The sequence below is a fragment of the Hydractinia symbiolongicarpus genome, chromosome 9 (genome assembly GCF_029227915.1).
Source record: "Hydractinia symbiolongicarpus strain clone_291-10 chromosome 9, HSymV2.1, whole genome shotgun sequence".
Lineage (NCBI taxonomy): Eukaryota > Metazoa > Cnidaria > Hydrozoa > Anthoathecata > Hydractiniidae > Hydractinia > Hydractinia symbiolongicarpus.
The window spans coordinates 26,681,517-26,803,412 of NC_079883.1; the positions used below are offsets into that span (position 1 = coordinate 26,681,517).

A 121,896-nucleotide genomic window follows, 5' to 3' on the forward strand; every position below is an offset into this window, starting at 1 on the left:
CTGTAAGAGATAGGCTTAACGTAAAACGACGAACAGAGTTTCTAACAAGGCCAGCTCTCACCTTAGCCCGGGAGTACTACGGGGACCCTAAGCTAAAACGTAAAGATGTGAGACCCACAAGGTTGGTGAATCTGGAGGGCGTTGCCAAACAATTCAATATCAACATTAGAGTCTTTGAGCCCAAAACAAACTCCAACAAAGCACCATGGCGATGTTTTTACGGGCAAAAGCAGTACAAACGTGCTTTAGACGTGCTTTCCTAACAAAAATAGGAATGTGAGGTATGCAAACAACTGTTTACCAGAAGCAACCACCTATCACGGCATAAAAAGAACGAATCTAAGGGCGTCAAGACGACAATCATTTGTAAAGGGGGAAGGTGAAACGTATGCTGAGCAAGGCAGAAAAGGTCTTATACGATAAGGGTTATAGCTGCGATGCCTCAAAATGGATTGAGTACATGTCGAAGGAAACTGGAAGACATATTCATCATGCACTCTGTAGGCATGGCGGAGAACGCGTTATCCGCGATGGTAAAAAAGAGTTGAATGTAGATGGCTATGAGCCTATTTCAAAGAAGGTCTATGAATACAACGGTTGTAGGTGGCACGGATGTCCCTGTCGGCCCGAGAGAACCAAAGCGGACAAGAATCGTTACGGTGCCACCCAGTCTAAGGAAATTATAATACGGGAACAGGGCTACAACCTCGTCACGGCCTGGGAATGTGGGAAACCACCCAAAATCAAGAGGTACTTTAAGAAGGATATTAGACTCTATCCCCACTATATCGTGTTGGATTTCGAAGCCCTCTTAATACCCGTAAATTACCAGGAAACCTCCGATCTGACATACCTTTCGAGACATGTTCCCGTAAGCGTAGCTATTGCTGATAGCTTGAATAACCACCCGACGTTCATTGAGCACATGGATCTCAAGGTCTTAGTTAAACAGTTTGTGGAACAGCTGGAAAAGATGCATGCCCTCATTGTGAAGGAGGTCGAGAAAATGTTCCCCAAACCCGACGATTTCGACATGCTAGCCAAAAAGAACCAGGATATGTGGAACGAGTGGGTAAACCAAGTAGCGGTAATCGGGTTCAACAGCGGCAAGTACGACATCAACCTGATAAAGCGGTAATTTGTCGAAGAAATTAAGCAGGATGACAAGATCAAAGTGGCGAAGAAAGACAACAACTACATGTTCCTCACAACCTCGAGGTTTAAATTCCTCGACATCAAGAATTTCCTTGCTCCTGGTCTGAGCTATGACGGTTGGTGCAAGTCCTTTGAATGTGAGCTCCAAAAGCTCGTGTTTTTATACGAATGGTTGACGAACCACGGCAAGTTGGACCATGTTGGGCCTGTCGCGCACGAGGACTTTTATAGCCGGCTAAGTGGAAAAAACACGCTAAGAGTACGAGACATTCCGCGCGGAGTTTTACAGGCGAGGCTGCGTCACCATGATGGACTGGTTGTGCGAGTACAACCTAGCCGATGTGGAACTGTTCATTGAGGCCGTGGACAGGACGAGGTTGCAGTATTACACCGATGAGATAGACATTTTGAAGGATGCAGTAAGTATTCCAGGTGTGTGGATGAGCTAAGTTTTAAACTAGACCCTACGGCTTGAAGCTATACGCTCCGGGAGACCCATGCAAGTACAAGTGTGAGGACTCTTGCTATAGCAAGGCTTGTAAGGCTTGTAAAAAGTTAGCGAAAAATGTTCAAAGAATGAGCTACGAGCTCTTACGGACGGGAATGGTTGGTGGCCCCGCCATCGTATTCTGTAGGTACCACGAAAGAGACGTGACGGGTATCAGATCTCACGTGTACAAGGAACCCCACGAGTGCAAGACCATTCTAGGGTACGACGCAAATATGCTCTAACCGAGTACCCTGTTGCAAGACTTTCCCTGTGGAAAAGAACAGCTGATCAAAGTGGCTACACCAATATCACCCCATAACTTAGAGCTACTGACGCGAGGTGTGCGAGATGGATCACTCTTTGGGTTTGCACAGGTCGATATCGTGTCACCTAAATATCTGCGTAAAAAATTCAGTGAAATGGCACCGCTATTTGTTTTCAAGGAGATACATGACAATCAAATCTCCGAGAACATGCACGAGTACTTGAAAACTACGGGTCGCAAGCGTGTTCCGGCTACGTGTAAGCTTCTAGGGTTAATGAGAGCTGAAAAAATCTTGCTGTATACCCCCGTACTGAAATGGTACCTTGACCATGGACTGAAAGTGACTGCTTTTTACCAGTTTCTCAACTACGCTTGAGGTAAGTCCTTCGGATGGTTTCCGGATGAGATTGCTGATGCACGCCAACACGCTGATAAAGACCCCGACAAGCGTATTGCGGGAGATGCGGCAAAGCTAAAGGGAAACAGCTTCTACGGCAAAATGATGGAAGACCTAGCGAGACACGCAAATACTATGTTTAGGAGGAATGAGAGGGCTTTAAGAGATTGGAGAAGCTTCCGAGCTTAGAAGGGGCAAACACAAGTGCAGTATTGATAGAGCCTACCAGTGCGGTATCGCGGTGTACCAACTAGCCAAGCTTTGCATGCTCGAATTTTACTACGATTTTTTGGACACGTACGTGGATCGTCGAGATTTCGAGTATATCTACATGGACACTGACAGTGCCTATTTTGCTATCTCTGGAGAAGAGTTTCAGGATATCGTTCGCCCCGAACTACTTGACGATTACGACAAAGACGTGAAAAACTGGCTCGTCACCAACAAGTACTCGAGTCGGACAGGAGGGTTATTCAAAGCGAAATTTATCGGTTTTCGGATGATTGCCCTTACGACCAAATGCTATTTCGTTGAAGGAAAAGAGTGCACCAAATTTTCGTGTAAGGGCATGTCGAAGAAGCAAAATGCCGTGACTTGGTCTAGGTACCTGAGCGCGCTGAGGGGTGGTCTAGAAATTGCCAAAAACGTAGGTTTCCGGGTGCATAACCAGGGTATGATTACGTACGAACAGAATAAGCTCGGGCTCTCGGCGTTTTACAACAAAAGAGTTGTACATGACGACGGAATACATACCTCTCCGCTTGTGTTTTAATTTCCAGTATTTAGAAATGCTGTAAGCATTTTTGAATAACGAGGGTTTCCAAAAGCTGTCCAAAGTTTTGTAAAGTACTACCTTCACAAAACAAAGCAGTATAGAGGGGACCAGAAAATGCACGCAATGTAAGCACACTTTACCACTAGACAACGTCAGGGTCAAAGGAAATAGGCAACGGACGAAATGGTGCATTAGGTGCCTTGATATGAAGAATTCATCAAGGGAACGTACCAAATGCCCGCACAAAAAACAAAGAAGCCAATGTCCAACATGCGATCGGCCTGGATATCTCCATACGCTTATTTTGGACAGGATTCATAAGGCCCTCAATCATGATACAGAGATAACATCCCAGGAATATCTAGGGTGTGATATTGTTACATTCATGAAGCACATCCAAACACAGTTTAGGGGCGGTTCGATCACAAGATACCAATAAAATACAGAGAGAATGGAAAATATCCTAGCGAGAAAAAACAATTGAAATGACTGCGCTAACTAACATGTTGATTAAGGATAATCAAAGAAAAGGTCATCGATATATCTCCGAGTAGAATGTATTCTAGCGCGGTTGATCAAACACACGTCTCCGCTCATGTTTGAATAACTAAATGGAATTGTGTTTGTATATCGCTGTAATCTTGCTCTGTATCCTGATCGCGTTTTGTTTTTTTCGTTACAAAATACTATTAATAAAGATGAAAGAGCTTGCAAAAGTATTCGACTCCGCAGAATCCTTTAAACATGTTGAAAAACCTACCGATAAACACCAAGCCTTGAAAGAAGCTCTGCGTAAGGGCAAAGGACATCTCTTATCGAAGAAATGCACAGAAGGCTTTGTTGACAAGGCTGACGATAAATCAATCGAAAAGGTACCTGCCGAGTACGTTCAACGAGACCTTAACGAAAAGGGAGAAAAAACGGCCAAGGCACTATGTACTCAAGTGGTTAACCTGTACGCGATCCTGATTGGAAACTTTGTGGACATTGACAGCGTCGAGGATTTGCAAAAAGACATCGAAGAAGACCCTATTACCAGAGACGCCATGGCGGACCTGGGGATCCTCGTCTATTGTACAATTGGCAGGTGCTTAGCACTTATCTTGGTGGTAGGACACACGGCTCGGCACATGTCTAAAAAATGACGGGGCAGAGGCTAAGGATAACAAAGCGCGTGTAGTGTTATTATAAGTCAGCAACCTGCTGAAAAAATTGTCGAAGTAAACAAAAATCACCCGGGAAGAGTTGCTCAGGGGCACAAGTAAGCGGCACTGATGAGGATGAGGAAGCTTGAATAGCTCAACCAAAGGAAGAACCCATGACCTTTAGAGAGTTCTTGAGATACTTCGAGAGAGATCTAAACACCCCGAAGCTATACTCAAAGTGTGTAGCTAGCTACATTGTAGATACGCTTCCCGTGTTTGCGATAGGAGTAGGCATATGGTACGAATTTGGAAGCAAAAATGAAACTCACAAGCCCGCCCCTGAGGGGCAGTACTGCGGCGCGTGGATTTATTCCGATTGCCTTATGATATACCCAAAAATCCATAAAAAAACAGGACAGTAAATAAAATGTTAGACGTTGTCAACGAAGCGCATACGGCAATCTTCACAGGTCCGACGAGTTGTGGCAAGACACAACGTGTTCTAGACCTGCTTGAAAATGAGTATAAAAGGCACTACTACAACATTGTATTGTGCCCTACTATGCAATGGAACACCACCTACCTTGGGAGAGCCTCTCTTTGGACGGATGACTATGTATTCCTGATAAACCCAAAGGATCAACTCTTTCAATGGATTCAAAAATTGTCCTCCTTGCTAGCGGGTGAAGAGACGTTGTTTGTTGTTGACGAGTGCATAGCTGACTAGAGTCTTTATAAGCGGAGACAAGCCTTGCTTGAATTGGCTATTTCAGGTAGGCACAGGAAGCATAGTTTGTGGCTGTTAACACAGTCGTATACTACTTTACCAAAAAATTTGAGGACACAAAAGAAGCAATTATTCGTTTGGTACCCCCATGAACGGTCAAATATGAATCTAATCGACGATGAAACTAACATGATCCCCGACTGGGGGGAGATAAAGGCTGAGTTAAAAAAGTCCAAGCATGCATGCCTATATGTAAGGTTGGAATATCCTAGAAGCCATTGAAACCCTATTCGATGAACAAAAGCGTACTGATCTTGGTAGATTCTTAGGAATTCCAAGTGTTAAGCAGTATAGCCTTGATCATAATATAGCATCAGGGGCAGAAATGGAGGGTATATTGGGGATAGTCAGCGACTACCCCCAATCAGGTATGCGAGGAGGCGGTAAAATCCACATGATGCCTTCATCGCTTTGGATGGTGCTCTGGAGATTACGCACCGCTCCAGAATACCTTTGGTTGTAGAGCTGACCAGGCGGCTAGCTTGAAAAGGCGTCGATAAATTACAGGATGAACTTGAGAAGCGAGACGTGGCCATCGCTATCCTTAAGGACGATTTGGATGCCAGGGATGAACAACTTAGTGTTCTTAATCAAGATAACTCGGAACTACGGCAGAGACATGTTCCACACCGATACCAATATGACAACGTGCTATGCGTGGTTGATAAAAACGATCCTCAAGAGTATGGAAAAAAAGGCGGGCATAAGCACTACATGATCCGATGCCAGCGTAAGCAACTCAGCACAAGAACAAATACGTTAAAAGCGATGTACCCCGATATGACCGCGAGGAAACCGGAATGCGACGATCCGTGTGTCGTGCATGCCTGGTGCCGATTCAGGGACGATACTCTTAGCATTGAGAATTTTTACCACAACCATTTCACATTACCTGACGATGATACGCGGGAGCTATTTGAAGGAATGTTTGATATTGATATGTCTTAGGCAGACGCTAATTTTACTACTCTTGTGAGTAGTAAAATTACCACTTGGGGGTGAAAACCTCTGGCTGAACCTTCGTATATTAAATGTCGCAACTTTCGCTTTTGGGATTGCTGATATTCGTCACAAGTTTCAAGCCGTCGAAACCACACTACGCGTTACCCTTGTGGGGGAAGGGGCTCTAAACCCCTCACATATGGACGGTCAAAATCGGCATGACGCCTTTGTCACACTTGACGGTGCATTAGAGATTGTGCGTCGTTCCAGAAAACGAAAGGCGACACACGGTTTTTCCAAAGTGTAGAGCTATACTTTGGAAAATAGTATTTTAGACCCGTTTAATCCAATACTAAAAGCCATTGAAATATCAAATATGCAAGCATACGTACAATAACAACAATGTACAAATAATTACAATATCCGTGTACCTCTACTACGTTGTTGCATCAAGGCAGCGTCAGTGACTGGTTATTTCCCAACATAATTGGAAAATTTTAGGTTTCGAGATGGACTATACTACGAAGGGTTTAATCACCCTGATGATGAAGAGCTTTTAATCAGGGTAGTGTTAGGGGAAAAAGCATGGGCAACATTTGCAAGGAAGAAGATAGACAAAAATTAGAGAAAGCTATAAAACGCCTGGGGCTGCATATGGTTAAAAAGGCCAGGAACAAGTATGGTGCACTCTGTTACGAAGTCGTCAAAAATAAGGAATTAAAGCTGTCGAATTTGGCTGACTTGCCAAAAATAGGCGATATCATCAACTTTCCTATAGCAGATACAGGGTTGGTTGACATTGACCTTCAAAGTCACCCTTATGTTATAAAAGGTATTGTATATGGGTACCCGTTCTATACCATGCATCCTTTGGATTATCTGTGAGATCCGAATGACGAAGATTGGGATGAGAATCTAGATGAACTCATAAAGAAATATTACCACTCCTTAACCTCTTCTGGAGGTATCTGAACATCATCCGGAAAAAGCACCAATTCTTCCGACACGAAGCTTCTTTCAGGCCCGTCTTTCAAATAGTACAACACACGACTACCTGCCATGATTCTATCCAGTCTATACGTTTTCTTGTTCCAAAAAGCGTCAGTTGCACGTCTCTTTTGATCACCATGTTCTTGTCCAGGTTGTAAAAGGTATAGGTATAATCCATCCTCAGGTAATGGCTTTTCTTCGGGATATTGTTGCCCTTTTGCAAGTGGCATTTCATCCAGTTTAATCGCCCTGCTAGGTTTCATGGCAATCATGACAGTCTTGGTATTGTTAAAACTTTTCACTATAGTGTACAAGTGTTTAACCCATGTGCTACTAATCTCCTCAGAGACGAACTCTTGCGCATCTTGAGGTTTAAAGAGTCTCTCAGCGAGTATCTTGTTGTAGCTTTTTACAAAGGCCGTAAACGTATGGTGATAATTGGTGGTAGCCCGTTTAATTTCAACATCTTTTGCTTCCAACAGTCTCGTTACATCGGACTTGAAAGTCACACTGAGAATCTTTGGGTATCGCAAAGGTCCTGCTTTATAAATGTTCTTGATCATATCTGCGACCTTGCTGGCCTTTTTTGTACATAGGGGTCTCGCCACCTTGTACCTTGTAGGTATTTTCATATAGCTTGTCATGAGGCATGTGCAGGATATCAAACTGATGCATCTCGTTGGGTCTTGTAATGGTAAAATTTGGATAATCGATACGTTTTGGACGCCGAATATGCCGGATCCAGAGCAGCTGACAAGACAGCCAATGAGTGACTAGCTTTTTGGATAGGCTACTCTGCTGTGCGGGCAATTTGATAGCTTTGCGTCCAGTCCAGAGATGTTCTGGTATGTAGTAAATATTGCTTAATTTTTCCGCTTCTTCTTGACGATATGTGCTTTTGACATGTCTTCATTACATGTCAAAAACGTTTTACAAATACTTGTAGGCAACAAACTCCAAAAGAGTCAAGGAGCGAACAATGAAAGTAAGTTCACATCCTGTTGCTTCTTGGAAGGTGTGTAAAAATCTGACAGTTTTGGAACTTTATCGTTCGATGCAATGTAGTACTTGTACATATCATCTTCCAATTCACGAAGGCTCTTCCCAGCCTGTATTTGCAATTCCCGTTTTTTGTTAAACCAGTCGATTTTAGCCTGTCCGTCTTGTACCCCATGAGCCTGAGCGTTTTGCAATTTATCCAGAGCCTCGTCGTGCCTCTTCCGCTCTATCTCGCCATGCCCCGAAAGCTTGCTAAACAGGAAGTTGGTACCACTGAACGCGAGTGCATTGATGAGTGCTCCCCCTGCCATGATTGCCAAGGTTGCCATTTATTGTTTGCTCCTCTTACAATCCTTACAGTGATACCTCAGCCTTTCATGTTCGCAAATCTGACTCCCCTCATAGTCTTTGCACTGCTCCTTCCGCCTTTTGTGTGGGCACTTGTTTTTGGCACGCCGCTGATTCTTTTTATCCAGGCAACTTATGCAACTTTTTGTCCGTTGGCCATTCCCACTGATCCTGACATTTTCTAGGGTTAACATCTGTTTACGTGTTGAGTAGCTCTTGGTTCCTTCCATATTGACTTGTATTTGCCCTAGGACAAACACAAATTTCGGTCACTAATATTGGAATCTACCATTCAAGATATTCAATTGGGCATCTTTCAGCAGATATACGTAACAGCGTATATCCCCCGGTTCCATCGGCTTTCTTTGTCATGTGGAGCGTAATGCCATCACTTAGACGTTGCAAGGGTCTTCCCGAATCATGTAGGTTATGATCAGGGGAATTTCTGAAGTCCACAAAGAAGATCATGCGTTTAGAATTGGTTCCTGTGAGTTACAGATCGAACAATATTTTGATACTCCCTTGAAAAATGACCTAGTTACAAGCTCGTGAGCTTGTATTAAAACGCAAATGTGTCCTACAAGAATGGAAATTTTTGCCTCTCTGAGCACCGACACGGGAGTAGTCGTGTGTTCGAATCTCATCTTGGTAACTATTTTTACTTTTTTTTTCTTTTTACTATCTCGCCCGCTAGGACGTGTTTACAGACTGACCTAACGAAAATTGAAATTTCGAGAAATTTTCTATCAATATTATTGCCTATCCGAATAGCAAAATATGTCGTGTCTAACTTCAGCTTTTTATACACTTTTTTGGCGAGGTTGTTTGCGTATATCATACGTCTTGTTTTCTATTTCATGTTGGGCATATCCACGTACAAGTCTTTGGTTGATTGTGGAAGGTACGTTGTTTTTCTGAACGCGCTGCCTTCTCCCTTTGATACCGAAAAGCTGTTTAATTTCTGCATAGGGATCAAGTTTACTTCCAAATGCACTCATTTATTTATATAGAGGGATTTTTTAAATAAAAGATGCCGAAGAGCCCAACATATGAACCAGATATTACACATGAGGAGGACCGTCCAGATGACAGACCTGAAGATACTCCATCAACGCTAAGGCCTCCAAGGTCAAGGCCAGTCCCAGGAGAACAACAGGGTGTTCCAGGGGCTGATGTTAGTTCGAGGTGTAGTATGCTCCAGCGCCTTTCGCATATGTTTTTCAACCTCCATGTGTGTTGTTGGTTTGGTAGTATGCTTAGGTGGTGTAGTATGCTTAGGAGGTGTTTTGATAGTATGCCTAGGGGGTGTTTTGATGGCCCGCTCCATAGGCTTTGTAATAGGCTTGTTTTTCACGTCAACTTGGACCACAACGCTTACGTTGGCAGGTGCAATCAAGATGTTGTTGTTATACTCCTCAATCTTACCAAAAAGCAGGTTCATGTCTGAGGGTGGCATGTACACACTGGGCATGACGGCAAAACTCACCGGAGTTCGGCATATTGCAGCACCTTCTGGAATGCTGTTATATCATGCCCTACGTTTTCTTCCCGACGCACCATACTTTCAAATTTCTGTAATAGAATTTGTCTGGCTGTATAGTTGTTCGCACCAGAACCGAGTAACAAGACTACGTAGGCGCGAATCAATTCACTCAACAGGCCCTGGCTTGTTGGCATGATGAATTTTGCATAGTTTTCGTCAACCTCAGGCCGCCATGAACCGTTTGTCAATGACGACATGACTGTTTTAAATTTGTACATACTATTGGGGTTAGCATCATATTCGCGACACACTTGTGCATATCCGGGTGTTGAGTAGGGGTTTTTGTACTGAGAAAAACCGTCGTCAAATGGCATGGGGACCCTCATTCTTGCAAGAATGCGACGCATGTGGTAATACACGTGAAATTTGAAAATTGAGTTGATGAGGGGTACAGAGCCCGTCATTTGCCTAGCGGAGATGCCTAATGCCGCAGTTGCGCAATGGGTTGGGAAATTAACCTGAATGTTCCAGTAATCCAATGCTTGTCCTGTCTAACCAACACAACAGGATCATTCAGCAAATTTGTTGGGATTTTGATGGCATATTTGCTAAACTCGGGGAATACCACGGAAATATGTGATTCTGTAGACACGTATAGGTCCTAGTGTTCCAGGTTTGTTATGCCAGGGGGGGCGGGGCATTCTCCCCTGTTGGACTTGTACTTTGCCTTGGAGTTGTACGAGTAAATGCTCATCCTTTCTTAAAGAAAGGATGAAACAGCTATACATTACTGACATTGAAAACCTACGATATTTGAGGATTACCTGGGACAGGAACTAGAATTGCCTTGAAATCGATAAGTATTCGGCCAAAGTGACTGAACCTTAACAGTAACAATGAGTTTACCATCCGTAAGGTAGAACCTGATCAGAGGGTTACTCGAATCGAGATCATGAACGGTCTGTATAGGATTGAGGATTTGGTGAATATTGTCAACAGTCAGGCAGAGGACAAAAGCAGGCTCCGTGTCAGTGACAGATACACAGTGGTGATTCATCGACAACAGCAAGAGCTTATGGGCCTACCCTACAATCCTAGTAAAAAATACTATACGAAGGGCGACTATGATGCCTTCTACAAGACTGACGTTTACATTCGGTTACTACTTGTTTGCCCTCAACTGGACAAAGATGACTGCCTACTTGATGGTAAAAAGTCTAAAATTCTCCAATATGCTCCCCACCAAAGAGATTGCTTGGGGGGGGGGGGGGCATGCTTACATGGAGTTTTGACACTCCAATTTACCTTCCTCTGAAGGGTTCGACATTTCGCCTCGAGCTTATGCTGACAGATGAACATCACCACAACAAGAATGTTTCCCTCACCGGAATTACAACGTGTTTGCTTATAGAATAAATGAATGATGCAACCAAGTTATATCCGAATTTACCAAATGCACTTGAGGAAAGCTGGAATTATAGAATTGACAAGATCGCAGAAATTGAAAAATATCTGCGAACAAAAAAAATCAAAACGCATGGCACGTGGGTGAGGTTTTGTGATCATGGATTACTGAGTGTCAGTATTATCTTTAGTATCTTTAGCTTTAGCTTTAGCTTCGGGTCTCGGAGCTCCACTCGGTATAGCGATGGGAGGGATCACGTTTGCCGTAGGTATTGGGGAGGTCGGAACGCCTCAAAAAGCTGGGTGTTAAATCCAAAAAACATGAAACGATAAGGTTACTTGCAGAGACAAAGCTGAACTCTATAATCGATTTAATCTCAAAAGCAATTGAGAATGGAGTCGCGACTACGAATTCAGCCTCATTATGCATGAAAAGCAGCGTTATGAGGTACTAAAAGAGCAAATACGACAGCGTGTTAAACGGATCGTTGAATCCATCAATGAACGAGAACGTGCTGAGTTAGTTGCGAAAGGGAGGGAGGAAGGTAGAAATGACGTTTTAAAAAAACTGCGATCTGTACAGTATGCAAGCAGTATCTAGAGTCTCCGCCTGTTTATAAACTTTAATATGTTTTGTAACACTTGTAGGGTTATAAAACATTTAGTCATCACTCAGCAACCATTAAACTTTATATTCCTTATACCTACATGAGCAGCCATGTTTTCTTTCACATGAAAAAAGCCAGATTCAATCGTATGGTTTGTACTAACCTGCGGGGGGTCCCACAGTTCTACAGAGCACCAGTAACAGAGTAACATTTTATCTTCAACAAGATCCGAGGATTGATGAGTACGTTGGGAATTTCACCTACATAATGGGCACATGTTGTTATGCATGTCCTGCGTCTTGAACCTGGTTGGTAAAAGCAGACAGACATGGCATTCAACGGATTTGCTGCACATGTCCTGAGTCTTAAATTGATCCGGAATAGACCAGAACGTGTATTTGTCTTTTATGAAAGCCTTGTTGCACATTTCCTGTTTCTTGAACCAGTATGGTATAAACTCGAGCGCCAAGGGATCTTACTCGACAGCCTTGTTGCATATGTCCTGCGTTTTAAACTGGTTGGGGACATACGTGAACATAAAGGGATTCTCCTCAACAGCCATGTTGCACCACATTTCCTGTGTTTTGATATGATCCGATGTATTCATGAACCAACTCATTTATATATACCCACATTTGTCCAAAGATTGCTGAGCATGTTGCGCATGCGTTGATTGTCAGCGGATTTTTGCTGATTGGTCAGCGGATTTTGTGGAAATGAAGTGTGATGAACATCTGTGACGTCACAAATCAAATTCTGTATGATATTTTTTATGAGAGTTTGACCGCAATTTTTGAAAAGTCATGTTTCTAATGACCCCCTAATACTACTGAAATAAACATTTGAAATTTCATGCCGTAGATGATTTTAAGAAGTAAGCTGTTTTTAAGCAAGTCGTTTTTTCTAATTTTAGAAATGTTGAAATAAGCGCTCGCTTCCGTTTTCATGAAGCGATTTTCCGAACCCTTGGTTGAATCTGTTTTGTCATCCTAATCCAGAGAGTCAGAACAACTGTTAAAACCGTTCGTAAGAAGTCCTTTGAGTTTTTCAAAATTAGAGTTACATAGTAGTAGAGTGGAAACTTCTGAAAAAACGATGACCTGATCAAACGAAAGAAAACAGACATTATGTGTGGGTGTGTAGTGTAAACATCAATCATCGCGGCAGGACGGCTCCCAAGCCGTAATAGTAAAAAAAAGTGGAAGAACTCTGGGGACGAGGTAGCACCAATTTGTTTTTTTCCACCAACGAAAACACGCAATTGGCCCGAAAGTTAATCGTAATCGAATGTTCGTTCTGTAAATTATCCCTATGATGTAAGAAAACTTTTCCATAAAATCAATATGGTGGTCTATGTTTGGTTTCTGTTTGAAAAAAAGAAAAAAGCTAGCTGGCCATACACAGCAGTCAAGAGAGAGAAAAGCGTTAATCCAGACCAAAAATACGTATTGAAAATAATTATCAGTGGATTTGTGTTGCACACCATCGTTCTCACCTTCTTTAGACTTAAAATTTGCTCTTAGTGTATTTTTGATCTTGCATATACTTGAAGTTTAGCTATAAAAAATGTCTGTAGCTACCCTTTTTAATACTCCATCAAGCGGGCAAGGAATTATTAAAACTGATTTTAGGCTTTATTTTTACAGCACCGCATTAATTCTTACACAGAGCATTGTTTCATAATGTATTCTTGCTAATATATTCCTATAAGGACATAATTTGTTAGCAGTTTTTATGAATGTCTATCCTTTTAAAAGATGCAGAACAAAAGTAGGAATCGATAGACCCTTTTGAATGTTTACATTTTAATTGGTAAGCCCTTCTGGCTCTAACAATTGCATGGCAGGCAGAAAGATCCCATATCTTTGCTGAAGAAAGGTCTTTTTCAGTCCATTTCTTTCTACAGAAACATTGCTGCGTAACCCATGGCACCTTTATGCAAAGAAACAGACTGAGAAGCACCTCACTTCACCTAGTAGCGCCACATCTATTTGCCTGCCATGCAATTGTTAAAGCCAAACAGGCTTACCGTGAAAAATGTAAACATTCAACAAATTCTATATATAGACGGATATACATTAACGAATGGAGATACAAATGAACTTAGGGATTGTCTCTGAGATCGTTTCATTTTTGATGCAAATTAAAACGATTTACATTGTATTGGAGTTGTTTCATTATTTTTTCACATCGTTTCATAATCGTATCATAAAACGAATTAAATGTTTCATATATTTTTTAAACAATTTTGAAAAAAAAGTTTGAAAAAAAAGTTTGAAATGATTTGATAAGATTGTCAAAATATCAAATGCAATACGGTGATAAAGGTGCATGACGCATTATGAAAACATATTTTAAAATAAATGAACATTAAAAACCAATTAAACTTGTAAAATATAAACTTGTCTTCTCTTTACAAAGTTGCTGTAATCATTTTAAAATAACAAGAAAACATATATAAGGCGCTTTAAAGTAGGCTACACAAAAGATAGCCAAACCTCTCAAAGAAGAAAATAGTACCCACAGGATACAACGCGCACATTAATATAACTGCATGTGCGATCCCATACGTACATAACCTTACTTCACCTGCCTGATTTAATTTTTTTCACACAAAATTGCTTGCTCCTATTACGAGCTCTCTCTAAAACACAATTTTGGAGATCATTTTTTCTTTTAGTTAAATGTAATTTTAATCATCTATATCTTTGCAATCACATTGAGCACATTGAAATGATTTGCTTCTGTGAATAGAGCAGTATAGCAGGTATCATTTTTGGTGTTATTGACATGTATTTCACACCCTGGGGCCCAGGACTTCATTATTAATCCTGGTAAAATTATTAAAAAAATGGTAAAATTAAATGTATGGATGATAATTTTCTTTTTTTATCCTCGCTATTTCAAGCAACAGGTGACCATTGAAAATACGAAAAATAAATTAAAAGTACAATTAATGAGACACATGCAACTATCTCCTCCCTATTGCTGCAATTTATTTTATCATGCAAACTGTGATTGAGATCCATTTATATCTCAGTGACTATAAAACAATTTTTTTCGAAATGATCTCGGAGACGATCCCTTATTTTGTTGCCATTATATCAATAAACAGTCAGTGTTAGCCTTGTGTAAATAGAAGTAAACATCACCTTTGCTTATGACCAGTGTGATGTCAATGTTTCAATTTATCCTCACTTTGCTATTTCTAGGTATGAAAACAATCCACTGAACTATACATAAATAATGTAAACAACTTGCCTGGAGGTTGAAATAACATCAAACAACAAAAATGTCATCAGAAAAGTATGAGGATTATAAAGCAGAGTTCGAAACATATTTCGCAGAGCTTGAAAAATTAAAAAATAAGATTCCAAAATTAAATGGAGGTAAGAGTAAAATCTAATTTGATTGGTTCTGCACATTGCCTAACTGTGTCTAATGCCTAGGGAATCAGTCTAACTGAAATCAATATTTATTTAGAACCAAGAAAAAGGGAAGTTCGAAATGCTGAGAAGTTAATAGAAGAAGCAGACCTGCAGGTATTTTTAATAATTATAATTACACCCACAAACTGTTTTCTACATATTGATGTGTTTTCAAAATCTGATGGAATCTTAAATGTTGTCATCTGGTTCCTATTTTTATAGTTAGCACAAATGGCTGATGAGGCACAACTTGCCCCTGGAGCATACCGAACAAAGTTATTGTCAGATACTAGAGGTCACAGATATCAACTTGACAAAGTTAAAAAAGAGCTAGACAGAGTAAGATGTGTTTTGCTCAATCCAAAATCAGATGTTTCTTATGTGGATCAGAAATTGTCAGGAGCTTCTAAAATATTGTCAATTTTAGGAAGAAGCCAGAAATAGCAGAAAATTCTTTAATACGTCTGGAAAATGTCAGAAATTTTTATGTTTTTAAATAGTCAATCACAACTTCTTGCATTTTAAAAAACATTGGCAGTGATTATTTTCAGAACTGTTTTTAATTTTTTTTACACTGTGTTTGTTCAATATGCTTGTAAATATTTTTATATTCTGTAGGTAAGCCACGTTTCCAAGAAGTGTGAAATCTCAACCAAAAATAACTTAAAAAAAAAAACAGGGAAATGTCAGAACATTAAAGTCAAAATATGTTAGGGAAATAAGGTTGTAAAATTGAGAGGACACCTTGGTACTAGATTGTTATTAAAAATCTTTGATAACATGTAAATTCTTTGTTGTGCAGATTTGGGAGTGTGTGAAATCTGTTGTTTTGTGGCGCCGTAGATTAGTGGTTATAGCCCTCGTACTCTGTGCGGGAGACCGGGGTTCGATTCCTCTTGACGGTGATTCAACATGGGCGAGTGAATGTTACCATAGCCCCGGGTTAACCCAAGCCATGTGAGGGAATTTGGGAAGATGGCACACTGTGTGGGCCGTTGGATGTTGCCGGGAGTTGTCTAGTAGAGCGCGGGCTCTAATTGGGTCTGCGTAGCTCAAAATGAGCATTAAGTACTCTAGGACTCTCCATCTACGCCATGGCCTCTCCTGGAAATAATAGACAGGGTATATCCCTCGATATTTGTGAGGCTAGCCATGTAAAATATGCACATCTATCTATCTCTTTCATTTCATAGTTAAAGTTAGTATCAACATCTAATTTACCGTTTGGAGGACGAGATGATCTACTTGGGCCAACAAACATAAACAGGGATAGAAATGTAAGATTAATTGTTTAACTTGAGTTTTTCCTATTTAAGTATACTTTTTTAAAACTCCTTTATTCTTTTGTTCAGCAGAAATATTTTTAATAGTATAGTGCAAAAAGTCTCAAACATGTGGTCCACACAATCTTCTACCATGTTTTTAAGGCTTTACACGAAAGGTTATTTTTATTTATTCGTATTTTTGTTGCAGATGCAGCAACAAAATAAAATGTTGGAGGGTTTAGACAGTTTGAATCGAGGTTCACAAAGTGTGGCAAGATCACAAAGAATTGCAGCTGAAACAGGTGAAAACTTTTGCTTACTGCCTGCAAATTTCATTGAATTTCTTTAGCATTACTTGTATGTTGCATATTCTGTATGTCCTATATAATTTTTATATATATATGCGTTTCTTCTTTTTTGCAGATGAGATTGGGGTGCAAATAATTGGCGATCTTGATGATCAAAGGGAGTCACTACTGAGATCCAAAGATAAAGTACGCCATATTATAAATTCACTAACCCTACTAAAATTGTGCTTTTTTAAGCCTCTGTATCACCGAAGGTGAAAGGGTAAACTGTCCAACGGGTCTGGTCTACTTATTACTAAACTAAAATAAAATATGTTGATGTAAACATACAGAGTAATAATATATTTTATATGGAACAAAAATGATACATACGTCAATACTGAAATCATGATGTTAGCAATATTTTTTTTTCAACATGTATGCTAGCGTTAAATTACATGCGTTAAATTTCAGCATCTTATTTGTTACACAACAAAATATCGTTGACATGCGGCGACTTTGAACTCAACCCCCTTTTAGAGTTACCCCTTTTTTTACCCCTTTTAGAGTGGCTAAAAACAGCTGCTTTAGAAATAAGTTAGAAATAAGACTTAATGCTGACTAAATGGTAGTTTTGTAAAAGTATTGACTTATGATCATTTGCTCCTTTATTTTTAAGCCATTATTTATTGTTACAGTCTGACTAAGCTGTTAATTCAACTGGTTTGCAACATTTTATTTAAAGACTGTCCTTGAAAATCGTAAACCGACCTGAAATTTTTAGTTAATGTGTCAGAAAGTCTTGGAAAGTCCTGGAACTTTGTATCCAAAATTTGCTGAACACTCTGCTTTTTGTTAGGGTGAAGAAATGTCGTGTTTTTTAATGATTCAAATTGCACGTTATTGTCTAGGTGGCACAAACTAATGCAGATTTGACTCGAAGTCGTAGAATATTGAATTCAATGGCCATAAGGTAATGATTTGCAATCCTGGCTTATTTGACCCAAAAGGACAAACTTTGCTATTTACGAGTTTAAAACCCAATGTTTACGAAAGCATCAGAAAGTGCAAATAATATTTCTTTTCTATATTTCTGTATGATTCTTATAATTTTTTTACTCGTACTATACTGTAAATGAAGAAACATTCACGAAAGAAGCTTTCTCGAGTCAAAAATAAATTCAAAATAAAAAAATCTTTTACGGACTGAAACATTTTTGAGAACCCCGAATGATCATTTCAATAATTTTTCGCGATAGACATAGGTGTTGATTATTAAATAAGGTTCTAAATCTAAAAAAAAGTGTAAAAGCGATAAAAACTATATGATTTTGAATCGACTTGGTGAAACAATTTTTACAAAAAACCTAAATAATATGAAAGTGATATAAAGGATTTTTTTATCTCATAAACGAAATTCCACAATTATAAAAATTCGTGAAAATTAACTTTTGCGAATAGCCTATTTTAATATATTTTGAAGTAGTTAGCTTTCGCGATTAAGCTTTTTCAAATCTTCACGCGAGGCTAAACTTTCGCGCTTGAGGCCAAAGATTGCGAAATCGCGGAAGTTCCTTTAAAGTAAAATAAAAAATTATTTTTTTCTTAGATTGGCAACAAATAAAATTTTGTTGGTTGTCATCATCATTGTTGAGATCGCCATCCTTGCTGCTGTGATATATTTAAGATTTATAAAATAATTTTTTATAAATATAAAATTATTAGCTTGTCGCGATTGTTGAAAGTTTTTTTACATGGTTTTAAACAGGCATAGAAAACATTGAAAAAGTTCCTTATTGCATTTGAGTAATGCTGGGATTTTTTCGTTTCGTATTTCATTGTGGTATAGAGTTCATTTCTAAACATTAAGAGAGTATCCCAACCAACCAGTAGCAGACAATAGTATTATTTTGGTAGGTATTTTACTGTAACTCAGTACGGTATCATGTTAATCATGCTCAAATTAAAAAGAAGATGGTTGTTACTAGCACTAGACTGTGGTTACGAAAGTTCAGTTTTGTTGTGTCTTTTTGTATTGTTATTTTCTACAATTTCTTGTACATATGATAATAAAAATAGATTCTGTTATAAATTGAATAGTTTCAATTGTTGTTAGTGGGCTCGTTATAGTCCTATTCAAAAGTAAAGTCATAAGGGTGGCAGTAACCCTTTTGTTAGCTATTCGAACAGCTGTATTATTTACTCACTAGTCGATAAGGCCCGTGGAGAAAGGACAATGAAAAAATGGGTTGTTTTAGATGTTTTGCTGACGTCAGTAGTACAGTGCAGATAAAAAATTTTTTAACGAAATTTGTTTTCTTTGTCTGTAATGTGTAGATCTTAAACGCTGATCAAGAAAATGTATAGGATATTTAATGACTAACGGTTGCAAAGATATTGGGATTTGAAGGTTTTTTGATGACGTCATCAACCCGTCCATTTCGAAATGGATTCAGGGGCCCAGTTTTAGGAAACTTACCCAAATTTCAGTGCATAATGGCTTCACTAATGTTAATATACTTTCCTCTGACGTCAATAATATTTTAACATTAAAGTTTGGTAAATGACAGAACAATTTTATAGGCAATGTTTTAGAGACTGTATCAAAGAAAATTGTAAAAAACAAAATCCTTTTACTAAAGTCACAGACAGAGACAGAAACTCTGTATTATTATATTAGATTTTTATATACATACAAATTTTCGAAATTTTCAGATTAACTTTTTATATAAATTGCTGAGTCAGCAGGAATGTCTAGTTAAGAATGCATAGTAAATATAAAAAAATGTGATTTTACATGCTCCAACTTTTTACTAACTCGTGATTTTTGTTCATTCATATTTTTTTTTTGAAAGATTCTTGGATTCTTAGCCGCCTCCTCTGCTGCATTCAACGCTGTTAAAAGAAAAATATCCGTAATAAAAATATTTCCTTACACTTTTTTCACAGCTGAATGATTTACCAGACTAAAAATTTTAATGAAAAACGTGATCGCTATCGGAAGTTGGATCGTCAAAATTTCTACGCTGCGCGCTATATATTGTTGTTAACATTAATGTTGTTATCATTCATGTTGTTAACATTCATGTTATTAACGGGTCTTTAATAATTACGTAATTTTTTCGGTCTAATATTACAAGCGCATAGCACTAAACTATATTTGGCAGAAATAATTGTTTACGACGTTTTGAGTTTAAAGAAGAATTGTTGAGGCTGAATATTGTTGGTAGAAGATAATAGTATTATAGTTATAAAATCGTGACAAGTGTGTTATAACAGAAAAAATATGCATATTTATAGTGTGAAAATTACCTTTACAATGTGAAAAAAAATTTGGATTTCAGATGTGTTACCGTCGCCTTAAGAAAATAATTTTCCCACGTTCTTAAGATCTGGGAACGAGGTTGTAAATAAGTCTAACAAAAAGAAAACATTGAAATCGACGTGTTGGTAAAGCAGTTTTTAAGATATTAAAAAATAAGAACGACAAAATCTACGACATATTCAAAATATATCTTTCAGCAAGCTTTGCTTGGTTTGCCACCACACATACAACAGGTGGAATTAAAGCCAACCCATTCATACTGGTTGTTCGTCGTACTGTTTGCTTTTGGTTTTCATAAAAAATTATTTAACTTTTTTCTTCGTCGCCGTTACTTTTTCTACACTTCTTGCGGTACCATTTTCTTTTAATGCAAACATCCAGAAAATAAAATAGAAATTCGAAGAAAGTTAGGAAGCTGAATCCTAAACACAAACCAAAATTTCCACCGATACTACCTAAAAAATAATGCCGAATACGATCAACCACTATTTGAGTTTCAGAAACCTAAAACTAAATTTCATGTGAGAGTTCCAACGTTACATTTAACGTAATCTGGCTGCCAGGGCCTCTTTCTTGTATATGGCTAGCGTCAGCCACACATATTTGAAAGCACGAAAAAAGCCCTGGAAACGAAATTGCAAATAACGCTGGATATTAGAATAAATATCAGTTTTATTACATCTAAAATATCTCTACTCCAAATGCCTTAGCTTAAAATAATTGTGATTATCACATAAACTCAGAGAGAGGTTAGAAATTCGATAACGAAACTTACCTAACATAGTTACTGACGTCACCGTGGGAACAACTGACTGCTCCGTCGTGGATGTCTTTGAAAATTTAATACCCAGTCTAATAATGTTAGATCTAAAGTATGGAAAAGTAGATTTTATACAGCCTGTAAACAAAGTTGTTTAAAGCATCACAAATATCAATCGGTACTTTTTTTTTTTAATTATGACTAAAATGTCAACCATGCTACGAAAAGGCATACGATGTTATACTTAGATGAAAGCGTGTTTGAAATTCATACATAAATAATCGAGAGCAGAATATCTAGTACTCTGAAGTGATGCTTAAGGCTCTCAGGACAAGGTTAAAGATAACGCATGATGTAAAAAGACATAGCAATTTTTAGAAATGGAGAGAAGCTTTTTGAGGGCCATTTTTGGATGTATGAATTTTTGAGCGACGTTTCACCTAATCCTTGTCGCATATTTCTTCGTTTGCTTGTTTTAAATTTAAAATGGGAATTTTGTATTAAATTAAAAAAGGTTTACAAACCTGACGTATTCTTCTGCTTCTGAAAGAGATTTGTTTGTTTTGCGTGCAACTTTGGAAAAAAAGGCCTTCGTTCCAAGCTGGATAGATTCTGAGCTAGTCATTTCATATCTCGTAAATGAACATTCATACGGGCAATCTTGTCTGCACCTTTCTTGATATTCAGCAAAATAGTCTAAATGTAAGAATCACAAAAGTATGAGTTGCCTCGTGTTTGGAGTTCAACCTCGTGTCTGGGTAGCTTCTTACTTTTAAGGCAAAAAGATTCGACTTTCAGTAAAGATCCTGAAAAATAAATCACATATAGCTTTACTCGCCACAAACTCTGTCAAGGGGGGGGGGGGGGGGGTAGGGCAGCGGTCGTGAATTCGTCAGTCCAGATATGCAAGCGCATTTCCTTCAAAACCGGTTTAATACTTTGCGAAGTCTCCTAACGCGAGAGCAAAGCGCTTGTAGGAACAAATTTTTAGCTGGTTTTTTGTTGTCTTGATAACCCAAATTTTTAACTTGTTTTTTGTCTTGATTGCCCCAATATATTTCATAGTCAGTTCTTCATAGCTATACTGGTTAGTGAAGGGAAATTAGATAGACATTGCCGATGTATACCTAGTCCATGCATTCAGACTAAAGGAGTCAAATTGTTCCTGATACTGAAGTGGCTATCTGTATAAACGTTCTGAAATAAATGCAAAGGCTCAAAATGGAAAATGCTAAGAAAGGTGCTGTTTATAAATAAATAATAACTTTACTTACAAATTTCTTTGCTGATGTTTAAATACTGGTCAGGTTTGCAAAAGTGTTTCTTATCTAAAGCAGATGAATTATTTTCAGTTTTAACAATTCTAATTGTCCGTGAATGTTTAATAGATTCAACCGAATAAAAATAGTTATTTTCAAAATCAGTAAAGCTAAATTTCCCAATAGATTAATATAGGATTTAGTCGTACCGACTAAGGCTTCGAAGGAGTAACTAAGGCAACCAACACTGTCGTTAATTTTTTTGGCCGTGCAATCAAGCTCGCACATTGCTTTACTGTATGGGTATGTGTTCTTGATAAACGTGTAGTTTTTCGATCCACACCTGCTTTCGTAAGGCGGTGGAAGAAGTGTTAGCTAAAAACAGAACATCAGAACATGTTGTTACTATAAATTGATATTAAACAGGAAATATACTTATGAGTTATCATTAAAAACAACACCAATTGTGAATTCCCTTGCAATGGAAAAGAGGGGAAGAAGTGGAAAAGCAAGCGATCAATTTGCTTACAAAAGAAAAACTAAAACGAATTTTTTGATTTTTTGAGATGTACATGAAACATTCTATTTGACCAAATATTGGATTTTAAAGTTTTTCTAAACTATATTTTTTGAAAAATAATAAAATGCAATGAAGATTAGTGAATGTGTTATTTACATGTGATGTGCTGAGACCAATTGAGTTGGATGTGCCTACTGGTAACATGGCTTTTATGGAATAATGGGAGGTGGCAGGAGTTCCATATGGGTGGATCAGAACAGCTATCCCATTAAACAAATGACGATCCCATGCCACTCTATCAGCATGTATGTTAGCGAAAAGTTTTAGACCATAACCGACTTTGCTTGTTGTTTTTGGTGGCTTTCCAGGAACGAAGTAATTGAATTCATAACACAGACCAAAGTGCTCGGTTAGTACTTTACGAAACGATGTGGAGTTGCAGGGTTCACCTTCAAAATAACATGAAGAGGAGGCTTCAAATATTTTTTTAGCTGTTGTATCATGTAGCATGTCATGAAAATTAATTTGGAGTTTTTCTGACAGTTCTCCCAAAGTGGTCACATTTAAAATCCTCAGTATTTTTTCCAATTTTTCTGTGAAATTATTTTTAGGATGCTTTTGATGCTTGGAAAACTTTTCGTGTTTCGCACTCGACAATATTTGCTCGTAAGTACTCCAAATATCATCGGAGTTTTGATGAGAAGCGATTTTTGCTTTAGTCTCGGGATTGAAACTGCAAAATGTAAGTGTTGGAAATTCCACAGGTTTCTCTGTAAACAACTCCTTTGTCATGGTGATAGTTTTCAACTTGGAGAAATCTTCAATGACACCAAAAAACAAATAACACGAGCCAACAATGGCTGCGCAAAAGATGATGATCCAAAGAATTCGCTTGTAGCCTGTTTCTTCAAATAAATAACGAAAACCATGTAACGTTGATGAAGTGTAAAATTCTCGCCATTTGCCCTCCTCTTCATTTTCTTTCACACCATCCTCATTTGCTTCGACTCTCATTTCTTCCATCATTTCCAAAACAACTTCAACGGCTTGGTCTACCTCCTAAGCAACAGAAAGCCATCAGCACTAGTAATAATTTGAACAACATTCCCAGCTTTTATTTGCTACTGGTTTGGATTGAAACAGCATAAGGTAAACAGCTTGTTGTCGTATGTTTATGTTGTTTTTATAATAAACAAAACAAACATTGCTAACTGTTGTAATCTGTTACAAAAGAGAGATCCGCAAACGAGATTGTGTGTGAATACTAAATGAAAAAACTTAGAAAACGCTCTCTTTCTTTCGATTTAAAAAAAGACTTGAAAGATTTCAAATAAATTTGGGACTAATTATGTGTAGCGCTATTTTTGAAGTTGCGTATGGTTGTATTGGCTTAATTTATTAATCATTTACTAAGTATGACGCACCCCGAACATCCTCCTTTACGATTACCGACATCTAAAACGCTTTTCTAGGCTTTTCTCTGCAAATAAACGTCTTATCGCTTGTGCAGAATAAAAGTTATCCTGATTAAAAAGCCCAATCGAACGAAGATAAAAGGCATATTACCTTATCATTGCATAATTATATGACCTCTAATGTTATATTATATAACTTTTTTGGGGAAATATAAACAAGTGACGAACAAGTCGAGAACCAAGTATAAGACTCGATTCTAAAAACAGCCTCTCGCACACAAACTTGACTAAACAATAGCACTATATTAAAAGAGGAAACCAAAAGATATTTTTCCTGATTTTGACATCTAATAAAAATGGATCTGTTCATAATTATAACCTACATCCATGCTCTGTTTAAAACTGCTATATTACGAGCTGTCTGAATAATTGTCTTAATGGTTGTTGACAGTTCCATGTGTCACATAGGACGATCTTGTAAAGAAGTAGAAAAAATATTTTTTTGAAAAAAAATACAGTATTTGCGACTCTGTGTGCAACATTACCCTTCTGGAGGTAGAAAAGTGAACAAATACCGTTACATTCATATGACATGGCCGTGTTGCAACTCGCCACAGCTGCTCTTAACGTTGAGGACCAAAAATGATGATTGAGTCCATACTGCATCCAAGGAGACCGGTGCATATGTAGAGGTTTTTTTTTTTACAGCTACTGAATAGTAAGAACAAATGCAAATTAACTAATACTTAAATGTAAAAAAATTAAAATAAACTTTAGGATAAGATATCTCACTTATTGTGTTGTTAAACAAACACCTGTCTTTACCACCTGAAAGAGGAAGAAAAGGATTTTACCTCATTTTATGGCGATGATTAATTGTATGGGTATGTGTTCTTGATAAATGTGTAGTTTTTCCGACCTACACTTGATTTCATAAGAAGACGGAAAAGGCGTTAGCAGAAAGCAGAACTTGTTATCACTTTTATCTTACAAATATAATTGAGAAAAAGCCTGAAAAGACATTTTTAAACCTATTCTTAAACAAAAAGTATGGATTTCTTAACGATGAAAATATGGAAAAGCAGGCTTTAATTGTGTTCAAACATTTAGATATTTACAGCACTATAAGTTTTATAGTAACATCTCCACCACACGTCAAACTGTTACTTTAAACAAAAGAACAGTAAGAATTACTCCAAAAGAATACGCAAGATGAAAAAATTAAGAATATCCTAAAAATAATTTACTGGATTACTGATGCAAAATGTTTCATTGACACAAACGCAACAAAATTGGCCCCAAGATCTTTCTCTGCAGGGCCACAAATTCATTCTTAATTTGTTATCTCAATATCCATATTATTTTATCATTTTGTTGCACTTAAATCCAAATTTGCAGCTTTTGAAATGATATTATCTCAGGAAACGCCTTACGAGATAAGTTAAGGGGAGGGTTTTGATTTTAAAGCCCTACAGAAACATATGCGCTTGCCAGATTTGTTTCGAAGGAATACACAACAGTTTTTCTTTGTTATGACGTAATATCAACGTTTCATTTCTCTTTGTTTATTCCTCCCACTTCCTTTTAAACAAGATTACAACATGTTTTCAACAAAAGCCATTTTTAAAATTGATGTAAATCAGTGAATATCCTTTGAACCGTAAAAAAATAAAAAGATAGAATTGTATTTAATAATAGTATTAAGATTTTTAATATTAATTGAAACTAGTCGATAAGGCCATGGAGAAATCCACTTAGGCAAGAGGACGATGTAAAAATTGGTTATTTTAGACCTTTTGCTGATGTCAGCAGTGCATATGCGATAACAAATTGACGAAATTCAGTTTATCCGTTGTCTGTGGTAGTGGTAGGCTCTATAGCAAGCGAATAGCATCCCAGAACGATCTTTTATCTAATGTAAAACCATATTTTTCTAACGGGAGAACTGTTGTATGTACCGCTTTCTGTTGAACAATCAAGTGTACGCATTTGCGATACGTTTACGGACATGGCTTTTACGGCTCTTAACTGTACTTCATTTCGTTTTTTTTATCGGCTTGAATCTGACTCTTGACTTTTCGCGTTTCATCTTCTTTGTTACGCTTGACTTCTTGTTATTCAAACACATCGTTGGAAGCCGCTTTTGTAACTTTTCTGCCACCATACTTCGGAGGTAGAGACAACAACAATCGTTCGGGATCGTTGCAAATGTGTCCCTCCATCAGTACTGGAAGGAAAATTGTCCTAATGCAATCTTCTAGCGGCTGAAGTAAGGATTCAATTTCAGGAACAGTTCTCATGATGTAGGTATATCTTCCACGTAGGCTATGTGTGAACGCACATAACGCTGATTGTGGGTCCACTCTTGCAATCCGTGAAAGAACTTTAATTTCCGCAACCCATTCTTTAACTTTTTGCTTGACAAAATTGTTTTTAAATGTCTGCGCACCAATGGTTGCCCCGATTTGTTTACTACCTTCTTTGGTGATTTTTATTCCCATATCTTTGAAGATAATTCCCGCAGATTCTAAGTGCTTCTCCTTTACAATAAGCCACGTCTTGTTCTTATTAACATAATAACCAATCGATGGACCATGTAGAACTAGCAGATCCCTCCAGTTAGATCGTTAGCGTAGGCCACCTGCTTTGTCGTATTTGAAGAATCTGAAGAATGTGATGTGTAGAGAAAGGAGCTGTTTATCATTGACAACAATGGTGTGATTCCAAGAGCGTCTACAGCCATGGCAATTGGGTCGCCCTGTGTTTTCCCTTCTTCAGATAAGATTTCTGCTCCACCAAGCACAAAAAATCTAGCAGGTCTGCTGTAGCAGTTTGATACGTAGGTATCAATGGTTGGACAAATGATTTTAATGTTATGAATCATCACAGATCTATTGAGTGAGTTAGAAGCATTCTTAGCATCAATCTGTAAGACTTCTTCACAATCGTCACTGTAGAAGATGTCATCCATAGCATGAACAGCAGTTTCATAGCCAGATTTTTGACATGCACGCAACTGCAAATTACCAGCTGCTTCTAAAACATCCTTCTTCAGGACAGCCATAACACATTTCCCCATTATTCGCCTTAAGACTTCACCAATTCCAATAGGTCTCAGTCTTGGACATTTATTTAATGGTATTAACCTACAGGACAATAGAGCTTCTATCGTCGCACATTGATTTACCTTCTCAATTTCGATTATACATAATTGCTTTACCATTTGTGCAACTGCTCTTCTCAGGTCACTGCCAGTATCACCATAGATATTTGAGCCAAGAATTCGCCTCCATTCACCTGCATCAACTCTGGAGGGTCCGCAAGCCCCTTTCGTTGCAGCTGCACATTTCTTGACCAATTCTGTTGTTATTTCATCCAAACGATTTCGTGCACATAATTTACTGGTCCTTTAAGTAATAAAATTCTCATTCTTTGGTCTTGGCCTGGGGTGCTTCTCTGCCAGCAGGTTCATTGTGTCAGCGTTCATCGGTAGAACACCACCTTTTCCTGATTTGCTGAGTAGTTTCAGGGCTGCATTAACTTTTCCATTTCTCATGTAGTTGGAAAACGTTTTAGTAACATATTCGTCATCATTGTATATGTTGCTGCTATGGTTCATCCGTTGTTGTATAAAGTGCCCTTCTTGAAAGAGTTCTGTTAATTCCTCTATCATATTGGTCTAATCTTCTCTTCAAATTGCTTTTGTTTTGCTGGGCACTTGTTCTGGTTTAACTCTTTTGAAGAAACAGTACGGGCATGGACATTCTCTGGAGAAGGAAGTTTTGTTTCGAGTATCTGCCACATTTGCAATCTCTTTATCGTTGTTATTATTCGTTGTGTTGTCCAAAACGTTTAATCTGAATGCAGGATCAGCATGCAACAAAATATTTTTTGCCATTAGACCATAAGAACCATAACAGGTTCGTGGAATAGAAAATAAAACAGTATTGTAAATTTTTTTAAAAAGATACCCTTGTGAAGAAGATTTAACTGTCTGTCGTCGTTGAAAAATGGCGTCTTTGTCGCTTCAACAAATTTGCAAACGGTTGCAAAAACTTCGTTCAAATTTCTTCTTATGTTAAGATGTCCGCCATCTTAAACGGCCAACTTTAATGTGTATTCCTTTACACATTACCCAAATTGGTCCTAGGTGGTCCCTAGTTACCTACGCAATGGAAAATCATTGACGTCACCACCTCGTTTCCAAGTTATTTGGCCTCAAAGTTTTAGGTGCACTGTAATGGCTTCATTAATTTAATATAGGATATTGACGTTAAAGTAGTGTTATTGACGTCGCGCCGTAACGTCAAAAATTGCCCTAGGAACAAGGTTGGGAGACATCCGAATCACTTAGGTTTAAAAGATGCAGCTTACCTAGCTTACCGAGTATAAATGAGCAGACAAAGTTTCTGTGATGATGGTAACGCTGAACACAAACACAAGTACAAAAGGATAAGTGTTTAGGTCCGACGAGTTCTCACTTAGTCTCTCTAACTAACAGTCACAATTTGTCGAGCGACACAAAAAAATCAGAGTATATCAAATCCAGATGATGCACACGTTCAAGGAGTTGCGTCACAACACAATCTGTAAAAAAGGTCTAATCAACGTCGTCATTTGAAGAGGTTCCATCTTTTTTAAAATGGCTGATTGTTCGCGCTGTTAAAAAATCGGTACAACAGCTCGGTGAAGCGAAAAAGAAAATTATCTAACTTGAAAAATTAATTTGGTGTCCTTTTCTATCTTATTCAATCTCGATGCCAGGGCCTGTAGCGTTTTTTGATATGTTAAAACGCTACAGAGCCTGGGATCGAGATTGTATCTTATTCACGTTAGTCCATCGATAAATGTTAACTCCCTTCACCACTTATTCAAAGTTGGTAAATTGTTAATAAAATCCATGGGACTTTTATAATGATTCCAGACCCTTTTTATTTTTATTTTTTATTATCAATCAGAGTCTGGGCAACAGTTTAATGTTTCAAGGTAGTAATAAATGAGGGGGGGGGTCACACGTTTCTCTTACCCATTTTTTAGCATTGCCCTCAAAAGACCTAGCATAAATAGAGTAACATCGCGTCTATCCTATCCTCCTAGATCTTCCCAAATATTATTAAACTACTGAATCCAGGCTCCTTTGAGTCGTTTTTTCCCTAGAAATAATTACTCTCTCAAGTGAGGCGTGGACTCTCCAATTTTTTTTTGATTTGACGATACTAGTGGAGTAAAACTTTCCATTAGAGGATAAATATAATTTGGATCAGAATAGGAGGTGCACTTTTTAAACATTTACCTTCTTTATTCATATTTCACTGTGAGAAAGAAATGGTTAATGACCGATTCAAAATTAAGTTTGTGTACAGACCATTTCATACAAAGTTGTTGTTTTCTTGGCAGATATTCAAACTTTTCGTGTGCAATAAAACATAAGGAAAAATACACAGATCTTCTAGACTATTATTGTTGTGACTGAAATCGAGATTGAAATTTGAATTGTCACGTCATGTCATAAAATCATTGTCAGGCTTCTCAGATTAAAAATACAGAAGTTAATGCATCACCATCGTCGTCCCGGGATTTTTTTGCGTGATGTCAAAGCGGCTAGTACTCACTAAACGCCTTCCCCGAGGCAGGAGGTTGTCAACAATGCTAAGTTGAAACTCTGTGTTTTTTTGTTTTTTTTTCTTTAAAGAAGGGTAATTGTTGGGTACTGGGAAACGGAAAACATTTTTGAAATCATTTTAGCCTAACTGTTATGCACCCTCCTTCCTAGAGTCTCTTTGCCCCTGAACCGTTACTACGAGCGTCGTTGTCAAATTAATCAAAAAGCAAAATGCTCTGGGAACAAGGTTGACTTTTATGGCATACTAAAGTTTCATTAATTTAGTTAATTTAGTTAAATGTATTCACCGTTGTCACAAGGTCCTGGATTCGAGGTTGATTTGCCACATGTTCACAGATTGCTCCCGTCGAAATTAATAAAGTAATAAATTTTAATTGCTTCCGTTGTATGAACGAAATAGACATACCACGTGTCACCAATGAGCAACTAAATGCCAACGAAAAATAGTGCAGTCGATACAAACGCTTGTTAATTTTGCTGAAGCCAGCATTATAATTGACACATAGAACTATGGAACGATAGATCAAGTTATAAAAGAATTCGGATAAATCCTCAAGTTAATTTAAAAGAATAAATGAAAGACTCTCAGAGTCAAAAACTAATGCGTCAAAGCGGTCTTGCTCCTACGACTTGGTTGAGGAAAAAAACCCTGGGAAAAGTTTGGTTAATTAATTGGATTAAAGTTTAACAATTGATAAAAAAAGTTTAACAGATTGCAAAAACGACTTAATCTCTTTCCCACTCGTTCCTCTTTCTTGTGCAAACGGATATGATTGTAGAGATAAGAATTTAAAAGAGATTGGAAATGTTAAAAAGTTTACGCTTTCTTAAGATGTCAACTAAAAAATGTTGAGCAACAGACGACTTTTTTCGAAATAAGTGTGTTGCATGGAAAAGCGAGACTTGCCTCGCTTGTCTTTAGTATATACGTATTGATACACGTGTTGTATAAAAAGAGTGATTCGAAAACGTGAATAAGCAACACGAACATAAACATATGTAGTTCTTATCTCGCGAACCATCCACACATAACAAGTGTTGTAGAACAAAGCGACGCCAGAGAAGTTGCGAAAGAAGTGTTGTAAAGATAGAATTTTCTTCTATCTCCACAACACTTGCACAACAACTGTTGTGGAGATAATTCCTAGCTTTAGGAAACCGCAACTACAGATCTGAAAAGCAGCATAGAATACGAGGGAGGCAAAATCAACATAGATCCATTTCCAGATTCTATCCATGTTGATTTTGAAAAAGCTTTGAAATTAATCAATAAATAAATAAATCACACAGGACCACACACAGCAGATCAACTTATTACTAGTTCAATTTCTTTCTAGTGTGTATTGTGTGCTAACTTGAACAGTAGGTAAGAAAAAACAAAGTTCAAGAATGCGTGTTAAAAGAAACATTGTTTCCATTCGCGCGGCTTAAAAAAGATTTCCGTGAACTCGACCGCATTCTCGGATGTAATTTTAAGATCAACTCGAATCTGATCGTATTACTCGCCATGCAGGAAATAAAAACACAAAACATGTTCTTTTGAACTGACTTCCATCTTCTTTGCCAAAATCTATATACAATAATAATATTAAACGGTTTTCGTTTTATGTGTGTTATCAAAAATAAAATAACGGACAACACGAAAGGGGCTACGACATTTGGGTGTGAAGACAGAAATAAGATATAAAAGGAACTAAGGTGTCACTGGAAACTTTTGCTTTTTGTGGTATGGCAAATCTTTTGGTTAAAGCCAGAAAAAAATCTTAAAAAATATACTGTACAAAAATTAACACTAACAATAAAATACATGTCAACATATTCGTCTGGGGATTCAAAGTATAACATTTAGCATGAACTTAGCAAGTTTGGTTTTTTTTTTAAAAGAAGGCATAAAACCTGTGCGAAAAAATATAGAAAAGGGGCATAATAGGGCGGCACAACAAGACACGAATAATTAAATAAAAACACGTCCAAAGTTCTAATAATATCTGCGTTACAAATACTGTAAAATTTTAAAATTTAAAATTAGTAATTTTCGCTTTTCTCCGTTCTTCAAAAATTTTATTTATAATTTTTTTTTACTAACGTTAAGGGATAATATATAAATATAATTCACTGAATGCTGATGTAAGCATCACTCAGCAGAAATATATATGCGCCGTTGTAAACCTGGCGCTTGTTTAATATTGCCATCTTTGCAAATTGCTCGAAAAGTGGTTGCGTCCATAGCAAACAAGTTTGATAACGTAATAGGGTAAAATTAGCAATAAAAACTCGGAATTTAAAAATCCACAAAAAAGAAAAAAAAGGTCGAAGGAACTCATATGCATTCTGCCTATGAAGCAAAAAAAAACATCCACGCGAAAATAGATGAATTACTCATCTTATGAGATTTCATTTTTAGCATTTTATGGCGTATTAAACACGGCACGCCATTTTTCGTGCAGACGTTTGATTGCTTGCACATTGTCAATTTGACCTCTTAATACTAAAACATACAAGTATACATCTATTTAAGTTAAAACCTACTTTTCTATGTTTACCTACAAAATACAACCAAAAATTTGTCCACATTTGGAATAAACAAAAGGTTATTTCTGTGTATAAATAGATGGATTTTTCACATCATATGCAATTAAATTTAGTTTTTTTTTTCGCACATAAAACCGCTGTTTTGTCTGGTTACGTTCATGCGACGATTTCCTTAAAAATATAATACAATATTCTTTTGTTTGTGTTTTCTAAAAATTAATACTTTTTTACCTAAGTGCTAACCGTCTAAAAACAGGACCGGAAAATTAAATTCTTAAAAGTAATAAGACCTAAGACGAAGACTATGTACAATAATTAGAGATTAAAAATAATTAAAAATTCAGGGTACACCTGGTAACTATGACGACAAGAAACAAGTGAGTCAGGGGTTGTGAAGCCATTCTGTACAGGTTCCGACGCCGGTATGTCGCTGTCTGGTAAGATTATGCGTACACAGAAGACGTAATTTACTGTTTTAGCGATACCGTTCACCTCGGTCGGTTTACGTAAGGCTTGTACAGCTTCAGTTGCGAACAAATTTTCTGTTGGAGTGTGACCAATGCTCTTGCATGTACATATTTGGAATCCCTGTTGACACACGCCTGATAATTCTTCTTTAGCGACTGCTTTAAATACAAATTTTTCAGTGTGCTTGATTTCAGATGTTGTGAAATTTGTTCGCAGGCTGAAAAATCAATAATACAAAAAAATTAAAAATAATAAATTCAAACAACTATACTTCTTCTTACTAGTTATTTTATACCTTATAAACTTTGACCACAAACTAAGATTCTGTACAGACTTTATATTTAATATTTCGTAATCCTTATCTGCCATTGATCGCATGAAATGATTTCGGACAGTGGAAAATGTGTCTGAATTTAGCTCCACTTCAACTAGTTCGTAAGTGTTGGAGGTGTATTCTTGATTCCAATACCATGGTCGCCTGACATCAGAAAATTGAAGCATGCTTTCGTTAACACTAGAGAAAATATTTGAAAAATTTCAAAGGAATGGCCTGAGTAAGCGAGCAAAACAGGAACAACAACAAAATTTCAAAACATCTTACATCGCGACTTTTTCTCTTTGTTCTTTCGTTATGAATCTCGGTCGCCGTCTAATTTTCTTCTGTTTTCTTGACTGACAATTTATTTGAATCATGTTTTTGAAATCCACTAAAACATTGGGCTCTTCAAATATAAATTGTTCATAACCTGAAGGGAAGAAAATGAGAGGTTTAATTTGATTTCTTCAGAAATAACTTTATCTCTATCTCTATCAACACGGTTTTTATTATATACCTTGCAGGAACTGCTGTTCCAAATCGTCTGTACAACATGCGCTATTTGCCTCGATAATATCAGCTTTATTGGTAGGAAAACTTCTCCATATACCGAAACTATCTTGCCAAAACCATAGCCATTGCGTTGCGAACGTAACATCAATATTTTCCGTCACCGACGACTCGGTAGATAAACGACGTATTTTATAAACAGTGACGTCTTGAGAATTTCGACGGCTGGGAACATCATCTGTGTAAAAAAATAATAATTGCTATTCGATATTCGAAATTAAAAGAAATAATTTTAAGAATATTAATTACTCCTATTTTTAACACCCTTCCAACTGCTATCTGCTATGTTATAAGTTAGGGTGGAGTCACAATTGCAATGAATCACGTGGTATGCGAGCGGTGTTAAGGATACATGTACAAAGCAGTACACCTTTGTAACCATGGGAATTAAAACATTTTTGAAATTATCATAGACACGTTATCACATTGGAATCAACACCCTGGGGATGAGTAATAATGTAAGGTTTTATACTTAAAATTATGTAACAAGCAGGGGGTGTATTTTAATTAAAATGGCTGGTTATTAACAAAAATTATTCTGCAACACAGATTAAAAACAACGGAAACGCGAAAAAATGAGAAAGGGCGATGCGTCCGAAAAGAGAAAAATACTGATAAACAGATTCAATGGGACGATAATAACTGGAAATCTGTTTTACAAAGACTATTACCTTGGGCAACAAAAACTTAAGTTCGTTGCCAAGACAACTAACAAAGCTAATAAACAAATTGTATACAAAACAAATAACTTAATCTTACAAAAGAAATTCATCACGAGTTAACCGTGTGTTAGTAAGGGGTGAGTCACGAAAAAGTTAGAAACCTAGTTCCCAGGCTTCCGTTATTAAAATTAAAAAATCCCTTCGCAAGAAGTTGATAAAATTTCTTAGACAAGAGAACTTGTTGACACTTACACGTGAATTCACAGAAAACTATTATTATTTCAGACACAACAACAAGTTAGTACGAACAAGCTGAAACATGAAAGTATACCGTTTGCTTGCAGTAGCCACGCCGATAAATCACATGACCTTGAAGACATCATCTGATTTGCTGAATTCATGTCTGATCTAGCCGTACCAATCATTTCGTTGAAATTAATAATCATACTTTCACCATAAAACTCGATTTCTTGATCATCGATGTCTGGCGAGCAATAAAAAGCTTCTAATTTTAAGTTTTCGTTTTTTTCTACATTTATCCAGCGTTGTTTTGTTATTTTGTTATCAAAATTTTCATTTTTAAAGCCGTTATAAGATTTGTTTGCTGGCGTTGAAGAGATTTGCCACTGAAACGTTTCTCCAGTGTGATTTTTTTTGCATGTTGGGTATCGACACGTGTCGGATAAAAAGTAAACACAAACACGATTTTTCTGACACGTGCAAACCGATTGTCGTGTTATTTTAACGTCTATGTTAACGTCGTCGTCGTTTTCTTGTTTTGAAAAATTAGGTAAAGAACGAGTGCGATAATACGTCAAGTCAAACTCGCCGTCATCTTTTGAGGGATATGATCTTGTAATAACTTTATCAGTTTCCGTCCATTCATTCCCTTCAAGAGCGTGGGAATACCCACCGTTGCTGTTATTGACGCTCGATGTCGAATCTGTCGGAGAAATGATGTCGTTTGACGACGTCCTTAAAAAGGGAACACGATTTGTAAAAAAAGAGTTACTCTGAGATTGTAGTGAGTTCGAGTAAGGTAAATAAGATGGTTGATACGATTTAGACATTCTATTTCTAATGTTGTTTCTATCAACACTGTGTGATTGAAAGTTTTCGTAACTTTTACTTCTTGAGGACAAAATATTTGAGAAAAATTCATTGTCCGTAAGTTGCGTGTTTTGTGTTGTTTGTGGAGGTGATAAGTTATGTAGGCCTAATCCTTCGTGGTTAAACGAGTTTTGAAAGCAATTTAATGACCGATCGTTTAAATTTAATTTATTATGCAAATCATTTCCCATGAAATGCATGCTTGACTCGTTAAGAGATTGTGAAACAACCTTTTCAATATGGCGGCTGTTGCCATTTGATAAACTATTTTCAGAGTGAAAGTTATGCTTCAGGGTGTCCATGGATGGTATTGGCTTCAAAACATTACTTCGTGTCAAAAATCGATCTTCTTTGTTTACACTGTATGATTGGAAATTATTCACGTGACGCGTGCTGTGCAACTGGTGTGAGTCAGCGTTTTGAGAGGAAACTTTAATATCGTTTGGCGATGGACTGTTGACACGCGACGTTAACGTGCCTTCTTTATGCGTGACAGGTGGTCGATATATACTTGCTCGCGGAGTAGGAGGAGTGGGTAAAGACAATTTTCTTGTGTGTAACCCGTCATCCATTAAAGGTAGGCGCATCATAGGAGGAGTAGGCTGTGACAACTTCCTTGATATGCCATCATTCACCAAAGCATGTATATTACCTAATAACGCATTCGGTAACGAGAACGAATGAAGAAGAGTGGGGGGACTTACTTGAGAAGAATTTTTATCAACTTTGTTACTTCCTTGTTGCTGTTGTTGCTGCTGATCTCTGTTTTCACCTTTGATTTTTAGGTATGCTAACACTTGTTGGTCATTTAAATGGTCCATGTGGTAACGGTGTAACAAAATTCTGGAGTGAACATTGTTGATGTCATGCTTACGTATGCATTGTGTTCCAAATTTACAGTTGCCTTCCTCAGCGTAAAAACGACAAACATGGATGAAAGGACAAAATTCTCTTGTGCAGCCAGTAGCCACGTTGTAGTACTTACAGATTTCTAAACTCTTCGGTAATTCGGCATTAGCTGATTCTGGATCTAACAAATGTTGTACGTTACGACACAAAAATTCACGAGCTTGTTCGTCTGAAAGTTCGTCTAGGAAATGTTTCTTTAAAACTTCCCGCGTTTCTTTATTTTGAAAATGATGAGGTTTCTTACAACGAGGACCAAAAGTGCACTTTCCTTTGACAAAATGTCGACATACGTGTAATTTCGAACAATACGTGCTTGAACAACCTTTCTTCCCGTCAAAATAACGACAAAATTCGATTGTGACGATGGGCTTTAAAAGCGTAGTTCCATTCTCCTCCGTAACCAAAAAAAAACATGGATACTGCTGAAGAAACGCTCGCACACCATTCCAGTGGGAACGTTTTTTTAATAAATTGACTATTTTTTCAACGTACGGTATTTTTAAAACATCTTTTACCTTTAAAACGGAAGCGTTTAATACCACGGCTGTGTAAAGTTTTCTAGCGAATTGTATTTTTAAATCGTCCGTTGATTCGTGCCCCGTTACTGCCATTTTTAATTAAACAAATTCCTCACGCATATTATCACCATCATTTTACAAAACTTTACTACTAACAAACATCTTTCAAACACTTTCTTTTCTCTTTTGAATGACAGTTTTTAGTATCAAATAATGTACGTAGTTTTATTGGAATAACAACAAACGCTCTGATTGGCTGTTAACAAAACCACAACATAATAAGAACAATATAAATCCAGTGAGCTTTTTAATCTTTATACAATGATTGTGTCATGCGCTTTGATGGTCCCGATTAGCGATATATGTTTTCGAAAGAAGGAAACAAAGAAAAAAACAGGAGAAAGATAGAAAAGTTGGTTGAGTGAGGTCACAAAGTATAATATTAAAAATTTATCATGTGTCGGCATAAAACACGCGGACGATATACAAAGCTTTGTATAAACTTGTTATATTTTATGTTGTTGCATCTGTTAACAGTGTATATACATCATGATTTTTTTACTTAAAAGTGTTATATTGTTATATAAATTCGAAGGTTTTTACGTCTTCACACGCAACCATAGAGACAGACAAAATTTAAAAAATAACACGAACATATTTTTATTCGTAGCCTCATGTGATATTCCTTCTCACCTTTCAAAGTTCATTCATGTTAGAAATTAAAAATACACTACTAGAATTACAAGCCTCTGCGATGGAGATATTCTTTAGTACCACAACTGGACACAACAAATTATCTTTAATAAATTCTTCTATGTAAATAACAATGCATTTCATTGTTAGCCTAGATTATCTTTGTCGGCACACGTGAGAAAATAAACATGAATCATAATGGCGGCGCGCCGTGTTGATGATATTTGGAAATAGAATGTACATTGTGAATATATATGCAAATAAATAATATCAAATAAGACTGAAAAACTTCTGGCCTCTTAGAAAGGATGACGTTGCTTTCAACAGAGTTTGTTATTTCTTTCAACAGCTAGAAGATCTTATGTTTATTATACGTCGGTGTTTCTGTCAAATAAAGCCTCTATATTTTTTCCGAATTCATTTTCTTTATGACAAAAAGCTCCTCATGTTGACAATCTTTCTATTTGATAAAAACTTATAACAAAAGATAAAAATACAAAGCAACAAAACTTGACATTATTAATCACGTGTTTTCATATGGTGCAAGTGAAGCACAAAAATTTAACAGTCAATAACCATGACTTTTACGCGCGCTTTTCTTAGTCATGGTTGATACAACAATGCTTAAATGTGATTTTTAACAAAACAGTAGGTATTTATAAAACAAATATATTCCAAATATATTTCTTTTTTGCGCGAGTTGCGATGTACGAAATTTCATTGGCTGATAAATGTGTCAAGTGAGCAGAAATGTTAGGCAAATTCGACCGTGGGTATCAATGGTCGAGAAATAAAAAACAGGAAGAACGGAAAGTGAACACACGATGACCTTACGTAGGCAAATTCACACTAATTGGTATGTTGCTTAGCAACACACTGTTAGCAGAAGTAGGATTGTCTAATTAATGTCCTATACACAACACTTGAAGCCCCGTTTGAAATAATAATTTTTTTGTAATATTACGGAGATTTAATAACAGATAATAAATTTAATTAGCCAAATTTCATTCGGTCAATTCTTATTTCAACGAGACCATTGAAAAGAGATTCCTTACGCAATTTGTCTTAACCACTCTTATCTACTTGTTTACAACGAAATAAAAGAAAATTAATCATGGCGCTAGATAAACAAACACAAAAAAACGAAATAAGAAAGATATATCTTTAGTTGATGAATCACCTGCGTGTCGTTGAAATAAGCTTAGAAGAAATCTTTTGTCGTTTTTTAAAAGACTGACTAACAAAAAATATTACTCAAGGTTATTACTCTAGCCTGGTTTTTACATCTTTTCCTGGAGTGGTTTCCATATCACATTGTTTTGTAACGGGTTTTTTTCAGACGGTTAATTAAATTTAATCAGCGTTCCTTAAAGGAAAGAATTAAAGTTTATAAGCCAATCAAATCACGGGAGAGATTTCACGATGCTTTCTATTCTCGTGATTTGTAATCACTTTTTAAGCCGGAGAATTTTGCATAAGACTAAGAGTGAATCAGGTTTTCTAATATTTGTGATCAAAGGAAAAATAGTTCGGCTAGAAAATGTAAAAGCAACTTACAAACAAGTATGACTACGATTGTTGTGAGAGCTTTTACGTCGACACTAGTTCTGGTGCTGTAGATAGCAATGCTAGGGGAATAAATTTTCGCGAGAATTTTCACGAAATGCTATTTGCAAACTATAGTTCTCTCGAATTGTTTCAATAAATAGTACAATTTAATTGTAATCGTTTGTTAAATTTAATTATCGTGAAATTGCTTTAGATTTCCCTTTTGCGAAATCGCGAAAAAATAATTCACGCGAAAGTTTATTCCCTACAGTTGAGAGGAGTAAACTGATTAATTTTAAGGAAAACAACAGTTAATCAAAGCTTTCAAACTTTTCTGCACTTATGTACTTAAAGATAACTTTATGACTGATCCGCCGCTACAACAACGACATCACAGAACGTCCGCCACAAATGTTTCGGGTATCGGCATAATAGCTTGTCAATAAAGAGACAGAACGCACGTAAACAACCAAAAGAAAATTGCAGATTGGTTGGAGCGACGCCATTATTAAATATATCGACACAAGGAAAAAAATGGCGGGTGTAATTTGACACGCATTATTTATCATAACAACAATGACAAAGCTGCTGCTTCCTGAATCATAGAGTCAAAACTTAGTTAATTCAATTTAGAAGTTAAATTGGCTAATTTAACGGTTGACTGCCTTTATGTGGGATTAATTTTAAATACGAATGTAGTGGAGAGCCAAACAATTCACCCTCCTCCAATTAAAAACCATTATATCGTACACGATTTTCAAATATTGGACTTACACAAGCGATAAAGCAATATTAGTTTTTCAATACGATAGTGACACGTGTGATCACATCTGCCGGTAGCTCTCTACATCCTGAAAATTCCACTCACTTATAAAAACCATAGAACATCAAACCAGGGAGAAAACATAAAGAAATAATTAAAACAGATCAAACAAGGGTCTGATTAGCTGGCACAATATACTACATTTCAAAGCAAGTGTAAATTATACTATTTAACTTCCTCTATGTAAAATCTGTCTATTTTAAAGGATTTGCATGTGCAGCATTGGGAAAGTGGAAATAAAAGCGTGTTTTCCAGCGTTTTACACTTTTCGAATGTCACTGCGTAAATGTTACATTAAAGTTAGCTATAGTCAGCAAATATTGAACATAGTTTCTGTTTACAACTTGTCTGTTGTAAGGATTAACAACGCCAACATATCGTGCAAAGTTTCTCCTTCAATACTATTAACAGTCAATTTTTCATAATTTCTGTCCTCTTCCTGTCGGTCCTTTTTGTCGTTTTTATTGATGCTCTAACTATATCGTATAATACCTTACTCACTAATCAAATCATATACCTTAATCGCGACATGTATTTTTTATTATATATAGTACGGATATTTCGGTAAAGGTGAACAACCAAACTATATTTCCTTGCTGAAATATTTTTGGCAATCATTTTATTTTAACAATGATCGTAATAAAAAATGATCTGGTATACTTTCCCTTTTAAATTCCAGTCCGTTAGAAAATATGTGATTTTCCCACGACATTTACAAGTAGAAACTTATTTTATATTAATACGCGCCAAAATAATCAATTACTACAGAGTGAAAGTACAGAGTGGGCGAGTGACAAAAGTCACTCCAAGTAGGAGAGCGACGCTATAAAAAAAATCCTTACCTATAACAAAGAAGTGAAGCCATCGTAAACAACTGATACGCACATTTTTCTTAACTTCCTGTGTGTAAAGTAAGAAATTACTATCTTTGGTTTCTAGCTAATAAATACAATTGTCATTAAAAATTGTAGAAAGATGAGCATTATATAAAACCTATAGTCGTTGCTCGTGGAAAAATCCACGTATTCGCCCGTCCTTTATGTTAACCCGTCGCAACAAAGTGGATAAAAATATATTGCATTTGATATTCGTGTTTCCGTAACATCATTTTCTAACTCAGCGGGTGATCCGCGCAGAGACAGACAAACGGAATACGCCTATTATAATAGAGACTAGTCGTTAGCCCGTGGAAAAATCCACGGGGTCGCTCGTCCTTTAAATCAACCCGTTGCAACAAAGTGGACAGAATTATATCGCATTTGGTATTGATGCGCATTTTAAAAATCAAAACGTTAGAGCAAGTTAAGAACATTCTAGGCTTTACATGACTTCGTAGCTAATATAGTGCGGCCACAAATAAATTCTATGAACTTCTCGAATTACTGAAATTTCTTTGAGTGCTCAACGCAATAAGAATATTTAAGGTTATAAATTCATGTTATTATCACGTGATCGTGATTGCAAGTCAAGAGAACAAATGACAACAAACAATTTAAATAATTAAAATAGAGTTAAATAAGCACACAGTAAATTTTTTAAAAAAAATTTAACGATTGACATGATTTTTTGTGAAAAAGGTGTTTTCCGCCTTTTTGTTTTAAAACGTCTCAGTCAGATCCTACACAAAAGTAAGATTAATCCTTAGAAAACCTGACCTTATTCGTATTTTTCGCGTATTAATTTTGGCCAAGTTTTAAGTGCTCCATAAATAATAAGAAAAAACAGTAAAATTCTGGATTTTAGACGCTGTATAGATGTATTCCTTTTACGAAAACTATTGTATTATAATTTCGCGCAAAATGTTTTGCGCGCAATAAAGAATTTTTTGCACAAATGCGCCAAAATAAGCACGAACAAGGTTTAAAGTTAAGAAATATTACTCTTTGCTTAATATATTTCTCATCTCATATATACAAGACACCCTTTTAACACTCAAACTGGCTGACTCAACATATTTCATTATAAAAAAAGACGACATAAATAAATCTTTTTTATCATATAACAAACGATAAAAAATGAATTAATTTTCTTCCTTTTGCGTGGATATGATACAGCTTTAAAAGCTAACTGGAGCACAAAATACTAGTACAAGAACTCCTAGCATGCGAAGTTAAAAAAACTGAAACGACTACACATTTTTGGGGATAAAAAAGAGAAGAAAATAAACAAAAATATTCTAGGCGTTAAAATACTTCACAGTCATCACCGCCCACTTAGATCTCACATGCTCTTCTGGCGTATAAAAATATTAAATAACAAAGCGATCAATAAAATAATACAACGGGATTTCCAAATGTTTACAAATATTTTGTTACTTTTCACAATCACCTTGTTCAAACGAGATGCGAAAGTATATATCGTTTTTTTTTTTGTTCTGTGGATGTTTATATGCAAATAATAATATAAAGGAATAATTTATATTAGTTGCAGATGCAGGGCAGACTAATCGTCCTGCATTTCTTCACCCACTTCATGCGGATTAAGTATTCCAGGTACAGCACTTTGACGTTTTCGCTTTTCGTCTTGCGCGATACGCAGCTGCTGTTCACGTTCCTCCAAATACAAATCTGCACAATCCTCTCCTTGGAATTCCTTGAAAAAAAACAATAACAATTATAATTAATAATTAATAACAACAATAAAAACATTAATAACAACAATAATTAATAACAATTAGGAGCAAAATTCGATTATACGGCTTAAATCCGTATAAGGATAAATAAATAAACAGATAGCAGTAGTTCCAGTCTTATTTTTCAACTGTCCAGCGTTACACATGGACGTCTGATAACACACCCGGATGATACAAAATGACAAGAGGACACCGATAAATGTGACGTTGAATGATGACCATTGAAGTTAAAGCCAGTTAGACAGACACTACAGATATTTCACAAAAAAAAAGTTGATAAAAAGTTAATGTTAACTATCGAGTAAACAAAACGAAACTTGAAATTGGAACTTACTTTTATTTGTACCAGGAAATCGCGTAAATGTTCTTTAAATTGTCCCAAATTTTGATCCAAGTCAAATAAACCTTGCACAAATACTTTAATTTGAGGACTGAAACGAAAGAGAAACAAAAAGTAAGGAGAAACAAACTTTTAACGTGTTTAGGGTATGTCCAAGCTGTATGACTTACTGTTGTAGATGAGGAAAAGCTTGTTTCAGTAAAGCTGCTGTGTATTCCTTGATGTATAGCTAAAATGAGACCATACAATACTACAGTTAGGATGTTTTGCCTATTTCTTGAGACAGAAGTAACACCCTTTATTGATAACTCACAGCGCACTGATAAGAATGTATACATATAGAAATTTACTCATACTTCGTTGTTCATGCTGGGGTTTTGAACTTGGTTAGGATCGTATAACAATACTGTAATTCCATTATTTTCGGCTATGCTGAACATGTGAGATAAAATCCCTGCATGCTTTGTTAACCCTGGTAAAAAAAATAGATAAGTTTTAATTCCATTAATTAAATTTTAAACTTTGTCACTATTAAGTAATTCCATACGCAGCCTGGCTTTAAGAAAAACATTGCATTTCTTTGTAAGTAGAGTGCGAGATAACACAGAACACACCTAGTAAACACTTATTGACGGAATTTAAAGAATTTATAAGTCGTGAATAGTCGTTATAATAATGATATGACGTTTACAACTTGCGACACGCATATCACAAACAGAACAGGAGTTAGTTTTTAGAAACAAAGCTTTGCCTAGCTTTGTAATTTACAAAATATTTTATTCCCAGTCTCAATTTATCTGAGCTTTTGAAAGTAAGACGCGCGAAGCTAAATTATTCAAATAAATTTAAATTACTGTATTTTCTAGAATAAGCTTAAAAGAACAACGGAGAGGCCATCTAAAAGTTATTACTTTAAGCATTTCCAGTCTCTGTATCTCGTGTTGGAAGATTACATTTTGTGGTGTAATTAAAGAGGTGGGGTAATTTCATCACCAGTTTTATTTCCACAAATTGTACAGATTAACATTCTTTACATTCCAAGTATTTTGAAAGGTTGTCTTTAACTTACCTGCCGTATGAGAGGTGTCTGTGACAACAGAAAAAATATGTTGCAAGATCATGATGTAATATGTTTGATAAAAAGATTGAGCAGCTTCTGGATGACTTTGGATGTTTATCAGAATACCATGTAGAATCTCTAAACCTAACATGCAAAAACAAAAACGAGAGTAAGGAGCAACATACAAATAAATTTAAATGGTTACGACCCTTTCTTCTTGTGCTTATTAATCAACCAGTTAAATCAATCAGTTAAAATCACGTGTTGCTGTAGAAATTTATGATTTTTGAAGGCCTTGGAATTCCAAACCATTGAAATGAAAAAATATAATAACTCTGGATAACTTTTTCGCGCGGACTTATTTTCACGAATTATCCTTTTTTGGACTTTTAGCGCGGACTTATGTTTGCGAATTAAATATATTATACCACATTCCAATTTGCAAATTTTACTCAAAGTAAACATGACGAGGGTGATGATACTACTACTGTGGCATCTACTATCTTCTCAAAGATTACCTCCATGTATTTGTTGTTATAGAAAGAAAGAAAAATTGAACAGTAAGGATTATTTTAGCTGTTTTTTTCTTTGAAAACTTTTCTTGAATCAGTTATTTTTACATATATCGCGAAAAATAAATTTCAAGAAAATGGCAAAAATTTATCAATTTATCCACTTAATCAGGTGACTATCCATTTAATAAGGTTACAAGAGAATTTTCTAAACTATGGCATGGTCCCTTTTTAAACGTCCTTGAACAGTGTGCAAAAATTTTTCCGTTTACACAGTTAAAACTACATGGTTATCACCAATATGCTTTCACTAATATAAAATTTTCTGAGAATTTTGCGTTTTCGCGTTTTTCGAAAAAAAACCGGACACGAACGTTCGCGAAAAGAAAAATGAAAAATTTTGTGTATCTTTGGAAGAGCGAAACTTCTCCCTGGAAGTGTCCTGACACTAAAGAAAACGAAATTCAAATTATGAAACATATTAAAATGTGATATTTGCAAAATATTTTTTAAAATCTATTTTAGTTCAGGTAAAAACCAATTCTTACCTGTGTCAGCTACATTCCTCATGGTGTGTTTGAAGGCCCATATTACTGAGTCTAACACCAACTTGAACTGTGGAGCAGCAAGTTGTACCAAAGCTGAAAAGCATACAAGAGAATAATTAGAGAAAACAAGGCTAAAATTATGCAGAAAATACAGTTCAATTAGGAGTACAATAAGACTTACCAGGAAAGCAATGTTGGTTCACAGATTGTAAAAGCGTGAAGAAATTTGTTCGATGTTCTGGAAATTGTTCGAAATCCTAAATCAATGCATTTGATTACAAGGGGTTGCTACAACACAATTTCAAAATTGGAGGACATTTAAAGCTGCAATTATTAATAACTTTAGACTGTACACAAAATAGTGAAAATTGAATAAAAAAAATTAGATGTTTTACTTTAGATGTTTTTATCATATCAATTTACCTTGTTAATCATGTTTAACGTGCATTCAAAGACAGCATCGAACATAAGAGGTACATCTTCAACAACATGCATCTAAAACCATACATGGAAACAATTAACAACAAGCAATGCAAATTCAAGCGCCAGGTACCTCTTTTTATCTTCTTGTAAGAATATTGGTTTGCAGTGAACGACCTGTTTGCCTACCTCCAGTTTGTTTACAATAGTAGCGAGTGTATTTAACACTTCCGCTTCTCTGGCTTGTGGAACGTTTTTGCTGTAGTCATCGAGTACCGTGGAAAGCAATGGAGGGATAAAATTGTCCTTTACCTATTGTATTAAAATTTTTTATAAGAAATTGTGCGAATGAAAATAAATAGAAATTTCATTGATGTTTATATCTACCTACCAACTTAGGATCAACAGACTTGCTAACCCAGCCATTTATTAAATTTAAAGTCTCTTTTTTCACCCCTCTCATTGATTTAATTAAAGGTTGTTTAGTCACGCCCTCTCCTACATAATGAAAAGCAAATCAGTATAAAACAAATGAGAATTTTCAATTAACTACGAAAAGCAATGGATTCAAAAACTTACCATGTTGTGAAACAGCGCTTGATATGTTTTCACTCAAGACTTTGTACACATTGACCATGTCTAGATATATTCTCCCAAGTTGAATCACAAAGTGATGCCCAACTGAGCGACATGCAGCCACATTTGTTTTTAATATGTTCATTAGTTGTTTTACAGTTTCTTGGTCACGCAATATATCGATGTTTTTTGTGGCACTCTGTATAATACCGTCCCATATCTGGTTTGGTAGTAACATACATTTCTCAATAAGCCGTTCTGTAACAACTTGATCCTAAAAAGCGATAATATATATCTAAAAGTTCTTTCAAACCGTTTAAGTTTTTAAACATTTAGGCATTTTTTCAAAACTGATTTCTGAGTATATGACCTGATGTTACCCTGGGTAACTATAAAATTAGAATTTAGGTGACGAAACAAATTGTGTTATCACATTTGCTTCACCAGTAAACCAAAAAGCCATATGCAAATGAACTGATAATGAATATAAGTTGGAGGAATATATGGCAGGCTAAAGAAATGCAATTAACTTACAGTCTGCGAGCTAATCATGAATCCTACAGCCTCGTAAAAAGTATGCACTTGTTGCGGTTGAAGATCACATACGATTGAACTGATATTATTTAAAATCTCTTCAATAAAAGGCATCACTTCACCAACTTGTACCTAGACGACAAACAATAGATTTGAAAGGGAGTACCACAAAATTATTAACACAAAAATAAACAATAATCATGAGACAAAATAAAGTTACGTTAAGAATATCATTACCTGTACAAAGTATCTTCTACACTTTTGTGCAATTTTGATAAACGTGTCACAAGCCATGTCTTGTACACCGTCGTGTGTTTCTAAGATTAACACCGTGAATTAACAGTTATGCAGAAGCCCTCTTTGTTAGTGCAGGTAGAGATAAACACTATCTATATTGCACACACAAATAACAACTTGTTGGAGTTTCACAAACATGCATTGTTATGGAAAGTTTTTGATTAATTCAAAAATGATGGATGAACATGTGGACGACGATTTGCGTAATGTACGTAGCAAAAACTAAGTCCATTAATTTAATGCCAGCTTTCAGGTGTGTTATATTGGTCAATTTGTTACAGAGTTAAACATTTTGCATATGCTCTCTCTTTAATAATACCAACATTCTGCAGGAAAAAATGAAGGAAATACCAGCTTGGAAAATATATAAAACGTGTGACAGGCTAACTACTTCAGGGTTCCCACTTATTTTGCAACTAATTTTTTAAGGATATTTAGGATTTAAGCTGTTTTTTAGGAGATTTTTTCGATAAGCGGCGTAAAAGCATACAAAAATATAGGAGGTTTTAGAAGAATTAGCAAAAGTGCAACTGAGAACAACAAAAATCAAGGAAGTCAAAGGAATTGAATAAGGAAGACAAATTGAGGATTAATTCAAATTTCATTTTCACAATAATTTATATTTCGCAAAAGAAAATCCATTATAAAAATCGAGTTTGACAAATCGATGTTCCCTAGGAGTCTTCACAAAAAATGAGAAAATTTTAGTTTTTTTTTTTAATTTTTTAGGATTCTTTTTTTAATTTTTTAAAATTTTTAGAATCATGGAAAACTTGTATAAGTCTATAATATAATACCCAATATTCCATCTTTTAGGTGAATTCCTGTAGATTTAACCGCAGGCTAAGAACTAGTACCTAAATAACGTAAGAGAGCCCTCAGTAAGTGAACTGCCAATTTATACTACTAGTTATTTGGAATAAAAAAGGGCAATTTTTAGTAGCTGCACATATTGTATTTCGTTATTTTATGCATTCTTAGCATAACGTAGTGGTCTGGTAGTCATTCTGAACAAAAGATAGGTATTATCATAGAAGATATAATTCCTACCATGCATAAACTCGAAGAGCTTATTAACGACTGTCTTCAAAAACTTCCAATGAGCTCTACAAAATAAAACAAAAAATAGATATGGTGCAATTGTGCACAGGATGTGTGACAAAAGAGAAATATGTCCATACCTTAAAAACCTTGGATATTGTCCAACAATGTACATAATATTTGATGCAATGATAGCCTTGTTGTCTTTTCCTCTCTTTACTTCACAAAGACCCAGTAGATCCTAAATCCAAATAACATTATTAGTTGGTAGTATATCATGCTAAAACTAAACTATTTACGAGGCACGGGGCACTAAAATTGCTTCAACAGCGACAAGACATGTAATTTTCTATTTTTATGAAAAGTTTATGTGTGCAATTAAGACCTGAAAACAACACGCCTAATTTTACTTCAGTTGTGTGTGGAGGCAGGCCAATGCAATCGCAAATGCTGGAATGACAATTTGTTAATACCTTGATAACCATAACAAGAAATCTTTTCTCATCTTCTTCATGCATTGCACCACTGATTGATCCGATTGCCCAGCAGAGCTAAATGAAATCCAAACAACCTTTTAATTGTTTATTACCTAATACTGCGCTAATGATATTTTATCAATGTCTAATGGTTTTGCATTGTAGAACATGATCTAGAAATTGTCTTACTGTATTCAGATTCTTCCAAGACCATTCTGCTCCGTTAACTTGATTCTGTAACTTATCTGTCATAATCCGTTCTGTGTCTTGATAATCCAAATGAGTCAAATACACTGAGTTGAAAGAAATATGATTTTAGAACATTATCTATACAGGCTTCTAATCAGCAATTATCGCAGTTTAAAAGTAAAGGTGTTTAGTGTTTACCCAGAGTTTCCCTCATATTCTTATAATTGTTGATAGCATCCGTGTCTTTCATAAATTCACGCACAACTTCTCCATGTTCATTTTCGACAACCAACACTTCTTCTGGTTTTGCCATCCGTGCTACCATAATAAAGCGAATCTAAAAAAAAAAATTTTTTCTTACAAACTTTTTCATGTTCCACTGCAGAAAGTTGTTGCTTAAATGCTAAAAACATTTAGAAAAACAGCTAGTTGTCAGAAAGGCTTGGTACTTTTTGAAAAATTTTTAAGACATTAAATTTAAGGTAAAAAAAGGATAATGATAAAGCATAATACCCTACCTTGGAAAGTACTGGGAGGTATATCTGTCTTCTTGGTGGTACATTTGATGATGGAGATCCTAGCATTGGCACTGGAGCGGCAAACGGACTTTCACGATATAAGTCAGATGCCAAAGCATTCCAATATTCAAGACAAATCTTAAATATTTCCATATCTTCTACTTCTGATATTAGTACCAGGTAATGCAAGCCCTAAATGTAAGTGTTCAACTTTGAAAATCTGCCATAAGCATACACATATGCAGTTTAGAGATCAATCACTGCATCCGTAGGTCCATCAAAAGAAGTAAATTTCTGTTGCTGGATGTTTTTTTAAAAAAACTTAAGAGAAATAGAAACAGAATCAAGGAAATAATTTTTACCTCAAGTAAACTAGTTTTCAACTCCGTCTAAACAAAGAAAGGGAGTATATAAACACTAAATGTCAAAGGCCAGTACATAGCAAGAAACGCATAAATCTTCTGATGCACTGAAACAATCATTTAAGTATCTTGGTACAGGAAAAATAGAACAAATTTTTTGCTACTTCGGGAGAAAAGCCCTAAAAATTGTTTCATAATTTTTTATTTTCAAAGTACTTTCATTTCCACTACTATTTGCATATATTCTTCACAGCCAAACTGCCTACCTATTGTTAACATTTTTTGCATACTGCTTTTGTACTTTATAAGTTTTTTAAGCCAGTTTTTCACTAGAGGGAAATCAAAAACACACAGAGATTCAAACTGTCGCTTTTCAATTTTCACTTGTCATACAATAAGACTTTGAAAACGATGTTAAGAACGCACATCAGAAAGAAATGTACTCATATGATACACAGGACTGCATGATTAGCATTTTTATTATTTAATCTCACAAAATAATTTTCAAAAAGCATGTAAAAAATTTCTTTCTTTCTTTTAAAAAAATTCTGTTTTTATTCAATATTTAATGCTGAATTCTTTTTTAGCTTCTTGTTTGTATCATGTGGACACGTGTCTGTGTGCTCTGATTGGACGACGGATTTGCATATGACAGAATAGTTAAGTGAGTTCAACTTTTCATACAACAAAACAGACCACTTTTAACAGAATTTTGAAGGAAAGGCCACTGGCTGTGCACAAAATAATCTGCTTAGTGAAAAATAGCTTTAAGTAACAAAACAGGTGTGTACTTTTGCAGGAATGTGATAACTAATTATGGATGTGACATTTTTTATGAAAAACTATGAAAATTTCATGTTGTATAGAAACATAATCTGGAAACAGGGCTGATTTTTTTAGTCAGTAGCACGTTTACCTCTAATTTGATAGCTCTATGGAAAATGGGAACAACCAGACTATCTTGTGGGAGACTTGTGTTTACTTGTGCACACGCGACACACATGCAGATTGGTTTAGATGCAAACTTTTTTTTAATTAAGAAAATAAGTGTCGTGCCAAAGAAACTATTTAAAAGAAAGAAACTATTTAATCGTTTAATTATTACGTTCTGCTGTATTTTGTAGGGAAAAAAGTTATTATCTCCTATTCATCTTTCTTAACAGCTTGACTATGAGATACCAAGTGAAATTATTAGGAACAGATTCAATGTTAGACTTCAAACAGATGTCTTGTAAAGTTCATGCTTAATAGCTTAACCAAGGAACGTGAAATGTGTGCTATTGTAAGAATTACAATTTTAGATTTAATACAGTAAACAGTCAATAATTTGAACTTTGCAAAAAACATGGTCAAAAGCTCAATGACAGGGCATTAAAATTTGTTCATTTGGGAATTTTAAAAGCAACAAGCATTCAAATTATAGAATGTTCACCATGTACAACACTTGTACTAAGTACCTCATAGTAAACATTAGAATCCCAAAGTTCAACAACATACTTGGTTTTTTCACCCAATAATTTTAATGTCTAAAACAAATAATGCAGCTTTAATTAATGCTGCCTGAAAAAAAACCCAACTCCATGAGGTAATTTTTACAGGTGATCCTCTCTAAACAACATCAAGTTTTTTAAACAGTTCAAATTATTGCTGATCATTATCGTACTGCAATAATGTCAACTAAATTGATGTTTTTTATTTTGACGCCATTCCCCTCTTTTATTTTTTGCAAAGGAGAACTTATGCTTAATTTGTTTCAGATTTCCAACCCTTGTTTTACTTATGAAGACCATGCTTATAAAAGAGTGTATAGGATTCAAAACTGTATATTGATGCTTCTTTAATATCCTGAGTTAAAGAAATTATTTTGCATAAATTTAAGAAAATAAATATTTGGAGTAAAAAGCTTCTCACTGCTAGTACTTTATATAAAAAAGTTGTTATATTAAAACCAGAGTTAACTCACAACATGTGTTGTATATCACAACATATATTAAAAAAAAACATATAATAAGAAAGTCTTTTCTCAAATAAAAAATACATTGATTTCTAATGGCAACCTCATGAGCTACATCTATCTATCACATTGTTTTTTGTGACCTCTATTCTGAGAGAATGTTTTTTAACTGATTGAGAGAATGTTTTTTAACTCTTTGGCTATGGAATTAAAAACCGCTCTGGCCGGAATTAATTTTTTTTTTGCGATATCAAATTTTTTATGGGTATATTAAAAATTTCCATAACTAAAGAAGTATTGTGTTTCAGATTTAATGCAATACACCATTAGAAAGAAGAATAAATTGTCTACAAAAAGAGATAAAAATAACTTTTGAAATTACAACATAACTGAAAGAAATATGCTATGAATAGATTTTTGCTTTGATGTTTGTAGATTTTTTTAATGATAATTTGGAGAAGTTTGCAAAGAAAAACAATATGAAAAAGCATTTTGTGCCTGTCAAACCTTGAGAAATAGCAGTAGTAATGTATTATTATTATTTTAGATTAAAGTTTTTTCTAAATTTAAGTTTTCCAACACCCGTTCAACTTCCAAATTTGAGCTGATAAAATAAAAAATTACAGAACATGTATATAGTTGTTTATTTATGTCACAACAACAATAATATTTTCCCACAGGAATCAAAATCTCAATATGTAAATAATATAAGCATGATACAACATTCACCTAGAGTGATAGGATGAAAAACATTCTCTGGGATGGAGGTATAGTTTTATCTATGCATCCAGTACAGATAAAACGTGTTCTTTTACAGTTTGCAGGAGTGCTACAAACTATACAGTTCCTATCAACCTCCATAATATCCAATTAAATGTTTCTTATCTTGATACCTTTCAACTGTATTGGACACTCGAGGTTTCCTACTTTGTGTTCATGGTGGTCATTGCATGTGAAAACTCAACAAGCTCATCAACCATCTGAAGCTTGAACAATTTCAACAAAGTTTTTTTCTTGTGAGATAGTATGTACACAATGAATGCATTTACCTGAACGACTTCTAATGTCCAGAAGAACATTCTTTTCCACCACTTTACTGTCTTTCTGTGAAGATTTGAAATAAAAGGATACAAATTGATCCAATCTGTCACATCCGTTCATGGATGCATTGTAAACAGTTATTATGGTAGGCTTCTCAACAATTTTATTGGTTCGTTTTAGTTCTACCCTTGTCATTCCAGACTCTCCACATGAAGAAACAACGACTACTGGTTTCTTAGCCTTCTTTTCCTTCCACATGACAAGCAATAATCCAGATGTTTCACTTCTCCAGAATTTATGCTCCATATGAGCAATTTTATTTTCCTTTTTGTTTTGTTTTGTCTTTCGGAAAACCTTTTCGATTTGCCTGAACAGTCCCTGTGTAATAAAAGTTTTTAGCAGCCAGATACTCAACTAAGACTTTCGTAGTATAACATCTATCAGCAAATATATGATGTCCAGCAAGTGGGCGTAATAAATATTCAAAGATTTTCTTTGATATTCTGGACTCTAACACGTTTGCGGCATAATCAGTTTCGGCACCAAAATATGGTAAGATATGGTACGCATAGCCAGTAGTAGCACAACATAAACCAAAAGTGGTGCTTTTCTGGTTTCATAGGGTTATACATTTTGTATTTTGATCGTCCTTTCCATTTGACTACCATTTCGCCGATAGAAACATCTTGATAAGGATACTATGACGTTTGAAAGTTTTTGACAATTTCATTTATAAATGGTTCAATTTTGGCTTCGATTTATGCCATGGCTGGGGAAACATGAAGCATTCAATACCAAAGAAAAAACATATTCAATAAAGTTTCAAAAATCTTTTTAAAAGGGGAAAGAAAAATCAAATATGTTTAGTAATAATAATCGTAAAATTGTATATTGTACTAAAAAGAAGTCCAGAAGTTCTGTCTCCCACACAACACAACAGGCAATAAGTCAGCCCTGTCCTCGGTTTTGTGGGAAGAGATGTTCTGCAAAGACTCTAACAATTGAGTCTCCTGCACAGTTTTGCTTTGTATTGAACTGTGCCTGTGACAAGCATTTTCGAAGCATGTCACCGGCAACTTCTGCAATATTCAACTTTATGATGCCCTGACCTTCAGTTCGTAAATAGCATGTGTACAACTTACTTCCTAATCAGTTAAACATAGAGAGCTAGTTGGGACATAACTAGTAACTTAAGAAGTAAATTTTTTGCCAACTGAAAAACAAAAAAAATATTGTCAACGCAATGCAGACGCAAAACATTTGAAATGTATCTCACGTCAGCAATTTTAATGAAGGTGGGTGTTTAATAGAAATACATTTTAGAGATACATTTTAACGCGGAAGAACAATTATGTATTGGGTAAAGTTTGGGTAAGAGATTACTCTAAAATAGCTCAGTTCTTCTTGGCGTGTGTACGAAGTAGAACAAGGCATGTGATAAAGAGCACGCCCGAATTTCAGAGGGCGTGTGCGGAGGCGTGCGCATGCGATCACAAGCCATTCGTGACCAAGACTGCATTGTGTGCATTATAGATTCAAATCTGTCCCTAGCGAATAAATGGTGAAACCATGGTGTATACATTGAGCAATTCATTGACCAGTAATCTTTGACCGATGGTTTCTTGGCTAATCCCATCGCAATGATGACAGTGAGAAATTTGATTAGCTTGTACCGATTAATTGGCTTGCCATAGGTAGAAGTCTTTTTGGCTGAGTTATTAGCTATAACTTTAGCAGCAGCAAATTCATTGATCATATCAACTAAGTTTATTTGAACTTCTAGAGGAAATAATTCAAAAAAGTAGTCAATTGGAGTGTTTTTCTCTTTAAAGTTACCTTGAACTCATGGAGTTTTACTTGGTATAAACCGGAAGTTGTGTGTTCTATGATCATCATCATCCCCCAGTAAAAACCAATCCTCAGAAGGTTGTGAGGAAAGAGCCTTTTTCTTTCTGGTGATGACTTTCTTTGCCTTTTTAGCTGGTGTTGGCTGCTTCTGCTGTATAGGAGGTTCGGGTTTAACATCAGAATCACCTTCGTTTACATCTATATCTTCTTCACCTTTAGTTACCAAATATTCAGAGTGACTTTCTGAAAGATATGTATCATTGTTAGTCACTATCACTTTCATTGACCCAGTTGTTGATTATATTGGCTGGCAGCCTCTTCTGCTGTATACGCTTTTTAACTCGCAATTCCGTTTATAAATGACGATGTTGAAAAATGAATAATTATTATTTTTTAAATCTAAACTTGTTGCTGCAGATGACGGAGATATAACTAAATTAAAATGGGAAATTGAAGCTAAATATGTTAGCTGTTGATTACAACGATAATTATATGCATAGGTTATGCATTATTTAGCATAAATTACATGTGATTGACAAGCCGCTCACAACGGCTTGCTGTACACTACAGAAAATCTCCGAGCCGCTGTGAGCGGCTTGACGTAGCAAATGAGTTACAGGTACCCTTTCCTCGAGAAGATTTCCATGTTCTTTCAAAAATGAGCACAGAAACAATGCCAAATTTTGAATGAAATTTTGCTCATCATCACGCCCATTACTATATGCCTCCTTCAAATTTGTTTCCAATGGTAACATCTAAAACACAGCAATGACATAAAGTTACGCCTAGGTAGTAGAGTGTAGAGGGTTTGATTTCAATGCGATAAGTTGTAGATTTATGCAGGTATATACATTTATGACACAAACCTGTTTTAATTGTGCCATTGCAAGAGTATATAGAACAACATATTGTTCTTTATATTGTGAGTTGCTGATGCTACCTGTAATAAGATCATCATTAACAAGTTAGAGCAGGAATCCTCATGCATTTAGAATTATTTTTTTGGCAAGAACAACACAGTTTTTGCCTTAAAAGCATAAGCTGATTGTACAATATTTTAGCTGTAATTAGGACAGAAAGAAAACAGTGACCTACCAATTTCTGTCAAACATTGAAGGGTCACATTTCTAAAAACTGGAACATTCAAGAACTAAAATGAGATAAGCATATTTTTACGCTGTGTCAACTGACTTGATAAGCAAGATAAATTTACTCAATAAGTCTTACATACCTTGTATATCAAAGTTGAAATAAGTTTTGTTTCAAAAACATATCCAAGTGGAATCCAATTGAGAAACTTCAACAGAGTCTAGAAGTAACATATCATTGAAATACCCAACTGCTAAAGATTGAAAGGGAATATTGTAAAATAAAGACAAACTTTACCTGCAGAGTTGCTTGTATTAGAGGAATATTCATTGAGTTGTTCTAGAAAAGAAAAATCTATGTTAAAAAGTTGTGAGTAGTAACAACATGCAACGTGCAAGCTAATTGGGAAAATTGGTGTAACTTTTTTAGCTTCCAGCAAGCAAACAAATAGCCATCAAATCATGCAAACAGTTAAAAAATGTTGGATAATAACAAAAAGGTATACCAAACTGAGCAATCAAAATGTAAGAGTATTTGTGTGTACCCATGTTATATAAAAACTTATAAAAGATCAGGTTTTTTGTATCACGCAAGTCAAAGCATTAACAGCTTTTTGAACCTTTTGTCAGACCATTAAACTATAATTTTTAAGAAAATATTTAAAGAGATGCTTACCATAACAAATTCACAGAGTTGAAAAATTGAGGAAAACTCCTGACACATGCTAAAATTACAATAAAGACGTTTTAAAAACATATTATGCAAAAATTATTACTGACAGGCTGATCACACATTTCTCCCCAGCATGATTTAGTAGAGAAAAATAAGTATTCTCACCTATCCTTGAGATGTTTAGCTTTCGTTTGAGTCATCTGTCCAAGAGAAAAGTCAAATACTTCCTCACTAAAACACAAATTTTAGTTATTTTTTTTTCAAAAATAAAGTATTTAATATAAATTTTTTTAAAGAGTCTCCTGAATTGTGTATCTTGTGTGTCTACGCGCCTTGAATGCCGTAGTCCTTATGTGCCCATGTGTCTTTTTTAAGTGTCTTTAGTGATTACCTGCCTTGAATTCCCCCTTAGCGGAGATTCAATATCGGCAAGTAAATGTTACCATAGCACCCGGTTAACCAAAGCCATATGAGGAAAATTGGGGAGATGGCACACTGTGTGGGCTGTTGAATGTTGCACTGAGTTGTCTGGTAGAGTGCGGACCCTAATTGGGTCTGCGTAGCTTTAAATGAGCGCTAAATACTCTAGGACTTCTCATAGGGTATATCCCTTAATATCAATCTTTGATTATCAGTATAATAGAACAATTATTTTCTCATGTTATATTTTAGAATTAATGATTCACGTAATAAAATCCAGTTTTTTATCATTGTATACACATGATTTCTTAACAAAATTTGAAATAGAGCTAATATTTCTCAATAAAGGTTTTTTTAAAAAAATAAAAGAAATTAGCTTCCCAACTTGACCAAGGTAAAAACTATAAAAAGGTTACATTTATAAAAAACATCAACTTTTTCTAGGTTCAATTTTTGAAACAATTTCTTTACAAATTAGAACTTGTTTGCACTGCTTGTTTAAGAAAAAATTGTCGTATTGTGATGTTAAACTTATATTTTCTGCCAAGAGGCTAGGTAGCTGCCTTGCCTTTAAGGACTGAATGCCCCAATAATTACGCTCCAGTCCCATTTACTGTTTTAAGTGCAGTGGCTGCAACACCACGTATCAAAACTATACGCCATTTTAAAGTCTGTATGTCTGATCACCTGGGTATTTCTACACTTACAGGTAAACGTGTTAAACTTGGTCTTCAAGCCACTATTGTTCTAAAACATTTTTATGTTTTGTAATTACTTTCCAGCATCACCTCACAACTTGCGGAAGATTCCAATGATTTTAAACTAACTAAGAATCTATTAATTGAGCGTGACAATCCTATTTTAAAAACACAGTGAAGTCAATGCCTTTAGGATTTTTTTGATAGATCCATTGTTACACAGAAGTAGGGGACTAAAGCAATATGGCATGTAGGCACACAACTTTGACACATAGGCACATAAAACATTGAGGCATGGCAAAGATAAAATTAGCTTCCAATTGCGCAAGTTATTATTAATATAAAAATTATAATGGTACCATAGAAAGCAAACAAAAAAAACAAAAAGTAAAGCAACATGAAGAAATTTGAATAAGAAAGTCTGCAAATTAGAAAGAGATTAAGCAGCTATGACAAAAGCAACATTACGGTATCTTATGTTGTTCTTAATTTTTTTCTTAAAACATCAGGTTCTCTGAACCTTTGCTTAGGAGGCTAACAATTAACTACAATATTAAATACATAAAATAAGCAGTTTAATAACAGGCGTGCATCAAAATTATTTTTTTTTAATAGAAGCAAAACTCACCTTAAAAGTTTCAGTATAATCAGATTGTTTTTACAAAGGCTTTCATTAGATTTACTAGCACCAACAATATCACTTATAAAAGATGGCCAATTTTTTGGCCACTCTTTCTTTACTATCTGAGAAGGAAAAAAAATTGAGCAAATATATTATTTAGTCAACAAATTACATTTTCACAGACTGCACAACATGTGGCTCCAGAAATCTTACCTGTATCAAAATTAAGTTCAGTTTGTTTAAAAACGTTTTTTCTTTCTAGAAGTAAAACAAATTTTAACCAAATTTTATGACTGCTGTTATATTACTCTTGAAACTAAATGGTAAAACAAACAACAACATCATGAAAATATACATACTTCTGAATGATCTTCACTTGAAGAAATCTTGATAACCAATCCCACAATAAACTGTTTGATTCCTGTAAAAAACAAAACAGATAACATGTTTTTCAATTTCTTACTTAGCTTTTTAAGTGCAACTACACAACATCCAATGGAAAATAGTGTTTTACCTTCTCGTTGCTCTGTTGGCAACATCTTCCATCTTGTACGAATAACGTTATCAAGTATTTGCAAAGCATAAAACTAAACGTTATAGAAATGAGATAAAAAATAAAAATTTTTTTTAACATGAAAGAAAAGTCTCAAAGAATTCAACTTTACCTTTGTTTCTTGATTATTACTTGTTTCTAAAATAGAATCCACTTTCATCCAGGAGTCAGGATGCTCCTTAAGTTGCTGCAACACCTTCTTTGCAATTTCATGCTAAAATATTTAAATAGATGACATTTGCGTGGCAAACTATTATCGAGTGTAGATTATTTGAATTCATTTAAAGCCCTAAGAATGCCTTTGTGTGAGGGAATGAACTAATATTACTTTGCTTCACCTAGCGCCACTATCTTTTTTCCTGTTATGCAAATGCTAAAGCGGAAAGCTTACCACTGAAAATGTTAATTACCATTGAAAATGTTAATTTTGTTTTTTTGATTGTTTTTTTCAAGCAATGTCAAAATGGTGGAAAGGGAATGTTAGGTTCTGCTATAAAATTTGATTTTTAGACCTAGGGGAGGGGTAAAAGGCATAACGGGCAACTGCCATTAAAAATGTTGTAAAAAATTTTTTGGGCCCTGTTAGTGGGATATCGTTGCTAAGGGGGAGGGAGTCTGAAGTTTAAAAAAAATCCGCTAAAAATCTGGTTTGTAGCCTGAAAATTATTCGACGTTTGCAAGCATGATTGCTCTTGTCATCAATTCCGATAAGTTTTATCTACAAAACACACCCCTGAGCCTTCCAAGATTTATCCGAATGTGTGTATTTCATGGACGGAAATCCGCTAAAAGAGGGGGTGGAAGGGACTCAGAATCTAAGCGGTGATATCCCGCTAATGTGGCTTAAAAAAATTTTTTGAAGGCCCCTAAACAGTAGTAGTAGAATTAGTAGTAGTATTTATTTTCCATATATATGTAGATATAGTATATATACAAAGTAATAACTAACTAAAATTTACAAATGGAGGGAGACCTACTAGACTAGATATTAGGCACATGGAACAGTAAAACAAGCCTTTACACACCTGTTGACCTTGTCCCTGATAAAGCGAACCAACCACACGGTCCAATAAACCAATATCAAATTTCTGGTTAAAGTCAAGTAACTTTGAAGCTTCGGCCTCGTTTATACTTATTTGGTTCATAGCTAAGGTCATGATAGCAGAGCCCTGTTAAAAAGGGTACTGTGTTCTTAATAATAACGAAATGTAGTTCCGGTAAATACAAGAGTTATTAAAGAAGTTTAAAGAAGTATTTGTTTATCCAGTTTACCACTGCTGTTCCGCCATGCGTATTTTTCTCCGAGATTGTCAAATCTTGGCGCTTTCCTGGCTTCACACACCCTGCTAGTTTCTTGTTTTACTCATTTAAACTTCTGCAGTATGTATGACCGCGTGGCTGATCGAAGCAGTTCAAACTAGTTTTCCGATCCTTTTACACGGCCACCGGGAAAATTTAAAATCAATATATAAAGGGTGAGCGGCAACAGTTCCCTATGTTCGCAAGCGAAATACTCGACAGTACTATCAAGAAATTCTTCAGGCAATTTGAAAGTCCCCAAACAACCTCGTCCCCAGAGCTCTTTTTTCACTTTTTATAATCGTTTGTCGCCAGGTTTTCTTTTTACAATGAGAGTCGAGGTGCAGAACACTTTTGTTCCGTGCGAGTTATTAAAAATCGTGAATCCGTGTGAACGCATTCGTTTTTTAGCAAGTGCAAACAGTATACACGTTGCGAAATTTTTCTATAGAAAGCACTACGAAGAGAAATCCTAAGGTTTTCCCTACATAATTGCTTTTTTCTGTTTTCCATGTTTTGTGTTTTTGAAATATTTACTCTGTGCTCTCATATGGCTAATAAGCGCTTATTAAACAGTTTGACTTAATTTCTTCTTTTTCCCTCTTTAAAGCCTGTTTTCTATAAACGTAATTTGAGGAGCCATTAAAACACAAAAATTATAAACTTTATTAATATTTTTTTTTTCTCTGCGCACATGACAAAACCTTATAACTTTCCTCAGCAGTTTTTATTGGTTACGTTTTTTTCCTCCCTTCTTCTTTGAAAGAAGAAATTTTAAACGCCGTAATCGATTTCCAACTTGATTTGCACATTTCGCGCCAAAAAGTCACTTCAGACGTACGAAAAAAATATCTTCTTTGAGATACGCCAGTAGGTACAATACTTTTTAATCTGGAGGTCAAAAGTGGACACCTGGCTAACTTTTTAAAATAGTTCCTTGGTAATATTTTTGCTCGCTTAAATGGTAAATGGGATTCGCTTGCGCTCAGCTCTGTTCGTTCGCTGGCTTAGCTCCGCAATAACAAATTCAATGAATATACTTTTAATATATTACTTCTAATTCTTCTATTAATTCTAATATACAATATACCTCTGCACCTCAGACACATGTACCACTGAAACGATAAAAGATTTTTTTTGCTCGGCTGGAGGCAAATTGACAAAGAAGTAACAACCCAGCGATACCAAACAAAATATCCAAAACCGGAAGATCATGTTAATTTTGAAGCGGAAATGTGCAACTCTGCCCCTTCATATAAACCTGGTTTATTGAAAGCAATAATGTAACTTAAGGGGTCATTCAATAATTACGTAACACCCAAATTCGCCAATTTTTACCAACCCCTAACGCATAATAACAAAACTAGTACCACCCACCCACCCACCCTTTTGTTACTTACTATTTTAAATGTTAAGACCTCATTTTTTCATCCCCTATAGTGTACCAAAAAACTTTATGTAACAGATAATCAGGCAAACTAATGCTCTAAGTCCAAAGGCAAGAAGCAAAACTCAACCTTAAAGTAATTACGAGACATGATATATTTCAAAGAGAAAATTCACTGTTACATAACAAAAAACTCTCCTGTACTCCTGAAAACGAAAGATTTAAGTTGTAAGGTAACACGTTAACTGATAGTATTAACCCGCAAGGGCCACAATAATTTTACGACAAGTTTCTATTTTTCGCACTAGCTGATTCCGATTTGATAACACAGTCGTTTAGATGACCATGTCGTATTTTTGGCTAGCTTTATTTTTGAAATTTGGATAGATAAATCAGTATATATAGACAGTATTCTTACTTTTCCACAGAACCAATTTTCAAACAATTTGAGGCACAACTTTTTATAGATGAGGTCCTGGTACACACATATGTCTGGAAAAGTTCCATTTTTCCTTCGTATTTTTTGAGTAAATATATTCCGGCTTCTCTTTTCAATGTTGCATGCCTGTAGACCATTGATTTATAAGGCACCTTGCAGTATTGAAATAGGGGGTGTGGACAGGGTAAAACATGTAAAATATGGAAAAGTTACAATATGTTTTATCTGGAATTGTAACTTCTTGGCAAAAAAGTTGTGTTGTTGGCATATTTTATGTAATAAAAGGTTTTTAATCATTTTTTCCTTACTTCAGTATCCTTTTTAGCTTTAGGTAAAGCCAATAAAGTAGGTTTCAGCTATACAACTATATTCCTCAAATCCGTCAAATATGTTGTGTTAGGTAGCTAGCTAGCTATAGCAGATGATATAAACATTAGCCTGCTAGAAGCCGTGTTGTGTTTTCATTTTGAATGTGGTTTGAAGCAGCAATGTTTGCTCGAACTTTTTGTATATCATGATATTAAAACGCAGTTTAATTGGAAGCCCGTGTATTCCAATTTTCCAGTAATCAATGAAACTCGCATCTTCCCTAAAGTTGTGGAGGATTAAAAAAGAAGCATTTTGCAACAAGATGCACATTAAAACAATGCTACATAGCATAGAGGGGTTATTTCATGTTCTAACTTGTAAATTATACGATAAGGAATTTTTCACTTTATACATTGCGAAATAAAATGATACTAGCTTGCAAACAATTTGGCAGCTGGTAAAAATAACTGATGTTGCTCTTTACAGAGTGGTATTGCAGAAGCATTTTAACAATTTTAAACAGCGCCCTATTGGCGAAAGTAGGGTAAAAGCATTTCATATCTCCATGGTAAAAGTAACATTTGTCTTTAGAAAGAATGACTAAAACTCCTGCGCAGATGATATTGTGATCTTATAAGGTCACAATATTATCTGCGCTATATTATCTATGGCCTACAATTTTACAGATCATGTGAAAGCAATATTTAAATATGATTGAAAAACATAAAAAACCCCAAAAAGGTAAAAAAAAAGACAATCAATATATAGCCAAGAAAACCTTCCTCTCTCTATGCAACTTCCCACGAGTTCGAAGCGCTTTGAGCTGGTGTGAAGTGGCGAGGAGAAGGTTTCTTTGATAACCGAAATACTGTATTTGATAAAACAATTACGATTACATGGAATATTACTTTGATTTTGTATTTTTAAAGAATACATCAACTTTATCTTTCTCCATCTGGAACATGTGCATAAGAACTTCTGCATGAACAAAACACATTTAATAGTCCACAGCAAGTGCTTTGGTTAGGAGAATCGAAAGCTAATTGATCTTCGTCCTCAATGATTTCTTCATCTTTACACACTTTAGGTGGTTGTATGTCTTTAAAAAACGAACAATAAAACATTTTTGTTAAACTTCCTCTGTATGCAACGTTCATAACTTGTAGCACAAAGTCAAGATATTTCAAGTGATGAGATTCGACATGGGATATATGGATGCTGATGCAGTAAATGTTGTATAGAGAAAGATATAAACTTCGCAGCAAATAAACCAGTAGTACGAATTTGATGTAACTAAAAGTAAAATCGTGAATTACGTTATTACTTTGTATTTACAGACTTCGTCACCAGAGCATCTTGTATCTTTTCTGGGATCAGGACAACACCCCATCTGGAAGGATCTTGCTTTTGACTTTTCTATTCTAATTATTGGATTTTAGGCACTTTACCCAGATTATTAACCAGGAAGGGCAGTGGATATTCTGTTGCAACATCATTTCTTAAGCTAGCCACATGTCAAAATTAAAACGAAACAGAGGGAGCGAGATTGGCTTTCCTCAAACCAACACACTGTTTTTTATGCGAAAATAAAGATATGGCGTAATCTGCATTATAAATTCATAAAATTGTTAGACAATTTCAAGATATTAGGGAGACCCTAGTAGAGGAAAGGGAACTACAGCAAAATGAAAGCATACATTTTCGTCCCCAGGGTCTCTTTGACCCTGAGCCTTTTTTTGGAGATGCAAAATAACCTGGGAAGAAGGTGGGGTGCTTACTATCTATTTAATAATTTCTACTAGTACAGAGTTAATTGTAGATAAAAAAATTCCCTAAACAATCCAGGTCACTTAAAAAAAGGTCAAGATCAAAGTTAGTTATATTACCATCTCGCCAGAATTTGAGCACATTTTGTTTCAAACATGCGCAAAAGCAATCGTTGGACAACTTTCCAGTCAATGAAGAATATAGTTAGCGCTAACAACGCTGATGTTGCATACTCCATCAATATTGCCATGCCTAAGATAATAACTGAGAATTCAGGCTGCTCAAAATCAGCTATGCTGATTAGTGGAACAGAAACAAAAATAAATAATCCAGTGAATATCCAGAATTGTTCAACTTTGATTACTGTTTTGATAAAATTGATTGTTGAGTAACGATCCCATACATGAATGGTGATAAGGAGTGCTCCCGTCAAACCATTGATACTCCAAGTCCCAATGTTATCAATAAGATTAGTAGTTTTTTGAGACGAGCCATGCTGTAGAGTAACATTTCTACAGTGTTCTGTGGTTGTATCGTGATATGTGCAAATGAAAGCTACCCATAAAAAGTAATGCTCACAAAGAAATGTCACTGCGACTCCAGAAAATATAAAAACAAACCATATTATTAACAACGGCTTCATGGTGATCTTGTTGTCTGTTTATGTAGATTTAACCATCCTCGCACAAAGTCTTCCAAGAATACTGTTTTTTTAGTCATGTATCAACAACTTATAAAACACGGGGGTCGATATGTTTTTTAACGTTATGTTATTAACATACTTTTTGAATAACAAACTCCACCGCAGAGTCCACTTTATGCTATCATCATAAAGAAACTTTTTTAAAAAAAAGACAGTTGTTGCTGTTTAAGCATGTAATGTAATTTATTGACATATACAAAAAAAGATGGCAAAAGTTTTAGTGGAGATAACATGTGTGTGTTTGTTTATCTTTATGTTGGCTCGCTTAACATTAAACTCGCTTAACTTTGCTTCATGTGGAGTTTGTGCTGCTAACGGTTACATAGTGGAAGTATGTGGGAACTCATCTATTTTACCACAAAGAGCTTCAGACGCTGTTAATGCCGTTGGCGCTTTGTTTGAAAGCATAAATTCTGCTGTTTTAATTCTAATAATTCTATCTTGGAAGAAATTTCATAATTTAAAATTCTTAATTTCTTTACCTTTAACTGGTCAGACATACATATGGTTCGCCTTAGTTTTGTTACAATCTATAGCCGCTATGTACACTGACTTGGTTCACAAAGGAACTTATAAAATGCTACTTGGAGTCTCGACTGTTATTGAAATCATTCTTACAGCAAATCTAGCTTCAGCTATCAGTCATATTTCCCGACGGATGATAAAGGCTTGGATAAATCAAGTTTTTGGAACTAAATATTTCTTCAACCGTTTTCTAATAATTCTTTATGACGTCATGTTGTTATCATATGTATTCCGCCATCTTGGTTTGTTTTTATACGATACCGCTTTGGTTGCAAGAAGTGTGAGTTTATCCAATGCGAAATCAAATGCGAAAAAAGATTGGACAAGTTTTTTACTTGTAATGTCTGTTGCTTTGAGAGGAAGCTTTGCTAGGTTTTTCTTCACCAAATTTTTTAAAGATAGAAATTGGGACACAGTAAGTAACGTTAAATTTTTTGCTTTAAGAAAAAAACCCCATTTCTGTCGCAAAAACATCAGAAACCAGTAAATATTTATACAGAAAAGGGACTAATAGAGAATATAGTAAAAAAGCAATCTTCTCATTGCTTTAAAATCACTTTTCTGCATTTTTTAATAAACCAGTACACAAAAAATCAGACTTTTTATTACACGAAAAGCAAGAACGACTAAACCCGAACATCTTTTTATATTTAGGTTTGCGGTGATAATGATAATGATAATCCTCAAGTGATCATGGAAAATGATGGACAAAATGATGTTGTCACTACCACCCCCAATGCTCGAATCAGTAATGCGCAGGAAGGAAGTGGATCACAGACAAGATACAGGAATTTAAGGACGAGCTAATTCTAGCGATCGGAAAAATAAAAGCACATTTTTTATTTGGACTTCCAAACACAAGAAACAAGCTTTTAGAGTAACGAATTTATGAAGAAAACTTATTCTATGTAAAGGGGGTTTTAAACCTATTGGTTTGTGGTTTACAAAAAAAAACTGACTTGTTTTTGACAGAATGGCAATTCAGTATCAACGTCAAGAATGATATTTTGCTTACATATTTATATATACATTTATTGCAAACATTCCACACACAACTTCATGTAATCTCAACACAACATGTGAAGAGTCAAATTTTTAGTTCAAAGGAACATGCAACCCTGGAGATTTTGAAGGGGGAGAAGGGAAGGAAAGGGAAGGGAAGAGGGGCAGGGAGGGGGCTTTATTTAAGATTTCACGATATGCCCACTCTGTAACAGTGAAAATTGAAACTAATATTGATAGTAAGTTCCATAACATTTCTTGCAATTTTAATTCCGCTACTCGGGTTTGTAAAATCATAAAGTTAGAAATAAATCTATTTCTACATCCATGGTAAAATGAAGCATGGTCTGAAGATTTCCAAGATGTATAGAAATTTTATGAATTGACGATTCTTAAAATTGCTATCTTCTCTCCTTTTCGCAGAAGGAATGGAGTTACTGTGCTGTAGCTTGTTGCAGGCCGCCCGCAAAAATCTATGGAAACGAGGTTAGGTGCAGGCCAATCTTGTTCTTACTGTTTCTTTCTTAATTTGTGACATGTGGCAAACTTTGCAAAGCTCTGTACTCGAATTTGTTGTTATAATGCGACTGTGTGTTCCGGTCTTGCTGTTCAACCTTGGTAGTGTGCTCACGTGTCATTGCTAGGCCCTCTGAACTGGTTTGAGGCTAATTTTTAAAATTTTACGATATGCTGAGTACCTACCCAAAAATCTGACATCAGCACGGTCCAATTCCTCGATTTTTTGGACTTTCTCAGGCCGTTTGGCAAATTGTCTCTTAATGCGGACACTGCTGCGCATATTTGATGACCTGCAGCTCTGCCGAAGCAAAACTTTGCAGGTTACTGGCTGCAAATTACTGGCTAAGTGATGCTGTTTGGTCACTTCTTGAAATAGTCAATGTTCAGATTTGTAGGTGATAAAAAAACAATATTTTGATATTATCACTTTCTTCTGTTACGTTGTTCTTTCTTTTGCCAAATTTTGTCTAAAACGAAAACAAGCTCAGAATCGACGAACAGGCGCAGAAACCAACCAGAGTACACATTCGAAGAAAACACCGCTCGTGCAAACGAGGCAAATGATTGAAGATGAGATAAAAAAATGATAATTTATGAACGCTTTAGTAAAAAAATCCTACGTTGCTAACATTCTAAATAAAATATGGTATGACGAAAAATTTTTTGTAAAGTGAGAGCGAAATTTAAGGATTCAAATTTTCTTGTCGAGTTACAGGTGTTATTAAAAGGAAGTGCTCGCTGAGTCGCTAAATCTAAACATTATGCAGCTGCACGAAGGCAAGTGTGACCAGGGTGTTGTTATTGCAGTCTTCAATATTTCGCTTTAACGCTTCATCTTGCCTCTTTTTCAAAGAAAGTGTAAACAGAAATTAGGCGCGTCAAAAGTAAAAAAGTAAAAAAAAGCCACAGTCAAGACGACGGTGAAAATCGTCCTTTTAATAGAGACTTTTCTCAATCACTTAGTGTAAATAATTCGGAAGTATTTGAAAGAGAATTTTGTTTTTATATCAATAATGATAGTAAAATCGTCATTCCTGTAACTCGCCAATTGAATCATTCTAAGAAGTGTTATGATTTTCTTAACACGGGGGTAATCATCTCACTGTTTAAAGAATAAGTATAAAATAATACGATGCATTTACTTTTGTCAATATTAAGAGCAGTGATTCTGATAAATTAAATGGATTTTTTAATCGATGTGGAATCATAATTTGTAAAACAAGTATTTAACAAAACTTGTTATGATTTCCAACATATGCATTAGCAACAGTGTGGCGACTCCACAATGGCTGCTGTGTATTTAAGAGTTTTATCTATTGTTTTCTTCTTAATGTTGGTAACAAGATTCCTTTTAAATTCTGTAACGTTCGTTTCTTGTGCAGTTTGTGCTGCGGATGGCTACATTGTCGAAGCTTGTGAAAACTCTACCCATACCATTCTTGTGCAACGAAATTCAGACGCTGTTTTATCAGTTGGTACTTTATTAGAAGCGTTGAGTTCTTTTGTGCTACTTCTTGTAATATCATCATGGGATTTATTTAACTTCAAAAGGTTTATGCGTAAATTATATCTTATTGAGCAAAGCTATGTTTGGACTTGTCTAGTCATACTCAATTTAATAGCAGCAATGTATACAGAGTTGTTGCATGCTGGTGCATACAAAACATTTCTTTCAGTTTCAATCGTTATTGAATTAAGCCTATCGACACTCCTTGCTTTAGCAGTTAGTCGTATCGATAGACAAATAATCAAACGATGGATTAATGATAGAAACGAGAACAAAAATTGGAAAACTTTCTTCATCGTCCTTTATGATGTAACACTGTTATGTTATACATATCGCAACCTTGGTTTGTCTCTATACGATACTGCTTTGGTTGCAAGAAGTGTGAGTTTGTCCAATGCAAAGTCAAATGCGAAAAAAGATTGGACAAGTTTTTTACTTGTAATGTCTGTTGCTTCCAGAGGAAGTTTTGCTCCATTTTTCTTCGCCACATTTTTTAAAGACAGGGAAAAATGCATAGTAAGTATTTTTTAAAAAAATTTTTTTATCTCTTGTTTGCTTCTTGTTGTTTGTTTGTTTGCTTGTTTGTCGCGTTCTGTAATTTTTTTATAACATAAGTATCAATAGCATAGCTAAGCACTTCGTTTTATCTCATTTTATTATTAATTGACAAATACACTTAAAGGAGACAGTATCACGCACAACATTCAATTAGACATTTCTACTGGTATTTACCACTTTTTAAGCGGATGCTTTTTCTTTTTTAGGTTTGTGGAGAGGTGGATGACAATAATGATGCTGTTGTTGAGAATAGTCAACATAGTGCTGCCACAGCTGTTAGAAACAACAATGCACCAGAAGAAAGTACATCACAAGCTAGATACAGAAGCTTAAGAGCGTATTGAATATTAGTTCTAGCGTCATGAACCCTTTACTGCAAACATTTTTTACTAAAATCAAGAAATCAAACGCTAACCCTCGGTGAAAATTCACTTTCCTATTATTTCACGCATTCTACACTAGGACAGTGTAAATAAGTACAATTCTTGCAGCTTTGTTCGATACAAGGAATTTAATGACGAGTATTTCTAACACTTTTTTTAAATCTCATCTTAGAATCTGCTCATTCAAAAAAGGCAAGGTAAAATTTGTAGTATTTTCCCCATCAAATGGAATGTATAGGGTTTGTTGCTTTCTATCAAAGCTGCTAGCGCTTCGAGTCAGTCTCGATGGTAGAAGTGCTATATATAGAGTCTAGACAAAGCCCCAGAAACTTTCACTATTACTGGCCTCTAAAAAAAAATTCTCTAGCTTTGTGTCAGATGTTCCGGATTTCCTAAGTGGTTAAACCAACCACTTGTAGGGTTTAAAGATAATATAAACAACATTTTAAATCATTCTAGTCCAGACTGTTTCGCCTAAAAAAAGGGCTGTTCGGCAAGCTTGTGAGATATCTAATTATATCATATATAAGCTATGATATAAGCTATGTTAGACGGCAACTAGCGATTGAGCAGGTAGAAAATAAAGAAAAGAGTTGAACAACGCAAATTAGGAAAATGTTCTCAGTTTTCCTAAACCAATCAATTCACGCTAATCAATTCGACCAACCCCTGTTTATTAAGATTCAGTAACTCCAGTTTGGTACTGAAAAGCGACTTCTCTGGCTTTTTTTAAACAATTTTAAGTACTACTTATTTGTTGCTAGCTGGAGGTAGTATCACTAACCACAGGTTGTTCGATTGGGTGTCCCTTCTTCCTAAGAATTGGAGTATTGTATGTAGAGAAAGGATTTTGTGTTAGTAAAGGGATGATCTAAGACACAAGGGCTTTATCAGACGCACAGGCTTTGTTTCTTGGCTTTCAGCTCCGGTTGTGAATTTCATCCATGATAGAATCAAAGCTATACATCAGCATGGCGTTAGTGGTCGGTCATACTATGACGGGTCTGCTAATAACAAACAGGGTTACCTCTATATAATTCTTTCTCGATTTGTTTGTTGGCCATGCCTAAAGGTTTAGAAAACGATTGATAATAAAATAAGTGCGGTAAATAGCGAGGTTAATAAAGAAAAAGAAAAAACGTGTTTTTTATTGCTGAAGTAGACCATCCTCGTTCCCAGGGTTTGTTGCCTATGTCAAAGCCGCTAACGCTTACCACCGGCCTCGATGTCAAAAAGACAAAAGCCCCTAGGGATGAGGTTGGAAGGAGACTAGGCCACGTGACTGTATGGGTAATTATTATTGGTAGGTGGATTGCACCTGTAATGGTGAGATTTTGATTGGTTCAGAGAATCACTGCGCCTCGGGTAAGTGACGTAATATACAGTTTGTAAGTAGCGAAGATCAAGCAAAGCAGAGGGGCTGTGCTAAAGACGTGGAACACGCGCACCTAGGGGTAATCTGGATGAATCTAAAACTAGGCTGGCGACCGAGCTAGTATGTATGAACAACGCAGACAGTCGATAAACTGTGCAATCAAAGATCAAGGCCCCAATATGAAAGGGTAAAGTGTGAGGTAAAGGAACTCAGAGACCATTCCTCTTTGTGTACACGGACTCTAGAGATATGAAGATATACCAAACACACTACGCAAGCTCAAACATCTGTGGCTCAAGTTAGTTGTATTTTCTGGAGCAGTCTAGCGCCTGCTACGTAATAAAATGGATGGTATAACAAATGTTTGTGTCGACAATCGTGTAACATAATTCAAGGAATGGCTATGTCTTGTATATACCATGTTAATTCGTTACAAATAGAATAATATCAATTTTATTCGATCCGTACCACGTGGTCGTGGTAATCGTTTGTAATACATTTCACTTTATAAGGATACAGTCTGTATGTGTCGCAGTAGGTTACTTCGTTAAAACTTGCATAGTCATTGAGGTTGAGTTAAGTATGTTCTTGTGTCGTTTTAGCACAAATATCGCAATATCTTTACTTCCCAGGAGTTTCATAACGACTTTCCCATTATGGTCTCACTCGGTGTCTTTATAACTAATCTGACAGCGGGCAGCCAAACAAACGTCATTTTGAACAGTAGGTGATTAGATTTGGTAATAGTTCGCCATGATTGTTACGTCATTGCTCATTTTTGCCAACATATAGCAGGCACTCCGAACCCTCCACCAGAAAGTAGGGACATCCAATCGAAAACAGTAATAAAGAAAGCTCTTCTAAAGCAGACACCTTTGTCCTGAACAAATCATTACAAAAAACTTTGACGATAAAACTCTATAAAGATACGTCTGTTATAAATCATGCACTCCATGAAGAGATCAATACTAAACAAAACAATTTATTAATTTCTTTTTTAAACATTTTTTGAGAGTGTAGAAAATAGATATTTTTTGTTTTATCCAATGGGTATCTCTTAATTTGTCAGGTAATACCTAGGGGAGGATATTTCCATGCTCTTGGATGTCGCTACATAACAATCTGCATCAACCAGAATAAACTGGTCTATATTGACTTGAAGAAAGTTGTAGAAAAAAAAGCCAAAAAAAATACTTAGAAGTTCCTGCTTTTATTGTAGTTTTCATATGCACCCTAGACGTTATATCAACCATTTACAGTGAGGAACATTTTTGTCTAAAACACCACTTTGTAACGTTATCAAATTCAGTGACGAATGGAAAAAGACTTGGTTTACCTAAATGCTTAATAGGAAAACTAAATGCAACGCGAACGTGTGTGTAAACAAGGCAATAAAATAAAACTAGTCGGCGACCCGTGGAAAAATCCACGGGTTTGTCCCTTCCTTTTATACCGCCTTGCGTGCTCCTCGCTACTTGCGGTACCATTTTGCGTAACAGACAGACGTATACGGGTATTACAATATAGATTTTTCGCTTAATATGTCAAACTGATGTTAAATTCAGGTATTGACTGTCATTCATAATCTGTGAAATATGATCAGCTTTCTGACGTTATTATACTTTTCTTCTAACTCTTAATTAAACCTTTCTAAGAAGTCTTTTTTCTCCGCACTTATTGTTAAAATAATAATAAAAATTTCAATGATGTTGAAATGTTGTGTCTTTTACAAAATCACAGCTAGGAGATTTACTAAATGTGATGCAGATAAATAAAAAAAAATAAAAAAAAATAGAAAACTTTATCAGCGTTGACGATTTTAAAATGACAGCCGTGTATTTGAGAGTTTTATCTCTTGTTTTATTATTGTTGTTGGTCACAAGATTCCTGTTAAATTCCTTAACTTTCGTTTCTTTGGCAATTTGTGCTGCAGATGGATACATTGTCGAAGTTTGCGGAAATTCCACCCATACCATCCTTGCGCAGAATAACTCAGATATAGTTTCGGCAGTAGGAACATTCCTGGAAGCTTTTAATTCTTTTGTGTTACTCTCAATAATATCGTCGTGGGAGTTGTTTAACTTTAAAAAATTTATTTTCAAATTGTATCTGATCGAGCAAAGCTGGGTGTGGTTCTGTTTAGTCATAATAGAGTCAATAAGCGCAATGTATACAGATTTGGTTCATGCTGGTGCATACAAAACATTCCTTGGAGTTTCAACCGTATTTGAATTAAGCCTATCTGCTTTTTTTGCATTAGCGATTGGTCGTATTGATAGAAAAATAATCAAACGTTGGGTAAATCGAAATGAGAATGGGCGTTGGAAGTCTTTCTTTATTGTCCTTTATGACGTAACACTGTTATCTTATGCATATCGCAACCTTGGATCTTTCTTATATGATACTGCTTTGGTTGCAAGAAGTGTGAGCTTGATTACTGCAAAATCAAATGCGCAAAAAGATTGGTCAAGTTTTTTAATTGTAATGGTTGTTGCTTTGAGAGGAAGCTTTTTAAGATTTTTTTTTACAACCTTTTTTAAAGATAGGGAGAAATGCACTGTAAGTCTTCCCGATATATATATATATTCCTCTTTTCTGATATTTTTTCTCCTTTGGCGCTATTTCTGATTGTTTTCAAGTTTTAATTAACTGGAAGCAAGCAAGCATGTAAGCAAATATTAATCCCTAATTAAGACAAGCAATCCTCGCTTGTCTTGTCTTAACTAGGAAAGTAGCGCAGATAGCCTTCAATTAGTTCAACTTTCTACCGACATCTACTAGCAGATCGAATGCTGTTTTTTTCTTTAGGTTTGTCAGGACATTGATTATGAAGGTGTTGATGAGGATAGTAGAAATGGTGTTACCACAGCTGCTAGAGACAACAATGCACCAGAGGAGAGTACTTCACAGGCTAGATATAGAAACTCAAGAGTGTATTGAATATTTGTTTTAGTGTCATGAATCCTTTACTGCACAACGTTTTGGAAAGAAGTCAAACGCTAAACAACTATTGCAGTATTAACCTTCGCTGAAAAGTCACTTTTCTGCTGTTTTACGCATTTTCTCACACTAGGACGGAGTTAAGATGTACTCACACTAGGACGAAGTTAAGATGTACTCACACTAGGACGGAGTTGATGTACACTTCTTGGTTAATACAAGGAACTGCATACAAACATTTTTATCAAGTTTTTTACGATTTTTTGTATTTGTAACAGTCGAGTAAAACTGCAGACTAGGATGTGAACTCATAATAGTGCGGGCGAAACTGAGGGTGAAAATAATTGATTTGGGGTGAACTTATTTTTTTAATTTTGTTTTTTTAAGAAGTAAGACTGCTGCTGATATGTTCAGAATTTAATTCAGAAATATGCCTCCGTAATATAGCAACTGTTTAGTTATGCATGCATACATACTTAATAAAGATAAATTACGCAGCAATGATGTTGGCCAAAGTAGCTAGAGGTTTTGAGCATCCTTGTCTCCAGGGTTTTTTACCTGCTATCAAAGCCAGTAGCGCTTACTTGACAGTTTCTCGGCCGGACTCGGCAAGATATCCGGGGAATAAGGTTGATATAAGGTTGGGAGGGAGCGCCGGGGTTTAAGGATAATAAAAACAAGTAGTCCAGACTGTTTTGCCTAATAAAAGGGTTTACCAGAAAGCTTGGAACATACCTAATTACATACTATAAGCTATGATAAACGTCAACTACCGCTCTAATAATCGGCTGGAGAAAGTAGAGGATGAGGAAAGTAATGAAAAGCCTCGAACAACGTAAATACGGGAATCTTTCTCGTTTCGTAAACCAATTAATTCACGCTAATTAATTCGAACAATCACTAAATATTTGACACAGTAAGTCTCTCTTGCTTTTATGTTTTTAGACTAATGTAAACATTTTTATTGTTCCTCAGATAGCTAGAGGTTCGAGTTATAACTTAATATCACCAGCCATAGATTTTTCATTAAGAAAATGATAAAGAAAGTTAGAAGTGTTTAAACAAATTTGTGATGGTTGTCTGAATGCATGATAATAACGATATAATGATAGTATTTTAATTGAAGTGGATATGACCACAAAAATGAAGGAAAGCATAAAAATATTAAAAATGGCGGCATGTTAGCGTTACAAAAGTGATAGTGATTAAATTTAAGAGAGATGGTTAGATTGTAAATAAGAGAAAAAGGACTTGTGACGAAGTTGATGATCAACATAGCTTATAAATGATGCGGTTAAAATATTTTTCTTATAACTTAGTAATTGAATCTTTCTACGAATTATTCCAAACACGGGGGTATAAACGCATTTTTATTTAAATAACCACGAACAATTGTTGTGAGATATTTACGTATTTTTTAATAAATGAACTTATAGTTGCAATGCAAAGTGTTCATGAAAAGCTTATCAAAAAACTTTACATGTTTTGAATTTCTAACATTTGCTTTGATAGCACCAAAGCAATTTCAAAATGGTTGCTGTGTATTTGAGAGTTTCATCTCTTGTTTTATTATTGTTGTTAGTCACACGATTCCTGTTGAGTTCTTTAACTTTCGCATCCAGCGCAGTTTGTGCTGCGGATGGCTTCATTCTCGAAGCTTGTCAGAACTCTACCCATACCATTCTTGTGCAAAGAAACTCAGATGCTGTTGTGGCGGTGGGTGCGTTCATGGAAGCTTGTAACTCCTTCATTTTACTCATAATAATATCACTATGGAAATATTTTGATTTTAAAACATTTATAATTAACTTGTATGTTATTGAGCAAAGTTGGGTATGGTTCGGTTTAGTTACGCTCCAATCAATAGCAGCTATGTATACAGATTTGGTCCATGCTGGTATATACAAAACATTTCTTGGAATTTCAACTGTTTTCGAAATATTTCTTTCGGCTATCCTGGCGTTGGCAATTAGTCGTATAGAAAGAAAAATAATTAAAAACTGGATAAACCAAACGGAGAAGGGATATTGGAACAAGTTATTTATTATTCTCTATGATGTTACGCTGTTATCATATGTATTCGGCCATCTTGGTTTCCTTTTGTATGATACCGCTTTGGTTGCAAGAAGTGTGAGTTTGTCCAATGCGAAATCAAATGCAAAAAAAGATTGGACAAGTTTTTTACTTGTAATGTCTGTTGCTTTGAGAGGAAGTTTTGCTGGGTTTTTCTTCACCACGTTCTTCAAAGACAGGAAGAAATATAAAGTAAATATATATCTATTTTTAATCTTTTATGTAATAACCCACTATTTTAGAGGATGATAATTCTAAAAGCTTTAAGAATGCTCAAACAGAGTAAGTTTAAGGAAATTTCAACAAAACATCACGTTTAGATGGTTTAATGTGCTTTTCAATTTTCCGGATCAGCTGTTATAGATTGCGTACATTTTAACAGCGTCCCATAATTAAGAGAGTACTAAAATCTTCATCGCTTGTTGTAGAACTGCTTAAGCTTGAAAGCAACAAGACACTCAAAAATAGTTAAATCATACGTTTAAAGAGAACTTTTTTACACCTTATACCAATTCAAAACAGAAAGCTCAATTAACTTCAGACTTTTGTATATAGTAATTCTTTTTCTTTGCGATGATCTACATATCGAATAGCCGAAAAATTCCCGGAGTACAGTTTGTTAAAGGCCGAAATACAAACTCCTTCGTCTTTAGATAAGGGACTCTGGGAATGAGGTTGGCCTCAAAGCCCAGGATGAGGATATTCTCAAAAAATCCATGTTTTCCTTAGTTATGATTTATATTTTATGTGTCTTCTGGTTTCTACTCTTTCAATAAGATCAAATCTACAAAATTTTACCATATCATTGTGCCTAATTTGCTCTTACATTTTGCAAGATTTTAAAAAAATATAACAGCGACCCTGAAATATTTAAAACACCAATTTTAATTACTGAATCTTTAAATATTTTAGCCAACCAGAAAACAGTCTTATGTGGGGATTGATAGATATTGATATATTTCAAATGAGCAAATATATTTTGAATCAGCATGAATATTCCGAATCCACAAATGTTTTTCTCAAAAATCTAGTATCGTGGGGCTCTTCCCCTGAATCTAAAGCCCAACCAAAAGTCATGGGTGCGTTTATGTGTTTTTCTATTAAATGAGCCTGAATTGAGCATATAGTTCGTTTTCGTTCTTCAGTTATGGTCAATTAAAGTTGGAATAAAAGTTGCGTCAAAACTGGACTTTTTGACAAACAGACGTGCGATCCGTTTGTAAAAAAGCCGAGCGTTAAAGTAGCATTTCATAAACGTCTTACACACATTTGCTGTGTGTTGCAGTTTCAGCTTTTATTGCGAGTTTTTCCATTCAACTATTTAGAACAGAACAACTCTGTTAAATAGAATTAAGAAATAAAACAGAAGTATGCACTTGCAGCCGCCATTTTGGCCACGATGTTTTGCTAATCGAAATATATTTATAGATTTAAATTATATTCTCCCAGTGATTTAAAAAATATATTTGTGGATTTGAAATACATTTGTTGATTTGATATATATTTTTGGATTGACCCTTCTCGGCTTCCGTAGATTGAACCCACGATCAACATCCATTCATTTTGTTTACTATAATTGATATCATAATGATTTTGTTGATATCAAATTATATATCAATAAAAGGACATTCAAAGTGACTAAACAATGGTAATAGTCACGTGATGGCTAGCAAAAAGGAGATAGCAGAGACACTAAACGACGTAACGTAACATGGTGAAATATTTAAAGTGTGCCTAAAAGATAGGGGGCGCTGATTCAAAATAGAACTAATTTGTGAGAGCTCCTAAATAATTTACGTCAAGTCACGTATTTTATTTCACTTTTTAAAGGTCTGTTCAGATGAATTTGCATCAAATGGAGATGTTCTTGTCAACGAACCGACGCTTGCCACCTGAAATCTTATCATTACAATGTCGCTGCACTGGAGTTCTCTTCAAAAAAAGAAAAAACAAAGCAAGTATATCTCAAACTCGTTCCCAGTCCTTTGTAACATCGGTGGATCAGTAATAAACATATAACGCATGGAAAGATTTGTGAGGTTATTAGTTAAAATGCAGAAGTCGGTTGGAGCTATCTACGATGTTAAACACAACAATACGGTTGTTGAAGATAATAATTCGGTTTGTCTGTTCAGTATTTAAATTATTGTTGAAAGTTTATCACCACATGATAGTGTAGTAGGCGACATTTCGGGAGATCCTTCTTTCATCATCAGCTCTAGTAAACTATCATGTTCAAGAAATGATAAACCTTCAACAATAACAATAAAGACAGTTTGATTTGTCTTTAAAAATCCTTGCATGAGTTTCACATGTAAGGCGTTTGGTTGTGTGTATCATTCACGTCTTATAACTGCTATCGTAAAGTGTATTATGCTCTTTTTATATGAAGATAATGGAATGGAAAGTAAAAACATATGAAGATAATGAGAAGGAAGAGATTTTTCTGACTTTTTCTTTTTCATTAAACAAAAACACAACAAACCTGGGAGAAAATAATCTTCTCCCCATGGCATTTTAGCATTGTGATTATTTTGTTAGCGGAGAAAAGTGTCACGTGCTCAGTCTATACCATGGGGTAATCTGTATTATGGGGTAAAGACTAAAAATGGTGTGACTTTTATTTCCTTACAAAATGGTTGTGGAAAATTAGAGAATCGTTTTTATATTCGTAGATGTAGATTTATATAAAGAAATATATTTTCTGATGTGACGATACTTGTTCTTAATATATTGACAGAAAATTAAGCAATTATATGCATATATAGCCATACTGAAATAATCCCAAAGAGTTAAAAAAAATCATTTTGTTTAAAAATGATGACGCCTGCATTGAATTTTTCGTGTCAAATTACTTTATTGGTTTAGTTACTATGCCAAGTTTTATATTTATAGCGTTTCTTTATAACTTAATAACGAGATTCAAAATACGCAGCCTTGACTTGCGGTAACTAAAATTTGATGTCAGAATTTTGATTTCTTTAAAGTTATTAAAATGACGTCACTAAAGAATTTCTTAGCAAAATACAAAAAAAGCATGGTATTTATCAATAACCACGCTTTTATTTCGGCACTGATAAATAAAAAGTTATTATTTTCTAATGACACCTTTCAATAAAAACCGAATAAATCGGTTACACTTATTTTTAGACCTCTCCTTATATTTTTTCTTTTATGTTGAGATTAGGAGCGAGCAGAATAAGTAGGTTAAGATATTTTTGAGGTATGTTCTTTTAACTTTTACATTTCAAACTCTAAATTTCCATTGTTTTTTACCAACAGTATTTTGTTTTCGAACGACTTTTTTTATGACCTGCTACCTAAATCTTGGTAAATTTCAGCTCACGAGCTATGGCTAATAGATTACATGTCGGTATTTCGCCTTTGCTGCGACGCGAATTCGCGTCCTTCGCACAACATCTTTTGCGAGAATTGTTGGCTTTTATGTTTGGATGGGACCTGAACCTGTCTAAAAATAAAAAAACGCAAAAAACCCTGGGAACAAGATTGGTCCTTTTTAGTCTAAGGACTAATTAAAGTCGATTAGCCCCACTGTCGTTAATTGTTCGTTGATCGTTGTAGTTGATGTTGTTGTTGCACAATCTCGATCGCAGGACCTGTTGTCTCGTCAGACAAGCGCATCGCGTTGGGAGACAAAAAGCCCTGGGAACGAGGCTGGTCGTTGCGCATAGCAGTTCCTATCAAAAAAACAGAGAATGGTAGAATACGGTCGCACTAAATCATTGATGACAGGCTAGACTATAAAATTTTTTTCTGCATAGAAATAGACCATAAAGAAAGGTAAAGTGAAATTTACTTGAGTTAACCTCGATCCATGTTGAGAGACAAAAATGCCCTGGAAACAAGGTTGTACTTGAGTAACTTCCTTTATGAGTGTCAACCACTTGACCAATATTTTAAATATATGATGAATTAATATAAAGAATGGATTAACAACGCATTAGAAAGTGACGTCATATAAACAATGATGGTGTCATTGTTATTTTTTCTTTTTTTGCGTTCAAGTCAATAAAAAAAAAATCTTGTCTGGTTTATTCTAATGATACTTTATCAACCTCCATTTTATCGATATAAAACCGTAAGTAGAAATAGGGAATAAGTATATGCTTTATTTGAAACCTTGGTTCATCTCTTGGAGGCTTGACAATTACACTTCGTACAACAGCGAATCGTTTGGTGTGGAAAATTCGAAAAAATATTTTTATAAACAACTTTAGTGTAACTTTAATAATTGGAAGGGTGGATAGAACATGTCGAGGGAAAATTAAGTCACTTTTTCATAAGTTACTTTTCCCTGACTATTCCTGTAGATAACCTCACAAGGGAATTTAAATATTTATCTATGTATGTTTTTCATACAAAAATCAATTGTTTAAACACAAAATGTTCTTTTTTCTTTTTGTTTCCATTATGTTTTTTTATGTCCTCGATCATCCTTTTTTATAATCTTCCTTGCAATTTATTTTGATGGTAACAATGAGTGAAAAATTTTAGGAAAAAAGAAAAAAGTCGGGTAAATTCTTAGTCGGGTATAAAAAAATTAGGTAAAAATACTAGTCGGAAAAAAAAATATTCGGGGGAAATTTTAGTCGGGGAAAAATTAAGTCACTTGCAAAAATTTAGTCACTTTTCCCGACTTTTTTTCTCCGATAAAGTATATGTATACTTTGTTTTGATGAAACAAATAATTTATTTAAGAAAACTTAATAAGAAGTTTTTAGATCAGAATTTTTACTAGGTTTCTTAGAAAAAAAAGTTTCCATACATCATATATACCGAAACAATGTTTAACCAACGATACCTTATCTGTTCTTTGACCTGTCATCGATGACGTCACAATTTTGATAACAAACACTGGATTGATAACGTTTTGCAATCTTCATTAAGCTTAATTAAGTTGAACGCTAATAAGGACATTCTTGTTTTTAATTAACTTGATCAACAAACTATCGCTAACAAACAACTGTAAGCTATTATTACACCAAGTATGAAATTTATGACTTAAGGTTATTTTTATATCGGGACGGAAAAGAGATTGATGAAGTATCACTTTTGCACAAAATATCTGACTGAGTTTTATGCAGACACCAGATCCCAATCATATTCAAATTATGATCAGAGAGGGTAATTGCCCCCGTCCTAATAAATAATAGAAGTAAAGAAAACAACAGCACACATTCTCTTTTCTTTAATTACTGTACCCAACAATAGGATGCTTTAATGCACAAATTGAATTTTATTAGGTGATTTGAACATTTCACAAAACGTTCTCCCATGGTGACCATTGTCTCTTAGAAAATATGTTGCTTCCTACTGGCCTGAGTACTAATTTGTTATAAAAGTGGGAAAAAAGTTAGTGTAAATATAGCTTTATTTCATTAGTTTACTTTGATACATGTTTGTACTGCATGTGTTGACATCTTGCAACAAAATATGATGTCAAGATAAAAACAACATGGCTTATCGTACAACCTTTCAATGTGTAATGATGAAACAAGCGTATAAACCTTGTGCCCTACTCGAGTAAACTTCCGGGCGTCTAGGTTTGAAGACGTCATAAATAATGGAAGCTTTGTTTACATAAGTGTATCTAATTTGCTGAGGATACAACTAACATTTCAGTTGTGTATGTGTCGAATTTATTTTTTCATCACACAAAACATCTTTTGAAGTAAGAGATATTTTCAACATGCAAAGCTGATAATCGTTTTTTTGTTAACGTAATATTGACTTATTTTTTGTAATACATTTTTTTATAAAATATAAATTAATTCGATGCTATAACATAAAGAACTAATTTATAGAATTTTAAAAATGTATAAAAAAGTGATGCCACGTGACTTAAATGATCGTCGAATCTCCTGTGAGCCCTCAGATGCCATTAATGGTGTTATTTTTGGTGGTATACATGAAGTCGATGAAGATGAAGGGGCAGAGGATGTGTTTCTGCCAGAACATATTGTAAGTGGGAGTTTTTATATAAAGAATAAGTTTGGAACAAAAAAAGAGAAGAATAAAGTGTGACAAAACATCACAAGCATGGAAAAATATCTTTCCTAGCAAAAATTGGGCTGAATCAATTGTTTTAATTTTTGCGTAACTTGTAGCTATTGGTCTTAGGTGGCAAAGAGTTTCTGATAAGTTGCAAAAAGAGCACGACAAATTTTTAGGCTGAAAAAGTGAACCAAATAGAAACAGCGCAGACTGAAGCCAAATTTCCTGGTTGTTATATAAGAAAACATTGCTGCTGGCTGGCCATTTTAATCATTATACTTTCTATAAACATCAAAGATGTTGCAAAGATGGATCTTCTACTCTTTTGTACGTCCTGCCTATTTTTTCTCTAAAAATTTCCTTAACTGCCCGAATTCCAACCTCATCCCCAGGGCTTGTTTCTATTTCTGACAATCTCGGACGAGGAGGTTGCCCGAATTAAGCTTATCACGAACTTTGTATAACTCAACATTTTGTTAAACTGTCAATCACTTGTATAGCTACATTGACATAATAAACTAAAATCTCATAACCTAAGCACCCTTCAGTTACTATCATTGAACTAATTACAAATGGAACTGAACATATTGTCCACTTCTTAATTAATACGTCATCTTATAATATCTGATATTGTCTGTTGATTAGGAAGACATATCATCGACTTCGTAACTTTATTATAAGGTTCACGTAATAGTGGTAGCTTTCCCTTACGTAAACTCACTTGGTCAATAGGGGAACAAAACCTACTCTTAAATGAGTAGATAGAGCTAGATGTTGACTTGCTAAACACAGTAAAACCGTCATAAAAAAGTTTCAATATGCAAAAGAATCGTTTAAAATGGTAACACCTGATTGCTTATTGTTACCCCAGTACCTTTTTTCTGTTTTAAATATTGGTTATAACCGCTTCAACTGTCAATTATATGGATGGACGATAAGATCAATTAAGGAGGTATTGACAAGTACTGCGTATCCTTTTATCAGTGAAATCTTTGACTTCAAATCTCAGGGCCATTGTAAGTATTTCCCTAAATTGTAAAATGACTTCCCTTAGTAAATGTTCACCTCTCATGGAGGCTGATGTCAAGAGTTTTTGTTTTATTTATACTTATGCAAGGTTTCTTTCAAGTCTTCATCATAAAACTAAAATCTTTCTTAAACAGTTTATTAAATTCTAGATAGCAAAGAGATCATGTTTATAGGAAATCCAGGCTAATTTATCCATGAAGAATAACTTCCACACAGACTTAATGTGTGAGGCTGCTTCCTCTAAAAACATATATTGATTATTAACATTCCTACGCAACCTCGTTTCCAGGGCACCTAATCTTTTTCCTCGTCGACAGGATGTTGGAGAAGAAAGAAAAGATGACCTGAAAGGTCGATTCTTATGTTATAACAAGTGCCCTGCCTTTGAGTGTGTTGTGATACCTAAATAAATGAATAAAATCGACTTTAAAATGTTGGTTTATCCTAATAATGGTAAAGTAATGAAGGGTTTTATGGTGTAAGGTAACGAACATGTAAGTAAATTGTGTCAGTTAACAAAATGCCGCACTTATCCAGCGTCAGAAATGACAGGGTCTAATTAGCATTGACCTTGATTGACCCTTCTCTTAAGCAGTTTCAAAATGGCGAGAAGGCAAGGAGACGAACTTGCTGGATTTATCGAACTTTTTCGCGGATAACCGGCACAAATTTGTCGGGAAAAATTAGGAATAAAAACTTTAGCTTTCCTGCAGTGGATGGATATTAAAAGAAGTAAACTTTGCAAATGTAAAGGTAAACGTAACAGACTTGAAAAGATTTTTTTTTAATATGCTAGCTGTTTCGTAAATCTTGCTCCAGTATGATCACTCCTAAGAAAGTGCCACGTTCAAAATATATCCGCATCATTGTATACTTCTATAGATTTTTGCTTGTATAGCCCTTAATAATGATTTTTTTTGTCAAATATTACTCTAAAAATATTGTATGGTGACGATTCTCACTTGGTAGTTTTAATCCCCTTCTCCAGGGTTTCTTGGCCCCTAAGCCGTTGTGCCGGAGCGATCCGCTATTTAACTCTTTAAAAAGGCAAAAATGCCCTGGAAACGAGGTTGGATAGTTGCGTGTTAGTACGACGATGTGCAGCAATTTTCTACTTCGAAGAATTTGAAAATATCATCTTGCGTGACACAATCGTGTAAGTGTATGCTATGAAAAAGTGAAGGGACCTGGTAACTAAGTTCTTGGTAAAATAAGCAACTGTGGTTTAAGAGAGAAACTAAAATAAGCTTCTTAACATGTTCTCTTGTATGAAAGAAAAATAAACTTTTTTTGTAGATGACACGTTCTCAACGTGGTTTACGAATGCAGCGATATTTTAAAGACGTTCTTACGAAGGCTATTAAAAACTTCTCCCAACAGCAGAATTTTCTCCATGGTAACAAAATGCATGATAGCAGTGTTCGTAAAAAGCGCCGACACACTTACCCTTGTGATGAAGAAAAACGCGTCAAAGGGTACGACAGAAAGCGTTCGAGGAGCGTTTTAATTAAAAAGGTATGCCACTTTTTTCTACAGAATTATAATTATCCTTAACAATTATGACGCCAGTTAAAACTGATTGATGTGATAAATCATTCAGAACTAATCCTGTAATCAAATCAACAAAAAATGTGCAAAATTTTCTTTTAAGAAACTTTTATACGCCATATTGGTTCAAAGAAAGTCGGCTATAAATCAGAGGTCATAAAAATTTGGGCTATGGAAAAATACAGGCTGGAAAAAATTTGGGCCGGCTTTGTTTGGGCTGATGTGGGTTCATGTACTTTTCGTAAATTAATTCAGAATTAGCATCGGCTACGATTCAGGATCGCAAGCTCAGTCAGTAGAGTCATAAACAAAAAGTCGTGAGTTTGATCCCCACATAAAGGACATTTTAGAAATTTCTATAACTCAAATAAGAGCTTCAAAGTCTGTAAAACTGCCTTTGTGGTATGTCAAAAAAACAACGATTGGGAATATCCCAGGGTACATGTCGGCGATGTGCTGGTAGCTCTCGATACACAAGAGTTTTTAGCGCAGCACTGGGCAATGTTATGAGCATTTCTGAATAATGCGACTAATTAAAAGATAGTAAAGAAACAGAAATGAAATAAAAACAAAACAAAACAAAACAAACAAAAACAACAACAAACAAACAAACAAGTTCCTTTCGTGTTCCACGAGCCACATAGTTTTTAAATGACTCAGTATAACATAACATGATGACGAAATTTAAAAAAATTTCTAGACGAAAGTAGGTGTCATATTTGTTTTAAAATGTGTCCCACATTTGAAACGATTAAAACGGTTTATATGACGTGTTTGTAAGAACATAGTAATATTGTATACGTTATTGTGTGTGAGTTGTTGTGCCAAATGAGCTCCGCTCTGTTACTTTCGCTTCGCGTTCATTGCTTCTTAATAAAATTGCTTAACAAGATAAACAATATGAGATATGAAGAACGAAGATAAAAAAAAGTTTTAATGTCATAAGATCATGTGGTTGTTGTAAAACATAATTGTTTATGAGTGTGTCAGAAGAGTCTTGCGATGGAAAAGTATTGAGAAACAAAAGAAAATGTCAACGTTCCATGAATGTTTCAAAAGGTGCTCATAAAATACAGAAAAGATTGGAGAGAAACATGTTAATCTTGCTGTGGCACTTCATGAATCACGAAACATATGGAGACCCCTGTCAAAATAACGTTTTTAACACTTTGACAGAAAAATTAGATAAAGTACTCTGTGTTTTATGTTTTATCAAACTTTTTCTGAGGAAAATCTTTCTTTTTTTACTCTTTATTTGTGCTTTTTTATATCTCTTAAGTGTTATGTATTTTATACTATTTAATTACATCTATTGTTACTTCTAAATTGTTTAACTTTTTGGTTAGAGAAACTATTAAAACTAAAGTATTTTTTTTCTTCCTTTTCAATTTTCTTTATTTATCTTTACAGCGATATTAAAAAATTAGAATTTCATCCTGTTTTCATTGGTTGCTTTAATCTGAGAAAACAGACAAAAATTTATGTGAGAATCTTATTCTATACATGTAAATACAAAGACAGATCAAAAAAATTAGAACCATGTCATCTTCAAAGAAGAATGAAGAAAAAAAGTTTGTCTCAAAAAATAGTTGTTTTAGATGGTTTTTTCATCGAACATGGTGTAATCATAAAGATGCTGAACAGGCTTCGTTGGTATGTTTGTTGTAGGTGTTTGTTTGTGTTTGTTTGTTTGTTGCTACTGATGTTGTTGTTTTTGTTGTTGTTGTGATGGTGGTGGCTCTTGTTGTTTGTTGTTGTCGTTACTGTAGCTTTTGGTTGATGTCGTTAATGTTGTTTGTGTTTGTTTGTTTGTTTGTTGCTACTGATGTTGTTGTTCTTGTTGTTGTAACTTTTGTTGTTATTATTGTTGTCATTTTCTTTGTCGTTGTCATTGTTGTTGTCGTTGCGGTAGCTTTTGGTTGATGTCGTTAATGTTGTTTTATTTTGCTGTTGTTGTTTTCATTGTCTATTTAACATTTTCCTCTAAATTTTAAGAATTATACCGTTAAGGGAAAATTTCTTACTTTCATGGCACACTTGTGATTTTCGTTTAAGCCTTCAATAAAAGTAATTCAAACTCCCGCCCTCTTGGTTAGGTTTCATATCAATACACGCGATTCCAATAAGTGTTGTTTGTTTTTTATATAATTCTGTATGTTCGTAAGCTTTATAAATATCGCCGTACAAAAGTTGTCAAGAAAAAGAATCTGACTTTATCTTAAGTCTAAACATTTAATAACTGAATATTTAGAACTATACACCTCTGTGTAAAAACAAAAGTTACGTTCTGTTGGACAACTCATCTACATCTATCACAACGTCTGAACCCACCCCCGTGCATTTGGGTTCGTTTACTGTTGGTTTTTTGGTGGAAAGTCTGTAAATGCACTTAAATTAAACTTTCCCAAATCCGTGTTGGTATCTTACATTATCAGCTTCCATCCATTTTAGATTGAAAGTGAGTTTGAAAGCGAGTTATGCAGTCAAAATGGTAGACCAGATCACGAGTCAGCAATGTTCGACAGTTTCGACGATGAATGGAAAACAGATTCCGAAAACTCAGTGCAAACTGAAAGTTCCGAAAAATCTTCATTTGTTAACGACAATGTGATAATCTTACGGAAACGACAAATAAAATCCAGATCGTGGCATGTCGAGACGAGATACAGTTGCTATGACACAAGAGCTTCAGCCATTGATATTCAACGGAACAGATCGCGTGCGCCAACGTTAACCAATAGAAACTCCCTAATTATTGCAAGGGCCAATAAAAGAGAGAGGTAAGAATATACATTGATGAAAAATAGTTGACCAACATGAAACATCTTTTTACACAACAATACAACATTACTTTCTTTCCTAACATGTTTCTTAATTGTGACACTGTGAAATAAAGTTGCATGCTAGGTACTATTATCTACATTGTAATGCTTGCTGTGTGTCTATCTGCTTATCTATGACTTAAAAAATGGTAGCTGTGAGAAGCGACGGGCGAATTACTGTGAATTTTCTCTGGCTGATAACTAGTTTATTATAATAAATTTCGTGTCCATTCGAAGTTTATTACTCGTCTTCTTAAATTTATTTCCTAACCATTCTTCTGTCATTATCTGAATCATTGCCAGATCACTTTTGTAAACAAATTCACGCGTCAATATCATCAATTGGTGCGTTATTTAGCTTTAAGATATGTACAACACGGCTTGCCATATCGTAAGTTTTGTATCTTGTTTCGGGCCCGTATTCTTCAGGCAAAATAACAGGTAGCAACATCAAAATTCGCCACAAGAATGTGTAATGTCGACAAATAAGTAAAATATTTGTTTGTAATATTAAGATTAGATGGATATGATTATCGCGTAATCACTTATAAAAATTAATAGAATAATCTTTAGTGCAAATAGAAAGAAAAAATAACTATAATTCGTTGTCTAATAATTCTTTATAGTCTTTATAGTCTCCCACTTATCTTGTGGCGCAATATGAGATTAATTATGGTAGGAAAGTTTTGGAGGAATTTCTAAAATCCTCAAATGTACGCCCTTGATAATTTAAAACACTCCTCCCCTCAAAAACGAGTGATTGAATCTTTAAAAAGTAATTACGCCTCCTTTGAAAAACGTCCTCTTCTATATCCGCCCATGTAAGGAAAAGAGGAAAAATTCAATAATCACCGGTACTGCACAACAAGTTATCACATACAGAAAAATTTCTACCGAATTTTGTAATAAAGAGAAATTTTGTTACATGAACTTTTAGAATAAAAAATATTTTTATCCAGCGGTTATTTTAATAAATTAAAAAAAATATTAAACGTATGAAGATCATTAGAAAGTTCATTACAATTTTAATGCAGACTACAGATTAATGTTAATTTGACATGACAAAAATATGTCATAAAGAGAAAATGTATTAAAGGATTATTTCATTTTATTGCAGGAAAGCAAAATACCTTTTCTCAAATTTATTCTCGACCCCGTTAATCTATGTCAAATTAAAAATTTTTCACCTGTCCCAAGTATTATAAACGCCCTCCTACCCAAAAAACTATCAACTTCAACATAAATGTCTACTCTGTATTACTTTTATCATAAATCATAAGGTCTCACTTAAAAAGTTGCCTTGTATTGTCACCCTTTTACAAGCCTGTCACACTTGTATAAGCCCGCAATGAAAAATTATGAACTTTTATCAACCCTCGATTGCATTAAACTATTGGAAACGTGCGTGCTTTATTTTGTTAGCTTTGGAAGAGAAGAGGACACGAAAACAAACAAAATATTTACAAGAGAATTTAATAGGACTAATCCTTTTTTCATATATTTGCTAAATTGTATCTTCTGATTGGATAATTACCCGTCAACCTGATTTGTTTATGTGTTTCTTTACTTGCTTGTGTGTGTGTTGCAAATCTCCATCATGTTGGTTTTTGATTTAACTTCCACTGCGAAGGTTATGGGATGATAAATTTTCTATGTTTTAAACTGTGAGATGTGATAGTTTAAAAAAGTTAGTTTATTTTGGGCACAGAAATTTAAATAAAAGATGTAAGACATTACAAACAAATAAATATGAAAATAAATAAAATCGCTACACGGACTTTGCATTTTTAGCTTCTTAAACTCTGTAGTACGAAAAATTAAATAACAGCAAATATCATCTGCGATGGAGAAAGTAACCATTTCATTGTTTTTAAACGCCGCGGTGAACAATTTGATATAAAATATATTTCAACATTCGAGGCGTGCGAAATTTATTTTCTTAACTTTTCACAAACGGAGTGTGTAAAAATGAGCCTCCCTCTCATGCGTAAGAAATTCTGGCAAACACAAGTTTATTCCGTCGATGATGTAGAACTGATGCAAAGCAAAAATTCTGCAACTGATTTCGAAAGCATAGTTAGCAAATTGAAAGAAAATTACGGAACCGATCAAAATAATAACGAATGTGCTAAGTCAACCGAAGACATCATCATTTATGCTGACAATGCAATTTTATCACGAAAAAGAAAATCATTTGCAAATACAGTCCAGCATCGTATTGATGAGGAGTCGCCATCGCAAAGAAGAGTTTCGTTTGTGAGGAGTGTAGATTTTGTGGATAATACGTCATTTTATTTATCTTCGCCGTCGTCTTCATCTTCGTCATCTTCAGAAGATGAACAAGAATTAGAACGAATTGATGAGGAGTGTATGGTAGCAAGTTCTCTTCCAAAATGGATGCGAGAAGCGAAAGTATTATCACTTGGGTAGGTTACGAACTTAAGTAGATTATTGGATATGTTAGTTAGTTGGGATATGTTACAATACCTTTCGAGTAGGTTAACTCAGCAGTTATTTCAGTGAATTACTCATTCACTTGGGTAGGTTACTCATTCACCTGGGTAGGTCATTTAATTATTTGGAAGGACTACTTTAAGGGCAAAAGCAATGGGGTTTTCGCGTTTTTGGTCGTTTTCGCGAGAGTTTATGCCTTTGGAAATCATATGTCAACAAGTCGCAAAAGTTTTTTTCACACTAGGTAATGGATATTTTTCAAGACACGAAATTTTTTCACCAAAAAAAATCAATAAGAAGGAAAATAATAAAGTTAGTGAATTATTTCTTCTTTAATAACCATCTACAATAATATTTGATGCACTCCATTACTTGGGTAGGCTGCTCATTTACTGGGCTAGGTGGCTCATTTACTCAGGTAGATTTCTCATTTACTTGGGTAGGTTTATTTATACAAGGTTACTGATTTAGATCACTAATTCACTTGGGTAGGTTACTCATATACTCGGGTGGGTCACTCCTTCACTTGATTAGAATGCTCATTCACTTGGGTAGGTTACTGATTCACTTAGGAAGGTTGCTCAATCGTTTGTACAGGGCATTTATTCACTTAGGTAGTTTACTAATTCCCTTGGGTAGGTTACTCATTTACTTGAAAAGATTACTTTTTTAAACGGATAGCTTAATCATTTATGTTTTGAGCAGATTTAAGTGGACTACTTTTTTATCTAAGTTGGTTTCTCATTCACTTGGCTGGGCTGTATTTAATAAATCTATCAGTTTAGCATAAAATTATTTAGAAACGAACAATTTTTATTTCGTTTGTTATTATTATTATTATTTTTTTACTATTCTTGCAATGAAATATTTGGCGTGACAGATCTTGATATCAGCTGCATTGTTTGACGTGTCACCCGCTAGGTTTTTGTAAATTCCACTGAAGCATATTCAGTTTATATTAAAATTAGCAGTAAGTTTAAATTGGGTTAAAAAAATGAAATGAATATAAAAATAAAGAGACATTGCTTACTGAAACAATATTCATAACGATGAGGAAGTTGTTTTACAAAACACAGACCGGAATTTCTTTTAATACATTCAATGTATTTTTAATTCTCTAAAAAAATTCCACAAATTTATGGATTTCCTTTCTATATTTTAATCCTTTCTATATTTTAATTTTTGCGCTACTGAATCTGCTAAAAAATCGGGTCTGTAAATTTGACCACCTAAATGTTCATTTATAAAAATTAAAACTTTTTATTATAAAGTCTTGCAGCACAGGAAATAATTTCTGTAATTATAATGGTATGGGACACTTAGTCTCAAATTCCCTTAAGCTACAATATATCATAGTTTGTTTATTTTGAGAACAAGTCACGAGTAACAAGTTAAACCATGTACTAACTGTTTCTGACAATCACAAGCGCTACTTTAACTTGTTTACAGTTCAAATTTAAGAATTGATGCTACCATTTTTAAATTTCTAACGCTCGCCTCAGATCACGTGATTGTGTCTTTTATTTTTTTGAGGGATTTCTGCCGCCAATATCAGAATGTTGAGGCCTTCGTTGATTTGATGTGCTCATTTAAAAAATTAAGGATCTAGGAGAATGAGAGATGTGCGTTGAAGATGTTACGGGTTTTCCGACTGTACTTTTTTATGAGAAAAATGTTATAAGAACAACAGTGCTGGGAAAGACCTATTAATAAGAGCAAAATCAGAATAATGATTGGGTTACTGCGATTTTATTTTTTCTCGAAAAAAAAATACAAAAAAACAATGCAGAAAAAGTTTGTGTGGTTTGTGGAAACATGTGCTTACAATGGAATTATTTGTTAAATTATTTGTTTACTGCAAATATAGAAACGAAGTAAGAACACATCAGGACGAAGTCAAATTTTGTGGTTTTTGTAAATGTATTCAAATAACAATTTCAAAAGAAACACAACACACATACCATTACGAGTTACGTAATGATTGTCAACATTATTTATCTGTAGGCTGCAACATATTTTTGTTGATACTTTTGGGATATTCTTCACTTCAAAATATTAATTATTACAAAAGAAATATACTCGCAATGCTGTTTAAATAATAAGTGTTTGATTAGTGGAAATTGAAAATATGTTCATGTGACGAATGCATCAATTTTCAGCGCTCGTATTTTCTTCTGTCGTAGAGAGAGTATTTTGTTATTTGGCGCTGCAAATTTTAATTCATCTTCTCTCTGTTTTCATCTTCATGTTAAGGAAGCTAATGATATGGGTTAATTTGTTCGTTCGTTTGTTTTTTTGTTTACATTATTGGAAAGAATAGACGATGCAGCAGAGTGACTGTTGATTTATATTCTCTAACTTTTTTGCAATAATGTTTTTTAAGTTAAAAATAAATATTTTTATATGTTAGTGATATTTTTGTAACATTATGATGTGTTTTGTGCAAATCGCCGACATTGTCATCAACATTGTTATCAAAATTTGCTCTTTTTTTCAACATATCATACAGTGTCTTTTAAATTTTTATAAAAATAAAAATTACACGAACTCCAATGGTCTAAAATGAACACTTTGGGCCCGTGTAAAGATTCTCTACCCCTTTTATGCGTATTTTTATTGTGTTGACGGACCTAACGTTAGACATTGTTTGGGTCTTATATAAACAACTTTTGTAATTTCTTGTTCTGTGTTTTTCTTTATATTTGTTTTTAAGAAGTATGATTAAACATGAAGTTTCGTGCAAAAAAACTTAGCATGCAGTCTATTCAACCTCATCCCCACGGTTTTTTAGTTTTTTCACATTGGGAGGAAATGTAACCTAAAAAGTCCTGGGAACGAGGCTGGAAGTCTATTGACACGTGTTTGCCTCAATTTGAAAGTACGTGTTGAACAATTATATGTGCCTTCGGCTAACTGAAATACATGAAAAAGTCTACGGTAGAATGCACGAAGAGTTTCGTATGGTCAAACAAATTCGTCACAAAGCAAAAAGGTCCTGGTGACTAGTGTGACGTAGACAAGGGGATTACAGTGATTCTATAAGGAAAAATCTTTTTAAAAAGTTCAAACATTTTTCATTGATATTTTTTACACATTAGGGATAAACATAGTAGCGATACAACTTAATAAATCTTTCATTCATAACTCAAGGCTTAGTATTACTAAAGTATTATCATAATATTATCCCAGCATGCAATGACAGTATTAAAATTTAAGTACTAGATTTAGGATATATGACGTGACAACAGGGAAATATTTTCCGGAATTTTATTTAATCTCTTTAATGGCTAATGGATGTCCAGAGTAGTTAATAATATGATGGCCAACTTGAGTTTGACAAACGTTTTGGGAGGAAGATTTTCGTGAATATTTCTTGAGTTTTATTTGCGAAATATGGATTCGACATTTTTTACGAGACAAAGGTACATTGTTTATGCTTAAAACATTTGGTTTAATGATTTCTATTACAGATCATCCTAGTGCGGAATGTCTTTTACAGATTTTTTTTTTACAAAAAATTTATTTATTTTTTACAGATTTTCTATTACAGATCATCCTAGTGCAGAATGTCTTGCCTACTAAGTTCTCTGGACATAAGGTTGTTGCCTATGCCTCTGTTAAAGTCGTGGAGCTTCGGGGACCACAATCTTCTTTCCAATTTGTTGATTGCATTGAAGACGAGATTCTGTTTATTTTAAGGGAATGTTAATTGTGATACAATGCTCTAAATTTAGCATGACCGCCCCTGCCCTAACCGTCCTTGATTTAACACCAGATTATATCCACACACGTATATTTTAGATCGTACAGTCAACGCTACGATATTCACTCAAGCACAGTTTTGTCAGAGATTTGCTCACCGAAATTACGATCCAAGACCTTTGATACCTTGATGGAAAACCACGATGACGTAAGAGCTATTTTTATACATAACCTTTTTGCGCACAAGGTATCTAGTATTTGGCACCTTTCGTCCAAGTATTTGGACATAAACCTTATTTTAAATCGAAATTTACAACCTCTGTGGAAGCACCTTTACACACGTTGCAAAAAACTATGAGCAACCTTAGTTTTTTTTAAGACGACTATTAGAAGTAACTTCTACGATATACTTAAATTGTTTTATAGACAGAGCTCATTGAAATAAACCTGAAAGTGATTGATGTAGCTCCGTCTGTCTACGTATATCGATGCCACTCTAAAGTTATTATCATCATCACTTTGTATTTTTTATGCTTGTGTAAAAACGTAGCGGTGCAAGCGCTACACATACGGTGAAAAAGAGATTACTTAATCTAAACTATCCAGTTCCGTAAAATTTGATATCATTACGTCACAATGCAAAAGAGAACAAGAAAGAACTTTTTAAATATTAGTCTTGGGCATTCAACTAAGATGGAAAATTAATTTCATCGCAAACAGAAAATGAATTTTTTTTTAATATTATATCCATTTTTGTTTATTCTTCTTTAATTTTTCAAAAATTCATAATCTCAAACAAAATATTTGTTCGTTATTGCTGTTAAACTTCGTAGAAATAATTAGTTTTCCAATCTTTGACATGATTATTCACGATGCTCGCACATAAAAGAAGTCACTTCGTCCGCAACTCTTCCATCCGCGCAACTGTGAGTTACTTCATAACTGTTCTTTTTACTTCGAACATCTAAATATCTTCAAGGTAACAATTTACCTGCAATCACTGCAAATTCGTGATATTTTACACAGAATCACTGTCATAAAAATTTTTGTACATAACAACCTTTAGCCTTTTACATAACAACCTTTAGCCTGCGAGGCACATAATCCATTGTGATGGAAGTAACAAGACTATTATGACAACATTACCGCCATTAACTGAAGTATTTTCATTGCAATAATGAGACTAAATACTAAATGGTCTGAAACAATGACTTTTAGAAACTTCCCTGCAAAATTCATAACTACACGAAAAAACTCTAACTGTATTTTATTTTAATAACTTTTTATCGTTATTATTTTTTATATTTTTTGTTCTATTTTTTTTTTATATCAATTAGCTCCTTTAAAAAGATCTTCTTCATGCTCACTGCCAATAAAAAGGATCCCCCAGGACTGTTTCGTTCATCGCACATTCACAACCACGAAGAGTTAAGAAAAGACCATTGGCACTGGAAGAAAAAACACAAATCTAATCTTTCTCTGTTTCCTTTTTTTAATTCTAGAACTATTTAGGAGAAATTTATTAGTACTGTGTGTTATTCTTTAAATATAATAGACGAAGGAGATTTAACGTTGTACTCCACCGTTGACTTTAAGCTTTAGTTTACGGTTTGTTATTTACATGACAACAACCACGTGGAAGTGTAAACAAACAAGCAAACATTAACAATGTAAACAAACATGTCACAATTTGTTTTTCATCTATCATGTCCATTCACGAAAACCATTTTCCTATCACGATCGAGTTTTTTGCTTCAGGTCTGATTTTCTTCTCTGGAAACTCCCATTGCTAATATTTCTGTTATATGACAATAAAACAAAGTTAGTTAGCAGTAGCTAACACTAACGCTGTTGAGCGAAAATTCTGACATTGGGGAAATTGGAATGTACACAAAAATTTTTACCAAGTTTAGGACAATGTTAACGACTAGTAGTTAGCCCCTGGAAAGCCAACAGTTTGGTCTGCTGTGCGTATTCCTTAACACGGAGAAGTAATTGGGCTATTATTTTGAACATGCAAAATACGCGTATTATTATCAGCCGCAATATCCGATTAAGTTTTGACAAAATCCTGTTTTATGTTCTTATTTTTTAATTATTGTTTTTCAGTAATTCCAGCAAATGCAAAACAATGTAACGACACGGCTACTCAAAGAATTAGTAAAACTGTTAGTATTTGATAAAGAACCATTTAATTTTAACGTTTGATACACGGGAAGAAAATTGTCTGTAACTTTTATATTGCTGTACTGACAATAGCCTGCAATAATATAAACTGGTAGAATTCCTGGTAATTGAGACAAAAAGCAGGGTAATCGAGTTACAATCTTGCCCCATCTTATTTTCCGTTATCTCATTTCAAAGCCGTTTTCGCAATTAATAGTTGCCTTAAAAATACGTTAGTGGTCCAAATATCGCATTAACGGTGATTTATTTGCAAACTCGTTCCCAGATCCTCTTTGTCTCTTTTAAAAATCATGAGTACAAAGCTTCTGTGTTGTCTTTAAAGAGCTTAACTGTCTTTTTCCATCGTGGAAATTATCAGGTTGACGTCATGATGTCATATTTGGTGGTTGGTAAAATATTTTGATTTGAAAATAGATTATGCAGATTCAAGACTGAGAAGTTTCAACTACACCTTAAACTGTTTTCTTCGTCTATTTTCTTTATATTTTTCTTTCTTTTTTATCTATATTTTAAAACCCGTATACGTCTGTCTGTTACGTAAAATGCACGCAATGCGGTATAAACCCTAACGGGTGAACCCGTTGATTTTTCCAGTATTGTTTGTAGTATTTATTATTATTATTATTATTATTATTATTATTATTATTATTATACTTCTTCTATTTTGACAGTATACATTATCTTGTAGACAAAATCTAATAATTATTTTTGATTTCAAGGGAAAAGCTTTGAGCATTTTTCCCTTTCTATCTATAGGCGTATGCTTTAAAAAAACGCTCATCCCTTATAGTTTTGTTTAACTTATCCCTCCTCCACTGCAATTTTTATAAATAAGTTATTTTTTGTGGCTAAAATTATGACTTTTCGTATATATTAATTAGACACAACCATAACCAATTTTACTTTCGTCGCAAAATAGAAATAGTTTTAGCTAAGCAGTATATGTCGCAAATAATCTTAGATTTATTTAATTTTTTAGGCTTATTGATTGAGATTAGGCAGCTTTTAATTAATTTTTGCGATATTTTGCGATATTTGCGATATTTTGCAATATTTGGTGTTGTTACGACAGTTACTTGACAGTTACCGTCAACACCCCATACTTTTTTATATTTCATTTTTAAATACAATCGAAATTGTTGTCATGGTAACTTATCGATCAGGAGGTGATCAGGAACTTGTGCGCCACCTTCGCCATTTTTTAGCAACGGACTCATTTGCTCAGAGAATATCGTGAGCGATTCGTTTTTAATTAAATCCATCACAAAAAGTAAATCTAATGTCCAACAGAGCTTGGTGAAAGTGACAATTATATAGCTAGATCCCTATCCAGTACTGAAATTGACGTATTAATTGAGTTGCGAATCCCGTCTAGTCATGGCGATTAGTGATTTCTTTAAAACTTATTGTCTTCAAATTCCATGGGTCCGATTTAAATAAATGCAAAACAATAAAATTGTTGTCTTATCAATTTTATGTAGAAATATTGTATAAGTTATACTTTTCTGTTATTATGAGAAATAAAACAGAACTTTGGTAGAAGCGTTTGGATATCAACTCGTTTCCTATTAACTTAAAAAGTGACGCTAAATTAAATCATATAGAGTCAAAGAAAAGGAAGATATTATAATCAGAATTGAGCATTGTTGTTTTGTGATGTTACAATTTTGCGCATGCGTACTGGCTGTGTACTAAAATAAGGACATGATTATTGGCGGATATTACATGACAAATTTCGCTTTCTTGTCCGTGTGGCAGTTATTATAAGATTACGTTATCGAAGGAAGAAAACCAACTATATTTATACAAGCTTAACTGTGGATACCTAAAACGCGTCATATTTAAAAAATGTAATTACAAGTCGATTGCTTATTGTTCGCGATAAACTGGAAATCCTAAGATATATTTTTGTTTTAAGTTTACAATACAAAAGGAAATCGATTAACAGTATCTATTGTTCGTTAATTAGAAATTTTTGACTTAATTGCAATTATGGAAAACTTCACTGGTGTCTTTATACCGATGTTTTTTTTGAAGCAGTTCACCACACAGTCGAAGAGTAGTGTGAAGAAGAAGCCTGTAAGAAAAGTGTCCATCAAAACAGATCCTATTCGACGTACAAGATCAGCCAACTTTCCCGCAAGGAAGAATTTCACCAGAAGGGTGAGCCGATTAAAAAGTTCACCGGTTTGTAAAAAAGAATACGGTAGCGAAAGTGAAAGTGGTGGTAGCTTAGAAGATATTTTTTTAGTCGGTTCCGTCGTAGGAGACGCTAAAAAATTTGAAACCTTCAGAAAATATTCGAGAGTTGTACCAGCGGATGAAAAGCTGATTTCAAATCAAAGTGGCGATGTAATTGACCAATCAAATTTCGAACCAGTAGGTTGTGAGGACACAATTTCAGTTGGTGTAACTTCAGTTGAAGAAACAAGCAGCCAAGAAGAAGCAAGCTACAAAGAGAATCAACGACACTATCTTGAAAATTTAGATGATCGAGGCAATCAAGGTAGTACAGTTGAAGATAAAACTGACGAAAAACAAGAACACGTTCATACACCTCCAAAGGATTGTCTAGTTGATTTTAATCAAAGCTTTGAGATGTTTTTCCAGCTTACTAATCAGACATTGGAAGCTTCTGGTTACAGAAGGCCGAGATCAGCAACAGTGGTTGGGAATCACTCAGTCAGTTATGATCATGAGTTAGAGATCGACAACTACAGAGCAAACCATAGACGAGCGCGATCGTTTAACGTGTACGATACAGAAGAAAATAAATTAAGAACATTTGCTGTGTTTTCAAGCAATAATAACCTATCTAAAGGTTGTAACCAGAAAGAAAATTTCATGAAAAATGTTAAAGAGACAGAAAAGTCCTTTGAAAGTAAAAAGTCAAACTCTTTACCTATTAAGATGTCGAAAGAGCCTAACCTACCCTCGTTTTATATCTCAGAAAACAGCGATGAGGAGGAGGTTCAGAAACCTATAGAACGGATCACAGTGAAGAAATTCTCAGTCGAAAAAAACAATGTGAAACATGTACTACACAATAATATTCCGTTCGATGAAATAAAAGAGGCAAATCTGAATAAATCTTCAATACGAAGAAGAAGTAGCATAAAGACATCGAGGCAAAAGTTTTCAACCAAATCATATTCAATGGGGGAGCCTTTATTACAAAAGCAAAGTGTTGTTCATTTTGCTCGATCAGCCTCACTGATAAAATCACGAAGAAAATCTCACGAGGTAAGAAATAGACAGGAGGGCTGATCACTTCCGATTTCTTTAATTTTCTTCCTAATTAGATTCTTACCATCACGTTAGCATATCAACAATTAAATTTATTTCTTGTTGCTACCATTATCTTCGTTAGTGGCGATCTTTAAAAAGACAATAAACAGAGATTGTGCAACTGCTGTATTTCCGATTTGTTATCCGATATGTTATCCGATTTTGCTAGGTTAGTTGATTCACTATAAATAGTGTCTTTTTTATCTTTGGAACAATTTCAGTGATAGTAAAAATAAAAGAGGGTTGACATCGTAATTTAGAATGATGCATTTCTTGAAACCTTCGCTTCCGATTGCCAAGACATACGTGCTGAAATAGACACGTTTTTATTGGTCGTTGAAAATGCCAATATCAATTTTGATTGGTTCCTGCGCCATTGTTTTGCACCCACGGTTTTTTTTTACATAAGGCGTGGTGCAGCGAATTTTTATTTTTTTAAAAGTACTGAAATCTTAAGAACATTTCTTAATATGCAACGATGACAAAGAAGAACATACAAATTACAAGGGTTCTAACTCTAACTCTGTTTCTAATTCAAACTCTAATTCTTATTGGGGGATACAACCAGCAAGTACCCACAGACATTGTACTTAAAAATGATCTTTTTGGCATAACGGTAATTGTTTATTTAATATAAAATTTCTTACAAAAAAACATGATCTTTGATAGTTCATTTTTTTACATATCTTTATTTTACTTTAACTAAATTGCTCTTTTTTCCAAAGTATTTGATTTTCATCATATATTTTCTACATGTTTGCATCTGTTTTGTATTTAGAGTTTTCTTCTTTTATCAAAACTCTTTAATTAACTAAAGGTTTTCATTACGTGTCCACATGATCTGTTCAGCTTACACAAACTTAGCTTGATAAAATACATATATATACATTATATTCGTCGCCTTTAATCAAATTAACACCCGTATGACGATCGTTTTCACGCCCTCGTGACGTCACTATTTTCCCGCTTGTTTCAGGGTGTTTATTCTTACGCCTCTATTTCAGTCATGCCATCTGCTTCTCGTTTTTCAAAGGTGGAATCTTTAATTAAATCATATTCCAGAGGATTCTTTGTTTTTCTTTGCAATTATTTTCTACAGCAAAAATTTTCTCTTTGCAAATATTTTTAAGGAAATACAAAGACCGTTTTATTTCCGCGAAAATATTATTCCTGATCAGTGTTGCGTAAGGTAATTTTATTTTTTCTATTAGCTTTGCGAAATCGTTCCAGGGTTTCCCAGGTGGAGCAACAGTGAAAAAAAACAGCCCGATTTATTAAAAATACTTCCCACTAACCTCTTCCCCAGGGCTCTTCGAGATTGTTAGGAAAATAAAAAAAGCCCTGAGGACGAGGTTGGTTATCCACTTCTTTGTTATCCGTCTTTAGCTATTATAAGAACCGTTGAATTTTTTACAACAACACCCCTTGATGTCATGAATTAGTAATAATGGTTATAAAACAGCTTTTGAAGTCAATTGTTATATAAAATATATGATAACTAATTTTGTTTAAAGTTCCAAACGCGTTCGTGAGTTCCTGTTTGTCGAAGATAAAATTAAACTTAATTAGCTACTAGTTGGTGCAGAATATCTTTTTGTTGTTTGGGACATTGAGACATTGAAACGTTGTTGTTTGGGACATTGAGACAAATGAGAATTATACAAGGACAGTACATTAAAAGCTGTTTTACATTGTACAAAACTGATAGTAGATGAAGCTACGTAGTTGTCAGCAAATAAGAACATTTTTGTCAGTAAAACAAATTACAGTGTCAAACTTTCTCCAATTTTTTTTTTCAATTCGTAGTTGCGTACGTGCCAGTTTGGTTTTTAAAACTATTCGAATTGTTTCTTTGAAAGTTAAACCACGACAATCGAGTTCATTTTCATTTTTTTTTAATAATGCAACAGCATTATGGTGGCATATCAACAAACTTTCTGTGGTAAATGGCTGCTCACAGTGTCTTTAAATAATTTCGCGGTTTTATGACGTCATTGGAAACTTCGGAGCAGTGTTTCTCATAATATTTTTATTACAATCTGTCTGCAATGGGTGATGGTTTTATTAAACTTTTGATGAAATTTATGGAGAATTTCTTCATGTGCTTGGAATTCCTTGTCATCTCGGTGCACGTGGTGTTTGGAAGTCAATTAGCAATCCAGTCCACTGGATGGGTATTGTAGCTATATTATATGCTATGCTTTTTATTATAAGAAACCGATTTATAAGAAACTTAGTGCTGGAAATTTAATTAAATTTTGGAGCAAAACATGTTAGTCAATTTTTTATCAGAAACTTCTTTACAAGGAAGAAAGGTTTTCGTGAGTATGACTGACAGGACATATTCAGCCTCGTCCTCAGGAATTTTTGTCTCTCATCGACGCTGTACCCTCGTCGTGCTATATTCAAAAAGAGACAAAGAGAGATAGAGAGACAAGTAAAAAATAAGTAAAAAAATAAAAAGACAACAGGTCCTGGAATCGAGGTTGGTGACATATTGTAGTTAAATGATCAAAAGCGATATTTTATGTAATGATGCAGTAGTTTTACTTATTGTACATTCAATGTTTTTCTTTTACGTTCTTCATTTTTCGGAATTTGACATCTTGGTTTCAAGATAGTGATGTGGGTTCTAGGTTCCATTCTTCATTGGAGAACATCAGTAGAGCTTGATAAGTATCTTCATTATGAATCACATCATGATTTCATGTAACAAGAAACATCAATTTTATTGTAAAGCATAGCAGAATGAGATTTCAAGATAAATAGTTTTCACTCATCATTGTTATAAAACCGCAAAAAAATACTTGCTATTTGAGATTTGTAGATGAGAAGAAGAAATATTTTTCTTAACTTTTATCTAAATATGCAGTAGTATGGTAGGGGATATCTTTTTGCTGTTTTTTCTTGAGTAATTTTTCAAAATAAAATTCGCCAAAACTAATTTTTGCGAAGTTGGCAAGTTTAATTTTTAAATGCCGCGAATTCTACGGAAATAAAGAAATATATGACATTTTTCTCAACTTATTCCGTTTTTTTCAAGGGCTTTATGAGCCATTAAATAAAGACTGGTGTCTTAAAATTCACATATGTATTATATGTAGTGCTATGTCAACCAAAAGAAAAAATTCGCGACAATTAATTTTCGTGAATTTCGCGAATATCGAGTTTCCTAATAATTGTCAAAAGTTTACAAAAACTTGCGAAATTCGGGGTTATATCGCTTAAATTTTTCAGCGAAATGACTCTTTTTGCAGTGACATATAAAATAGAGACGATAGTAAAAAAAACCTATGTAGGATTTTTAATAGGTTAGAAGTCCAAAACTTGCATCTTAAAGTTAGTCTGTTGTCAAAAATATTGGATTTTAAATCAAGGTTGTTCCTTCGCTCATCTTATTTCTAGTTGACGAGTTAAGCAACGATTGGTTAACTTGCTCACTATAATATAGCAGCTACGGCTATTTTTCTTTGTTCCTAAGTTTGGAATGGTATCCGGAGATTTACTTTAAAATGGGGTATTCTATATCAAAAATTTCATCATAACTGTACATTAATTGTTACACGAACCGCCGTGTGACTTCCGTCTAACACAGCAGCACTCCCATCGTTAGTTATTTTGTGCAAATTTTTCCCTAATTAATACAAGTAAGAAAGCCAGTACCTTGCTGTTATGCAGTACTTTTTATTTTTATAGTCTTCACCGGCACGACGACGTCGAATCTCCGTCAAAAGCACACATGTACGTAAACAATCTACACGGCCGATTGCACCACGACAAAGAAGACGAACATTATCGTCGGGTTGTGTGCAACGTTCGCCGCAAAGTCCCCGACGAGATCAGTCAGCTTCGTTACCAAGCCCCCGTTTTCAAATTCAAAACGAAGGTTCCAGCATAACGTCTGTAGTTGTTCCATCAAGACGTCTTTCGGTACGTTAATATTAAAACTACTTATTTTTTTATCGGGTGAAACATAATGAACGCTTTTTTTTTACAGCAAACAACAAAATAAAATCCTAAAATTTGAAACAACAGTTAAGCCTAGGTTTATTATCAGTTCAAGAATGGATTTTGAAAACTCATACATGAAATATTTGCATAAAAATAACTTAAGAAATACAACTACTTGTTCGCAGTATGATTTAAAAAAATTTTTGCCATGTGTACATTGTTTACATACTACCTGGTAGTTAGTATAACTTAATTTATGATCGCCAAAACGTTGTAGTGCTTAGAGAATCTGTTAATTACAGGGCATTATGTTAACGATACACGCAATAAGACGTTTTCACTTTAAAGTGTTGATTATACTCGTACTTTATGATTAAGTTCTAATCGGGGGAGGGGGTATTCTCGGTAGAAAACGTTCTTCTTTTTTTGCCAGAACATTCAAGTCGGTGTTTAATTTTAGGAATGTTTTACCTTTGCTAAGAAACTAATTTATGTCTGTAATACTTGAACCAACCAGATTAACTCGTTTGTTCATATTTTCTGGGACCGTAAGTTTCTTGTCGGGATACTAAGATATCAACGACTCGTATGCCACACTGGTAAACTTGATAGTTACCATAACATGAAATCTGCAGAATTTTAACCTTCTGAAACTAAGACTTAAAAAAATGCTGCTTATAAAAAAAACGTGTAATTTGATTAAGATGATGAAGATTAACAATGATTTAGGTAGTTGTATACAAGAAACTTTACGAATTTTTGTAAGCACGTTGCAGCTGGATCATCTAAAAATTATTTACAGCAATTACTCAAAGTAACTAACAGCAATCTCGTCACCAGGGCATTTTAGGTTTAAGTTTGCATCCTAATATCAAAATAAGTCACAAGTCCTAGGAACGAGGTTGTCCTTTCAGATTATACATATTTACTATTTATACACCAATACGCTGGAGATGAATCCTGTCAAACAAAACTCACGCAGAAGAAATAACTTTATCAAATTTGCACAAATATTTGTGGCTTCCGTTATTAACTGCTTGAAATTCCTTTTCAATGATAAACCAGATTCCTTATTTTGTATTTCAAATGTATTTCTTGGGTGTTATCAGTAGTAAGAAGGATTTCATGATATTAACATTAAGAAGATTTAGAATAGAGAATGGTGTTTGTGTTACATGAAATTAGCATGTAGAAGAAAAAAATGCTAACAATAGAATAGATTTATTACAACTTTGCCAAACTTTTAGTGTTGTAGTCTTGGTAACTTGTTATGTTTCTTTAAAGAATATGTAAAACGATAAACTAAAGGGAGGTGTTAACGCATGCGCAATAAGTTGAAGTTATATTACATGTTGTGTATTGTATGTTGCATTTAAAACTTGACAACCTCGTCCCCAGGGTATGGGGCCTCTGAGCCGTTATTACGGAGTCAAGGCAAAATGCCCTGTGAACGAGGTTGAAACGTTAAATAATTTCTGGTCTAATTCTTTTTTCGTATGTTCACAGTAACGTGAGACTCAAGTTATGAAGTTCTTTAACAGAAAACTTCAGAAGGTTTCTGTGCATAGTTTTTGATAGCGCCGATTTGAAAAGGCGGAATATTTTGTTTTATAAAGAAAGAAAGAGAAAAAAAAATTTTAGAATTTTACTGTATCCTTTGAAAAAATTAGGAAGAAAAAAGATATGCGATAGAAAGATTATAATTATATAAAAATAAATAAGTTATGAATATATAAATAATTGAAAGAGTAAACAGAAACAACTAAACAAATAATAATAATAACAACATCGACAAGTAAGAAACAAATCATGTGGACCTCTTCTATGGGCAGTTTAGCCGGAACCGAAAGGTCGTAGCAAGTAAACAAACAACCCTTTAAATGATTCAGAAATATGTTATCCTAAAAATTTCCTTAACTGAAACGGAATGCATGTATGTGGTATATTTAGCCACAGTCACTATGCGCAATTATAACTATATAACGACGTCGGTATCATTACTGCGTAGTGTCGTTTTTATGGACATTGCAAACGACTTAAAAAATGATCAATTTATAGTATGACGTAGATAGGTTCCCTCTGCACACCTGAAGGCGTTTCAAATCATTCGTTTAGTAATTTAGTTTTTAAGTGCTATGAGCAATCGAGGCCAATCTTTATATTCAAAACACCTACGCAAAAAATGTTATAAAAACATTTCACTAATTGTTATAATTCACACTCTTATTTTCGTGTACTTTCGTATATAAAAGAGTTTTAATCGCAGTTTGTGCTTTAGTGTTTCATACCAACCTCCGCACTACGTTGTACCCTATACAATGTTTACTGCAAATACCATATTTGGTCATTTCTCATGCGAAAAATTAAAATAGCATCCATAAACACTTAAAATTTGTTAGACGCCTATTTGATGTATGAGATACTGTTCTTTAGCAAGCTTATTAAAAGGAGTGGGTGCAAGGTTGCAGATTTTTCATTACATTTTAATCCTTAAATTGTCAGAAGAAAAAATTCTTTGTTTACTTTGTGTTGCATGGTGTGATAGCAATATTAATTGTATTACCTATTACATACCGATTAGCAGGAGAGAAAATTCATATGCTCTTCGCTAATTTCCATAACAAGAAATGACGTCATTAGACTCCCATCGTTTTCCTGATTAAGCAACTTAGATCTTAGATCTTTTTCATATATGCGGTTGTAATTAATAATTAATGAGAGGCAAATACTGGGTGCTAATTGTTGAACGAATAAAAGAACCGTAAGTAATAAATATTGTATTTTTATAAAAAGCACTTCATCCCAGTTGTCATTTACTATAATCAGTTTGGAAATTTGATAACACGAACTGAGTAGGAGAGCGCGTGAGCATAAGTTTGAAGCGAGTGGAACTTCTCGGGATTAATCGAGAAAACAAAACAAGCGGAGAGTTGTAGTAAAAGAAAATAAGTGAGAACATTATTGTGACATAAAGTTTACGTAAACCAAAAGTGAAAAGCTAGTTACAGCAGGAAGAAAACAACAACTATAAAGCGCGAACTTCATCGAGTCAGTTGTAGATAATTTGTAACGAAGCACTCCCTGTTCAAACTTACGTGTGAAGGAGACAAGTTTATTTACCCCTCGTAATAATCTCTTAATCCACGGATTTACAAAAATATAAGCTGTCAGGGGCTTCACATTAAAAAGACTAACAAGGAGTAGAGAACAAAAGAAAAGTGTCAGGTCCTTTATTCGTGAGAGAGTATTGACAAGTGTCACAATGAGTATGATGGATGTTGATGATTACATTAGAACTGTAAAGAGAGAAAGACCAAAATCTGACATGACTGAAAATAACAACAACATGGAGGAAGATTCTCCACAAGTACGAAGAAAACGATTGAAATCGGAAGATGTTGACGATTTAACCGATGTCCGATACATGACTTTAAATTCTTCTTACTCAACAAAATATTTAGATGTACCCAAATGTGGGTTTATTAGTCGGTCCGAATCGACTAAATCGTATCAGCGTCCGTTACTTCGATATGCCGTACAAATGTCACCGCGTTTGCATCATAACTTAGCTGTTTCGCAGAGTTTTCAAAGGAAACGAAACCCTCAGTCATCAAACACGAGTCTCATTCGAAGGCTAACGAGTTTTCGTGCAAAACGAAGGTACAAACGCTTACCTTCAGAAACAAACGCTCGATCTCTTGATGCAAGTTGTTGTAGCTTGCACAGAACTCGATCCGAAATTCTTTCGAGCTCCTGTATGAGTTTATATAACACAAAACAACCTGGACACCGTGTGATATCGAGTAAATTATCGAAAGTTAAACGATGTAATTCAACGATAAGCATTGGCAAGCGAAGAGAGGTTAGTACTATTCTTACATTTACAACGCGCATGCGCCACAGAACTAGTTGTTGAGTATGTGTGTGTTCGACAATATTTAAAGATAGAAAGGTTTTACAATTAGCAAGTAGTCTAGTGAGGTAAATAACTATTACATCCAATAGATTCTCATTTCAAAACAAAATGTCCTGGGAAATCACTTCTCAAACATTTTGCTTAATTTATTTTTTAAATTCGTTCCCAGGTCTCCTGCCTTCTTATTTTAATTTTTGTTGTATAGCCTTTAGGCCGCTTTACCATTTTGGAAATGTTCCCTGCAGTTCTGTCTGCCGCTGTTAAGCTCCTTAAAAAAGAAATAAATCTTTTATAACAAAGTAGACATTATTTAAATAGATTATGATGAGTTCAGCATTTTTTCATGCATAAAACATTTTAATACAACTTATAATAAAACGTTGTGAAATTTCAGTTCAATGAATTCAATCATTAATGCTATTAAAAATGAATAAATCAATAAATAATGACGTCATTTAAAAAAAGGTTTGTATAGATGCTTCGTTTTGCAACTGGAATTTGATTGTGTGGGCAATCGAGTCAAAAAAAGTCGTATATCAAATTATTATTATGTTATCCACAGTACAAGTATTTGTCTTTTTCCAAGTAAAAGTAGAACAAATATACAATTATAAAAGCCCTCGAAACTAACTTCGTCCCCAGGGATCTTTTGCACCTTAATGTGCAGATGGAACTGCTTTGTAAAGATAACTGTAGAAAAAATGTTGACAAGGTTGCCTCGAAATGAAATTTCTTGTAACTGGAGAACTTCGCGTATGTCATTTATCAAGTTGTAGACAACCAAGCGTTCTGCGGACGAAAATATAAACAGAGCTCTTAAGAAAGGGAATTTAATAAAAACAAACTATAAACACATGGTTTCACTTCTTTTTTCCTTATAACTCTCCACATGTTGACAAAATTTTAAACGCCTGCTACTTCTATTGCTGTAAAGAAGATGGAGAAATGTTTTTGTAGAAGCACGTGTCATTCTATGAATACAAAAGTCACGGTGCATATACGTATATCAAGGACGGTAGATCACCGCCTTGATAAAGATAACAGATGCCTTGGAGACGAGGTCGGGTACATATATTTACAACGAAAGTCATTCCCAGTCTCCCATGGTCTTTTTGTAACCTTGGGTTGAGTTTTAAACGTTAATTTTTAATAGCAAAAGATTTATGCTAATGTTAAGTCATTAATTTCTTGCTTGTAACCAACTTCGTTCCCGGCGTTCTTTCTGACTTCGATAATCGTTCCATTAAAACGGCGCTAAGCAAGGAAACTGACAACGAGGTGCTATAGCTAACAAAAAGAACTCTGTTAAGAAATTAAAGTTACTGGCAAAGACTTACTAATATTTCTATAATCAGAGTCAATAAATAAAACAATTAATCCAATGCCTTAAAAATTTCGAGACAGTGTTTTTTTAAGAACTAATTTTATAGGAACATTACGAAGTGGTAAAAAGTTAAGAACATTTGTAGAACATTTCCATCCTCAGTGGAAGAAAGTATGAGGGAAAATAATGCAAAAATTTAGAATATGTCTTTAAATTGCTTCACCTCCAGTCATTTTTATTGTAAGTGAGCCAATTAATGTTGAAAACAAAAAAAAATGTTGTAATTAGGACACCTCAACAAGCACATGTGACACTATAATATGATGAAATTAAACACAAGGGCATTTATACTCATCAAGTTTTTTAAAAGACGTGTATAATACGTTCTTTACTTATATAATTACAACCGATTTTGAATATTCTGAACTATTACCCAACAATGGAGATCTCGGAACGAGGTTGCTTGCCAATGTAGAACATAAGCAGGCTATAATTAAAGTTAGTATTCTACGCATGCGCAATGCATTTATATTATTTATATTTGTCAAATTGTCTTATCAATTCCAGACAGACCTTAGTAGTATTATCTTTATTTTAAGACATATTTAATTTAAAAAAAAATAATCTCTTTTCTTTATGTCTTTCCGTTGGAGTTTATTAAAAGAACGTCAAAATTCAATATACGACGTCCAGTTTAATTGACGTACGTCAATGACGTGATATTGAAATTATGAATTTCGTGCAAAGCACTTCACGATTCGTAATATTTTGAGACAAGGTCTCTTTCACGAAATTATTGAATTTCCTACTAACTTGAATTCTGATCTTAATTGTACTTTGAACCTCATAAATACAACAGCGTTGACCCAACGAAGATGAATTATTAATTGTGTACACGCATGCTATTTCCTGATGGGAAGCAATGACTAAAAGTCAAGGTAAAACAATGTAGACATTACCCAATACTTAAGGGTAGTAGTTATAGAACTTCCTGCGAAGCAAGCTAACTACTTTCTTGTAAATTAGTCAAAATAATTAGAGGAAGGAAGTTCATTAGTTACTTGTGTTGTGGGCGATAACTTTAATGCACCATTAGAGCGATTGCATCGTGATGGGTGCCTGTATCGCATGCTTCTGTGAGATTATTATGATGAAGTCTCGTGTTTATGTGAAGTGAAAGACTACTCAAAAAATTTACTTTCTACTTTGACGTGATTGATCTTTTGTTGTCATGTAACGTTCTTTGTTAGTTCGAAACTGCTTGTTTAAAGCTAAACATGTTTAAATGCGTCTTTTGTGTTTTCGTAAGCCCAAATCCAATATTGCTATTGTTGCTGATCTAACATAAAACCAACAACACGAATATGCAGAAATAAAAAAAAACTTACTGATCTGGGAAATAAGATAAAAACAGAAAGGAAACAGAGAAAACCAATTCATAAGTAATCTTCCTTGACGCGTCAGGATAAATATAAAAAAGGTTGTACAAAATAGAAGAGAAGTAATAAGGAAAGAGGATTCTACAATATACAATCTTAATGAGAGGAAAATTCAAAGGTATTGACGATATGTCTTCACGTACTAACTATACACCCAGTCCAAGCAGCGAGACAATTAAACCCGACTCGCCCAGTACAAAGAAGCGCCCCATGTTTTTACCGTGGCAATTACAGTGCAGTGTCTCGACGTGGGATGAGAGAAGGGCGACAATAATGGGGTCAACAACTCTGAAAGGAAATTACAGAGGTAAAAGAAGATTCGAAGCAAGAAGGGGCACACTCATTGGTGCTTATATCAAAATGGAAGCTGCCGAGGTTTGTGATAAACTCATTTAACATCCTCGTCTCCAGCGTGTAATGCCTTAAGCCGTTATTACAATGCGGCTGAATTTATCATAAAGGCAAAATGACCTGGAAGCGAGGTTGTTTCTTCAGTTCTTTTTCTTCGGGAGCTACGTGAAAAGATATTTGCAAATGACCTCCATCTTCTTTCCTTTGCTTGTTTTATATCATTCAAAAAATCCTCGGTCATCGCTCATACCCGCCATAAGGTTTGACCTAAATAAAAATAACATTATTATTATTCTTAAATTATTAAGATTGTATTTTCATGTATCTGATAGTTAGAACTTATATTCTATTCTTATATTTGTTACCATGGTGATAAATTACCACCCTTATGTAATCGTCCATGTTAAACAAGTGAAATATCTTGCAAGTTCAAAAGAATATGGCAAAAACAACCTCGTCTCCACCTTCTTTTCATCTTGAAAAACTTTTTGTTGTTTTGGTGTTCCTTTAAGTTATACTTACGTAATCGATCAATAAGTAAATCAAGTTGTAAGTAAGAAAAGAAACATTTGATTTTTTTGCTGATGTCATTCATGTTTTAATTTTCCTTTGTTATGCGAACAAAAGCTTTTGCTCAAACTTTGCTTTTGTTTTTATTCGGTTAAATAAACAAGCCAGTGAATTTAGAAAAGCTGTTTTCTTAAGCTAAATCTTAAAGTTTATACGTGAAGTAATTGTTTAAAAGACATTTCAAAACAGAAAGAATACCAGAACACAGAGATATAGTTAGCTCTGTCTACTGTAAGAAAAAATTAACATCATCTGGTAAATTCTTCAGTGGATAAATTAGGAACTGTGAAATGAAGTAAAGTATATGTGAAAGTAGCTATATATGAAGTTAGCATAAAAAATGTGTGCATAAAATTCACACGCCAGTTTACTTCGGATTATGTTATGTTTGCCGCAAAAGTTAAAGAAAAATATTCGTGATAACACATACAACTAAAAGAGATAATATAAAATTAGTCGTGAAACTGAAGTTGTAGAAATATGTCGGATCCGTTAAATAGAAGCTGGAGCGGAAGTTCCACCCCACCGAATGTGGTTAAAACACCGCTGAGCGCTAGAACAAGTTTACCAGCTAATATGAAGTCATTTCCGTTACGACCAAGGTTAAAAACCAGGACCAGCTTCACATTTCGAGAAGCACTGAAAGAAGAGGCTGCTATCGACCTCGGGTCGCCTAGACCCCGCGTGTTAAATCGAGCTAATTCCAATTTGTCTCGACGAAGAACTTTTACTTCGGCTAACGGAAGATATGTTCGACCAAGATCTGCAACTCGTACATCGATAGAGTCGTCCAGTTCGTGCGAATACCCGTCAAAACCGACGTTGTCGAGACGTCCGACTTTCACGTCAAATTTGCAAAAAAATCAACATCATCGCCTGCTTAGACGCACGACGTCAACAAGTTTTAATTTAACCGACAGACCGTCAAAGCCGACTTTAACAAGACGGAAAACTTTTACAGTTATTCCAAAATGCAAGGTAACCTATTTCACAAAAAAATTCAAAAAATCAAAGTGCCCTGTGCGTTACGTTAGAAATGTTATATTTAGAGATTACTCATTAGATTTAGAAAGTTGTGCATGCGTCAACGTTTACATAGTCTATCACAACACTGCATAACATGAGAATTTTGATAGTGATGTAGTTGAGAATGTTGTTTTCTTACTGCGTGTGTGTCTATTTGTGTATTAAGTCGACTTATTGATTTATTTGTCTATTTATTTGGTTAACACTCACACCCGTTATGCGTGCGAACAACAAGGTTATAAATTCAACTTAAATCCAGTAAATAAATTTAAGAACGAACATGTATTTTCATGTATGAAAGACAACCTAGCACCCAGTCTGAGATTGATTTTATAAATCTAGTTAGAGAGGTAATTCCCAGGCTTTTTTTTTCTTATACATAGTGTCGATTGCATTGTGATATAAAATTTTGAAAATAATATTAATTATTTTCAATATTATAATTGATTACTCGGTTGACACTAATACAAAGCATAACAGATTGCTCAGAAAAAACAACAAGAAAAGTTTAAAAATTTTAAAATATTTTTTGCTTCATATAAATCTCGTTTTCGTGCGAGATTTTAGCTTATCCCAATCTAATACAAGATTAGTCAAAAAGTATACACTAAACGTCAATCCAACGTTTAGATACTTAAAATCAAGAATTATCCTGAATCCCTGACATCAAAATACTTTCTTTACTTTAAACATCAATGCTTCACAGTCTGAAATATTTAAATGTCAAAACGTTTAAGCCAGTCCCCCCCCCCCCTAACGGGTTGTTGTTTACCCCTTAGCTCCCATTCTATTTCCTAGAGATAAACCTTGAAAGAACCAAACTCTTAAGGTTTATCTCAAAAAGCTCTGGGTACGAGAATGCGTTTAACGCATCGATGTCCCAAGGATCCCAAGGGTCTCCTGGCCCCTGAGTCGTTAGTATTTAGCGTACACTTTTCGATTTGTTATTTTAAAAGGTTAAGGTTCAATATATCTCGATGGATTGTTTCAAAACCTCTCACATGAATATGAATAAAACAAACAAATTTCTACAGTTATACATATACAACGTCATCAAATTTGTGAAAACGCGGTCGTTGTAAATTCTGCGTTTGTATTTTGCAATAACGCGTGTGAAAAAATCATGACGTAGTTGTACGAATGACAACAGTTAGCGCGTTCACCTCTGAAGATGAGAAGTCTAATTAGCGAACCTCACCATAAATATTATAGAGTTAAAGTATCTCTTGTCAGCTCATTATCATCAAATTATGAACATATATCAGTGTTAGACATACATCCGCATTCAATGGAAACAATAAAATAAAAGTTTGATTTTCTGGGAAGCTATATAGATTCAGTATGAGGACGGCTTATAAAGACAGAAGTTTAAGTCTTGGTATAAGACCGTTTGGTTTTGCACAAGAGATTGATATACCAGAAGATTTTTTACTGAGATTTTATTCAACTTCCTCATCTCGTCTACAGGTGGCTGTTGGACGAAAACCATCAAATGCGTTTCAGAAGAGGCCAGTACGGAGATGTAGCGAGGTAAGTTTGGTCTCGTTTTTTTTTTGTTTTGTTTTTTATTTGTGTCGTTTTGTTTATGAAAAGCCAAAACGAAACTGAATAAAACTGAATAAGATCGACTTTGCAATATGAATTTATTGTTGCTTTTTAGAAAGTGCCTTCTTTGCAGTGTACCTTGTTCTCAATATTGTTTTATTTTTGTATTGCAAACAGGAAATATAGGTCAAAAAAGACATTCTTCGTGCAATTCACCCAGTACAAGCGTATCATGACTTTCCAACACAATACATCATAGAATTATACGTGTGATAATTTGCACAGTAATTCAGATCTAAATATATTTGGCTACAATTCTATAAATATAACGAATATTCAAATCTTAAATATAATACGTTGAATAATCACATACAAGGAAAAATCTAGCTTCTTACGTCGTCAAAATGTCGTTAAATAAACACTGATTGTGTTGGTTAGAAATGCGGATAAATTTTTTCATTAATTATGCAATTACTGTGAAGATATTGCGTAATTTATGCAAGTTCTATTCATAATCAAGTTACGCATGACACGTTCTATAAAAAAGCGCGCCAAATTTGACAAGCGTAACCTAGTTATTATAACAAATAAGACGGCTGCTCACAAAATTGTATTCTTTCGACATATTATCTGACTTTGTTTGTTGTACGTGCCAAAGCTTCCAAAGCTTGCATATATTAAAAAGTTTTATATATTCTTCTATTTTTACATATGTTTGTCCCGCAATAATTTTAAAAAAACCGGGCGTGAAAAACAACGAGATATATTTCTCACTATTTATTCATTAAATTTTTGACGTAGTATGTCAAACAGCCAATCAGAACATGTTGTCAAGTTAGTGCAATAAAAATGGTGAATAAAAAGTCGTTATTAAACATTGAAAATAAAACAAAAATTTTCCCTGTCAAGAAATCCGTGCTCGACGTATGATTTATATATAAATTATGACGTACTTAAAACTCGACTAATCTCAAATTCCACGTTTTTTATGGCGTTACAAAAATATTTCACGGATAAGGATGTTCTCGGATAAAGATAATAAAATGTGTCAACTACTTGACATCAAAATTTTTTACTGAACGGAATCACTCTTTTCACAACTTTAGTTAGTTACTTCTATATTGCTTTATAAACAAAATAATTGTTTTTTTTTGAACAAATATTTTTTTTGTAAGAATACCATGAAAATTTGTTGCATTATTGGATCCGTAAAATCTATCGTTAGCAAATATTTTTGGTCCGTAATTTATTCTTTGGTTAAAACGATTTTAATTTGGCTTACATATTTTTCATATTTTTTTTGTGTTCTTTTCTTTCTCTCTTGTTTTGACCATAACTTCCATTTTAATTTTTTTAGCCATTTTTACTGGATGCAATAACACTTCAAAACAAATGCAACAGAAAACATTCCGCAGCATCTCGTGTCCACAACAAACGCAGACTCTCGAATGCATCATGTAAGTGTTTTAACTTTTTATCAATTTTTTACACAACCTACACCTAGGCTGCAGGGGTGCCGTAAGTTCGTCCCCAGGGCTTTTTTACGCTTTTACCGTACTATCATATTCGTGCAATATTTCACACTGCTAAAATTAAGTTTCGTATTGTTGGTTACTTCGAGTGTATTTTAAATGTTCATTGTTTAATTTTATAGCTTTACCAACATCAAGTAAACAAAAATTACAAGCACTTGCTAAAGATGAACTTTTAGCTAGTTTAAATGTACCTTTAACTGAAAATGACGTATGCACCACGGAGCATGAAAACACAGTTGTTGAAAGCGCAGACGTGACATGCCCAGATGAAGATCATTTTGAAAAAAATAAGGAGGCCGAGAAAGAAAGGAGAGAAACCAAACGACTTTTAATTATGGACGAAATCTTAGAAACCGAGAAGAATTACATCTGTTGCTTAGAAACGTTAAATGAGGTAAGCTTACACAATTTCGCGCACTTTTCGCGTTACCCAATCAAATTTGTTATTTTGTATTATTCGACCAATCATGTTGAAGCGTAGATTTTGCATACTATTTGCTTAATTTAGGTGTTCAGAAATCAGCTAGAAGGAACGAATATAATAACAGAAAAAGATTTAAATTCTTTATTTCCTTCTCATTTGAATGAAATCAAAACATCCCATACTTGGTTTATGCAAGAACTTCAGGAACGTATGAATAACGCGGACTGGCGAGGAATTATCGGCGATATTTTTGCAAAGATGACATCCGCTTCGGCAAATTTGTTGGATATATACACGTCGTATGTAAATGCGTTTCCAAAGTCGATCAGTACTCTGAGTAAATGCACAAGATCTTCACAAAAATTTAGAAAATTTCTCGAGGTAAATTATTGTTTTGTTGTTGTCTTTACTGTTTTGATTTTAATGTCGTTATTTCTTTTTTCGTCGTCGTGCCGTCGTCGTCATTGCTGGTGTCGTTTTAATCGCAATTTCTTCATTGTTTCAGGATTGTTATGAGAATCCCGTTGTTGAAAGACTCGATTTACCATCTTTTCTTTTGTCACCCGTTCAAAGACTTCCTAGATATGTACTTCTGCTTAGAGTAAGTATATCGAGTCAAATTCTGTAGCATGTTACGAATATAAAACAGGTTGAACGCACACACAAGAAAAGGTGTTTAAGGAATTGGTCAAAATTAGTCAAATGGAGATACCGCGCTAATCTATAGTATTTTGATTTTAAAATTTAGGAATTATCGAAATACACAGACGAGGAACATCCAGACAAATATTTCATTAGTGAAGCAATGAAGGAAATGGAGGATTTGATATCATCGTTAAATAGCTCTATCCACAGTTCCATGGCTTTTTATTCAGCTAGTGATAGCAGACGTAAAAAGATGTCAAGACAACTTCAAAGTAAAAAGAGAAAACAGCGCTCGTCTGTCATAACAAAGTAAGAGGAAACATTTTGTTGTTAACTTAAAAATAATCCTGCTGATTTCTTTACTTAAACACATTTTGCTGCTTGTACGTTATTGCAGCACACAATGAAAGGTAATGAGGTGTTTGTCTAAAACTGCCTGGTTTAGTTTAAGACATTGAAAAGATACCACTGATAAAGACTAGTGGTTTACAAGCTTGGAATTTAACCTGAAGTTGGCCTGAAAAAAACAATAAAAGATTCTAAAAGAGTATTACCGCTGGCTAGCAAAAAAAATATTTACAGTAGAACCCTTTACTCTGTTTTTCCTCGGGATGACAAAAAGTACTCAGTTAGGCATTACTAATTGTGCCTAATATTTCTGATAGGTCAACGAAAAAACTTGGATCTGTCAACGAAGGGAAACCTTCTGATCCTGATCAAGGGTATTGTAGTTTTGGAGAACCAAAAGACGAATCACCGGAGGACGACACTTCTCCAAGAAAAGGTCGCTCATCAACGTGGCGTGCTGGTAAACGTTCCATGTCGATGGTTTCTGCAACAAGTGAGGATAGTCGAAACGGTGGTGTTATTATGAGGAAAAGATATGAAAATAATTTATCGGGAAGAAATACAGATACGAGAAAATCGTAAGTGACCTTTCATCCCTTTTAGCTATACTTCCAAATTTTTGATGAATTGATTCTGTGAAGAAACACAGGAAGTGCGAGAGGTTTTGACCTTCTGTTTTTTCTCTCAGATGGAGACGCTCGCTTGGTGCAGTTTTCTCACAGTTCTGGTCCAAAGAAGAAGCATCGAGCACTAACAGCAGTTGCAAGAAAACAAGCAAACAACACTCTCATGCTGATGATAACACTTCAAACGAAGAAAAATCTGACCAAACGAAAGCCAACGACACGCCTGATCATTCACGTGTGCCAACACGAAAAACCAGTAATGCAAGACGTAAATTAGCTATCATTCAAACTCCCCCACCAGAGGAAGTAAAGAATGATGTAAATGATAATGTACAGGAATTGAATGATTTGATTAGAGATTCTTCCATAGACGATGACAGGATGATTGTAAGCTCTCCTGTATCAGTAGACATACCTAGTATCACTTCTTCTATAGCCTCTGAGGAGGAGATTGAACGCTGTCCTTCTACCGAATCAGAGAGTTCGGCGGCTTCTTTAAAAACTCCTAACTCGCCCCAACATTTTAAAAGAGGGAAATTACGCGGGAGTGCTGGTCCTGTTTTTAAGTCGATATTTAACAAAAACAGTCAACTTCAAAAGACGTTGTCATGGGACGAATTGAATACTCTAAACACTTCACAAGATGAAAAAAGACAAAAAAGATTTTCTTTTAGAAAATCAAGGAACAATTCAAAGGACCAAATTTTAACTAGTAGCGATCAAATAGACTCATCGATTTCATCGCGATCTTTGAATAAAGACAATATTTCTATATCCAGCACAGAGACAATTTCAAGTAAAAATTCGAGCAATATGAAAGAAGACGAAGTCTTTGCCGAAAGCAATAATGGCAGCTTCAAGCAACCATCGAAGGAGAAAAAAAGCAAAGTTATGAAAACATTGAAGCGTTTCGTCAGTAAAAGCAAATAGCATCTGAAGCTCTCTCCATCTTTCTGTTGTCGTTTAGTTTAATTACGTTCGATTATTCCATGAACTGCCAATGTAAATTAAAAAGATAAATTTTATAAAAATGGAATATATTTTTACAACTAACAATGTACATATATATAAAGAAAGAAATTTACCCTCTTTTCTCCCAGTGTTGCTTCTGCACATTTTTGTCTACACCATTTTTGTCGACGGTTGTTTTATTATTCACTATTTTTTGTAGATCTATGGAGATTGGAAAAACTAAAGTTTGTATTTTTAAATCAGTGACGTTTATCAACCTCGTGGCCTTTGTTATTTTTATTTATATTGGGTAGGCGAGACAAAAAGAGACAACAGACGTTGGGAACAAGTTGAACGTTTTATGTACGAGAAATTCACTTATTCACAAATTCAAAACTGGTGTTACATTCTTCTTTCACACGCTACACCAAACCGACGAAATGTCGTTAAATCGAATCTCCACTTTGCGAGTTTAAGCGCGAAATTGTAAAGCGACAGAAAGAAAATTCTGTGCGCTCAACAATCTGTTCAAACTTTGGCGAGAAATTGGTCAAATGAAACAAAATTACGTAATGTGGTTTGACGATGAGTGGATGAAAAGCGTTAGTGTTTATCGTTAAAAAATAAGAAGACTAAAGAGAGAAGACAATAATCAGCAAACAATTTTTGGAAAAAGAAAATTCTGCACACAAAAAATAGAAACTAGTGAGACCACGTGACTACGGACTATTCTTTTTTTATTATTTACATGTTGGTGGGCCAATAGTTCATCACAGGTTAATTGCGGTTCCTGAAGTAAGTAATTATACTTTGTTGAGAGGCTTGGCTTTGATTGCATTCAGTATTCAAGTATGAACAAAGATGGCTACTAGTGTCACTGAAGGATATACTTTAGAAACCCAATGTTTTTCCAAATCTAAAATGGTAGACTAGTGAAAAGGGTGGTCACAGGGCATGAATACTAGGGTGTGCTCCCTATCCCAGGCCCTTAAGGTAACTAACCAATACTGTTGTAGATCCAGGCCCCTAAGATTGCCTTGGCTGCCTATGAAATGAGAGCAGCTAAGTCAACTAGTTCCCATCATCACATTTTGCTAATAATTTGGTTTGCCCACCCACCCACCTTTTTAATATATACTTTTCTTTTTTCTTTTATGTACATCAATCACTTCATGTACTGGCGTCTTACTAAGGGTAAGGATGGAAACACACGCATCTGGTTTGGCCCCCCTGATACCAAACCTGGCATCCCCCCCTTTCCCCAAACTCAAGTGTAGTTATGACATAAAACAAGAGAAATATACTTCTAACAATATCTGTCATTGTTGTTGTTTGCTTTCGTGTTGTTGCTTCAGAACAATAGCAATTAATTAGCTACTCTCGCATGACATTTAGGAAAATTTAAGGAGCTTCTGTTAAAGGTTATTTATTTAGTCAGGTTTTTATTAAGTCTAAACCAGACTAAAGTATCAAAAATTCACAATCAGTATTTGAGATAAGTAGGAAGTTTATACAAAAATCACATGTTTGACATTGGTCTTTCCTAAAACTTTGACAAACAATGTGTTAAAAAAACAATATGTATATCAATAAGATCAAGTATATATACAAAGCAACGAATTCTGTTAAGTAAATGATAGCGGCTCTGACATCAGGCAATAAATTAGGAACGAGGATGGATACATACTATACATAAAAACATAAGATTCCTTCTTATAACATAAGAAAAAAACAAATTCAATAACACTTTTCACTATTCTACACTCCATTACAAAATTTAATGTCTAATAAAACTTCTTCTTTTTCACTCAGCTTTTAGTTTGATCGTTGTTCTCTGTATGGTTTTATTATTAATTCATTAGATTGCGATTGGGCACAAAAGAGCTCCATCGTCAAATATAGCCAACACTTGTTAGAGAGAGCACGTATACAACGAAATAATATTGTCCAGCCATTGATGTTTTTTTCTCTCACAGTCCTGCGGAAAATATATCCTCGTGAGTACCGAATAAACAGCGGAGGAGGGAGTAAACGGAGTGTGGTGGGGTGGACAGAGTGGCAGAACATATATTGAATAATTAGGGAGGCGGAACAGTTTGTGGAAGCGATGGAAAGAAGAACGCATGAATATTTCAAAGTAAAGGCTTTACAATTTCTTGAGAAAGAAATAACAAGAAGCTCTGCTGCTCGAACATTTCTGTCTAAGCCTGGAAAATTGTAAAATTTGAAGTAATCCTTGAAAACCAAGAATTATGGGGTAAACAAATCATTGAGTATCTTAAATCTTAATTATTGTAATTAACATGCAATGGTAAAATATAACTAAATAAGGAAAATTAAAAATGAAAAAATTTACATATAGTATTCTAAAATAATGGTTAAAACTTTAACCGGATAATTTTAAAACTGATCTGAAAATTTGGTAAATACCAGGATACAAATCCTGTTATGTATAACCGATTCGAATCTAATAACTTCCAAACAAGTTCAATTTAATGAACGAAGTGTAGTATTTTTGTGAAAATGCTGATGATGGATGTTTTGATAACAGCTAATGTGAAGAAGAAAAAACGTTTTAAAAATGAGAAACAAAAATCTTACTCGATATTTTCCGCGTTTAGTTAATAATCTCCATATGCGCAACACTCCATTTCAAAAAAATTCGGGAAAAGCGCGTTTTGGCAATTTGGCAGTACATGAAACTCGGGAAACAACGTATTTGTGCCTCTTGCAACTTTGTTAATAACTCTATATACATCAACACCTAAAGGCTGCCATGAAGATGTCATTATTTTCTACACGAGCCGCACCATAAGTTATCTGAAAATACAGTTTTACCATAAACTACATTAATACCAGGTTGCTTTAATTATTGTATCTTTATCCTCTCTTTGTCTATTTTATTTGAAAAGGGAATTTAATTAATGTCATGAGATGCACAAGGTATATATATAGCTATATATAAACTTAATCAGACTGGCTTTTGATATCTTTGTTAAACAAGTACCATGTTAAGCAGGTGATCTATAATCCAATCTGACAAATTCAATTTGTCAATTTTGAAAGCTGTATACAATACACTGTTCATTTTGTTGAAATCCATTTATTGAAATTCGACAAATTTGATTGTTTATTATCATTTTGATTTCTCAAATTTGGATTTCATTTTGGAGAGCCTGATTAGTTGCAATTTTTCACATTGTAGAATCTGATTGATCATTCAGATTCAAAAAGTTGAACATTTCCAACTTTCCAAATTTACCATTGACAAATTGATTTTTAAAAAGGGTAAACACACAATTAAATTTATGGATTTGAAAAATCGATGGCCCTCTTTGTAAGGCCTCTTACAAAAGTACGCTAAGATTTTTTTAAAGATTTTTTTTTTTTTTTCGTTAAACAGTAACAAATTTGTAAACTATTTTTTGAAAAGTTGTCGAGAACAAGGATAGATATATTTTTAATTTGTTGTTATAATTCCAACATCTTTTTATGTTTTTCAGCCAACAACAGAAGTTTACCATCTATTGGCCATATGTCTATAGACGAAAATCATAGAGCAAAAAAAGTTCTGTTAAGAATTTTTGAGATGAAGGTAAATTCTGAAGTTTCTCACGTTATAAAAACCACGGAATGTTTTTAGTGGGTTAGATATTTTTAAATATCAAGTATTTTCTAACAAACCTTGGAAATATGTTTTTGGTGAGTCCAAGAAAGTTCTTCAAGAAAATTAGGCAGACAAGAGGAATTGATAATAAGCCTGTAAAAGGATAATTACACGGTACGTATATGGCTAATTATCGGATAGGGATCGTTTTTACCAACATTTTCACAATTTTTTTCGTTATTGGTCTCCCCATAGCCATCTATATAGATTCACATAATATTCTACTTCAATGAAAACCAAAACAAGAAACAATTGTGCAAGAAAGATATTAATTTTACCGTATAATAAGTCGTATGAGCGACTAATTAAACTCGATGTTGTATTATCAAACAACGAACTATTTTGAGTTCAAAAAAAAAGAAAATGGGAAAGACCTAGTAGGTTGTGAAGAACATGAAGAAACCTTTAATTACAATGGACATCGAAAAGAATTATGGAAATTAAAGTAAAAACGATCTCTAGCGTATAATTTATATTGTATGTACCGTATTATCCTGTATCGGGTAACATTCCTGTTACAGGCTAATTATCAGTTCACCCTGACCGTTAGATGCCGGCAATAATAAACTTTCTTCATGCTTTGATAACTTTTCTGTCAAATATATTTAAAAAATATATGTGACAAATATATTTTTATCCCGATAGAAGCAGCCACACAAAGTATCCTTTAGAACTTATTTATAGCCCCCTTTTTAGCCTCCCCAAACGAAAAGGGGTTTGCTGTTCCGACCTTATGGAAAAATTACGCAAAGCAGGACAAAGGTTTTTTGTTGGTAGCCGCTTAAGAAAAAAAAGGGGTGCTCTAGTAAAAGCACTATTTTTTGTAACTAGCTAGCTCGCTGGTTACATAAATTTGACTAATAAGGGCAAATCAGTACTAAAACGTGAAATAGCTACCCAGCTCACTTTTCTCACTTATAATAAAATAATTCTTACCTGATAAAATGCACGAATTTAAAAAAAAGTATCAAGCTCCGTTTCATGTTAGCTAGCTACATCACTAAGTCTAGCTACAAAATATATAAGCACTTTTGGTCATGGCTGGTATTTGGCCACTGAATGTTCTGGCCACACGAAAAATAAACCCTGGAAATTATTTACAATCTGTGTCTGAATTGGTCATTGGCAGAGTTTGAAATTAAGCATCTTCTTCTTCATTGGCATAAAGCATTATTAATGGCTTTCGAATAAAAGTAAATTTCTCATAGTTCCCATATGTTTTGGCCGGGATAGAAACAACTTAGTGACGTCGGGCTTTGGGTTGTCTCTATCTATATTTTAACATCCCTAAAGCTCTGTCTATCACACTTATCTGTAAAGGATATCTTCTTACGACTGACCTAGCAAGATTACAGTGCAGGGCATAATATTTTTGCATAAGGCCATTATTGGCTATTTCGAGAAATGGTCAATCAACATGACTTTGCCTGCACTTTGCAGCTGGTAGGCTGCAAAATTTTTACTTTTGAAGGAGTTATGCAAAGCAACCAACGCCGAAAACACACGAGCTGGAGAAGTGCGAGAAA

At 34.6% G+C, this 121,896-nt stretch overlaps 8 protein-coding genes across 11 annotated transcripts; 4 read left to right on the forward strand and 4 right to left on the reverse strand.

The window, feature by feature from the left end:
• The first annotated feature begins 14,974 nt into the window (after positions 1-14,974).
• Positions 14,975-18,865, forward strand: LOC130656952 (vesicle transport through interaction with t-SNAREs homolog 1B-like). The gene is made up of 8 exons (XM_057459896.1): positions 14,975-15,177; positions 15,272-15,330; positions 15,439-15,555; positions 16,410-16,493; positions 16,690-16,783; positions 16,905-16,975; positions 17,680-17,741; positions 18,378-18,865. The coding sequence occupies exons 1-8, from the start codon at positions 15,081-15,083 to the stop codon at positions 18,466-18,468; spliced, it is 675 nt and encodes a 224-aa protein (XP_057315879.1). The 5' UTR covers positions 14,975-15,080; the 3' UTR covers positions 18,469-18,865.
• Positions 18,866-20,038: 1,173 nt separating this feature from the next.
• Positions 20,039-24,292, reverse strand: LOC130656951 (acid-sensing ion channel 1-like). Its single transcript, XM_057459895.1, has 6 exons — positions 22,789-24,292; positions 22,322-22,487; positions 22,128-22,181; positions 21,378-21,549; positions 20,869-20,960; positions 20,039-20,548 (listed from the first exon to the last, which is right to left on the reverse strand). Exons 1-6 carry the CDS (start codon positions 23,656-23,658, stop codon positions 20,400-20,402), a joined length of 1,503 nt encoding a protein of 500 aa, XP_057315878.1. The 5' UTR covers positions 23,659-24,292; the 3' UTR covers positions 20,039-20,399.
• Positions 24,293-31,202: 6,910 nt separating this feature from the next.
• LOC130657287 (protein mono-ADP-ribosyltransferase PARP12-like) lies at positions 31,203-37,650 on the reverse strand. Its single transcript, XM_057460269.1, has 5 exons — positions 34,550-37,650; positions 33,504-33,734; positions 33,272-33,416; positions 32,966-33,184; positions 31,203-32,887 (listed from the first exon to the last, which is right to left on the reverse strand). Exons 1-5 carry the CDS (start codon positions 36,846-36,848, stop codon positions 32,518-32,520), a joined length of 3,264 nt encoding a protein of 1,087 aa, XP_057316252.1. The 5' UTR covers positions 36,849-37,650; the 3' UTR covers positions 31,203-32,517.
• Positions 37,651-41,678: 4,028 nt separating this feature from the next.
• LOC130657286 (exportin-1-like) lies at positions 41,679-59,667 on the reverse strand. Of its 2 annotated transcripts, XM_057460267.1 has the most exons (34): positions 59,247-59,667; positions 58,334-58,435; positions 58,183-58,255; positions 58,028-58,089; positions 57,882-57,926; positions 57,675-57,790; positions 56,094-56,159; positions 55,932-55,980; positions 55,554-55,595; positions 55,399-55,476; positions 55,259-55,317; positions 55,034-55,103; positions 54,791-54,922; positions 50,782-50,850; positions 49,325-49,351; positions 48,963-49,154; positions 48,643-48,781; positions 48,445-48,548; positions 48,253-48,330; positions 47,920-48,020; positions 47,789-47,844; positions 46,679-46,758; positions 46,442-46,573; positions 45,911-46,181; positions 45,723-45,829; positions 45,521-45,643; positions 45,335-45,406; positions 45,093-45,168; positions 44,912-45,004; positions 43,861-43,995; positions 43,148-43,263; positions 42,962-43,020; positions 42,786-42,882; positions 41,679-42,411 (listed from the first exon to the last, which is right to left on the reverse strand). In XM_057460267.1, the coding sequence occupies exons 1-34, from the start codon at positions 59,376-59,378 to the stop codon at positions 42,262-42,264; spliced, it is 3,303 nt and encodes a 1,100-aa protein (XP_057316250.1). In that variant the 5' UTR covers positions 59,379-59,667; the 3' UTR covers positions 41,679-42,261. The 2 variants fall into 2 exon arrangements, with proteins under 2 accessions (XP_057316250.1, XP_057316251.1); XM_057460268.1 differs by lacking the exon at positions 50,782-50,850 and having other exon boundaries at positions 59,247-59,665.
• Positions 59,668-62,217: 2,550 nt separating this feature from the next.
• LOC130657289 (uncharacterized) lies at positions 62,218-64,166 on the reverse strand. The gene is made up of 2 exons (XM_057460271.1): positions 63,542-64,166; positions 62,218-62,948 (listed from the first exon to the last, which is right to left on the reverse strand). Exons 1-2 carry the CDS (start codon positions 64,063-64,065, stop codon positions 62,597-62,599), a joined length of 876 nt encoding a protein of 291 aa, XP_057316254.1. The 5' UTR covers positions 64,066-64,166; the 3' UTR covers positions 62,218-62,596.
• A 64-nt stretch (positions 64,167-64,230) lies between these two features.
• Positions 64,231-66,223, forward strand: LOC130657288 (uncharacterized). Its single transcript, XM_057460270.1, has 2 exons — positions 64,231-65,065; positions 65,305-66,223. The coding sequence occupies exons 1-2, from the start codon at positions 64,331-64,333 to the stop codon at positions 65,455-65,457; spliced, it is 888 nt and encodes a 295-aa protein (XP_057316253.1). The 5' UTR covers positions 64,231-64,330; the 3' UTR covers positions 65,458-66,223.
• A 5,143-nt stretch (positions 66,224-71,366) lies between these two features.
• Positions 71,367-77,720, forward strand: LOC130657291 (uncharacterized). 2 transcript variants are annotated; one of them, XR_008985100.1, is made up of 3 exons: positions 71,367-72,553; positions 72,803-75,199; positions 76,838-77,720. XR_008985100.1 is itself a non-coding variant. In XM_057460272.1 (3 exons), the coding sequence occupies exons 2-3, from the start codon at positions 74,465-74,467 to the stop codon at positions 76,901-76,903; spliced, it is 801 nt and encodes a 266-aa protein (XP_057316255.1). In that variant the 5' UTR covers positions 71,700-72,553; positions 72,803-74,464; the 3' UTR covers positions 76,904-77,720. The 2 variants fall into 2 exon arrangements, 1 of the variants encoding a protein (XP_057316255.1); XM_057460272.1 differs by having other exon boundaries at positions 71,700-72,553.
• Positions 77,721-80,823: 3,103 nt separating this feature from the next.
• LOC130657988 (uncharacterized) lies at positions 80,824-116,847 on the forward strand. Of its 2 annotated transcripts, XM_057460999.1 has the most exons (14): positions 80,824-80,989; positions 83,348-83,566; positions 86,051-86,379; positions 92,677-92,785; positions 96,805-98,007; positions 101,749-101,982; positions 112,097-112,159; positions 113,532-113,631; positions 113,829-114,103; positions 114,218-114,514; positions 114,639-114,734; positions 114,882-115,087; positions 115,444-115,704; positions 115,815-116,847. In XM_057460999.1, the coding sequence occupies exons 1-14, from the start codon at positions 80,843-80,845 to the stop codon at positions 116,680-116,682; spliced, it is 4,407 nt and encodes a 1,468-aa protein (XP_057316982.1). In that variant the 5' UTR covers positions 80,824-80,842; the 3' UTR covers positions 116,683-116,847. The 2 variants fall into 2 exon arrangements, with proteins under 2 accessions (XP_057316982.1, XP_057316983.1); XM_057461000.1 differs by lacking the exon at positions 96,805-98,007 and having other exon boundaries at positions 80,831-80,989.
• Positions 116,848-121,896: the final 5,049 nt, after the last annotated feature.

Bases quoted from the DNA above. Each gene is read 5' to 3' on its own strand.
- LOC130656952 (XM_057459896.1), top strand. From the start codon at position 15,081: ATGTCATCAGAAAAGTATGAGGATTATAAAGCAGAGTTCGAAACATAT. The intron at 16,494-16,689 runs GTAAGATTAATT...TTTTTGTTGCAG, and splicing joins ACATAAACAGGGATAGAAAT to ATGCAGCAACAAAATAAAAT. The intron at 16,976-17,679 runs GTACGCCATATT...GTTATTGTCTAG, and splicing joins TACTGAGATCCAAAGATAAA to GTGGCACAAACTAATGCAGA.
- LOC130656951 (XM_057459895.1), bottom strand. From the start codon at position 23,658: ATGATGGAAGAAATGAGAGTCGAAGCAAATGAGGATGGTGTGAAAGAA. The intron at 22,488-22,788 runs GTAAATAACACA...TTCTGTTTTTAG, and splicing joins TTGGTCTCAGCACATCACAT to CTAACACTTCTTCCACCGCC. The intron at 20,961-21,377 runs GTTTGTAAACCT...TCCATACTTTAG, and splicing joins GAAGCAGAAGAATACGTCAG to ATCTAACATTATTAGACTGG.
- LOC130657287 (XM_057460269.1), bottom strand. From the start codon at position 36,848: ATGGCAGTAACGGGGCACGAATCAACGGACGATTTAAAAATACAATTC. The intron at 33,735-34,549 runs GTATACTTTCAT...TTTTTTACACAG, and splicing joins GTGGCTACTGCAAGCAAACG to ATGATGTTCCCAGCCGTCGA. The intron at 33,185-33,271 runs GTAAGATGTTTT...TATTTTCTCTAG, and splicing joins CAAAGAGAAAAAGTCGCGAT to TGTTAACGAAAGCATGCTTC.
- LOC130657286 (XM_057460267.1), bottom strand. From the start codon at position 59,378: ATGACCTTAGCTATGAACCAAATAAGTATAAACGAGGCCGAAGCTTCA. The intron at 55,596-55,931 runs GTAAGCATCTCT...TTTCTTTTCTAG, and splicing joins AACTCTGTGAATTTGTTATG to AACAACTCAATGAATATTCC. The intron at 47,845-47,919 runs GTATGGACATAT...TTTATTTTGTAG, and splicing joins CAATATCCAAGGTTTTTAAG to AGCTCATTGGAAGTTTTTGA.
- LOC130657289 (XM_057460271.1), bottom strand. From the start codon at position 64,065: ATGAAGCCGTTGTTAATAATATGGTTTGTTTTTATATTTTCTGGAGTC. The intron at 62,949-63,541 runs GTAATATAACTA...TTTTACTTTTAG, and splicing joins GCTCAAATTCTGGCGAGATG to TTACATCAAATTCGTACTAC.
- LOC130657288 (XM_057460270.1), top strand. From the start codon at position 64,331: ATGGCAAAAGTTTTAGTGGAGATAACATGTGTGTGTTTGTTTATCTTT. The intron at 65,066-65,304 runs GTAAGTAACGTT...TTTTATATTTAG, and splicing joins AAGATAGAAATTGGGACACA to GTTTGCGGTGATAATGATAA.
- LOC130657291 (XM_057460272.1), top strand. From the start codon at position 74,465: ATGGTTGCTGTGTATTTGAGAGTTTCATCTCTTGTTTTATTATTGTTG. The intron at 75,200-76,837 runs GTAAATATATAT...CACTTTTTAAAG, and splicing joins AAGACAGGAAGAAATATAAA to GTCTGTTCAGATGAATTTGC.
- LOC130657988 (XM_057460999.1), top strand. From the start codon at position 80,843: ATGTATAAAAAAGTGATGCCACGTGACTTAAATGATCGTCGAATCTCC. The intron at 83,567-86,050 runs GTATGCCACTTT...CATCCATTTTAG, and splicing joins GGAGCGTTTTAATTAAAAAG to ATTGAAAGTGAGTTTGAAAG. The intron at 114,104-114,217 runs GTAAGCTTACAC...TGCTTAATTTAG, and splicing joins GCTTAGAAACGTTAAATGAG to GTGTTCAGAAATCAGCTAGA.